Below are 121,896 nucleotides of genomic sequence, written 5' to 3'. Positions count from 1 at the left end.
GCGAGGGAAGTGAAGCTGAGAGAGCCCTGATATTACTAAAGAAAAAGAAGAGTTGGTTCTCAAATGCCACTTTTCTCAACCCAAAGGAGTCTCAGAGTGGCTTACATTTGCCTTCCCTTTCAGGAGCTAGCTCGCCAGATTAGAAGTCGGTGCTCCTAGCTACTACACCAAGCTGGCAACTGGCCCTCTCTGCTGATCTGAGGGAATAGAGACATGGCTCCAACTTCCCCTCCAGCAATGAGAAGAATACTGGCTCTGCTTGCATATATAGGCAGGCAGGGCTGATGGGGGCATTGGAGACACGTGCAGAGGTTACAGCTTATCTCCAAAGATAAGCAGTCACCACTATCTGGTGTGACCTATAGGAGACCGAAGGAAACTGCTTGCACTAACTGACTGGCAGGCAGGGCTGAGCAGGTGTCTGTGGGGACAACAGAGAGAGAAGCCAAAGCCTTCCCCCATGGTACCAAATGGTTGGCTTCCTGCATTGTAGACAGACTGAGGGTGGTAAAAGTAGAAGCTAAGGTTTTGCCTTCAAACTATTAACAAACATCACATACACATTGCTTGAACTTGCTGACAGGCAGGGTTGAACAGATTTATGTGGGGGGAAACAGGCAGTGACCAAAGCTTTCTTCCCTGACACCAGACAGACAGATAGACCAGCATAAGATGATGTGATACATCTATTAAAACCAGAATTTAAAACATCCTAAAATACAGTAATACGAGATAAAACATGCATGAATGTATACAAACACAGCTTTCCAGTTCATTTGGCACAGACCATTCTATTGCGCATTTTCATTGCTGTTGCACAAAACCTGACAACGCTATAGGTTGTGTCATTATTTGCATCTGTAAGCAGCAAAGAAACGTAAAATTGTCTTGAACGCTCTGGAAATCTGCCTAACAGTGGTAGAATTAGAGTAGTTTGGATGTCATTATAGCATTGACATTGAAGGAGAGTATGTTCCACGATTTCTATATGTCCAGAGGGGAGGATGTTACAGCATGCTAAAATGAAGGCCCTCCTATGACTAAGTACTTCAAGTTTGGTTAAGTATGTCATAGGGAAGGACAAATATCTATTGGGTTCACTGACAATAAAGGATGGGTTATAGCTAGAACTTGTTGGCGTTCTATGTCAGTTAATCTCTGCTTAACGGCTTCTTTGGCCTGATCATATCCCATACTCAGGAGGAGCTCAGGAGAGAACACCAAAAGTGCGATTTTAGTTCTCACATTTCATTGCCATAAACATTGGTAACCATCCTCAGTTGTTAGTGGGGCAAGACCATGAGGATAAAAGGATAATCTAAGACAGTAATTTAGAGCAGTCAGCTATACCCTAGGCTCCATCTTTATAAACCCTGTCTCAAGTCTCAGGGAAGCATTGGAGACACACGTTGGCATTTGTAGATCTTAAAATTTTAGATTGAACACTCTTCAAAGGTGCAAGATGAGAGAAGTGACCCAACTGTGTGCCATTTAGTAGTTGTGACACTGACTTGGCTTCAAACAATTTGAGTGCTGCAGCTCCCCTGGTACTATCAGATTGCCCTCCTGACCTGTAGACAGACTGGGGGGGGGGGATAGAGGTAGAAGCTAAGGCTGTACCTTCTAATATGCACAGATCCCCCAAAGCAGACAGAAAAGGATGATTTTTTTTTGTTCTAATGCTGAGACATATAACATTTTATTGTAATCTATGTGAAGTTGAGAGGGCTTCTAAGAACATTCAAAGTGCATTTTATACCAGGTGTGCATCCAAGGGCTCTCTGAAGATCTGGAATTCATGTTATGGACAAACTGAAGAATGGAAAAACTAGATTCCAAAGCAGCGTATGTCTAAAGTGAAAAAAAAGAAGAAAACAATCATCTGCCTATAGGAAAGATTAGTGCCTTCAATATGTTTACATAGTACCGTGGTTCTCAACCACCTTACAGCTGCAACCCCAACTGCAGCGGTGGCAGGGACAGCGAATGCACACACAGGAGTGGCGTGCGCAGGTGTGCAGGGACACACGTGCAGGCCCAGAACAACTGAGGCAGCGTGGTGGCAGCCAGTGCTGTGGCTCTGCCATGGCCGGCCACTGCCACCACCCACACTGCCGCCTGCCGCTGCTGCTGCCACCTGCCGCTGCCACTGCCTGTTACCACTGCTGCCGCCCGCCGCAGCCTACCACCATGGCCACCAACCTGACAACCCCACGAAAGGGGCCAGGCAACCCCACTTGGGGTCGGAACCCCAAGGTTGAGAACCACTGACATAGTATGTATGTCCACGTAATAGTTTTTCACCGGCAGGAAGCATGAGCTAGGGTTGCCAACTCTGTGTTGGGAAACTGCAGGAGATTTGGGGGTGGATCCTGGAAAAGATGAACTCGGGAAGGAAAGACTCCACTGGAATATAATGCTATGGGGTCCACTCTCCAAATCATCAATTTTCTCCAGAGGAACTGAATTGCATAGTCTGGAGATGAGCTGAAATGCTGGAAGATCTCCAGCCCTGGAGTTTGGCAAGCCTAGTTCCATTAGCCTAGATAAGGGAAGGAGATAGACAACCTTCCCCAGTCTAGTGTAAATAAACTAATGGATCTACTTCAGTACAAAACCAGAGCATGCAGGAGAGAAGATATAAACCATAACCCACCCAGGGTTTTACTGTGTGATCCTAGAACTGTTAATTTCAATAGGCTTAGGCTGGAGTAACTCTGCATGGGATTGTACCATTACTCTGATGTTTTGGCATTTTTCCTCATCCTGTCTGACTTCAGAGCCAACTGAAGTGGGGGAAATTTATACCCAGAAATGTGTTTCCCAGTGGAAATTTTTTTCCGAAATGACTAACTTTAATCCCAGTATCAAGTAATCAGACTCAAGTATTAGAAAAGAGGTCTCCATTGGAGTCTACTCAATGAGGCCTACTGCCAGGAAAGAGTGGGAAGTGCTGTCCAGCTGCAGCCGATTTATGATGACTTTGTGGGGGGGGGGTTGCCATTGCCTGCCTCTGTGTAGCAACCTTGAGCTTCCTCACTGGTCGGTACTGACCAGACTGACCCCTGCTTAGCTTCTGAGATCTGAGAAGACTGGGCTAACCTGGATAGAAACTATTCTCACTATTTATTTATTTATTTATTTATTTATTTATATGCTGCCACTCCTAGGCCAGCTAGCCCACAATGGCTTACAACAACAATAAAATACAGTAAATCAACAAGATATTACATTAAAATCTCCCACTCTTCCCACCCACTCTACCCCATATCCCCTTACCAAGCCACCAGTTCACTGCCATATGTGCCCAGCAAGGTGTAATAAGACAGGCACCAAGGGTACCAAAGTGTCCAGGGGCACTAGAGGAGGGGGCAGATCTTCCACATCCAGCTGTTTTGACAATGAATTTTGAATCTTTCTTCTGCTAGAAAACATATATAGAATGGGTTCCCACATTCACCAGTTTTCATTTGTTATCTCAACCCTCAGGGTGTATTATTTTGCAGACTGTTTGCCTCTTTAGAAAGAAGTTGTGGCTCTTTGTGTTGTTATTAGTGATGGGTGGTATGGTTCAGATAAGCATGAAAAACTCAAATAAATGCTGATTCTAGTACTTTTAGGGCTTATTCAAACTGAATCAAACATCCTATCAGTTTAAATCAACAAAATCAGCAGAAATTGATTCAAACTTGATTCAAGATTTGACTGATTGAGAAAGAGTTTGCCAAACAGCTGAGCCTGAGACTCAGCAGCTTGGCAGCCTATTTAAATGCCCCTGATCCCTTCCCAGGCTGCAGAGCCTGCTCTCTGCAGCCTGAGAAGAGGAGAGAAAAGCCCACCCAGGATCAACTGTTTGGCAGGCCTCCTCCTCAACCCTTCCCAGGCTGTGGAAAGAGTGTAACCTGGGAACCCACCATTTAAAGAGCCCACCAAACAGCTGATCCTCAGGATCTTCAGGATCAGTTGTTTGGCAGGGTCTAGAAGCATTTAAAAGTTTTAAATGCCTCCAGATCTGCCAAATAGCTCCCTCTTGGTTGTTTCGGTCAAACCAAGATTGAATTGGCCAAACTGAAACTGATATAACAAATCAGTGATTCAGTTGATTCAAATAGTACTGAAACAGTAAACTTCAAATCTGAAAAGTAACAGTTCCCCCCCCCCCGTGCACATCCCTAGTTGTTATTTAAACTTGAGTTGTAGAATTGTGTCCTCATACAAAGGAAATACTTAACAGTGATTAAAATGTGGAATTTCCTGCCAGAGGGTGTAGTGATGGACATAGGCATAGAAAGCTTTAAGAGGGTTAGACTGATTCATGGAGAAGAGGTCTATCAGTGGCTACTATCCATGAAGGACTGCAATCTGGATTTTCAGATAGTTAGATGGATAGGGAATTGGTTAGAGAACTGCACAAAGAGTTGTTGTCAATGGTGTTTCAACAGACTGTAGAGAGGTGAGTAGCGGGGTACCTCATGGCTCGGTGCTCGGCCCGGTACATTTCATAGAATCATAGAATCATTGAATCATAGAGTTGGAAGGGGCCATACAGGCCATCTAGTCCAACCCCCTGCTCAACGCAGGATTAGCCCTAAGCATCCTAAAGCATCCAAGAAAAGTGTGTATCCAACCTTTGCTTGAAGACTTCCAGTGAGGGGGAGCTCACCACCTCCTTAGGCAGCCTATTCCACTGCTGAACTACTCTGACTGTGAAAAACGTTTTCCTGATATCTAGCCTATATCGTTGTACTTGAAGTTTAAACCCATTACTGCGTGTCCTCTCCTCTGCAGCCAGCAGAAACAGCATCCTGCCCTCCTCCAAGTGACAACCTTTCAAATACTTAAAGAGGGCTATCATGTCCCCTCTCAACCTCCTTTTCTCCAGGCTGAACATTCCCAAGTCCCTCAACCTATCTTCATAGGGCTTGGTCCCTTGGCCCCAGATCATCTTCGTCGCTCTCCTCTGTACCCTTTCAATTTTATCTACGTCCTTCTTGAAGTGAGGCCTCCAGAACTGCACACAGTACTCCAGGTGTGGTCTGACCAGTGCCGTATACAATGGGACTATGACTATGGGACTATTTGAACATATTTATTAATGATCTAGATGAGGGGGTGGAAGGACTACTCATCAAGTTTGCAGATGACACCAAATTGGGAGGACTGGCAAATACTCCAGAAGATAGAAACAGAGTTCAACGAGATCTGAACACAATGGAAAAATGGGCAAATGAGAACAAGATGCAATTTAATAAAGATAGGTGTAAAGTTCTGCATCTGGGTCAGAAAAATGAAAAGCATGCCTACTGGATGGGGGATACGCTTCTAGGTAACACTGTGTGTGAATGAGACCTTGGGGTACTTGTGGATTGTAAACTAAACGTGAGCAGGCAGTGTGTTGCAGCGGTAAAAAAGGTGAATGCCATTTTGGGCTGTATCAACAGGGGCATCGCATCAAAATCACAAGATGTCATAGTCCCATTGTATACGGCACTGGTCAGACCACACCTGGAGTACTGTGTGCAGTTCTGGAGGCCTCACTTCAAGAAGGATGTAGATAAAATTGAAAGGGTACAGAGGAGAGCGACAAAGATGATCTGGGGCCAAGGGACCAAGCCCTATGAAGATAGGTTGAGGGACTTGGGAATGTTCAGCCTGGAGAAAAGGAGGTTGAGAGGGGACATGATAGTGTCAAGTGCTAGAAGAACTCACAACATACTCCTGTAAAAAAAAAGCTTTATTGGAAGTTTACTTCAGTCACTATAACTAGCGAAGTCAAATCTGCCTAACAACACAAAAGCAAGCCCTTTTCAAGAGAATTCTCCCGCCCAAAACTTGAAGGTTCCCAGGGGGGAGGGGGAAGAGCTCCAGGTGCCCGGCTGGGCAATTAGCCAAGGAGTGTTACTTCTGGCGCGTCCTTGGACCGCTTGGCGCCCACTGACAAGATAACTATTATTGTTACATAGAGCAGGCCCCGCCACCGGGTTCAAAAGACAAATAGTTCACAGCAAATCATGATAACAACTACACAGCAGACAGGTTTCGATTTCAGGCAGATAGCTCATATAATGGGCCAGGGTTACATAGGGGCCCAGCAGCAATAAGCCAAGTTAAGAAGAAGAAGAAGAAGAGTTGGTTCTTATATGCCGCTTTTCCCTACCCGAAGTAGGCTCAAAGCGGCTTACATTCGCCTTCCCTTTTCTCTCCCCACAACAGACACCCTGTGAGGTGGGTGAGGCTGAAAAAGCCTTGATATTCCTGCTCGGTCAGAACAGTTTTATCAGTGCCATGGCAAGCCCAAGGTCACCCAGCTGGCTGCATGTGGGGGAGTGCGGAATCAAACCCGGCATGCCAGATTAGAAGTCCGCACTCCTAACCACTACACCAAACTGGCTCTCTTTCCCCAAGAAAACATGGGGAAACTCAGGTTAACATAAAAACATGGCAGAGAACAGGCACTGATCCTGACAGATAGCCCTCTTTAAGTATTTGAAAGGTTGTCACTTGGAGGAGGGCAGGATGCTGTTTCCGTTGGCTGCAGAGGAAAGAACACGCAGTAATGGGTTTAGACTTCAAGTACAACGATATAGGCTAGATATCAGGAACAAAATTTTCACAGTCAGAGTAGTTCAGCAGTGGAATAGGCTGCCTAAGGAGGTGGTGAGCTCCCCCTCACTGGCAGTCTTCAAGCAAAGGTTGGATACACACTTTTCTTGGATGCTTTAGGATGCTTTGTGCTGATCTTGCGTTGAGCAGGGGGTTGGACTAGATGGACTGTATGGCCCCTTCCAACTCTATGATTCTATGATTCATATCCAGAGGCAGTAAACCTCTGAATCCCAGAGCGAAAAGGCAACAACAGGGGAAGGCCTTGGCCTTTGTGCCCTGTTGCTGGACCCCAAGAAGATCTGGTTAGCCACTGTATAAGACAGGAGACTGGACCAGATAGAGCACAGAGCTCTTCTGATATTTTTTATTAAATTAATTCATTAATTTATCCTCTGCCTTTCCCCCAGTGGGTACTCAAAGTAGATGACATCATTTCCCTTTCTTCTATTTCATCCTCACAACTCTGTGAGGTAGGTCAGGAGGACACAGTGTGGCTGGCCCAAGGTCACTCAAGGAGCTTCTTTGGCCTGAGTGGGGTTTTGAACCTGGCTCTTCCAAATACCAGTCTGATGCTCAACCACAGTCTACCATGCGTACTAAATGCCATTCTTCAATCTTAGCCTTCAGGGGAGATTATTGTTTTTCAAATTCAGCCATCCAAGAGAGAGTGACAAGTGGAAATGAAGGTTTCACTTACTGCTTTGTTGAAGAAATCCACTTTTTGGGATAACTAGTTCCTCTCTTGTCAGGAGAGTGATGGGCAATAAAGAAAACAATCGGGGCTCCATCACTGAATGTCACCAACGACATTCAGGAAGCAAGTCCAGAATGCAAATAAGAACTGGGGGGAAGAATTAAGGAAGATCGGGTAGCTCCATCCCTGGTACTCATCTTTTTCTCATCTTCTCATGGCTCATTGTCATTCAATTCCCCGTAGCTTTTGAAAACCTCGATGATCAGATAATAAGAGGTTGAGTGGGATGCATAACATCAAACTGATTAAATTTGTTTACTGATAATTCTTTCAAGGTTCCAGGAATATCATGTAATTTCCAAGGTTTATTTCCAACCGATTTTGTGTAATGTATTATTGACAACATCCTTGTGGAGTGTTCTGACAATGTCATTCAGGATAATTATTTCACAACAGATTTTTCAGAGTCCCTGATTCCTGTTGGGATTTGTTTTTGCATAAATTATGGCACAGAATATTTAATCAGAACCCTGTTAGTACCCCTTGGCTGTCCCTCCCCCCTATTTTTGGAGGTGAGAGGGACAAAAAGAGAGTTTTGTAGGATATCAGTAGGAATATGCTTCTCTTCTTAGCTCTGTCTCCTAAAATGCAATTGGTAAAATGCTGCCCTCTAGCATTTTTGTTTAATAACACTTTAAAAAATCCACGCCAAGCCCCACAAACAAAGGAAGAATAGGCTTCTTTCTGTGGGCCACATTAACATAAATATGGATGTCAACAGTTCACAAATGCGTTTTCAGATAATGTCTTTTCAATCTCATAGTCTTTATGATGGTGCTAAGAAACATTAGTTCCCTTAAGTTAACAATTACAGAAAGATAATAAAACAGAAAACAAAAGCTGTATTATATGTAGAGTTGAGCAAAGTTTGAATCCAGTGGCACCTTAAAGACCGGAATAAAACTTGGTTCGTCTTCAGGATGCCACTGGATTCAAACTCTATTCTGCTGCTTCATACCAACATGACTACTCACCTGAATATGTTAGGTTGGCAACTTCTATATCATCACCCTCTAGCTAGGATTACCAACCTCAAGGTTATGCTGAACTGAGTCACTCAAAATTACAACTGATTTTCAAATACAGGTATCCATTCCCCTGGAGACTATGGTAGCTTTGGAGAACGAACTCTATGACAGCTCCTCTCCAACAAAATCTCTCCCCTCCCCAGACCCCCCCCCTCAGTCTCCACCCCCAAATCACCAGAAATTCATGGTTGCCAACCCTACCTTTAGCTATCCCTTCAATGTGAATTTGATCTGTAGGAATGATCAGGCAATGTTATTTAGCTCAATACTATGCCTACTGGATGGGGGATACGCTTCGAGGTAACACTGTGTGAACGACACCTTGGGGTACTTGTGGATTGTTAGCTAAACATGAGCAGGCAGTGTGATCCAGCGGTAAAAAAGGCAAATGCCATTTTGGGCTGTATCAACAGAGGCATCACATCAAAATCACAAAATGACACACTTTTCTTGGATGCTTTAGGATGCTTAGGGCCGTTCCTGCGTTGAGCAGGGGGTTGGACTAGATGGCCTGTATGGCCCCTTCCAACTCTATGATTCTATGATTTTATGATTCTATGATAACCTTCACCTGCTCACTTCTACATATGAAGTTCTTTTAGAGGGCCAGGACATTTTCCTCTGGCTAACTGGGCCTGCATGAGCTGAACAGGATCCATAAGACCTGTACAGAAGGCCACTGGAGACTCCATCATTTTATTGATTGCCTGGGCCTGCAAAAGCAGTGGTGCTGAGACGTGTCTGCCTGGCTGCAATGGACTGGGTGGCTCAGGTTGTCCTGATCTTGGAAGCCAAGTCCAGGGTTGCTACTTAAGGCAGGCAATGGCCAACCAACTCTGAATGTCTCTTGCCTTGGAAACCCTACGAGGTAGCCATATGTCAGTGGTGAGTTGGCCATACTTTCCACTAACAGTGGCTTCAGGTCTTGTGGAGGATGCAAGGAGGGAGGCGAAGCATTCCTTTGTGATGTTATCCCCCGTCACAAGATATTTTGGGATTTTAGAGGAAATCTAGTTGTAAGCGAGCTTGCTGGAGGAAAAGCAAGCAATAACTCTCGACTGCATAGCTAATTACCCTCCCAATAATGGTCCTGACAAAATTCCCCCCTCCACACACACTTCCCATCACTAGATACTATAAAGCCGGAGTGGCCAAGCTTTATGTACGGTTTGGCCACTTGTGAATAAATAGTATTTTGGAAAGAAACTCTCATGTGAGGTTTTTTTAAGTACTTGCAATTTTTTGCATTCTTCCCTTTCTTCTGCTCTAACCTGGATGGCCTAGGCTAGCTGGATCCTGTAAGTGAAGAACTGATTATTCCTTGGATGAGAGACCGCCAAGAAAGTCCAGGGATGATCAATAGAGGCATGCAGTGGCCAACCTCCTGTGAACATTTTATTTATTTTATTTATTTAGATTTCTATAAATCTCTTGCCTTGAACACCCTACTGCATGGCCACAAGTTGATGTGAAGATACATTATGCCACCAACGCCTGTCTGGTGAGTGGCATTCAATAGCTGATAAATTCAGCAAGTCTGATATTGAGAACCCAGAAAAGGTTGTATTTCAAAAACATTCAAGATGAAGAAGAGACGGTTTTTGATGTGGAACCCAGATGCTTTCCAATGTAGATATGCTCTCCTTCACTAGAATTTCCTGACAGGTAAGCCCGTTCCTCACATACAGTGCCACTCCTCCACCTCTTCGATCTATTCTGTTTTTTCTGAACAGTTCATATCCATCCACCATTACATTCCAGTCATGAGAATCATTCCACCAAGTTTCTGTGATGCCTACTAGATCATACCTTTCCATCAGCATGAGAAGTTCCAGCTCTTCCTTTTTATTGCCCATTGTTCGGGCGTTAGTATAAAGGCATCTGAATCCTTTTACTTTTGGTTCCCTATGAGCTGGCCTTGCCAGTTGGGCTGCCTCTGATCATTTTTCTTCCATACACTCCCTATGTTGATCGTCTCCTTCCCCTTGTGCCTTCAGTTTAAAGCTCTCCTGATGAATCTCCCCAGGTTCCTGCCAAACACATTCTTCCCCAACTTCGACAAGTGCAGTCCATCAGGTGCTAGTAGGCCTTCTTCAAGAAAGCCTATCCCATGGTCCCAGAAACCAAATCTCTCCTACCAGCACCAACTACGCAGCCAGTGATTCACCTCCATTATCTTCCTCTCCCGACGCATTCCTCTTCCCTTGACAGGCAAGACTGAAGAGAATACCACTTGTGCCCCCATTTGCTTGAGCTTCCTCCCCAAATCTTGATAGTCTTTTTTAATAGGAGCAATGGTATTCAGGGACATGTCATTCGTTCCCACGTGGACCATCACAAATGGGTAGCAATCTGTAAATTTGAGGAGTTTGGGCAGCCGTTCTGAAATGTCTTTAATGCGTACATGCGCTATTTCGGCCGCGCAGCGCGCATGTGCGCATGTGCGGCCCTTATTCCCTCTCCCCCCCCTCCCGCAGTAAGAAGCTTCCCGAGCCGCAAGCTTGAAGCCTTGGAAGTTTTTTACTGCAGGGGGAGCGGGGAGAGGGAACCGCGGCCCGGCGCCCTGGCCTTCGCAGGTTGGGGACCACTGCCCTATCTTATATTGGTACTAGGGGCAAAGCCCATTGTATCCAAGAATACAATGGGCGCTAGAGCTTGGCAGTGGGAAGAGGAAGGGGAGGAGTTGTCCAGGAGTTGTTATAATGTGAGCATAGACATTAAGATGTATATCCAGAGAGCCTTCTGATTTTAATTTACGTAACTCATTAAGATCACCAGAACCTAAGAATTCTGCAATACATCTGTCCATTCTATTATTCCACTGAACCCTACAATATTAATTCTGACTCAAGTTCTCCTCAAGGTGCAAATCTAAAATTGGGGGGTTAAAATTAGGGTTTGCAAAACTCATTATCAGTGGTAAATGATCACTATCTAGATAAGTGAAGAGTTCAAATTATTCAACAGACTGGATCATTTTCATAATCTATCTCACCCGAACAGTAAGTAAATTCTCCTGGATAATGTGGGATATGATCCATTTAATATCCAATAATTTGTAGAATTACCATTTGTAGAAAATTGACCAGTAGAATTAGTTTTTTTAATGTTTAGAAGATCTAAGAAGGGGGAGGAGGATTGTCAGATCTTCTGTTGGGTAGGTATTAAGCCTACTATATATAGATTTATCAACAGGACGAATCCTGGCATTAAAATCTCCACCAATAATCACATATACAGTTGGATTATCTCCTAATAGTTTCCAGATATACATCTCAAGTCCACCACGAAAAGAAAGGGACGGTTCAAAATTATTGTAACAGAAAACAGAACCTATCCCGGGCTATATTAAACCATTCCACAATAAATACAAATAAACGTTTCTTATCTCTTCTTATATATTTACTAGAAATATAGCCCATTGCAGATTGAAATGCAATGGGCGCTAGCAGTTTCCCCCCCCCCCGCTCCGTGGAGCAGCCTACCTCCGTGGAGCAGCAGAAGCGGCTGTACTGTTGGGCTGACGGCCCCACCGGCTTCGGGGCGGTCAGCGACTCGGCGGCGGGCTGCGGGGCTCGTTGGCCGCGTCAGGCAGGGAGTCCCCGGCGTTTCCCCCCCCCCCCGCTCCGTGGAGCAGCCTACCTCCGTGGAGCAGCGGAAGCGGCTGTACTGTTGGGCTGACGGCCCCAGCGGCTTCGGGGCGGTCAGCGACTCGGCGGCGGGCTGCGGGGCTCGTTGGCCGCGTCAGGCAGGGAGTCCCCGGCGTTTCCCCCCCCCCGCTCCGTGGAGCAGCCTACCTCCGTGGAGCAGCGGAAGCGGCTGTACTGTTGGGCTGACGGCCCCAGCGGCTTCGGGGCGGTCAGCGACTCGGCGGCGGGCTGCGGGGCTCGTTGGCCGCGTCAGGCAGGGAGCCCCCAGCAGCCGCGCACAGCGCGACTGCCGGGGACTCCCTCAGGCGGCGGCCTGATGCGGCGAGAGGCGCTTCGCGCCTCTCGCCGCGTCAGGCCTCCGGGCAGGGAGCCCCCGGCAGCCGCGCACAGCGCGACTGCCGGGGGCTCCCTCAGGCGTCAGGTCGGGAGCAACTGAGAGCCGCGCTGCGCGCGGCTCTCAGTTCCTGGGGCTGGGAATCGGAGGGACCAATCGGCAGGCGCTTCGCGCCTGCCGATTGGTCCCTCCGATTGTCTGTCATGAGGAAGGGTCCAATCTGGACCCTTCCTCATCCCGGACTCATCCCGCCCCAGGACCCCTTACTGCTTTATTTAGACCGTGGCGCCCGCGGCGCCACGGGCGGTTTACAGATGTGTATAAGCACAACCAGAACGGCCTCTAGATTAAACCGTTTTCAATTTTGTTTTCCTCAGTGGTTGTCCTTCTAAAATACAAAAGCATACAATTAATACAGGCTTATCAACCATTTTTACAAAACAGAAGAGAACATATTTAACTGAACATAGTCATTATTCTAGTCTACAATAGTACATACCTCCTATAATTTTTATAAACATACAGTCATTGTTTCTTTAATATATATATAAATCAAAAGCCAGCTTTTTGGCTATTATCGTAAAACTTATAAAAATTATAAAAATTATACTAAAGGGCCAAGTCTTACCTTTAAATTATATTATATATATGTGGCCTTTGGCTCTCAGGTTTGGGGAGGTCTGTTCAAAAGACTCATCCCACTGGGTTGTAGACTGCCTCTGGTAATTATACTCTAGCTGAGAAACTTACTCCATGCCACACCTATACCAATTAAAGCTGCAGTCTCATCTAAAAGCGAAGAGTTCCAAACATATGTAAAAAATATATTTTAAGGGCTCTAAATTCTCCCAATTGGCCATGAAGCCTATCAGTTAGGATTTAAATTATAATAAACTTTCTTCCAAGGTACCCCTATAGAGGCTATTGATCTTGAGTTTAAGAAATTACAGCATCATTTTGCAGTCCTTGTGTTTGCAGGTGCTACCTCACAGGAAGCAAGAAAGTTCCAAATTTGTGTTTAAGCCTTTAGGGCTCATAGTTTCCAGTGAGTAAATGTAAAAACTTTCACGTTGTCTCAAGATCTTATTGATGTCCATCTTGTGGTGTCCAACAGTTGAGATTTGTTCAAGTCCAAAGAATAGTAAATCTTCTGGTTTGTGTCCTTTTTCCATGAAGTGAGTCACCATCGGAGCATCTGTTATCTGGTGTCTAAGTCTGGACTGGTGTTCCTGGATCCGGACCCTAATTGGACGGCTGGTAATACCAATGTACAATTATTGGGGCTTAGAAGTATTTGGGGGACAATAAACATTAACAATTATACAATTATAAAAAGCAATATAAATCTTATAGATCGAAGAGGTGGAGGAGTGGCACTGTATGTGAGGAAAGGGTTTACCTGTCAGGAAATTCTAGTGAAGGAGAGCATATCTACAGTGGAAAGCATCTGGGTGAAAATAAGCGAGGGGAAAACAAACAGTGTGGTGGTTGGTTTCTGCTACCGACCGCCTGACCAACGAGAGGATGTGGATGCTGCACTTTGTGAGCAGCTTGAGAAAATATCCAAGCAGCAGGACCTTGTCATCATGGTGTGCGAAGTGTCCTCAGTCATGCAACTTTCTGACCTGTCTGGCTGACAATTTCATTTATCAAATGGTAGATGAACCCACAAGAGGTTCAGCCATACTGGACTTAATACTGACCAACAGGCAAGAGTTGGTGGATGAGGTGAAGGAGGTGGGGACCCTAGGGGGAAGTGACCATGTCCTCATAGAATTCTTTTTGAGATGGGGAGCCAAGGAAGCTTGTAGCCAGACGCGGATGTTGGATTTTCGTAGGGCAAACTTTAATAAACTTCCCCCCCTCCTCAACCAATTTACAAGTGAATTCTTTCGTTGAGTGGGAGGCTCCCAGCTAATTACACCCACTAATCAAACAAAGAGAGAGCTTAAAGAAAAGAGAGACTTTAAAGTTTTGTTGGAGAGAGTTCAGTGGGGGACGCTGACTTGATACGGAGATCGACAAACTGATAATTTTGGATCGCTCGTGCTCCCGCGAGACCTCACGAGACTTTCTGTTTATAGTTTGTGACTGCCTAGAACTATGGAAAAATTAACTAAGGCACAGCTTTTCCATTTGTTATGCGAAGGGAACTCAAAGATACTGAAAGCAGTCAACAAGGTGGAAAAGGAAATCCAAAAGACTAAGAAAGGGCTTTTAGACAGAACCGACGGTTTGGAAAAAACAGCTGATGAAAACACAACTTAGCCAACAATACATCAAACGAGAATTCAATGTCTGGAAGTTAATCAACAGGAGGGGGAAAGACCTAGGGACGTAAAAATCAAAAGCACCTTGGAAGAACTTGGGAAAACAGATTTAAGGAAGGAAAGCACCGAAAACCTGGAAGTCTATTTAGAACAGGAAGTGATTTGGATCAACAAAATAAACAGAGTCTATTCAAAGGCGACAGCACGCAGGAAGCTATCAGGAGATATCTCTGTGCGACCAGAGGAAGAGATCCGGATTGACAAAATATACAGAGCCTACTTAAAGTCGACTGCAAGCAAGAATCAAGCAAGAGACTTCTTTGGCCCTGACAGAAGGACAACCAGAAATACTCTATGCAGGAATCATCAGGCGTCACTGTGGGAAAAAATACAATTTCATTTTCTGCGACCACCTGAAGGATGTGATGAACAGTGGAGCATTCTCCTGGTCTCCTGTGGGAAAGACAGCAGCAGTAACTTTTAGGTCAGGGCCAATATATGAAGGGAACTGACTTTATATTATCTAAGAAAATAATAGAATATATTCTTATAATAGATTATACTCTCATATGTATCAACAATTACTCTGCTAAGAAAGATGGTAATAACTTCTAGATCAGGATCAATATGTGATGGGAACTGAATATGTATGTTAATATGTATGCTAAAAGAGGATGGCAAACTATACTTCATATGTATTAACAAGACAGCAGTAATAACTCTTAGGTCAGGGCCAATATATGAAGGGGACCGACCTTATATCATTTAAGATAATAATAGAATATATTCTTATAACAGAATATACTCTCATATGTATTAACAATCATTTTGTTAAGACAGATGGTAAAAACTTCTAGATTAGGATTAATATGTGATGGGAACTGAATATGTATGTTAAAAGAGGATGGCAAACCATATCAGCTGGTCGCTTTTTTCCTCTTTTACTTTTCTGTAAATGCTTTATATAATAATAAATAATAAAATTACCAAAAAAAAAAAAAAAAAGGCCAAAGCTGAGAGTGAGCTAAGATTGGCCAGGGAAGCCCATTGTAACAAGAAAAGATTTTTCAGTTATGTGAGGAGCAAACGTAAAGTAAAGGAGGCAATAGGCCCACTGTTGGGTGTGGATGGACAAACTCTAACGGAAGATGCAGAGAAAGCAGAAAGGCTCAGTGCCTATTTTACATCTGTTTTTTCCCACAGGTCAAAGTGTTTAGGCACATCTAGAGATGGCCATAGCCAAAGGATAGTGTCTGGGTGGCAGGTTAACATGGATAGAGAGTTTGTCGAGAGGCATTTAGCTGCACTGGATGAGTTCAAATCCCCTGGTCCGGATGAAATGCACCCGAGAGTACTCAAAGAACTTTCCAGAGAACTTGCACAGCCCTCGTCCATCATCTTTGGAACCTCATTAAGGACTGGAGATGTCCCAGAGGAATGGAAGAGAGCAAATGTTATTCCGATCTTCAAAAAAGGGGGGAAGGATGACCCAGGAAACTACAGACCAGTGAGTCTGACCTCTGTTGTGGGGAAGATAATGGAGCAGATATTAAAGGGAGCGATCTGCAAACATCTGGAGGACAATTTGGTGATCCAAGGAAGTCAGCATGGATTTGTCTCCAACAGGTCCTGCCAGACCAACCTGGTTTCCTTTTTTGACCAAGTAACAGGTTTGCTGGATCGGGGAAATTCGGTTGATGTCATTTACTTGGATTTTAGTAAAGCTTTTGACAAGATTCCCATGATGTTCTGATGGATAAATTGAAGGAATGCAATCTGGATTTTCAGATAGTCAGGTGGATAGGGAATTGGTTAGAGAACTGCACTCAAAGAGTTGTTGTCAATGGTGTTTCATCAGACTGGAGAGAGGTGAGTAGCAGGGTACCTCAGGGCTTGGTGCTCGGCCCAGTACTTTTTAACATATTTATTAATAATCTAGATGAGGGGGTGGAGGGACTACTTATCAAGTTTGCAGATGACACCAAATTGGGAGGACTGGCAAATACCCCGGAAGATAGAGACAGACTTCAACGAGATCTGAGCACAATGGAAAAATGGGCAAATGAGAACAAGATGCAATTTAATAAAGGTAAGTGTAAAGTTCTGCATCTGGGTCAGAAAAATGAAAAGCATGCCTACTGGATGGGGGATACACTTCTAGGTAACACTGTGTGTGAACGAGACCTTGGGGTACTCGTGGATTGTAAACTAAACATGAGCAGGCAGTGTGAGGCAGCGGTAAAAAAGGCGAATGCCATTTTGGGCTGTATCAACAGGGGCATCACATCAAAATCACAAGATGTCATAGTCCCATTGTATACGGCACTCATCAGACCACACCTGGAGTACTGTGTGCAGTTCTGGAGGCCTCACTTCAAGAAGGACGTAGTTAAAATTGAAAGGGTACAGAGGAGAGCGACGAAGATGATCTGGGGCCAAGGGACCAAGCCCTATGAAGATAGGTTGAGGGACTTGGGAATGTTCAGCCTGGAGAAAAGGAGGTTGAGAGGGGACATGATAGCCCTCTTTAAGTATTTGAAAGGTTGTCACTTGGAGGAGGGCAGGATGGTGTTTCTGTTGGCTGCAGAGGAGAGGACACGCAGTAATGGGTATTAACTTCAAGTACAACGATATAGGCTAGATATCAGGAAAAAATTTTTCACAGTCAGAGTAGTTCAGCAGTGAAATAGGTTGCCTAAGGAGGTGGTGAGCTCCCCCTCACTGGCAGTCTTCAAGCAAAGGTTGGATACACACTTTTCTTGGATGCTTTAGGATGCTTAGGGCTGATCCTGCGTTGAGCAGGGGGTTGGACTAGATGGCCTGTATGGCTCCTTCCAACTCTATGATTCTATGATTCTATGATTCTATCCTGCGTTGAGCAGGGGGTTGGACTAGATAGCCTGTATGGCCCATTCCAACTCTATGATTCTGATTCTACAAAAAAACTGGCAATAGGAAAGCATAATTGCCATAGCCAAATGATTAAACCTGTAACAGTTGTAACACTTTTACATTCAAGGGTGATGAAGAGTTGTGCAAGGGGAGCCCAATTCCGACCGATTTGGATTCAGCCAAATTAATTTGGATCAATCCAAATAGCTTTGAAGCCAGTGCAACTCAATGGTGCCATTGACTTGCATTGGAAATCCTGCCCCCGCCATTCCTGGGGGCTGGGGAGGGGGTGTAAGTTACACCCCTCAAACCTCTAGGGGAGCTCAGGGGGTGTCTTTCCTGAGTCAAATACAAGTTTCAGGAAGATTGCACCAGTGGGTCGAATCCTAGCGGTTCCCAAAGAGGGTACTCCTAGCCGCTCCATTGGATATAATGGAGATTCAGATTCTCTAGTCTGAACTTGATTCCCCTTTGAAATCTATGGGGAATGGTGGCACCCTCTTTGGGAGCCGCTAGGATAGGACCCCTTGGTGCAATCTTCCTGAAACTTGCAGGGGACTCAGGGAAGACCCCCCCCCCTCAGCTCCTCTGCAAGCTTTAAGAAGATTGGACCGGGGGGGTCTTATCCTAGCAGCTCCCAAAGAGGGTGCCACCATTCTCCATAGACTTTAATGCTGGGAAAAAAACAATTTCAGGGTTTTTATCCAATTTCCTGGTTAATTAACCCTGAAATGTTTTTTTCCCCCAGCAATGACTTAAATGCCTAATGGGTTCACTGAGGGGGTGGAGGTAAGGAAATTAGATTGGGCACTGGTAGCGATTCATAGAATCATAGAATAATAGAGTTGGAAGGGACCTCATGGGTCAGCTAGTCCAACTCCCTGCACTATGCAGGATACTCACAACCCCATTGGTCATCCACTGCAACCTGCCACCCCTTTGCCTTCACAGAATCAGCCTCTCCGTCAGATGGCTATTTGATAGCGATTCGGCCGATTTGTCTGTTTCCAAATCCAAATTGCACATGTGGACACTAAAATTCCCAAACCGCCCTTCCTTTGCTCTTCATTGAAGGTAATGCCCTTAAATATTGGGACCCACATACCTGAGGGACTGCCTGTTGCTCTATGCCTTCTGCAGGGCCCTACGCTGCTGATCGTTCTTGGCCCTAGGGAAGCATGCCTGGCCTCAACCAGGGCCAGGGCCTTTTCAGTCCTGGCCCCAACCTGGTGGAATGAGCTCCTGGGAGAGCTGCGGGCCCTGCGGGATCTCTCAACGTTCCTCAGGGCCTGTAAAACGGAGTTCTTCCACCAGGTATATGGTTGAGGCCGGGGCTGGCAAGATAGATCTAGCACTCCCCCCCCTCCCGTGATCTGAAGTGAACATCATCGGGACCTCCTTCTCCACCCCGCTAGCAGTGTGTGTGGGTGGGGGGGAAGTTGGGTTTTTTATTGATCTTCCGCCATGTTGGTAATGTTTTATGTCTTTTAATGTGGTTTTAGTGGGGTTTTAAGACACTGTGAATAATAGTGGAATAAAGTCTACCAGATATTTTTTGGACATGAACCAAAACAAAGACTGTTTCTGCACAGAGGAGTAAAACATGTGTTGCCCCCTGCTTGCAAACATGGGATGGTGAATTTCGCTTTTGCAGCCCTCCTTATGGGAGATATCTCCCATGTTTTCCCTCTATCCCATCATGGCTTTTTGCCTCCTGTTGAGGATGCAAGTAAAACAAGCCAAAATCCCCCCCCCCCCCCGCCGTGCCTTGGCTTGTCAATGACAGCAAGTCACCAATCATAGCACAGCAATTCCCCCATGGACTTTCTCCCCCCATCCCCAAAATTAATATTTTTTAAAAGGCACTTCTGCATTGTTATCCTGTAATGCCACAACACAGATGCATTTCTAATATAAATCAACATTTCCACATTGCTATGGGGAATTACCAGAATGATACAGTACCCCCACCCCCTTTTTGGGGATTTATGTTCTTTTGGATTTTATTTACATCTGGGTAGATTTCTGCGATGCTGAATATGGTAACCGAAGCCCAAAAGGATGTTTTGTGTAAATAGTTGGCTTAAAACAAAGTGCTCAAACCCCTGTATGATCAGGATAAGGCTGCTTGATCACCTGTCCACTTACCCAACTCATTTTCCACCTCCGGTAAACACAAACGGGACTGTGATTTGCCTGCCTGATCCCAAATGACTGTGGACACTTTAGAGGAGATTTTATTTTACCTTTGACCAGATGTTTGCAGATCACTCCCTCTAATATCTGCTCCATTATCTTCCCCACAACAGAGGTCAGACTCACTGGTCTGTAGTTTCCCGGATCATCCTTCAACCCTTTTTAGAAAATTGGAATAACGTTTGCTCTCTTCCTGTCCTCCGGGACATCTCTTCAGTCATGCAACTTTCTGACCTGCCTGGCTGACAATTTCATTTATCAAATGGTAGATGAACCCACAAGAGGTTCAGCCATACTGGACTTAATACTGACCAACAGGCAAGAGTTGGTGGATGAGGTGAAGGAGGTGGGGACCCTAGGGGGAAGTGACCATGTCCTCATAGAATTCCTTTTGAGATGGGGAGCCAAGGAAGCTTGTAGCCAGACGCGGATTTTGGATTTTCATAGGGCAAACTTGAATAAACTCAGAGACATGATGAGTGTCATACCATGGACGAGAATGCTGGAAGGGAAGGGAGCATGTGAAGGGTGGGCGCTACTCAAACAGGAGCTATTGCATGCTCAATCAATGACTATCCCAGAAAGACGAAAACACTGCAGGAGCTCTAAGAAGCCTATTTGGATGAACAGAGAACTTCAAGAGGAACTAAGAAAGAAAAGGAAAATGTTCAGGAAATGGAGGGAAGGACAGAGCTCTAAAGAAGAGTACCTACAGGTTACTAGGCACTGTAGATCAATCATCAGAAAGGCCAAAGCTTAGGAGCTGTCCCAAGGCTCAGGAGATTTCTCCTCAATGTCTCCAATCTATTAACAAACACAGTTTGATCATCCTTTGGTAACTCCAGATAGTTAATCAGGTCATCCTAAGGAGTTATCAAGCTGAATACCGCCATGCATGTGAGATAGGAGTGAGTCTCTGAAGTGTTTTTTCTACATTATAGTCTTCCATTTTCATTTGAGTCTCTTCCCAGGAGGGGGATCTGCTTTAATTCCATAGAGTCCACCATCCAAAGGCAGTCATATTCTCAATGGGAATTGATTTCTGCTGTTTGGAGCTCAGTTGTCATGCAGACCTTACAGGAGGCTGACATCCCTGACAATAATGCCATTTGTTGGCTGTTTGAGAGAGGGATTAGGGGCCAGACTTGTCCACTGTCGCTCTTCTTTCCCACCAAACCCTTGCAACTGACAAGGCTTCCACCTTTTCTAAAAGCCTACCTGCAGCGGGGCTTTGGCTCTTTGGTGCTCACCCTCTGCTGAACCAGAGTCCTGAGTTGCAAAGAACCACTTTGGTCTGCCTTCTGTTCTTCATCCAGGCTCTGAGGGAAGAAAGGCCACTTTGTGTGTTCCTTGATCTGAGTTTGTTCTTCCCAGCCAATAACAAATATGAATGCTGATCTTGCTTTTCTTACAAAATTAGTCTCAGGCCATTTGCTACCAGTATAATTATTCTTGAGTTGCATTATCTAAATGTTATATGTCTAAGTATAATTTTATTTGTAGAGCAGTATGTTAACCCTGTCCCTTAGAGTGGTGAAAATGTCTGCACACTGCACATAGCACTCACCCTAATCCTCCAAAGCTCTTCTTGGAATGCCTCTGGATCCTGTCATGCTCTGGGAACCAAACACTGAAACATTTCTACCAGCAAAGATAGTGTCCACTATCTCATTCTGTACCCCCACCACATGCCTAGAGGGAAATAAGATGCTACCCCCAGACACAGCCACATGACCTGCTCAGAGTAGAAGTTTGTTTCTTTACTATTGTCACACCAGAACAGTACCTTGCGGTTAATAAACTGGTCTTGTCAGATCACCACTGCCACCAGTATGTGAAATAGTTCAAGAAATGTCAAGTATCTTAAAACTCCTGCTGGTCACTCTACTGTCCACCGGCTGGCACACCAATGGTTGTCATAGAAGAATGGTCAAGGACAGGAAGGCCTGGAGGATCATTGTCCATGGGGTCGCGATGGGTCAGACATGACTTCACACCGAACAACAACAACAAGTTATAATTTAGTTGTTTAATATAATTGTGACCACTGAAGAAGGCCCTCACGGTCAAAATGTGTCAGCTCTTATGATGTAAGATGTGTAACTATTAATGTAATCCTGTGGAATTGGAGGTGAAACATCTTCTTGGTTGCTGTACTCTTGGATTAAAGATTTTAATAATATGTCGTTTTTAATCCTAATTATGTGTACTAGGATGAATCTGCACAAAGCTTTTATTGCAATCCCAGATCGATTAAATCCCTCCCGTCTGCACTAAAATCGAATTCCATTTTGATTTTGGTCGATGGAAATTTTCCATCTGCAACCTTCATACCTCGACCAGCATTGACCCTATCTTTCGACCGGAATGTCAGGGAGAGCTTATTTTCCGGAATATCCGACTAAAGCGCTCCGGGATCCCAATATATTAAAGTGTAGATGTCTTTGGCTTTGGTTTAACCAGCACTCCCCCCCCCCACCCCACGTTTCCAATGCTGACATAGTGTGGTTCTCTCTTGCTGATTGGTCGAGTTATGGACTCAAAAAAAGGGCTATCCTTTGGATACTTTGCTTAGGATTGTTGAGAGACTGATATCATTCCATTATTCGCTGTTTTATGCTACTCTCTGCTCTCTGTTCAGTAATATGAACATAATTTTACGGAGCCATTACTTCAAAAAAGGGAGGAAGGATGAACCGGGAAACTACAGACCAGTGAGTCTGACCTCTGTTGTGGGGAAGATAATGGAGCAGATATTAAAGGGAGCGATCTGCAAACATCTGGAGGACAATTTGGTGATCCAAGGAAGTCAGCATGGATTTGTCTCCAACAGGTCCTGCCAGACCAACCTGGTTTCCTTTTTTGACCAAGTAACAGGTTTGCTGGATCGTAGAAATTTGGTTGATGTCATTTACTTGGATTTTAGTAAAGCTTTTGACAAGGTTTCCCATGATGTTCTGATGGATAAGTTGAAGGACTGCAATCTGGATTTTCAGATAGTTAGGTGGATAGGGAATTGGTTAGAGAACCGCACTCAAAGAGTTGTTGTCAGTGCTGTTTCATCAGACTGGAGAGAGGTGAGTAGTGGGGTACCCCAGGGCTTGGTGCTCGGCCCGGTACTTTTTAACATATTTATGAATGATCTAGATGAGGGGGTGGAGGGACTACTCATCAAGTTTGCAGATGACACCAAATTGGGAGGACTAGCAAATACTCCAGAAGATAGAGACAGAGTTCAACGAGATCTGAACACAATGGAAAAATGGGCAAATGAGAACAAGATGCAATTTAATAAAGATAGGTGTAAAGTTCTGCATCTGGGCCAGAAAAATGAAAAGTATGCCTACTGGATGGGGGATACGCTTCTAGGTAGCACTGTATGTGAACGAGACCTTGGGGTACTTGTGGATTGTAAATTAAACATGAGCAGGCAGTGTGATGCAGCGGTAAAAAAGGCAAATGCCATTTTGGGCTGTATCAACAGGGGCATCACATCAAAATCACAAGATGTCATAGTCCCAATGTATATGGCACTGGTCAGACCACACCTGGAGTACTGTGTGCAGTTCTGGAGGCCTCACTTCAAGAAGGACGTAGTTAAAATTGAAAGGGTACAGAGGAGAGCGACGAGGATGATCTTTGGCCAAGGGACCAAGCCCTATGAAGATAGGTTGAGGGACTTGGGAATGTTCAGCCTGGAGAAAAGGAGGTTGAGAGGGGACATGATAGCCCTCTTTAAGTATTTGAAAGGTTGTCACTTGGAGGAGGGCAGGATGCTGTTTCTGCTGGCTGCAGAGGAGAGGACACACAGTAATGGGTTTAAACTTCAAGTACAACGATATAGGCTAGATATCAGGAAAAAGTTTTTCACAGTCAGAGTAGTTCAGCAGTGGAATAGGCTGCCTAAGGAGGTGGTGAGCTCCCCCTCACTGGCAGTCTTCAAGCAAAGGTCGGATTCACACTTTTCTTGGATGCTTTAGGATGCTTTGGGCTCATCCTGTGTTAGGGTAAGGGAGGGAGCCCGGGGAGGCATTTCCTGCGCGGCTGGCTGGGGGGGAGCGGGGCGCCAGGTGGGCGGATGTGCACTGGGCCTTTCCCCCTTGTTTGTAGCGCCTCCTTGCCATAGTTCCTGTGGGGGCTAGTGGCGCGACCTGGCACGGCACATAGAAGGAGCGACACTCGCGGTGGCAGCCAGCATGAGCCGTGGCCGCACAGAGGCAGGGTCGGGCCAGTCCCCCTTCTCATTCCCAACCGGGGGCTGCTGGCTGAGTAGTGGTGCTGCCACTCTCCCCCTCCTCGCCTTCCTATGTGTGCCTGAGGGGGACTGAGGTAGCGGCGGCAGAGGAGAAGGAGGTGGGGCCGGAGTCATGCACTTGTAAGGGATGAGCCACCATGGTGGTGGAGTGGAGAGCTGGGGGTGGCGGCGAGCAGGCGCTGGTGGGGCAACTCCACTTGCCTCGACTCCCCTCCATCCGGGCGCCTCCCTTCTTCAGTTGCCAGTGAGCAGCACTGGAAGCGCCGCTCTCTGCTCACTAATCCGAACATACATTTTACGGAGCCTTTTGTGGATTTCAAAAAAATTATTTAAGGGGCTTGAGGCATAATATATTCTTTGTCTAAATGAAAACTCAAGTTTCTGGTGACCTGTCCTCCAAGCTCCAGCTCAGTGGCACTAGCAACCCCCCCCCCTTTGTCCTCAGCCATGCATTTCAAGGGCTCACTCTTCCCCACAGCCCTTCCATCTTGTTATGCACGGGGGAGGGAGGGGGGAGGGAGGGGGGAGGCCGATATGCGCAAGGTTGCTTTAAAGTGCTGCGATGGGTACTAAATTTTCTGGCAGCCCGCCGCAAACTGGGGGAGGGGTGGTGTGATCGGGAAGCACTAAGGAGGGCTACAGTTGGGTTCGGGAGCCCACCCAGATGCAGATGGAGAAAGCAACTGAAGGCTGTTTCCGTTTGGGGAAACTGCTTGTTGCAGATCACTCACTATGTCCGGGCCCAAATCGAACAGAGATCTGTAAGAATGAATGCGGGAAAAATAATTCAGTGCAGAATAGGCCGAATGGGTGTTGCTCAGGTTGGATCTCGATTTGCAATTGCCTCGGCTGCATCCTCTGGTGGTACTCCCATGTCATTTGTACCCTCGATTTGATACTCAGACCTGCATGGCGTCGCAATCCACATCCGTTTCATCTCTCTAATCACTGGTAATAGACCTTCTCCCTTAAGTACATCTAATCCTTTAAGAAAACCATCTGGGCTAATATTTACTGTAGCCTGCAATTAGTTCCCGAGGGCCTGGTGTGCTCCATTATTTTTTACTGAATATTTTTACTATGGAGATGCATATTTGTGGTGAGGGGAGGTTGGTGCACTGAAAACAAAGAAAGAGAATGGGGGGTGGGGGGAGAAAGAGAGAGAGAAAGACCTCCAAGGAGATCCTGACAGATGGTTCTAGAGAATGAACCTCTCTTTAGTAGTGGGAAACATTCCCTCAGGGATTCTTCAGTCTCTCTCACGCTCCCTCCCCTCCTTTTCATGCTCTCCTTGCCAGGTTCTTTCATTTGCTGTGATTTAAATATGAGCATTGAAAAGATGCGTACTCCATTTTTAACAATATGGAAATAGCTTGCTAACTCCTCGGGTTGGAAGCAGTAGCCATTGGAGATGCTGGATGGATGAGAAGTGTGTGCATTTCTGTGTGTGTGTGGATGTATGCATGTGTGTGTGTGTGGGGGGGAGCTGTCCCCTCTGTTGCTTTTTGTGGCAGCCATCCCTGGCATCTCTAGGCTGTTATCAAAGATTCATGGGGAGGGGGGTAGAGGAGGTATATGTAGAGGAAGAAGAGGGGGCTGGGAGGAGCCTCCACTTTGCAGACAAAAATAACAGATGGCTGTTCATGTCTGCCTCACTCCAGGGGCCTTGGAGCAGTGGGCAGACTCCAAGAGAATCTGAATCACTTTTCCTAGAAAATAATAATAATATGCATGCACTCGCCCTTTCTCTGAGATTTCATTGCAGTTCTCTTAAAACCAACAATTAAACACACACACACTAAAACAGCTAGTGTCTTTGATGATACCCACAGAATTCCTGTGACAGTTGGAGGACTCACTTGTTTTTCAGAGTGAGTTTTAATTAATTTCCCCACCACTCATCCACAAATGTGGTGCTCTTCTGTTGCAAAACACGCCACTTGCCACAGGTGGTGGGAGGCATGGATGTGACTTGAAAAAACATCTCTCCCTGCTGCCAGCCGAAATAAACAGATTTCTTGATAGAAGGCTTGCCCAGAAGCAATGCTCTTTGCTTTTAGTCAAACTAGAGTGGAATCCAAAGCAATGGATACCTCTGCATCAGAGGAGAGGGTGAAGCCACTGCAGGATTAGAGTACTGCAGTTTTGAACAACACAGAAAGCACAAAGGGGTCTTTAGCACGTACATCAATTAATTCAAACAGGGCTGTACTGTACATGTATAGAGTTGCCAACATCCAGATTGGGCCTGGAGACCTCCATGACTGCTTTGAAGGGTGGACTCTATGACAATGTACCATGCCGAGGTACTTCCCTTCCCCAAGCTCTGTTCTCTTCAGGCTGTACCCCAAAATCTCTAGGAATCTCCCAACCTAGAAGTCACAACTCTACCAATAGTGGTCTATGAGGCTCTGCCCTCCAGGCAGTGAAAAGTGGATCATAGAAACCAAATCATCTTCTTCTTGGGAAACAGTTGCAGGGGACCTCTTGTTCTGGGAGCTGCGGAGGAGGGGAGGCCCTACTCCTAGCCTTACCCATCAATCCACAGACCCTTCCTTCTATGGGGGCAGTTGCAGTCCTCCCACTTGAAAGCTTTTCAGCGGAACGTGTGTTTACAATAGTAGAATGGTGGCCATTCTGTGTGAAAGTGTATGTCTTCAAATGTAATAACATTATTATGCACCTGCAAATGAAAAAAAAATTACATGGAAATTCAGATGAAAAGCCTGTGGAGAGGACAGCGCCTTTTGCAGTAAAAGTGGAAACACCTGTTTCATCCACACACACATACATATGGACTTCAGTAAGTCTCTTTACTGGAGCAGAGTACTGTACAAAAGCTTAAAGAGTAGTTACAAAAGCAGCTTATTTCAAGCCTCTTGTAGCTAGGCTGCAGGCAGACTACATGCCACACATCAGCAGAGAGCCTAATGGAGTCTGATCCTTGTTTCTGCAGGACACACAGTGATCTGCTTTTTCTGAAAAAACAGGAAGTGGGCAAGAGCCCATCTTATCCCCAGGACATGTACTCCAGGTTTTTCCATTGCAACCTCACTTGTGACCACTTATGCACTAATCAGCACACAGGTACAGTTCAGCTGCTTAAACAGCTTAACACCAGCCCTTCAAGGCTGACTTCACCCAATTGCTTGATGATTGCAATCCCAACAATTGGCTTGTTAGAGTTTTCTGGTTCTTCAGAGAACAGCTAGCTCTCTTCCTCTTTCCCAGCCAGATAAAATAGACAGATGGCATAAAGACCTTTGCTTGATATCCTGATAGTGGCTGCTAGACTGCGTAGACAGCACTGACCTTGTTGGACCAAGGGTTTGGTTCAGCATAAGGCTGCTTTGTGCAGGTATGAGGGGGAGGGAGATGTTCACTAGAATGCAATGTCCAAGAGATGGCAGATGAACTTTGCCTCCTGCCTTACCTCCCTGTTCATGGGAGGGTTGCCAGCTCTGGAGTGAGAAAGACCTGGAGATTTGGGGGGGGGGGAAGAGGGCAGGGTTGGAAGGGGAGGGACCTCATCAGGGGACAATGCTATAGAATCCACCTTCCAAAGCTCCTTCTCCAGGGGAACGGACTACCGTAGACCAGAAATCGGTTGCAGAAGCAGGTGGTTGGTAGCCCTAGAGCCTGGTTCATTACAGAATGCTCTTCCAGCCCTTCTCACTGATGGTACTGGAATCATAGTGGGCAAAGCGTGCTTCAGACAGGGGAACCTGGTGAAACAGCCCACGAAATTTAGTTTAGCTCACTTTTTTTTAACAGTTGCTATTTTTGCAAAATAATAATAATACTAATAATTTTTAAAAACCCTGATCAGATGCCCTGCTTTACATGTGACCTGGGCACCTTATGCACAGCAAGAAACCTTGCAAAAAATCTGCTCCAAAAGACAATGTTGTTTTTATTTCTGCAAAAGGGACCATTTTCTCTGTGCGAAACCCATCATTTGTTTTGATTATGCATGACAGCATCTCCTCATAGCATCGACTTTGTTTTTCAGCACAGTATCTGAAACTAGCTTTGCACTGATTTTTCTTATGTGACAACACTGAGGACGGTCTTTTTTGATGGATAAATGTTAGTGTGTTTTTGGTCTCCTCTCCTTTTCTGCTTGCAGTCCCTTGTCTACCAATGGGAGCTTGAGTGCCTGCAGCTGATACTCTGCTTTTGTCAGCAATCACATGAAATGCCACGTGCCCTGCTGGCAACCCAGCCAACTGTGTTGCTATGTAAATTAGTAGAAATTGCCCTGTGGTACTCATGGCATTTCCCCCACAGCCTACCACGAATGATCCTGAGACCACAAAACTCTATCTCTGATCAGTGACCAGGGGTGGGGGGCTTGTTTGAAAGTTTATCAGGCTGGCAAAGCACAGGGGTCTGAAATGCCGGTTCTGGGTTGCAGGAGAATGAGAAAGCAGAGCTGCTTCAGGCTATGGGCAGAGGCTCACATTTTGGGCTCGCCAGTGATTAGAAAAAACCTTCATAGGAGAAGGGATGGTATGATGGGGTTTTTAAGTTTGCATGGGAGCCTGCAGTCTGCTGTGGTCCATCCTGCCCACTCTCTACTAGGAACAGTATACCTCAGAAGGGGAAAGGTGGTAGTTTTGGCATTCAGAAGCCTGTGTGCTCGCACAGAAAAGTCCATGGACTCTCACAGTTGCAGACTTAACAATTTAGAATGCATAATTGCTCAAAAAAACAACAATGCAGAATCAAAGCACATGCTTAAATGGGAATGTGTTAAAAACATTTTTTTAAAGGATGATTTAAAAGGGTCAGCAAATTGACTGCGGAAGAAAGCAGTGTGAGCATAATAAGCTCAGTCGGACAAGGCCATATTTTTTTAAAAGCCACCATTTCCCTCTTGAATAGGGTTGCCAGCCTATACAGTGCTACCTTATATACCATTGAGTTGCCTCGCCCCCCCCCCAAAAAAACCCTGCCCTCCATAGGCTCCACCCACTCCAAAGTGAGCAACTCAAGCCTTCCGAACTGTAGCATAGTCCATCAGCATATCCCTGAGCCAGACCTTACTCTGCTGCTTCATGGAGCTCTGCAGGCTCCATCAAACTCCAAGGAACAAGAAGAAGAGTTGGTTCTTATATGCTGCTTTTCTCTACCCGAAGGAGGCTCAAAGCGGCTTACAGTCGCCTTCCCTTTCCTCTCCCCACAACAGACACCCTGTGGGGACGGTGAGGCTGAGAGAGCCCAGATATCGCTGCTCGGTCAGAACAGCTCTATCAGTGCCGTGGCGAGCCCAAGGTCACCCAGCTGGCTGCATGTGGGGGAGTGCAGAATCGAACCCGGCATGCCAGATTAGAAGTCCGCACTCCTAACCACGACACCTAACTGGCTCTCAGTGGCCCAGTGAGGGGAGCCAAGGGGGCTGGGGCAGCTTTGATTCTAAGCTCCATCCCCGGGGCTCAGAGGGAGTGAAAAGGGCAGCCTACGCTTTCCTCTCAATTGGGGTCACCATAGTTTGGAAAGCAGGAAAGAGACCATATTTCCCAAATGACTACTTAAAACAAAGGATCATGCTGAGAAATCCTGTTTAAAGGATCCCTCCTCTTCAAACTCTGAGAATTGCTACTAACTAGGAATATTCCTAACCTTCCAACTGCCAAAGAGGACATTTTCACCAGGTTTTTAAAAAGAGCCCCAAAGTGGACGGGCATTTTTAAAAAGCAGACATGTCCTCTAAATTTCAGATGACTTCAGTGTACCTTCAGATGACTCATGCTGACTGAGGTGGACAGGATGCTGGTTACAGCGCAGCCAACCACATGCTCATTAGACTCCTGCCCATCATGGCTATTAAAAACAACTGATATAAGAATAGGTGTCCCCCTCCTGGAAATAATCAACCTCTCCCTCTCAACAGGAGAATTCCCGGAAGGGCTGAAAGAGGCAGTGATATACCCATCGCTGAAAAAAACATCTCTGGATCCGCGAGAGCCTGATAACTACTGACCAATCTTGCACTTAGTGTTTCTGGGCAAAATGGTAGAAAAGACTGTCACAGACCAATTAACAGAGTTCCTGGAAGAAGCCTAAGTCCTAGACCCATCCCAGTCAGGCTTCTGACCTGGCCATGGGATAGAAACAGCACTAGTCGCCCTGATGGAAGACCTCTGCCACCAGCTGGACTTTTAGACCTCTCAGCAACATTTGACACAGCTTTTAGCTCACTGCCTTGCTGATTTCAGGATATGTGGGACAGCCATCAAATGGCTGATGTCCTTTCTCTGGGGTTGCGGACAGAGAGTAGCAATATGAGAGAGATTATCAAGCCACCACCAGCTCATATTTGGAGTCTCACAGGGAGCAGTTCTCTCTCCAATCCTATTTAATGTCTTCATGTGTCCTCTAGCTCACCTGGTCCAGAAGTCAGGGCCAGGATGTCATCAATATGCAGATGATACCCAGCTCTTCCTCCTGATGGATGGCCGCCCTCAATTCTCCCCCAGTAGCCTTAACCAAATGTCTGGAAGCAGTGACGAGGTGGCTCAAGAAGAGTCGTTTGAAATTCAACTCTTCAAAAATGGAGGTTCTATGGCTGGGCAGGAAGGGTCCAAGGAAGGGTCCAAGTGAGGAAGCATGTCTGCCCAACCTGGACAGGGTGCAGCTATCAACACCTCACTATGGCAGCAACTTGGGCGTGATCCATGATGCCTCCCGCTCTATGGAGGCGCAGGTCACAAGAGTAGCATAGCTGGTTTTCTACCATCTATGCCAAGTGCCCTACTTGGCCTCGGATCACCTAGCCACAGTGATCCATGCGATGGTCACCTCTAGACTAGACTTCTGAAACTCACTGTACACAGGCCTACCAGCCTTGATCCGGAAACGGCAACTCATCCCGAATGCCATGGCCAGGGTCCTCACAGAAACACCATGGAGGTCCCACATTCAGCCCACTGGCTCCCAGTAGAATTCTGGATCAGGCTTAAGGTTTTGGTATTCACCTTTAAGGCCTTACATGGTCTGGGCCCAGTTAACTTGAGAGACTTCCTCACTGCCTACATCCCCAAAAGAGCTCTATGCTATGCCACTTCCAAAAGGCAAGTGTTCCCTGGCCCTATGGAAGCTTGTAGGATCTCAACCAGAGTCAGAACTTTCTCTGTCCTGGCCCCCACCTGAGGGAATGAGCTTCCTGAAGAGATCAGGGCCCTGGATCTTCCACAGTTCTGCAGGGCCTGCAAAATGGAGTACTTCCGAAACCAGGAATTTAGTTGACAGATTGTCTCGGGGCAGTTTACACATAAAACCAGTAAAAATACAGCATAAAAACTCATAAAAACCCTTACTTACACAAGAACTAAGAATAACACCAAGAGAAAGATGACAGCATAATTTCTTCAACCCAATAACTGTTCCAGCCAGATCAGCAAGGATGCTCTTAGAATCCTGTCCATTTGGGCGGGTCATACATATGGGGGGGGGGGGATCCACGGGCGCCTGGGGGAAGAACTCCCATCTTGCAGGCCCTGCGGAACCCAGCAAGCTCCATCAGGGCCCTGAGCTCTTCTGGAAGTCCATCCCATCAGGTTGGGGCCAGGGCTGAAAAGAAGTCTAATCTGGAAGTGACCGGTGCATGGATCACAGTGGCCAAGTGTTCCTGAGGCAGGTAGGGTGCTAGTAGCCACACTTGGCGAAGATGGAAAAATGCCATTTGGGCTACTTTCATGATCTGAGCCTCCATTGAAAGGGGGGCATCAAAGATCACTCCCAAGTTCCTGACGACTGGTGCAGCTCTCAATTGCACCCCATCTTGGCATGGGAGACACACTTTCTGATCCTGCCCCTTTCTACCAAGCCACAGGACCTCTGTCTTGGAGGGGTTGAGTTTCAATAGGCTCTCCCTGAGCAATCCAGCCACTGCTTCCAAACAACTGGCAAATGTATCTGGGGGGGGGTCTGTCCATCTGTTCAAGAGATAAAGCTGGGTGTCATCTGCATATTGGTGACAACCCAGTCCCAAACCCCTAACCAGCTGGGCTAGGGGGTGCATATAGATGTTAAAAATTATAGGGGAGAGTATCGCCCCCTGAGGTACTCCATATGGGAGCACAAAGGGGTCAGATAGCTTCTCCCCCACTGCCATCCTCTGGGTCCAGTTCCAGAAAAACGAGAACAGCCATTTCAGCACAGTCCCCCTAATTCTGGACCCAGCAAGTCAGTGGGCCAAGAGCTTATGGTCGACTACACTAAAAGCGGCTGACAGAGTAGGAGGAAAACTTAACTGCCCCAATCCAGTTGACATCAGATATCATCCATCAGGTTGACCAGCATGATCTCCACCCTGTGGACAAGATGGAAGCCAGACTGGTATGGATCTAAGGCCAAAGTTTCCTCCAAAAATCCTAGGAGCTGGTCTGCTGCAGCCCGCTCAAGAACCTTTCCCAGGAATGAAAGATGCGAAACCGGGCAGTAGTTGGCAAAGTCCTGCGTGTCCAGTGATGTTCCCCCCCCCCCCAGAAAAGGGCATACCACTGCCTCCTTGAGCTCCGCATGGAGAACTTAACAATCTCCCTTAAGGGGCCTCCTATTTGTTGGTCGCCCAGTGTGAGCAGCCAAAATGGACGGGGATCTCAGGGGCAAGTGGTTGCCCTCACCAAACCCAGCAGTTTGTCCACTTTGGTTAATGAGAGCTGTCTGAAGCCATTGAACAATATCCCCTGTGAAGGCCACAGAACTTCCAGATCACATTCTGTATCAACTGTGGCAGGTACGTCCCAGCACTGCGACAAGACTTTATCTGCAAAACAGCTTGTTAAGAGAGCCAGTTTGGTGTAGTGGTTAGGAGTCCGGACTTCTAATCTGGCATGCCAGGTTCGATTCTGCGCTCCCCCACATGCAACCAGCTGGGTGACCTTGGGCTCGCCACAGCAATGAGAAAGCTGTTCTGACTGAGCAGGAATATCAGGGCTCTCTCAGCCTCACCTCCCTCATAGGGTGTGTATTGTAGGGAGAGGAAAGGGAAGGCAACTGTAAGCCACTTTGAGACTCCTTCGGATAGAGAAAATCAGCATATAAGAGCCGACATAGGTACCCAATTGACAGAGGCGGGAGAGCCAGTTTGGTGTAGTGGTTAGGAGTGCGGACTTCTAATCTGGCATGCTGGGTCCGATTCTGCACTCCCCCACATGCAGCCAGCTGGGTGACCTTGGGCTCGCCACGGCACTGATAAAACTGTTCTGACCGAGCAGTGATATCAGCGCTCTCTCAGCCTCACCCACCTCACCGGGTGTCTGTTGTGAGGAGAGGAAAGGGAAGGCGACTGTAAGCCGCTTTGAGCCTCCTTCGGGTAGGGAAAAGCGGCATATAAGAACCAACACTTCGGGGCTTTTTGCACGCCTTCAAAATCGCACAATGGTTGCCAATTGGAAACGCTATTGATTTGCCATAACGCACGACGTCGTAGACAATCTGCCACACACCTGAAACCAATCTGCAAAAAGCGCTTCCTTGTAGCGCTTTCAGGGGAATCCCAAAAAGTGGATTCACCCTCCAGAAAGCGCTACACTCTTGCAACCAATCTGCAACACTAGCGAAAAAGACCTGTGCGTTAACATTGTTGCGGTTTCTTCAAAGTCCCTCCTCCTGAGCCTGTCCTCCAAACTTCCAGCGAAGCGATCGCCATTTTTTTTTCTCCGAGCGAGCGGGGATAAACGCACCAGCGAGCCTCTTTCTGTTTAGAGGCTTCCCTGGCTTCAGTCCTTCACCTTTAGTCACTAAGCACAAACCACAGAAAAGCCCGTTTGCTGAAATAAAGTCCCTTTATTTTTTACACATTAATTCAGCCGAAAATCGGGCCCGTGAGAGGGGGGGGATTTTTTTTTTCACTCGAGGCAGCGTGGCAACGATAATACGATCAAACGACAGCTCACATTAGGCAGCTGGATGGGTCTCTCCGTTGCAACGAATCTACACAGATTCGTTACAATGGGTCTGTTTAAAAAAAAAAAAAAACCTTTCTTAAAGGGAAAGGGGCTGTTTGGGAGCATGCTAACGGCTGCCCATTGGCTGCTTGACGGCCAGGGGCGGGACGAGCTTGGCAATAGCGCTTCCTTTCTAGCAATTTCTGCCGAGACCGGAAGCTGTGGGAAACGCTACAAAACGCAACTGGATTCCACTCCAAAGGCAGGTATGCATAACGACGAATTCCACTATTTTAAATGGCGGTTTTTCATTCAGTGACCAATTTGCAACAAAGATCCCGGTGCGTAAAGCCCCTTCTTCTTCTTCTTCTTAATGCCTCACAGCATAAATCCAATTTCCTAAAATTTTGGCACCCCTCCTTAAGGGCGGTAAGAGATCTAATTACCCTAAATAATTGTGATGGGCAAGAACTCACAGACACAATTTCTGTGGCAAAGAAATCACACTTCACCCTTTTCACTGCAATCTCATACACCTTCATAAGTGTGCAATAAGATGTCCTTGCCACCAAGTTGCAAGTCTTCCTCCACATTTGCTCTAGCTGTCTCACTTACCTCTTCCTCTCCTGAAGCTCCTGGGATTACCATGGAGCCTGTTTGAGATGAGGGCAGAGAGATCTACCTGCCACCAGATCTACCTCCACTCCTGTGCCAAAGATTAAATTGAGGGTGTGGCCACCTCATGGGTGCGACCAGCAACAAATTGCGAGAACCCTAGTGTTGCCATGGCCGACACTAGGTCCAGGCCATATCTTGAGGACAGCAAATCCACATGGACATTGAAGTCCCACAAAATTAAAAGTTTGGGGTACTGCAACATCTAAGTGGCTACTGCCTCCAGCAGGCCTAGCAGGGAATCTGGAGTTGAAGTGATACACCACCCAGATAGCCATGTTCTCAACCAACTCCCACCCTAGACCGACACAATCAACCTCTGGAATCGATGGTACAGGGAGAGTCCTGAAGGAGAAAGACTCCCAAACTAGGATCACCACGCCCTCCCATATCTTGGAGCCAATTATCCTCAGAAGAACCCTGAGAGACTGGTTCGGCAGCGAGTGGGCGTCTGGACGTCAGCAGAATGTCCATTGCAGAATGGGGAACGGGCTGATGAACGGTGTAGTAAAGACCCAGGATGGGCTCCAGAATCAATGCCACCTCCAATGCCATAGGGTTTACTGCCCAAAGGAGCCATTTTCTCCAGGACCATTTCTGCACCGGGAATTTGCCCTGCCTTATCACTTGTCAGGTGGCGGGGCAAATTTACAGTTCCACTAAATGTTGGTGGTGAGTTGGGGCCATCCAGGGTGTCATCCAACAAGCCCTCTGATGACCCATATCAAGGGAATGTAGAAAAGGAACGTGGATATATTTGCATTACCTTTTTTGCCCCAGGCAACAATGGGGCCTAATTTGGGTATCCAGCCTGGCTCCTCCCCTGACTATGGTGTCTTGAAAGGGGCAAAAGATGCCTCAGGCGGGAGCCGCTTGAGGCATTAATTTTTTATAAAGAACACAGTATTCTGGTGGACCACAATACTACATTAAAAATGTAAAAAACAGGTCCACACCACTCTGTAGCATGGCAGAACCTCACTGCCCTGGCTCCCATGTCAGATCCAGGGCGGATGTTGTGCACTGAGCGAAATGCTCTCCTATGTGGGAGCATGAAGAGGAGGAGGGGCAATTTCCCCGGGCCCCACCAGCAGGCTGCAGCCCGGAGCAACAGTGTCCAAGCCGTAAACATCCAGGGGAGCTAATCTCTGTTGTTTGAAGATCAGTTGCTACCCCCTGAAAGATCACCAGGCCTCACCTGGTGGTTGGCAGTCCTACATAGGACAGAAATAGGGTCCGAACTATGGAGGGGGGGGGTCAAGGAGAACTGAGCTGCCATCTAAGTTCTTTCATTGAAAGAAGAGTTGGTTCTCTTATGCCACTTTTCTCCACCCGAAGGAGTCTCAAAGCGGCTTACATTTGTCTTGCCTTTCCTCTCCCTACCACAGGGGAGGTGAGGGAGGAAAGGCTGAGAGGGCCCTGATATCACTACATGGTCACAACAGTTTTATCAGTGTCGTGGGGAGCCCAAGGTCACCCAGCTGGCTGCATGTGGGGGAGTGCGGAATCAAACCCGGCTCGCCAGATTAGAGGTCCACACTCTCAAACACCACACCAAGCTGGCTCTCTACACCAAGCACAGCTCCCTCCCCCACAAAAGGACCTGGTGCAGAAAAAGCATTTCCAATCACCACGTGGTGACAGAGAACTTCCTGGTTTCATATTTTAAGTGACCTCCAGTTTACAAAGATCAGTTCACCTAGAGTAAATGTCCTTTTTGGAGGTTGGAGAATATACAAGACCTAGCAACTCCCAAACCAGACCTAGGAATACCCCATTGAAGTCCCTCCCCTCCCCAAACCCCACCCTCCTCAGGTTCCACCCCCTGAAATCTCCGACTGTTTGCTACTAGGAATGGGCATGAACTGCTTTCAGGATTATGGTATCATAGAGTTGGAAGGGACCTCAAGGGTCATCTAGTCCAACCCCTGCACAATCCAGGAACTTACAACTACCTGCCCATCCACAGTGACCCCGAATTTCATGCCCACATGATCCTCCACCACCAAAAATCTCCAGAATCTAGTTGTCCCAAAGGAAATTTACCTACCATCCCACAATGGCAATCAGCAATTCCCTGGTGATTTGTTGTTAGTCACAGAACAACAAACCATAATTTCAGCCGCTTTGTGAATTAATTAGACTTTAAACCATTGCATTCTGCTCACCACAGTTTCTTGCAGGGAGTGGAAAGCAGAGGTTTATGTAACTGGAAGCCATTTAACAAACAGTTGAGCTCTGCTATTTTTCAAGCAGAGTGACAAATTGTCATGAACTGCATCAATATTTCTGGAAGTTTATGGAGGTTCAGGAACATTGCTTTGCAAAATACAAACCAGTCAAAATTCATTCCTATCTATATGTCCCATTCTGGACCTGGCAACCTTCAGCTGCTGCTCTGATTGTCCACTGGCTGAGACCTCCATCTGTATGGAGAGTTGGCTCCTGTTGAAGAGGTGTTGGAATAGACAATGTCTGGTGTACAAGGAAGACGAGAAGAAGACTCTGCAGGGGGCAGGAAGAAGACGGTCTTAGAGAGGATAGTGAGGTCAGGACGGTCTCGCCTGTTAAGTGTCTTTCCTCGTCTGTCTCCAGATTGCTACTCTTAGGGGCAATTTCCTGCTTCTTCTCGGAAGCCACACATTCAGTCTCTCTCTCCCTCTTAGTTAGGCATGTAGTCAGCTCCTATCTCTGTCTCTTCTCTGCACTATTAAGTATGGCAATTCCTGAATAAACCTTCACCTACTCTTAAATCAGGGTGTGCAACCTCACTACCTTACTTACTCTGCTAACAGGGGGCATGGTTGCCCAGATTAAGCACATTGCTGTTTAAGGTAGGAGAATCACCTGAGGATCAGCATGAGCAGGCAAGAAGCAAAATACCTAGATTCTTCCTGTATTCCAAGCACATTTAAAAGAGAGGAAATAATCTGAAATGTTTAAGAGGAAGGTAAGAGAAAACAATATGCAGATAGTATGCTGCTCCACCTCTCCCCCTCCCACACAATTTATTTATCTCATTTTCCTGGTCACTGGAGACAGCTATAGAAGATAACCAGATGTTTGAGCATCTTTGTCTTTTAAAAAATGGAATTCAAAGGACCGGCATCTTAGCAACACGGCAACATTGAGAAAACTCTTTGTTAGGCCAAATAAAAGCTGAACATTTATATGCACAAACAAATCCCTCCCCAAAAGCCCCTCTCTTTTGGTTTAAGGCAACACTGAGAGAAGCAGACAAAGCACACCTTCCAATCCAAGTCCCTGGTTGTCAGAAACAAGCCATTAGTAAAGCCAGGAGAAATTCCTTCTCAACACAAGAAGGTGTCTGAGTAACATGAAGAAGAAACTGGTGATAATCTTAGGAGCTGCTGCTTTCAACGAAAGAGGAGCTTTCCTGTGCAGGTTTGCCTTTTCCCAGTGATTCTCAACGTTTTTTTTTCATATGAGGGGGGGAAATGATCTCAGAGGATGGTCTTCATGCCTAGCAGAGGCTACAGGGAGGAAAGAAAAGTCTAGCAAAAAACCCCAACAACCCACCCTTTTGCTTAATAGTGTTAAACAGGGTTGAATCTGCACTGGGCTTTTTTATCCCCAGTCACCCGAAATTAAGAATCATCTACATGTCCAATTTCTATTTTGACAATTAGTGCTTTAAATTTTCCCTCTGCAAAGTCTATGATTGATCTGTGGTGACACTAACTTTCCCCCACGATATCTAGGAGCAGATAAAACTCACTACATTTGAGGAAACTGCTCCAAGAGCTCCAGTATTGTATAGATGTTCTGCGTTTTGCCAGATTAATTTCTGTGTTTTGCCAGATTAACTTCCTTCCTGGTGCCTCCAATACTGACGTAACAAAGCAATCTGTTGCTGATTGGTCAGGGCATCAGTTCAAAGACTTCCTGGTTTCCATTTCCTCGCAAGACTTATTTTTGCCCTCATTTTCGGATCTGTTTTAATCTGACTGCAGTCCAAAAGCCCACACTTCTATAAGCAGAGATTTGTTTCTTGGATTTACTTCCCCTCCTCATTTTCTGTGAGGCTTCTGCCTTCCCACCCCTCCCCCATGCTCCTGCAGGAAAAGAATGATAAACAAGCAGCCTTCTGCTCCATTTGCTCCCCCCCCTGGCTTGCTCTGGCTGTAGACTCGTGAGTCAAAAGGTAGGAAACAAAGCACTCTCCAGCCTTGTGCTCCTTCAATGCTGGCTGGAGCTTTACCCGACCTTCCCCCTCAAGCAGGAAGGAGACCAAAAATTGAGACAGTGCAAATGCAGAAGGGCAATGTGTTTAATATATGGGAAAAGGAAGGCTGTAGATATGGGTACAAATCAACCAGAATTCGGCAAGATTTACAGTGGAAAAAAATGTGAGTACAGATTCTACCCAAGACCAATCCAGCACAGCTAATGTTTGTGTCCTATGACAACTGGTGTGAGGATATGTAACAGTCTGGACACAGCTTTCATGAAGACTGAATCTAGCCATGAGAGTCTTCAGAGTCTCCAATCAATGGTGATGTTCCCTCTGTTTCCCAGTCACTGGTGGATGAAACTGCATGAAACTGCATGAAAACAGACTTGATTCCCAGTTACACCACATTATTAAGCAAATTAGAATACAACGGGTGCTAGAGCTTGGAAGTGGGAAGTCTAGTCTGTAAGGGCATGGGATTGAATGTGTGTGTTGTGTGGGAGGTTGTGGTGGCATGGTGGCAAATGAGGGTATGTTGTGGAGATATGGGTGTCAAGAACCTGTGGTGTGGAATGTCCGTTGAGTGTGGGACAGGACTGACCTTTGGGAATTTTGGCATAGTGGTTACAGATGAGCTTTCCAGAGCCATGTCCTTAGATATGTGAAGGGAAAATCAGACTGGAGACTCTTCCTAGGGGAAGATTACATGGCAACCAATTCCTCCCAGTTCTGCGTCATTTCCCTTCTTGTGTGAATTAGGCCACATTCACCGAAATGCCCCTCTGCCCTAATACACATGGGGTAGTCACAGTACACAGGTGTCCACCCTGTTCCTTCTTTTCAGTTTACAAACACCTTTTCCATTCGTCTCTCCACAATAGTCAACCTGTGAGGTATGTGGGGCTGTGAGAGGTCTGAGAGAACTGGGAATGGGCCGCAGTGACCCAGCAGGCCTCAGGTGTCTCAAAGCATTTTCCAATTGTCTTGCACAACCCCTGCCTGTGGCTTCTTGTGGCAGACCATCAATATTCGATATCCGGCAAATGATATTTGTGTATCAGTGGATACACCTTAATGTTTATGATAACCCTCTGCAAAGAAATGGGAGGCTGGAACAATTCCAAACAGCCATTGCATTCCTCTTGGGGCAGACACAGAATCTGGGGCTGCCTTCTTTGATCTGGACTGCCTTCTGCCAGGGCACAGCTTTGGTGTTGGACCACAGCTGTGTACAATGCCATACCCAATCAGTGTCCAGGAATTGCTTTTTTATTATTATTGTTACATATAAAGCGTTTACAAAAAAGTTGAAGAAAAGAAATGAAAAACCAGCTAGCAAAGGAAATATTGTTAGTGGGCAATAGGCCCACTGTTGGGTGCGGATGGACAAACTCTAATGGAGGATGCAGAGAAAGCAGAAAGGCTTAGTGCCTATTTTACATCTGTTTTTCCCCACAGGTCAAAGGGTTTAGGCACATCTAGAGATGGCTGTAGCCAAGAGATAGTGTCTGAGTGGCAGGTTGACATAGACAGAGAGGTTGGCGAGAGGCATTTAGCTGCACTAGTAAAGGTAAAGGTATCCCCTGTGCAAGCACCGAGTCATGTCTGACCCTTGGGGTGATGCCCTCTAGCGTTTTCATGGCAGACTCAATACGGGGTGGTTTGCCAGTGCCTTCCCCAGTCATTACCGTTTACCCCCCAGCAAGCTGGGTACTCATTTTACCGACCTCGGAAGGATGGAAGGCTGAGTCAATCTTGAGCCGGATGCTGGGATTGAACTCCCAACCTCATGGGCAAAGCTTTCAGGTGGCTGCCTTACCACTCTGCGCCACAAGAGGCTCTTCTGCACTGGATGAGTTCAAATCTCCTGGGCCGGATGAAATGCACTTGAGAGAGCTCAAAGAACTTTCCAGAGAACTTGCACAGCCCTTGTCCATCATCCTCGGGACCTCTTTAAGGACTGGAGATGTCCCGGAGGACTGGAAGAGAGCAAACGTTATTCCAATCTTCAAAAAAGGGAGGAAGGATGACCCGGGAAACTACAGACCAGTGAGTCTGACCTCTGTTGTGGGGAAGATAAGGGAGCAGATATTAAAAGGAGCGATCTGCAAACATCTGGAGGACAATTTGGTGATCCAAGGAAGTCAGCATGGATTTGTCTCCAACAGGTCCTGTCAGACCAACCTGGTTTCCCTCTTTGACCAAGTAACAAGTTTGCTGGATCGTGGAAATTCGTTTGATGTCGTTTATTTGGATTTTAGTAAAGCTTTTGATTTACTAAAAACATTCCCATGATGTTCTGATGGATAAATTGAAGGGCTGCAATCTGGATTTTCAGATAATTAGGTAGGTGGATAGGGAATTGGTTAGAGAACCGTACTCAAAGAGTTGTTCTCAATGGTGTTTCATCAGACTGGAGGGAGGTGAGTAGCGGGGTACCATAGGGTTCAGTGCTCAGACCGGTACTTTTTAACATATTTATTAATGATCTAGATGAGGGGGTGGAGGGACTACTCATCAAGTTTGCAGATGACACCAAATTGGGAGGACTGGCAAATATTCCAGAAGATAGAGACAGAGTTCAACGAGATCTGAACACAAGTTATGGGTTTAAACTACAAGTACCACGATATAGGCTAGATATCAGGAAAAATTTTCACAACCAGAGTAGTTCAGCAGTGGGATAGGCTGCCTAAGGAGGTGGTGAGCTCCCCCTCACTGGCAGTCTTCAAACAAAGGTTGGATACACACTTTTCTTGGATGCTTTAAGATGCTTTGGGCTGATCCTGCGTTGAGCAGGGGGTTGGAATAGATGGCCTGTATGGCCCCTTCCAACTCTATGATTCTATGACTACTCATTAAGTTTGCAGATGACACCAAATTGGGAGGACTGGCAAATACTCCAGAATACAGATACAGAGTTCAACGAGATCTGAACACAATGGAAAAATGGGCAAATGAGAACAAGGTGCAATTTAATAATGATAATTGTAAAGTTTTACATCATGCTCAGCCACTGAACCACAACCCCTCCAGGGTTGATGACGTCCTACAGAATTGCAGACAACTCAGCCAGTGAATGGTTCTGTCATCTGCACCAGCTCTCCAAAGCTTTATAATTGAGGCAGCCTTGATCACAAACACACTCTTCTCCCCGTCTTTCTCTGTCATTCAGACCCATTCACCCTTAATCCATTCCAGATCAGCTTCTGTCCTAGTCATGGGGTAGAGATGGCTCTGCTGGTCACCCTTACAGGCAGCTGTCTGTAGGCAGGTTGGCCCTGCTGCTCTTTACAGACTTGAAAATAGTGTCCAACACATCATGGGCTGGTCACCCAATACCTAGCTGAGATAGGGATTCAAGGCACAGCCTTTAAATAGCCACAGGGGGTGAAGCTGAATTAACCACACCCCTCCTCACACTTCTTGGGAAGAAAGTGGGAGTGGAATCACATACTGCATAAGGAAATCCTAAGAGTGCACCAGTCCTCCTGATCTTCCAGGGGAAAACCCTTCCACTTGAATGAAGTCCACCAATAACAAGCTCTGCCTTACAATGCCCCCACCCATTTCCTTAAAAGCTTGGTGGGCAGCTAAGAAAGTACTAGTGGGTGGTATGTTGGCTTGCCAACCTCCAGTTGGTGGGTGTAAATCTCTGGGAATATCAAGTGATCTCCGAACTACATACATTTCATGTTTGTTTCACCATTCATGCACTCATTCATGCTAGGTAGACTGCATGGCTTGATCCCCCATCAATGTCCTTCCCCTCCCTAAACACCATTTCCCTATGTTTCACCATCAAATCTCCAGTTGTTCCTGAACCTGGAGTTGGCAACCCTGCTGCCCTGATACTCATGGGCACCCCAAAGGAGAGCCCTGGACTACATCAGGGAACCTTTAAAATGAAATCCTATACCTTGAAGAAAACTTTGTTGGTCTTAAAGTTGCCCCTAGACTCAAGCTTTTTCCGCTACAATGGCTCAGCGGTAGAATATCTGCTTGACATGCTGACTGTTCCAGGTTCAATCATCAGCATTTCCGGTTATAAGGACCGGTTATAAAGACCTCTGCCTGAGCCCCTGGAGAGCTGCTGCCAGTCAGAGTAGATAATCCAGCCTTGATGGCATTCCCCAGCCCAGAACTGGCCACTCTAGGGTGAATAGTGTCATGGCACTGAAGCCGCTTCCCAACTTTTTCCTGCAACACCTCCTTTCCTGGCTATTTCTGGTATATTCCAAGCCATCATCCTTGAGACAGAAGGATCCATGTAGGTCTATGCAAATGGAGGGAGAAGCTCGCATCCGTAGGATACAGATAGGATGCTGTTATTTCCTGGCCTTCGCTCTGCATTATTTGCATTGAGACTCCGGCATGAATCAGTTCAGTGCAGCAGGCAGCCGACTGGCTGATGTGATTCACATTCATAACAGGTAGCTGGTACGTGATCCCTGGACAGATGGGGGGCTGGATGTGACTGGCATAGCCAAAGTGCTGCTTTGCCAGAGTGCTTGGTAATGAGAGGCAAGGCTCCATGAGAAAAGGGTAGATTGCAGTAAACCCGCATCATAGGCCTGGTCAGTGAGAAAAAGGGAATTTAAGGCTGCCATTCAAAGGCACCCTGAGCCTGGCTTTCAGAAAAGGCCAGCAAGTCTCCATGGATAACAAAGTCAGGAAGAACAGTATAAGGCCCTCATGGGCCATTTCTGCACTAGCGATATCATGTGGAATTGCTTTTATAAAGGGCTGACTTTTTCATCCATTTCCACACTAAAATCAGCCTTCTCACTTACCCCATGGTTAAGGATCTCCTAGTTACAGCACTTTCTATTTTTAAGGCAGAATCTAATTTGGGTCTGCCCAATGAAGAAATGCTTGCATTCAGGATTTCTGCCTGGCCACCATTTTGATTCATTTGAGCATGTCCGAATCCTCTCCCCTCTCCCTTTTTCCTCCTCCCTCCCTCCCTCCCTCTCTCTGTCCCCAAACATTTTGGTATAGTGGTTAGGAATGTGGAGAGCTGGGTTTGATTTCCTACTCCCCCACATGCAACCAGTTGGGTGACTTTGGGCTTGCCACAGCACTGATGAAGTTGTTCTGATGGAGCTCTCTCAGCCTCCCCTCCCTCACAGGGTGTATGTTGTGGGGAGAGGAAGGGAAGGCGATTGGAAGCTGCTTTGAGATTCCTTCAGGTAGAGAAAAGCAGAATCTAGGAACCAACTCTTCTTCTTCTTCAATGATATCAGGGTTGTCTCATCCTCACATCCCTCCCAGAGTGTCTGTTGTGGGGAAAGGAGGGGAAGGCGACTGTAGACCAATTTGAGACTCCTTCTGGTAGAGAAAAGTGGCATATGAGCACCAACATTTCCTCTTTTTAAAACCCTGAGGCACACAACGGATGGACTACGATGTCTCTACACCAATGCACAGAGTATGGGAAACAAGCAGGAGAAACTAGTAGTCGTAATAGAGGAAGGGGACTATTACCTAATAGGAATCACAGAAACTCGGTGGGATAATACTCACAATTGGAATACTAAAATTGAGGGGTACAATATATTCAGAAGGGAGAGACAAAAAAAGAAGGGGGGAGGTGTAGCAATATATATTAGGAATCTTTATACTTGTGAAGAAATACAGGTACCCGAGCATGAAAGTTCAGCTGAGTGTATTTGGGTAAATATAAAAGGAGTAGGAAATGAGAGTGGTATTATTGTGGGGGTCTGCTATAGACCACCAAGCCAGTCAGAGAACTTGAATAAGATACTGTTAGAAAAATTACACATTTTTTAAAAACAGGGGGAAACAGTGGTCATGGGTGACCAATTACCCAGATATCTGTTGGCAAACCAACTCTGCTATCTTGTCTTGCCGACAGCTTCATTTCCCAGAAAGTAGAGTGGGGAACCAGGGGCTCTGCTATTTTAGACTTGATTCTCATCAATAGGGAAGAACTGGTAGATGAGGTGGAAGTAGTAGGCACACTTGGTAGCAATGACTATGTGCTTTTGGAATTTTCAATCGTGGGAAAGAGAAAACCTTTACGTAGTCGTACGTATAGACTGGACTTCAGGAAAGCTGATTTTCACAGACTTAAAGGTATGTTGCGTAGAGTCCCGTGGTCAGAAAGACTTAAAGAGATGGGAGTCCAAGAGGGCTGGGAGTTTCTTAAAAGTGAAATACTGAAGGCTCAATCACAAACAATTCCCTGAGAAGAAAAGATGGAAGGAGCCTAAGAAAGCCAAGTTGGCTCCAGAAGCAGTTGTCAAAAGATATGAGGAATAAAAAATAGTAATTTAGGAAATGGAAGGAAAGCCTTATGACCAAGGATGAGTATACACAACCAATAATTGTAGGGGGAGTGTTAGAAAAGCTAAAGCTCAATATGAGCTTAGGCTAGCAAGATATGCTAAACATAACAAAAAAGGCTTCTTGAGTTATATTTCAAGCAAGAAAAAGAATAGGGACACCATTGTGTCCCTATTGTGTCCTCACCAGTGTGAGGACAAGAAAGTGAAATTATAACAGATGATGAAGAGAGGGCTGAACTGCATAACTCCTATTTCTTCTCGGTCTTCTCTTGTGAGGGAAATAGTGATCAATGTGGCAAAAATGTAATGCAACACGGGGGACGGGAATGGAGGCCTAGGTTCACTGTTGGAACAGTCCACAAACACCTAGTTTCTTTAAATGAAACAAAGTCTTCTGGGCCAGATGAACTGCATCCAAGGGTACTAAAATAACTTGCAGATGTCATCTCTGAACCTCTGTCCATTATTTTTTGACACTTCTTGGAGAACAGGTGAGGTGCCAGATGACTGGAGGCAGGCAAATGTTGTCTTCAAGAAAGGGAAAAATGGGGATCCTGGTAATTATCGACCCGTCAACTTGACATCTGTAGCTGGCAAAATTTTGGAACAAATAAGCAAACACTTGGTCATTGAGCAGCTGGAACTGAGAGCTGTGATTTCTAAGTCTCAGCATGGGCTTCGCAAGAACAAGTCATGTCAGACCAAACTATCTCTTTTTTTGAGAAAGTGACTACCTTGCTGGATCAGGGGAATGCCGTGGATATAGTTTATCTGGATTTCAGTAAAGCTTTTGATAAGGTTCCATGTGATATTCTTGTTGACAAGCTGGTAAAATGCGGTATGGAACATAATTCCGTCAGGTGGATCAATAACTGGTTGACAAATCATACCGAGAGGGTACTTGTTAATGGTTCAGCATCTTCTTGGAAAAGAGGGACAAGTGGAGTACCCCAAGGATCTGTTCTGAGGCCTGTGTTGTTCAACATATTTATAAATGTTTTAGATGAGGGGATATTTATTAAATTTGCAGATTATACTAAACTGGGAGGGGTAGCAAACACAACTGAAGACAGCAACAGAATGCAGGATGATCTTGATAGGCTCGAGAAATGGGCTAAACTGAATAAAATGAAGTTCAATAGGGACAAATATAAAGTTCTGCATTTGGGTAGGAAAAACCAAATACACCAAAATAAGATGGGGCAGATTTGTCTTGGCAGTAGCATGTGCGAAAAGGATCCAGGAGTCTTAGTAGACTATACATTGAACATGAGTCAGCAGTGTGACTCAGTGGCTAAAAAGGCAAATGGGATTTGGGGCTGTATCAAACGGAGTATCGTGTCCAGATCACGAGAGGTCATGGTACCGCTTTACTCTGCTCTGGTTCGGCCTCACTTGGAGTCCTGTGTTCAGTTTTGGTCACCCCAATTGAAGAGGGATGTTGACAAAATAGAACATGTCCAGAGGAAGGCAACAAAGATGGTGAGGGATTTGGAGACCAACACCTATGAAGAAAGGTTGGGCGAACTTGGTCTGTTTAGCCTAGAGAGGAGACGACTGAGAGGGGAACTGATAACCATCTTCAAGTATTTAAAAGGGTACCATATTATAGAGGATGGAGCAGAATTTCCGTAAAGTAAAGGAGGCAATAGGCCTACTGTTGGGATACAAAGAAAGCAGAAAGGCTCAGCGCCTATTTTACATCTGTTTTTCCCACAGGACAAAGGGTTTAGACACATCTAGAGATGGCCGTAGCCAAAGGATAGTGTCTGGGTGGCGGGTTGACATGGACAGATGTTCTGATGGATAAATTTAAGGACTGCAATCTGGATGTTCAGATAGTTAGGTGGATAGGGTATTGGTTAGAGAACCGCACTCAAAGAGTTGTTGTCAATTGTGTTTCATCAGACTGGAGGGAGGTGAGTAGCGGGGTACCTCAGGGCTCGGTGCTCGGTCTGGTACTTTTTAACATATTTATTAATGATCTAGATGAGGGGGTGGAGGGAATACTCATCAAGTTTGAAGATGACACCAAATTGGGAGGACTGGCAAATACTCCGGAAGATAGTTCAACGAGATCTGAACACAATGGAAAAATGGGCAAATGAGAACAAGATGCAATTTAATAAAGATAAGTGTAAAGTTCTGCATCTGGGCCAGAAAAATGAAAAGCATGCCTACTGGATGGAGGATATACTTCTAGGTAACACTGTGTGTGAACGAGACCTTGGGGTACTTGTGGATTGTAAACTAAACATGAGCAGGCAGTGCGATGCAGCGGTAAAAAAGGCAAATGCCATTTTGGGCTGTATCAACAGGGGCATCACATCAAAATCACAAGATGTCATAGTCCCATGGTATACGGCCCTGGGCAGACCACACCTGGAGTACTGTGTGCAGTTCTGGAGGCCTCACCTCAAGAAAGACGTAGATAAAGTTGAAAGGGTACAGAGGAGAGCGACGAGAATGATCTGGGGCCAAATGAACCAAGCCCAATGAAGATAGGTTGAGGGACTTGGGAATGTTCAGCCTGGAGAAAAGAAGGTTGAGAGGGGACATGATAGCCCTCTAAGTATTTGAAAGGTTGTCACTTGGAGGAGGGTAAGATGCTGTTTCCGTTGGCTGCAGAGGCAAGGATGCGCAGTAATGCGTTTAAACTACAAGTACAACGATACAACGTACAACGATGGGGAAGAAATGGAGATAGTGACAGATTTTATTTTCCTGGGCTCCAAGATCACTGCAGATGGGGACTGCAGCAAAGAAATTAAAAGACGCTTGCTCCTGGGGAGGAAAGCTATGGCAAATCTAGACAGCATCCTAAAAAGCAGAGACATCACCCTGCCAACAAAAGTGCGTTTAGTCAAGGCTATGGTCTTCCCAGTTGCAATGTATGGCTGCGAAAGTTGGACCATAAGGAAGGCCGAGCGTCAAAGAATTGAGGCTTTTGAACTCTGGTGCTGGAGAAGACTCTTGCGAGTCCCTTGGACTGCAAGGCGAACAAACCGGTCAGTCCTAGAGGAGATCAGCCCTGACTGCTCTTTAGAAGGCCAGATCCTGAAGATGAAACTCAAATATTTTGGCCACCTCATGAGAAGGAAGGACTCCCTGGAGAAGAGCCTAATGCTGGGAGCGATCGAGGGCAAAAGAAGAAGGGGACGACAGAGAATGAGGTGGCTGGATGGAGTCACTGAAGCAGTAGGTGCAAACTTAAATGGACTCCAGGGAATGGTAGAGGACAGGAGGGTCTGGAGGATCATTGTCCATGGGGTCGCGATTGGTCGGACACGACTTCGCACATAACAACAACAACAACGATATAGGCTAGATATCAGGAGAATATTTGCACAATCAGAGTAGTTCAGCAGTCGAATAGGCTGCCTAAGGAGGTGGTGAGCTCCCCCTCAGTGGCAGTCTTCAAGCAAAGGTTGGATACACACTTTTCTTGGATGCTTTAAGATGCTTTGGGCTGATCCTGCGTAGAGCCGGGGGTTGGACTAGATGGCCTGTATGGCCCCTTCCAACTCTATGATTCTATGATGGCATTGCCGCTCATCTCCAGTCTATTCCCCTGGAGCAATTGGCTGCTTTGGAGAGTGGGCTCTTTGTCATTGTACCCCACTGAAGTCTCTGTCCTCCCTGGGCTCCATCCCCAATTCTCCAGGAGTTTCCCAGCTTGGATTTAGTATCCCCAGTGCTCAGAAGAAGGCAAAAACCCTGCAAGATCTCTGGGCCAGTCTGGCCTGAAAGAAAATTCCTTCCTGATCCCGAAGTTGACATCAGCATTACTCTGCACAAGAAGGGTCCATGAGAGCCATGCCCCAGCTTATCCCTTCCTGCGCTGTGTTTCACAAACTGCCTAAATTCACAGAATTTAAAAACTGCTTAAACCCTCCAAAGAACGAGAGCCTACAGCCTCCTGAGAAAGCCTGTTCCATGGAGGAACCGCTCTATGTCAGGAATGGGAAGTGCTTCAGAGTCAGTGTGATGTAGTGGTTAAGAGTGGTGGCCTCTAAGCTGGAGAAAGCCGGGTTTGATTCCCCACTCCTCCACGTGAAGCTAGCTGGGTGACCTTGGGCCAGTCCCAGTTCTCTCAGAGCATCTCTTCTCCAGGCTAACCATACTCAGCTTCGTCAGCCTCTCCTCATAGGATTTGGTCTCTAGACTCCTCGTCTCTTCTGGACACCAGAATACTAGACTGATATTTCTGCACCCTTAAAATAGGGTTGCCAGCTCCAGGTTGGGAAATTACTGGAAGTTTGATAAAGAATATAGAGTTGTGAACCTTTAAGAGGGGCCTGAATTGTTACTGGCTCAAAATCACCCAGCTGTGTTTGATGGGCTTCAGACCACAGAGGTCAATTCCACTGGAGAAAATTATTGCTTTGAAGCGAGGCTTCTATGGCAGTGGTCCCCAACCTGCGGGCTGCGGCCCGCTGCCGGGCCGCAAAGGCCATGGCGCCGGGCCGCAGCTCCCTCTCCCCGCCCCCCCCCCCCCGCAGTAAAAAACTTCCCAGGCCGCAAGCTTGCGGCCCGGGAAGCTTCTTACTGTGGGAGGGCGGGGAGAGGGAATCAGGGCCGGGCCGCGCCCGCGCATGGCGCATTCATGCATGCACAATGCAGGGGTGCAGCCCAGTGCGCGGGCGCGGCCCGCGGGCATGGCCCGCACGGGTGCGGCCCGATACCCTGCCAGTCCCCAGCCTCAGAAAGGTTGGGGACCACTGTTCTATGGCATTATAACTCACTAAGCTTATTTCAAACCTTGTCCTGTGCAGGCTTCACCCACCAGATCTGCTGTTTCCCAATCGGGAACTGGCAACCCCATGGAGGATATATTATACACTCAGCCTTCCAAAGCAGCCATTTCATACAAGAGGGCTTGACAGTAGTACATGCGGAAGGGACTTAGGAGTTCTTGTAGACAATCGAATATGAGCCAACACCAGCCTAAGAAGACTAATGCAATATTAGGGTGCTTTGCTAGGACTGTAGAATCTAGAGCAAGGGAAATAATATTCTCTCTTGCCCCAGAAGGATGGGCCAGAGGCTGGATAGCCATCTGACAGAGAGGCTGATTCAGTATAGTTTCAAGGAAGTGGCAGATTACAGTGGATGAGAAATAGGGTTGTGAGTGTCCTGCATTGTGCGGTGGGTTGGGCTACATTTCCCAGGAGGTCACTTCCAACTCTGTTATTCTATAACTAGAAATTAAGCCCGCTCTAAAGAAAATACAGTGGGTGCTAGCGGATGGGGAGGAAGAGTGTAGGGAAGGAAAGTAGAAGAGGGAAGGAGGAATGGGAGGGAGAAAGTAGGGGAAGGGGTGCTTGAAGGGATGGATAGAAGGGAGAAAAAAAGGAAGGAAGGAAGGCAGAAAGACAGGAAGCAAGTGAGAGGGAGAGACAGAAACAGGAAGGAGACGGAGAAAGAGAGGAAGTAAAGAAGGAAAAAGGAAGGAAGGAAGGCAGGGAGGGAGGGAGGTGGAATGGGATGGGAAAGGGGTGTGTGTGTGAAGGGTCCGGTGGTCGTGGGGCCAAGGGGGGAGGAGATGGCAATGTGTGTGTGAGTGTGTGCTTGTTTTGGGGAGCAGCGGAGGATCGCGGGGGCGAGGGGGGTGGGTGGGGGAAGAGCGTGGTCACAGGGTGTATGTGTGTGTGCGCGATCGCGGGCATTCCCCCCTCCCCCCCACGGTTGCGGGCTTCATCTAGTCCAACCTCCTGCACTGTGCAGAACACTCACATCCCAATCGCTCATGTACTGTAACCTGCCCTCTCTTTGCCTTCACAGAATCAGCCTTTGCCTTCACATGAGTAACTGTATTAAAGGATCGTGGTGTTAGGAAGTTTGAGAACCACTGCCATAGACCATTTTATTCTCAATCCCTTTTCTAATTATCCCCATTGCAGAGTTTGCCTCTGAAGCAGCAGTTTTCTCCAGGGGAAGTGATTTCTCTAGTAATGAGTAGGGTGGGAACAAAAAATGCCATGAAATTGCCCCAGTACGTGCTCCCCAAACCGAGGTCTGTAGAAGGTACCTTCTCAAAACCTTTCATGGACTGTTATCTGTGCTAGTGATGTCAGAGCTGATATTGCATCATGGCTGATGGCGAGCCCATGCTCTTGCTTGGCTCCCCTCAGCTGCCATGCCTACCAACTCTAACTAACAGCCTACTGTCTATGTCAGTTGTAATGTTACGACAAGATCATCTGTGCTTGTGTATGTGTGTGAAGTGGTTTGAAAGTGCTAGATAATTACAAAGTAGCTTTGTGTTGCTTAGAGCAGTGGTCCGCAACCTTTCTGCAGCCGCGGACCACTGTCATGGGGTGGGGGGAGAGGGCGACCCGGAGCCCTGAGCACACGTGGCAGTCCCAGCGCAAATGCGCATGTGTGGACTTGCCTCACATGTGCGTTTGCATCCGGCGGGGGGCAAAAACGTGCATGCGCGGCAGCATCAGGCATGCGCAAAACTGCCACGCATGCGCGTTTGCGCCGCCGGCATGCCGGCGGCTGCAGCTCCCTCTCCCTGCCCCTCCAGGCTGTGAGCAAATCGGCCACCGAAGCGGCCGATTAGCTTGCGGCCCGGCAAGTTTCTCTTCCCTCCCCTCCCAAAGCAAGAAGCTTGCCGGACCGCAAGCTATTTGGCCACTTTGGCAGCCGATTTGCTCGCGGCCTGGCAAGCTTCTCACTGCGGGGAGGGCGGGGAGAGGGTGCCGCATCCCGGCGCCGAGGCCTTCGCGGCCCGGCACCGGGCCTCAGCCCAGGGGTTGTGGACCACTGGCTTAGAGTATTGGTGTGCATAAATTGTTAATTCAGAAGGCTCAGAATTGGCACCTTTCTGTATTCCTGTGTGGTCTCGGGGATCATCTTTGGGGTCCCACGGAGCTAATCAGAATCTAGAAGTTCTCAGAGGTTTAACCCCACAACTCCCAAGGGCTTCTTTCCATGGCTCAGCTGAGCACATATGGGCTGTGAACTTAAATCGGTGGGCAGAAGGGGTCATCTTGCTTGGTTCTTGTAACCCTTTCCTGAATGATCAGGGAAATGCTGATCCCCATTTTGAGGTCAGGAGGTGAATTTCCACCAGGCCAAACTGGCCAGGGATTCTGTGGGATTTTGGGGGGCGGGGAGCATCATCTTGCATGAAATTGGGGTGACTGTGGGCGGGAACATAGTTGTGAATTCCTGCACTCTGACCCTAGAAGTCCCTTCCAACTCCATGATTCTATGATGGGAACAGTAGATAGCCAGACCACAAGGCATTTAGCTCATGCTCAACCCTGATCAGCTGCAGTACAGATTAAGAAATAAAGAATAAGCCAAGGGAATGTCAATACCAAGGAAGTTGGACTTGCTGCTGGCATGCATCTGTGAAATACTGCTCAATATGTTTTGTTGAAAGGCCACTGAACCTCACTCTAGAGACATATCTCTTTTTTACGAGAGTACAGTGGGAAATTTCTGCTTACACTGAGGATCTGATAGCTTGCCGTTTGGGGGTTAGAAGAAATATTTATCCCTGTTTCAAATCAGCCAGAAACCATGGGAGTGAAACAACACATAACTGGTTTACTAGACATTTCTGTCCTAGCTCATGCATTTATTGGGGTGTGATCCAAGGCATGTGGTAAAGAAATGTTTTGTTTTGTTCGATCGTTTGTTAGTTCTTTTTTGTATCGAGGCCAGCCCTGGATACCCAAATCACTTCCCAGCCCCCGTCCCCCCTCCTAACCAATTTACAAGGGAATCCTTTCTTCGGTCGGGAGGCAAGACAGCTAAATACACTCGTTAAACAAAGAATGAAAGAGCTTAAAGAAAAGAGAGAGTTTAAAGATTTATTGGAGAGAGTTCAGTGGGGGACGCTGACTTGACACGGAGATTGACAAACTGATAATTTTTGATCACCCGAGACCTCGCGAGACTTTCTGTTTATAATCTGTGACTGCCTAGAACTATGGAAAAACTAACTGAGGCACAGTTCCTTCATTTGTTATGCAAAGGGAACTCAGAGATACTGAAATTTGTGATTTGTGATGGTCCATGATGGTCCATGTGGGAACGAATGACATGTCCCTGAATACTATCACTCCTATTAAAAAAGACTATCAAGATCTGGGGAGGAAGCTCAAGCAAATGGGGGCACAAGTGGTATTCTCTTCAATCTTGCCTGTCAAGGGAAGAGGAATGCGTCGGGAGAGGAAGATAATGGAGGTGAATCACTGGCTGCGTAGTTGGTGCCGGCAGGAGAGATTTGGGAGAGATTTGGTTTCTGGGACCATGGGATAGGCTTTCTTGAGGAAGGCCTACTAGCATCTGATGGACTGCACTTATCGAAACTGGGGAAGAATGTGTTTGGCAGGAACCTGGGGAGATTCATCAGGAGAGCTTTAAATTAAAGCCACTATGGGAAGGAGACGATCAACATAGGGAGTGTATGGAAGGAAAACGATCGGAGGCAGCCCAACCGGCAAGGCCAGCTCATAGGGAACCAAAAGTAAAAGGATTCAGATGTCTTTATACTAACGCCTGAAGCATGGGCAATAAAAAGGAAGAGCTGGAACTTCTCATGCTGATGGAAAAGTATGATCTAGCAGGCATCACAGAAACTTGGTGGAATGATTCTCATGACTGGAATGTAATGGTGGATGGATATGAACTGTTCAGAAAAAACAGAATAGATCGAAGAGGTGGAGGAGTGGCACTGTATGTGAGAAAAGGGCTTACCTGTCAGGAAATTCTAGTGAAGGAGAGCATATCTACAGTGGAAAGCATCTGGGTGAAAATAAGCGAGGGGAAAATAAACAGTGTGGTGGTTGGTGTCTGCTACCGACCGCCTGACCAAAGAGAGGATGTGGATGCTGCACTTTGTGAGCAGCTTGAGAAAATATCCAAGCGGCAGGACCTTGTCATCATGGGTGACTTCAATTTCCCAGATGTGTGCTGGGAAACAAACTCTGCAAAGCGTCTTAAGTCATGCAAGTTTCTGACCTGCCTGGCTGACAATTTCATTTATCAAATGGTAGATGAACCGACAAGAGGTTCAGCCATACTGGACTTAATACTGACCAACAGGCAAGAGTTGGTGGATGAGGTGAAGGAGGTGGGGACCCTAGGGGGAAGTGACCATGTCCTCATAGAATTCCTTTTGAGATGGGGAGCCAAGGAAGCTTGTAGCCAGACGCGGATGTTGGATTTTCATAAACTCAGAGACATGAATACTGGAAGGGAAGGAAGCATGTGAAGGGTGGGCACTACTCAAACAGGAGCTGTTGCATGCTCAATGTATGACTATCCCAGAAAGACGAAAACACTGCAGGAGCTCTAAGAAGCCTATTTGGATGAACAGAGAACTTCAATAGGAACTAAGAAAGAAAAGGGAAATGTTCAGGAAATGGAGGGAAGGACAGAGCTCTAAAGAAGAGTACCTACAGGTTACTAGGCACTGTAGATCAATCATAAGAAAGGCCAAAGCTGACAGTGAGCTAAGATTGGCCAGGGAAGCCCATTGTAACAAGAAAAGATTTTTCAGTTATGTGAGGAGCAAACGTAAAGTAAAGGAGGCAATAGGCCCACTGTTGGGTGCGGATGGACAAACTCTAACGGAAGATGCAGAGAAAGCAGAAAGGCTTAGTGCCTATTTTACATCTGTTTTTTCCCACAGGTCAAAGTGTTTAGGCACATCTAGAGATGGCCATAGCCAAAGGACAGTGTCTGGGTGGCAGGTTAACATGGATAGAGAGGTTGGCAAGAGGCATTTAGCTGCACTGGATGAGTTCAAATCCCCTGGTCTGGATGAAATGCACCCGAGAGTACTCAAAGAACTTTCTAGAGAACTTGCACAGCCCTTGTCCATCATCTTCGGAACCTCTTTAAGGACTGGAGATGTCTCGGAGGACTGGAAGAGAGCAAATGTTATTCCGATCTTCAAAAAAGGGAGGAAGGATGACCCGGGAAACTACAGACCAGTGAGTCTGACCTCTGTTGTGGGGAAGATAATGGAGCAGATATTAAAGGGAGCGATTTGCAAACATCTGGAGGACAATTTGGTGATCCAAGGAAGTCAGCATGGATTTGTCTCCAACAGGTCCTGCCAGACCAACCTGGTTTCCTTTTTTACTAAGTAACAGGTTTGCTGGATCAGGGAAATTCGGTTGATGTCATTTACTTGGATTTTAGTAAAGCTTTTGACAAGGTTCCCCATGATGTTCTGATGGATATATTGAAGGACTGCAATCTGGATTTTCAGATAGTCAGGTGGATAGGGAATTGGTTAGAGAACCGCACTTAAAGAGTTGTTGTCAATGGTTGTCAATTTCATCAGACTGGAGAGAGGTGAGTAGCGGGGTACCTCAGGGCTCAGTGCTTGGCCCGGTTCTTTTTAACATATTTATGAATGATCTAGATGAGGGGGTGGAGGGACTACTCATCAAGTTTGAAGATGACACCAAATTGGGAGGACTGGCAAATACTCCGGAAGATAGAGACATAGTTCAACGAGATCTGAACACAATGGAAAAATGGGCAAATGAGAACAAGATGCAATTTAATAAAGATAAGTGTAAAGTTCCACATCTGGGTCAGAAAAATGAAAAGCATGCCTACTGGATGGGGGATACGCTTCTAGGTAACACTGTGTGTGAACGGGACCTTGGGGTACTTGGGGATTGTAAACTGAACATGAGCAGGCAGTGTGATGCAGCGGTAAAAAAGGCAAATGCCATTTTGGGCGGTATCAACAGAGGCATCACATCAAAATCACAAGATGTCATAGTCCCATTGTATACGGCACTGGTCAGACCACATTTGGAGTACTGTGTGCAGTTCTGGAGGCCTCACTTCAAGAAGGACGTAGATAAAATTGAAAGGGTACAGAGGAGAGAAGATGATCTGGGACCAAGGGACCAAGCCCTATGAAGATAGGTTGAGGGACTTGGGAATGTTCAGCCTGGAGAAAAGGTGGTTGAGAGGGGACATGACAGCCGTCTTTAAGTATTTGAAAGGTTGTCACTTAGAGGAGGGCAGGATGCTGTTTCTGTTGGCTGCAGAGGAGAGGACACGCAGTAATGGGTTTAAACTTCAAGTACAACGATATAGGCTAGATATCAGGAAAAAATTTTTCACAGTCAGAGTAGTTCAGCAGTGGAATAGGCTGCCTAAGGAGGTGGTGAGCTCCCCCTCACTGGCAGTCTTCAAGCAAAGGTTGGATACCTACTTTTCTTGGATGCTTTAGGATGCTTAGGGCTAATCCTGCGTTGAGCAGGGGGTTGGACTAGATGGCCTGTATGGCCCCTTCCAACTCTATGATTCTATGATTCTATGATTCTAAAGCAGTCAAAAAGTTTGAAAAGGAAATCCAAGACAGAGCTCTCAGACAGAATCGACGGTTTGAAAAAAACAGCCGATGAAAACACAACTCAGCCAGCAATATACCAAACGAGAATTCAATGTCTGGAAGTTAATCAACAGGAGTGGGAGAGAGCTAGCAACGTAAAAATCAAAAGCATCTTGGAAGAATTTGGGAAAACAGATTTAAGGAAGGAAAGCACCGAAAGCCTAGAAGACTATTTAGAGGAGGAAGAGATTCGGATTACCAAAATATACAGAGTCTACTCAAAGGCGACCGCACGCAAGAAGCAATCAAGAGATATCTTTGTGTGACCTGACAACAAGGAAGAAGCACAAATACTTCAAGTCCTGCCAGCAGATACATCATGGAAAAGAGCACAATTCCACCTTTTGCGACCACCTGAAGAATGTGATGAACAGTGGAGCAATTACTTGGACTCTCTTAGGAAAGGCAGCAGCAACCTTTAGGTTAAGGCCAATATACGATGGGAACTATGCATTATTTGGGATAATAATAGATTGTATCCTTATAAGTATTAACAATTACTTGGCTAAGAAAGACAAGAGTAACTTTTAGATTAGGACTAACATGGCCCAGTATCTCAAGGGACAGGCGTTCTCGGACTCCTGGGGCTCACCGAGGTAAGCCCTCACCATCCCAGACGCACTGTCCTCCCTCAGGTACCCCCTGCTCTCAAGAGAAGGAGTGGGCTGGAGGAACCCCAGCAAGAAGTTGCCCTGCTCAGCCTTCTCGCTGGGGTGGCCCGCAGTGGCTGATGTGCCAGGAGAAGCTGGGGGGGGGGGGGGGAGGAGCAGCGGAAGTGCTGGCTCCTTCCTCCCCTGCCTGGCCTGACACCTCAGCCTCGGACTTCCACCAGACAAGCCTCTGAATGAGCAGCTCGCGCCATTCAGGAAGGCTCCTCTCCTTCTCTGCTAAGCTGCCCTTGATGCGCGGATCACACATGGTGGCAAGCCTGTATGTCACTGACTTTCATAGGGGCTCAAAGTGGCTCTCAAGCCCTCTCAGAAGCCTTCTTGCAAGCGCGCGCACAGCTGGAACAGTGTCTGCACGTCCTCGAGCCGGGTCCAGGAAGGGGGCCAGCACCACACAGGCCTTGTGGACCATGGGCACAACCAGACCCAAACTCACTGTGTCAGACGAGAGCATCTCCGTGAAAGTCTTGAAGGGCCCAAGCACTTCCACGGTCTGAGAAATGATCTCCCACTCTCGGTGGGTGAGCCACTCCCCAGGCATAAACATCCTCGTTTCCTGGACAAGGGCGTATAAGGCTCTCCTCTGCTCTACCAAGCGCTCAAGCATGGCACGGGTGGAGTTCCAGCGCGTGCTGACGTCTCTGATAAGGCAGTGCTGCGGCACGCCCATCAGGACCTGCTTTCTCTCCAGCCTCGAGATGTTGTATGAGCTGTGAGAGAAATGCGCCACGATCTTCCGGCACTTCTCGATGAGATGCCTGAAGTCAATGGCTTCGGCGGATGAACCGGTTCCCTTGGAGCCGATCCCAAGGGCATCCTTAACCATGAAGTGGAGAAGGTGGGCCACGCAGGAGATGTGCTTCAGGCCCATGCCCTTGACAGCCTTGGTCATGTTGAGGGCGCCATCTGTCACCAAGAAGCCCTTGGTGACCCCCGTCCCACTACCTACCCACCCATCTACCATTCTACGAATGGAGCCCTCAATGTTGTCTGCCGTGTGCTGCACATCGAAGGGTTCGATGTGCAGCAAGGCATGGCGATAGCCTGCCCGGCAGCCCTCACCCTGCCTAACAGGCTCAACCCCACCCAGTACCTCCCGTACGTCCCACCAATGCGCAGTCCACGAGATGTACGCATCCTGCGCATGACATGACGTCCATATGTCCAACGTGAAGTGTACGGTCCCTGAAGCTCGGGACATCTCTACCTCCACGCAGTACCTGGCTGCCCTATATAGAGAGGGCAACACTGTCCTGCTAATCGTGGTATGACTAGGAGGCGTGTACCAAGTGGACATGCGACGGCATAGTCGGTGGAAGTACATGTCATCGGCCAGACGAAAGGGGTACCCACCCATGGCCATGAGCGCAGCACCCTGACTCAACCCCCCATTTTGGCATGCCGCTGCCAGCCCGGGCAAGCATCTCCACCATGGTCATTTGCCTCCCTCTAACTCCACCCACCCCCTGAGCAGAACTGTTAGGGAGAGCTCTGGAGGTGGAGGTCCCAGGTAGACTCTCCAGCCCCGTGCTGGTATGTTGTGCCTCCGCAGGCACCCCACTGCCAGCCTGTCTCTCCCCCTGAAGCAGGACAGCCTGGTGGTGCCTCTTCAGGTGGTTCATGAGGCCGCTAGTTGTGTAGTGACGCTCTTGTCTTCCACGACTAACCCTCTGCCTACAGAGCTGGCACTCTGCTAGGTCGGTTCCCTCCAATGTCTGGAAGTAATTCCAGACTTTGGAGCCTTTGGATGACGCAGGCTGGCTTGCAGCCTGCGAAGTCCTCTGAGCTGCCTCCTGTGAGGAGCTCGGGCCGGACACACCGTGTCCTGAGGTGGGGACAGAAGGAGGTGAGAGGGGGGGAAGGGGTCGAGATAGCGGGGCAGGGGGTGCCACCTCCATCTCTCCCTCTTGCACCACCTCTACCATCTTCTCCTGTTTCCCCCCCCCCCCAACTGAAGCCTGCTGGATCCTGGAGGAGAAAGGGGAGTAGACTGGCAGGCCAGTCCCTCACCCATCTCCTCCAGGGCTCTCTGCACCCCCGAGGTGATGCCTGGGGACATGAAGGACAAGCCACTCATGTCCCCAAGGCTCACCCCGAGGGAGAGATCAGGCAACTCCTCCTGACGCCCCCATGCCTCACTAGCAAAAGGAGCGACACGAGGGGCTGCCTGATCAGCCGGCCCTGCAGAAGTGCCAGCAAAGACCCCTGCCTGACGCACCTTAGAAGGGGGCGCCCCGGCAGCCGCCTCAATAAAGAGACCCTTGTGGACACTCTTTATTGCACCACTCCGGCCAGAGGTCGGAGTGGTGGAAGGTCGACCCAAGACAGGCCTCTTCTCAGGTGGGGGGAAGGACACTTCCTTCCCCCTCTCACTCCCCTCCACCGCTCTAGTTTTCTGTAGGGCCTTTCCCCCAGGGCCCCTAGCCTGACCTTCCTTCTTCCCACTCATGTTCCCTTGGACAAACTGTTTCTACTAACTGTAATCTAAGAGACAGGGAAATGTGAGGCCCTACCACTAACTGCCCTAACACCTGTTTCTAAGGAAACCTTGAAACTTATAAAACCTCCCACCAGCTACCTGTTTAGTTTTTTTTAGATAGACCCTAAGCTGACCTAACTTCTATGGAGTTTTCCTGTTCTCTCTCTTGTTGTTGTTGTTTTTTTTTTAACTTAAGGAACCTGTCTGGGCCTAGCTAAGTTTAACTGGCCCTACCTAACCTACAGCAGGGAAAAAAAACCTTTTTACACTTTTAAAGTGTTTTAAGCTACCTGAGTGTGACTAGCTAGAAGGAAGGCTGGAGCAGATTTATGCACCAAGCCCCCATCTGATCTGCTAAGAAGAACCCCTGAACCTGTTGGCCTCTAAATCAATTCCTGTCTCTACCAGGAAAGCTGGCCTTCAATAAGGCACAGCCCCTGCTGGTTTAAAGTTTTTTAAACTACTAAGAAACTTCTTTTTAGCTTAGATCCCAAATCACTTTTATCTTATAAAAATGCAATCTTATCTAGCTACTTAGGAAAGAAACTATCTATTCTAAAAAATTATTAGCACTTTAAAAATTTTCCTGAAACTATGGATTTTACTGCCTATGTAAAGGATCACTAATTGGGCACCCCAAGAAGAACACAGAAATTCCCACCAGGAAACAATCTCTAAAACACCAACCAGCTGCCAGCCACCCATGGCAATCCCCCAAAGATGGCAACCGAGGAAAAATGGCCCTGCAAGGCCCTAACAGCTAACCAAACAAGCTAACTCTACCTAGGCTAACCAAAGAAACAGCTTCAACAAACAAACAGCAGCCACCCAGAGCTCTCCCCCAAAGGTGGCTGGCAATCTAGAAAAACTGGCCCTGCAGCTAAACCAACCTAAGAACAAACACAACCCCCCCAAACTGAAACTAACGCCCCACCAAAAAACAACTACCAAACAACCAGCAGCCACCCAGGGCACGAAGCCCAAAGGTGGCAACTGAGAAAACCTGAGGATAAAAACCCAAAACAATCAAACAACCCCCCCCAAAAAAACAGTACAACTTCTAAATACAAGTCCCCAACCCCAAAATGCTTTAAAATAAACCAAACAGCAAACACTTTAAACACAATAACAGCAAACACAATTCCCCCAACACCCCCCCCCCCAGACTCCCACCCACAGAAACCCAAAGGCACAAAACTTATGGAAAAGAGGAGGGAGAGAGAGGGAGAAGAGGGAGGGGAAAAAAGAGAAAAATAGGAAAGGAAAGGGGGAAAAAAAACCCCTAAAACAAACTGTTTGCTGTCTTCTCCAGCGATGTCCAGGCCAAGTCCAGGAAGTCCAGGAAGGTCCAGCAGGCAGGCAGGCAGACAGGCCACTCAACCAGGCAGGGAACTTGGGAGCAGCATAGCCAGCCAGCCAGATCTCAAGTGAGCTCGAGCAAGCAGCCCCTTGTTTTAAGTAGCCTCCTTCTGAGCAGGCTACAAAGCAAGGGGATTTAAAAATGAAAAGTGTTCAGTGGCCAGTCAGAATGCCTAAGCTGAAAAGCTACAGGCATTCTGACTGGCCACTCACTCCCCCCCCTCCCCCCCGTTGCCATTTTAGGCGGCAAAAAATCAGGGAGGTGGGGAAAGGGGGCAGGCAGAGGCTAAAGGCAACCGCTGCCTGGCCTCCGACTCTGCCAAATCAATTCGGATCCAAATCGATTCGGCAGCCGAATCGCCATCTTTCTGACATCTAGGGGCCAGATTAGAAGTCCGCGCTCCTAACCACTACACCAAACTGGCAAATCCTTGAATTTTGCCAAAGATTGCTTTATTGAAATTAAGGAAGCAAAGCAAAGGGATACATAACCAAGACTGGCTTGCAGGGATAAAACCAAGCTTATATCACAGTCTCCACCCACTCCACCCGCAGAATCTAGTTTCAAGTGGGAGAACTTCAAAAGATACAACATAGTATTGTGAGAATAAACAGGTGTCTTATCCAAGGATACCAGGCTATCCACTGCTGAACATTCACAAGACAAATGGGGGAAGGCAACCAAGAGGCAAAGTAATCAGAAGGGGCATCACACATAAACAAGCAAAACTACAACTACATTCTGTCCTAACTACATAATATATGGCAGAAAAAGGCACTTCTGACACTGTGGTACCTCAAAGTCTGAAATATCTTTCAGGTGTACATCCATAGGCAAAAGGTTGGGATAAGCTGCTCTAGGCATTAAGTCTCATGGAGGTCCCTCCCCTCCCGAAACCCTGCCTCCTCTAAGTGCCAACCCCAGAGATCATAGAATCATAGGGGCTTTACGCACCGGGATCTTTGTAGCAAATTGGTCACTGAATGAAAAATCGCCATTTAAAATAGTGGAATTCGTCGTTATGCATACCTGCCTTTGTAGTGGAATCCAGTTGCGTTTTGTAGCGTTTCCCACAGGCTTCCGGTCTCGGCAGAAATCGCTAGAAAGGAAGCGCTATTGCCGAGCTCATCCCGCCCCTGGCCGTCAAGCAGCCAATGGGCAGCCGTTAGCATGCTCCCAAACAGCCCCTTTCCCTTTAAGAAAGGTTTTTTTTTTAAAAAAAACACACCCATTGTAACGAATCTGTGTAGATTCATTGCAACAGAGAGACCCATCCAGCTGCCTGGGGTGTTTGAGCTGTCGTTTGATCGTTGCCACGCTGCCTCCGAGTGAAACCCCCCCCCTCTCACGGGCCCGATTTTCGGCTGAATGACTGTGTAAAAAATAAAGTGACTGCTTAGTAGTGTGCTTAGTGACTAAAGGGGAGGGACTGAAGCCGGGGAAGCCTCTGTTTGAGCTGTCATTTGATCGTTGACACGCTGCCTCTGAGTGAAAAAAAAAATCCCCCCCTCCCCCCCTCTCACGGGCCCGATTTTCGGCTGAATGAATGTGTAAAATGTGTGTGCTTAGTGACTGAAGGGGAGGGACTGAAGCCGGGGAAGCCTCTGTTTGAGCTGTCATTTGATTGTTGCCACGCTGCCTCCGAGCGAAAAAAAAAATCCCCCCTCCTCCCCCTCTCACGGGCCCGATTTTCGGCTGAATGAATGTGTAAAATGTGTGTGCTTAGTGACTGAAGGGGAGGGACTGAAGCCGGGGAAGCCTCTGTTTGAGCTGTCATTTGATCGTTGCCACGCTGCCTCCGAGTGAAAAAAAAAATCCCCCCTCCCCCCCCTCTCACGGGCCCGATTTTCGGCTGAATGAATGTGTAAAATGTGTGTCCTTAGTGACTGAAGGGGAGGGACTGAAGCCAGGGAAGCCTCTAAACTGAAAGAGGCTCGCTGGTGCGTTATCCCCGCTCGCTCGGAGAAAAAAAAATGGCGAACAGTTCGCCGGAAGTTTGGAGGACAGGCTCAGGAGGAGGGACTTTGAAGAAACCGCAACAATGTTAACGCACAGGTCTTTTTCGCTAGTGTTGCAGATTGGTTGCAGGAGTGTATCGCTTTCCGGAGGGTGAATCCACTTTTGGGGATTTCCCTGAAAGCGCTACAAGGAAGCGCTTTTTGCAGATTGGTTTCAGGTGTGTGGCAGATTGTTGACGACGTTGTGCAAAACAGCAAATCAGTAGCGTTTTCAATTGGCAATATTGTGCTATTTTGAAGGCGTGCAAAAAGCCCCATAGAGTTGGAAGGGGCCATACAGGCCATCTAGTCCAACACCCTGCTCAACGCAGGATTAGCCCTAAGCATCCTAAAGCATCCAAGAAAAGTGTGTATCCAACCTTTGTTTGAAGTCTGCCAGTGAGTTTCCAGGAGTTTCCCAACCCAGAGTTAGCAACCTGAGCCTCAGCCCAATTCTGGATCAAATTATGCCTAGTGAGATGCAACTGAAACAGTACTTAGCATATTTTGAGAGGAGGTAAAGATGCTAGGCTCCAGGTGAGACCTAGGGATCCTCTATAATTACAATTCATCTCCAGACTACAGAGATCAATTCCCTTAGGGAAAATGGCTACTTTGGAGGGTGGACTCTATGACATTGTACCACTCTGAGGACCTTGTCTTCCCCAGGCTTGATTTCCAAATCTTCAGGCATTTTCCAACCTGGATCTGACTCCCAAACCTGGGAATGTGGTATAAAAGTCTAACAAATTAATAAATCTAGCAATCCTACCCTCCCATCCCCCACGGCCAGGAAGAATTTGACAACCCTAGAGTGAAGCCATCTAATCTTTCAGTCACACTGATCTGACCAAGATTCTCCTTCTCCATTGGTCCCCAGACATTTTCATAACCATCAAGATTATACAACTGCATCCCTCACTCCATTCTCTGGGCAATTTATCTCTCAAACCTCCCCCTGATGCTACTCATTACCATTCCCTTCTCTTTTGGAGTGCCACAAGAATGAGGCCCAGGCAGCCCACCATGAGTGTCATCTCCAGCTGAGTCATGAAGCTTGACATTCGAGCTGGCTTCACAATGCTGGTCTTTGAGGTCACATTGGCCTCCTACACATGCATACCTGAAGTTCCCCTAGACTGGGTCAGACCACTGGTAGTGACTGGTAGTGATTCTGCTGGGTTTTTCTCACCACCCACAAACTGATCCTGGTAAATGAAGATGCTGAGGGAGGAAGCCAGTACTTTCTACTTGCAAAGCAGATGTTCTACCACTGAGCCACAGCACCTTGCCAGTAGACTGCCTTGTGGTCATCATCAGCATAATGATGATGGTGCTGTCAACAACTATTGGCAGAATACATCATTTGAAGAGACTAGGGTAAGGTAGGAACCTCATACTATTGTAAACAACATGTAGAGTTGCATTCAGAAAGTATAGTGCCTCTGACCCAGCAGCAGGGGAATGTTTTGGCTTCTATCTTGGCTTGTCAGCTTCCAGGTGGGACCAGGGGATCTCCCAGAATCATAACTTATCTCTAGACTAGAAATATCAGTTCCCCTTTGGAAGCTGACTCTATGACTGAGGTTCCAGTACTCCGCTGGCTCCATCCCCAAATATCCAGGAGTTTCCCAACCTGGATCTGGTTATCCCCCCCCCCCACACACACACATTCTCCTGGCAAACCTAGTCACAGCCCCTCCCCTTGTGTTACCAGAAGCATAACCTGAAGGGCAGACTAATCTTTCTGAATGAGAAGACGTTAAAAGCTAAAACATAAGACAGCCAAAAATAAATCTATAAAATAGACCTTTGGCTAGGAGGAGGCCACAAAAAGCGAAATGTTAAAGCTGTTGGTGAAAAGTCCAAGTACAAAAAATGTTTTGGCCCAGTACTTAAAAGACAGTAAAGGAGATGCCAGGTGATCATGGTAGGGAAGGGAATTGTGAAGGTCAGGTGCTACCAAAGCAGAGGCCCTGTTTCCTGTTGCCGCCTGCCTCAGCTCTGCAGGCTAGAGAGCCATGACTGAAAGGGGTTCAAGTAATGCCTGCCATCCAGCTGAGTCACCATCGCTCACTTTAGAACCCAAGAATATTACATTAAGACTGGCTGATTACATTCCAAGGGATCCAAGAAAGATGGGTCTTCCAGATGGTGAGAAATGTTATAGAATATTTTCAGTCAAAATTTACACCCTTTGTTCTAAACATAAAGCTATAACTTCATGGAGGATATAGCTGTGAGTGGGCATTAGCTATGGTAGCTAAGCAGAATGCCCACATTATAGAATACTAATTATAGGGAAGAATGCTTTTCTTCTTGCTCTCCAAGGGAGATTTTGGAAGCAACTGGCTGGTAGCCACTGTTGGAACTAGCAACAGGCTAGATGGCCTTTTGGTTTCATCCAGAAAGGCAGTTGTCCTATTCACGTGCTTTGACAATGACAATGCCAGTTTGGGCCACCTTATACACCTAGCAAGTTACTGCTTGCTTTTTATTCATTTGGGTGCTGTTTGTTGTTGGGTTTTTTTTTTGTTTTGTTATCAAATCAGAGCTGAGGTATGGCAACTCCCAGAAAGTTTTCAAGGCAAAAGATGTTCAGAGGTGGTTTGCCATGGCCTACTTCCATGTCATGATTCTGGTATTCCTTCCATTCACATACTAACCCTGCTTAGGGATCAAGCTATCCAGGTCAGGGAATAGATAGTTTGGAAATACATAAATATTTTCCCTAGATGTATCCAACAAATGGCTTGTCAAATCTTATACCATGGAAATCTCAGTGGTCTTTACCATGATACTGGATGCAAATCTTGTTGCCTCCCACCCATCCCCTGTAATATATTTTCCGAGCAGATGCCATGTTTCTTCTATAGAAATAGAATTTCATAATGTATTGCAGCATACCCTTCTTGAATTACTTATGTCACCGACCATTTAGACATTTTTGCTCCTCCCTTCAAGAGAGACCCTGGCGTATTTGAAATTCTAGCTTCCCTCCTTCCCTCTTCTGAGTATGGTGTAGGGGATGAAAACTGATACCTTCATACTGAAATACTAATTTACAGTACAGTGATATAGTGATCACCAGGGTTTTCCCTCTTGCCATTAGAAATAGAGAGTGAACTTTGTACAGACTAAGATATCTGCAAGGTGCATTTGCAGCTTGCCAGAGGGAGGGGGAAAGTTCTGGACAGGGAAGACACCCCCCTCCAGGTGTCTGTGCGTTGATTGGATAAATATTTATCTAACTTTGTTTAGAGTGGTTCATTAGACAATGACATAATTTGGGCATGTTATTCGGACTGTATAACCATCTGTCCCCAGTGTATCTCTGGGTGGATGCTGGATTTTAGACATGACACACTGCCACCCCTTTTAATACTGCAGCTATTAGAATGGAATTTTGAAAGAATTCTCTGGCATTGTGGATAATCTGGATCTCTCCCCACAATGAGTTTAAATTAACCTGAACTTTTAAATGGTGGGTGCATCAGATGGTTCTTTGAGCCGGAAACTCCACGAGAAGTGTCCGAGAAAATTTAACAGCTTTGCCAAGACTCGGGCCCATTCCGCACAAGGACTAATGTTGCCAATTGGTCCCTGAAAGCAGAAACTCTATTTTTAAAAGTGCAATTAGGCGTTATGCATACCTGCCTTTGTAGTGGAATCCAGTAGCGTTTCAATCGTTTCCCACAGGTTTCCGGTCTTGGCAAAAATCGCTATCCAGGAAGCGATTTTTTCTGTGCTTTGTCCCGCCCCTGGCCATCAATCAAACGAACAGCCAATGGGCGGCCGTTATCATGCTCCCGAAAAGCCCCTTTCCCTTTAAGCACAGGGTTTTTAAAAAAAGAAAAACACACGTTGCAACGAATATACCTTGATTCCTTGATTCCCCCTAACGTAGAGACCCATCTAGCTGGCAGCTGGTGTGTGAGCTGCCAATTCATTGTTACCACGTTCCCCTGAGTGAAAAAATCCCCCCCCCCCATGCACGAGCGTGATTTTCGGCCAAAAATAAAGAGAACTTGCAAACGGGGCTGTGTTGTGCTTGGTGACTTGAGGGGAGCTTTAAAGCAGCTCTGTGGAGGGACTGTAGCCGGAGAAGCCTCGCTGGGTGAATGAAGGCTCACCGGTTCGTTGCTTTCTGCTCGCTCTGAGAAAAAAAAATGGCGATCGCTTCGCCAGAAGTTTGGAGGAGAGAGCCAGGGGGAGGGACTTGGCTGGAACCGCAACAATGGGAACGCACAGGTCTTTTTCACTAGTGTTGCAGATTGTTTGTAACAGTGTAGCGCTTTTCAGAGAGTGAATCCACTTTTCTGGATTTCCCTTTAAGTGCTACAATGAATCGCTTTTTGCGGATCGGTTTCAGGAGTGTGGCAGATTGTGTGCGACGTCATGCATAACTGCAAATTAGTAGCGTTTACAATTTGGAAGCCTTTTGCAACATTGAAGTTGTGTGGAATGGACCTCAGTAACACAGTATTCAAACATCTGCTAGAAGTGTGGGGGAGCTCCATCAGAACAAGTTACAGCTGAAGCCCGTAGCAGCAGTCTTTGAATGCCTTTGACTCTAGGCTGCTTTCAACAGAAAATTCGCAATTGTTTTTGTTTCTGTTTCTTTTTCTCTCCCTCTGCGCATGGAATATCTTAATTACCCATTTTGATGGGGCTAGAGGGAGGCTGTCCAATGGTGGATCCTAAATCAAAGTCTGAATTCCTACGCAAACGCTTAATGGTTTTCTTGGAAACTGGTAAGTACTTGATTTATGGGGCTGGGAGCTAGCAGAACACCAGAGACAGTCACAGATAGATGTGTTTGGAATTAAGAGGGCAGGGTAAGAAGTTTGAAATGCACATATTAAGTAAATATTTGTGAGAGTGAATGTCACAGAATGCCTTTCTGGAGAGAAAGTGCTTTTGCCTTTTGTGGTGTGAGTGTGGTTTCTCCCCCCCCCCCCTTCTTACCTCATAGGGTACCTTGGCCATAGCACAGTCTATAAGCCCTGGTTACTAGGCTGTTTGTATGAATGTACCTCTGTCCACACCCATAGATCCATAAGGTGTCTTTCACATCAGAAAGTTCCACCTATCTTATAGGTTACTTGGCATCAGGTTAGTTTTTTGATGACATAGGGAAAGTTCACAATGAGGTTTATGAGGTGTAAATCTGACATCAAGGATGGCCAACAGCTATATATAAGGGGCAAGCAAAATAAGGTGCCAACATATGTGTGCTTGTATGATTTATCCTTAGCGGCATAAGACACCACTCTGATGCCAGGGAATCCTAAATTGTGTGAGTATGAAATAAAGCCTTGGAGTGTGATGAAAAGTTGTTGAATGAGTTTAGAGTTTTAAGAAGTACTTGCCAATAATTCACATTGTCAACCAGTGGCGTTGTGCTATAGGAAACAAATCCAGCAGGAAACTGGGACTGTCCTTAAGGTAGTTCTGGATAACTGGAAAACTCTAAATTTACAAAAGGGATTAAAATGAAAATTGTACACTGAATAGAAGTAGAGGAAAAAATGTTCTGCAGTTTCCTTTTACAGTTTAAAGAAATAAGAAACCATCCCCCCCTTCAGGATTCTGGCGGCTGTCCTGGAAGCAGAAGGGGGAGTGAAGCTATAGAGATAAACTTTCTCTGGAAAAAAATAGCTTCTTCTTTTGCAGAAAAGCTATAGATTCATTAGTTTGCCAGCTTAAAAAGAGATAAGACCAAATGCCTTTCCAGAGTGGTAATAATATAATTTGTTTTTTAATACTAAAAGTAAATGCCTGTTCTTTTTGTACATGTAAGACATGATATGTGAAATAAGTATATAGAGCTGTGTTGAAGGTTTAAAAAGCTGTTGAAAGGGTAAAAAACTAAGCAGTAATTTATATGGATTGTGTAATTATAGAATATCAGAAGAGCATTAGCCAAAATACATAAATAACACCAAATGTTGGCACTGCAGTGAGAAGCAGGCAGACTTCTTTTACATGTGGTAGAAATGTGATCATCCTTATAATTTTTGGGTACAAATAGCTCAGATAATGGCAGCTGGCCTAGAGATAGAAATTACATGTAGTCCAGAGGCAATGTTATTAATTTCTCTTCCCACTATTTCAGGTGAATATAGGAATATTGCTTTGCATATGATTACAGCTGACAGACCAGTATACGCTAGACAATGGAAGGCAAATATTACTTCTAAAATCCAAAACTGGTTATTGAAAGCACGGGAAATTTATACTTTAGTTAAATCAACAGCAAAGCGCTGTGACTCTGGATATGTGCCCTATCAAAAAAAGTAATTAATATCTGCATACCTGTGATTCTGCAAATCTCTTTCTCTGGAGGGACTTAGGGCCAAGACAAGTCCAAAATTTCCAAGAAAATTATGTTTAAGAAGGAGTTCAATGTTATCTCCAGGCTGGTTATCATATATTTGACAACCCCAGATCTTGATCTCATAGAAGAGACCAGAGTCTAGTAGCATCTTTAAGACCAACTAAGATTTATTCAAGGCGTGAGCTTTCGAGTGCAGGCACTCTTTGTCAGACTAAGAACTGACCATCATAACAGTAGGAATATATAAGCAAAAATTAATCCTGTTACATTAGTAAACTGTGTCACAGCATCCAAACACAGCCACATGATAACTCCCTGCCAAATCAGCCAATCAGACCCCTCGAACCCATTTGTAGTTCACAAAGACATATCAGAAATAAAACCGTCAATTCCAGGGATCCACGGCTTCCACCCTCCTGTTTACTGCTGGCCCCATCTGTCTCCATACCAGTGTGAAACTTTCTGACAAGTAGAAGCTAAGCTGGCAGCTACCTTGTCTTCGGACCAGAGAGTAGAATTCAAAATTACATTATATATTACTAACAGTCACAAAATCCCGATTAAAATAAATTGTGAGGAATGTGGATACACAAGTTACATAAGGTTAGCATGCATGGTGAGATAAAAAAACATTGTCCTTGTGAATCGAGGGTATGCTAACTCAAAGTATTGAGTTAGCATTGAGAAAATTTGTACAGATACTGTGGACCTCCAGAAAGAGAAATCAGTGGATTCTAGGGTTCAAGCCCTAGAACGGGGTGGACAAACTATGACCCTCCAGATTTCCATGGACTACAATCCCCATGAGCCCCTGCTAAACTGAAGCTATTGTATTTGGTCACAGTATGAGAAATGTCCCTCAAAACCTACTCCTCATATATGACTTGCGTGTTGAAGCTGTGTGTGAACAAGGCCTTCAGAAATCCCTTTTCTGACTGACGGCTGGGGAACAGAAAGCTAATAGATTTAGACTTCAGATAAGAGTCTAGACAGAGATGTAATACAGTAGAGTACAATACTTACATTTTTTGTGCTTGTGTCGCTCATAGAAACTAATTCAAAAGGCTTTGTAAAATTAGATAATGCCATTGCAGTTAAGTAAAATAGAGAAGGGAGGAAGAAATTAACAGCACTAAGCAACAGGGATGAGCCAGATTTCCTGATGAGAAAAGAGATGGAAAATTGATGAGGCAGAGAGACAGTGAAAAGGGTAAGTGGCAAAGACGTCTCTGGACAAAATTGCGAATATCAAGGAAGTGGGGAAACAGAACTCTGGCATCTCACTGTAAGCAAACTGAGCACCTGATCCCATTTCTGGGAGTTTTACAAAGTTGGTTGAGATCATTTGCTGTCCCCTCCCCCAACACCTAACTAGGGACTCCAAACTTTAGTTATAAATGGGGTGGGGGTGGGGCAAATACTGTAAGCTTTATGTAACCCGAGTCCCCAGGAGCAGATTAAAAAATGATGGTAAAATTAAATCCAATTTAAATGCAGCTAAACAGTTACTATTGGGGAAAACCTTATAGAAATGCTGATTTTATTAACTTAAATTGTGAGCGTGTGGACAGGAAGGGATTTGTCAGTGTTTCTCTCCTGTGACCCTTCCATGCATACCCAGGGAATTGCTGATCGCCATTGTGGGATGGTAGGTGAGTCTCCTCCAGGCCAGGCAGGGTTCTGGAGATTTTTGGCGGTGTGCAGGAAGTTGGACTTAGATGACCCTGGAAGTCCCTTCCAACTCTGTGATTCTATGAAACCCTTCCAAAAGTATGACTACAGGTTTACCAATTGTCCCAGAGCAGAGTCTTACTCACAACCCTCTTTGTGGAAAGCACACCATCAAAAAGACCATTTGCAACAGCAGGAGCTCTTCTGGATGCTGGAGGTGTCCTTCCTGGCACAATGAGGCAGCGTGGCTCTGTAATCAGGTGCTGCCTTTGCAAGGCTGTCAAAGCAGAGCTCCACTGCCAGCAAGTCCTGTCCTCCACTGCCAGGAAGTCCTGTCCCAGAGAGGACTGGGGATGTCTCCCCTGACAGCAGTCCTTCTCAGTCCTTTCTGGGATCAGAGCTTTGCAAAATAAGCCTTTCAGAATGGAGAAATAGTCCCTGATTGCATGATCAGCTTTTCCTCAGTTGTTCTACCCAGAAAAACTCAGCTGCCTTTTGAACTGGCCTAGCCTGGCTTTACAACATCCCTTTAGGTTATAATGAGTCTTTTCAAAAGACTACCCATGCGCCTTTGGCAATCATGCAAATTTCACAAGCTTATTTACATATCAGCTACTTGTTGGCCTGATCTAGGCTGAAGGCCATCTAAGTATCTGCTACCTGCTAGTGTTGCCTAGGCCCCAAACTCTTTTTAAAAGGAAGATTTATAGTTAGCTGGCCTCTGATTGGTCTAGCTGCTCCTGACACTTCTTCCCTTCTCAGCTGTACTTCAACAAAGCTTTAGCACAGCCGGCTCTTTCCTCCAGAGATGGCTACTTTCTATGGTTCTCAGTAGAATTCTGTTTTCCCCATTAGCTGGCCTAGCCTGGCTTCACAACATCCCTTGAGGTCACTGTGACTCTTTCCAAAGCATTCCCATGAACCTTTGTTAAACATGCAGATTTATACCAACTTATTTGGTATAATCAGTTTAATCTAGCCTGAGGGCCTGTCTAAGTATCTACAGTCTGGCAATCTTGCCTAGACCCAGATTCAGTCCTAGGCCTCAAGCCTATACATACATACAGACATACATACAGACATACAGACATACATAAAGGTAAAGGTAAAGGTATCCCCTGTGCAAGCACCGAGTCATGTCTGACCCTTGGGGTGACGCCCTCTAGCGTTTTCATGGCAGACTCAATACGGGGTGGTTTGCCAGTGCCTTCCCCAGTCATTACCGCTTACCCCCCAGCAAGCTGGGTACTCATTTTACCGACCTCGGAAGGATGGAAGGCTGAGTCAACCTTGAGCCGGCTGCTGGGATTGAACTCCCAGCCTCATGGGCAAAGCTTTCAGACGGCTGCCTTACCACTCTGCGCCACAAGAGGCTCTTACATACATACATACATACATACATACATACATACATACATACAGTATTTGTTGGCGTATAAGACTACCCCCTGAAAAACATGCCTCCAAGTGGGGGGGTCGTCCTATACGCCGGGTGCACTTCAGTTGGGACAGACATAGCTGCCCATAGTGGCCCATAGTAGTGTAATATCAACAGGGGCATCACATCAAAATCACAAGATGTCATAGTCCCATTGTATACGGCACTGGTCAGACCACACCTGGAGTACTGTGTGCAGTTCTGGAGGCCTCACTTCAAGAAGGACGTCGATAAAATTGAAAGGGTACAGAGGAGAGCAACGAAGATGATCTGGAGCCAAGGGACCAAGCCCTATGAAGATAGGTTGAGGGACTTGGGAATGTTCAGCCTGGAGAAAAGGAGGTTGAGAGGGGACATGATAGCCCTCTTTAAGTATTTGAAAGGTTGTCACTTGGAGGAGGGCAGGATGCTGTTTCTGCTGGCTGCAGAGGAGAGGACACACAGTAATGGGTTTAAACTTCAAGTACAACGATATAGGCTAGATATCAGGAAAAAGTTTTTCACAGTCAGAGTAGTTCAGCAGTGGAATAGGCTGCCTAAGGAGGTGGTGAGCTCCCCCTCACTGGCAGTCTTCAAGCAAAGGTTGGATACACACTTTTCTTGGATGCTTTAGGATGCTTAGGACTAATCCTGCGTTGAGCAGGGGGTTGGACTAGATGGCCTGTATGGCCCCTTCCAACTCTATGATTCGATGATTCTAATATAATGTAACAAACTATATTTTGAGTGGAAATGTTGGGGGGTCGTCTTATATGCCCAGTCGTCATACACCGGCAAATACGGTATATATATATATATATATATATATATATATATATATATATATATATATATATATATATATATATATATATATATATATATATCCACACACACACACACCTAACCTTATCTAGCAACTATAACTATAGGATTGTTTTCTTCTACATGCCTGCTCTGGGAACCCATAGAATGAAGCCAGAATTCCTTGCCAGTCATCTTTTTAATTGGGTCCAACTGAATCCAGATGTGAAGAAAGCACAAACCTAGGTCATCTCTTTTTCCTTAGCAATCTCCTCATTCCATTGGCTTTGGCATTTAGAAATGGGCAGTCTTGTATGTCATGTTGTATGTCCATCAGAGACAGTGGCTTCTACTTAGTTTGACAGCAGCTTGCTTTAGAGTCTCAAATGGAAGACAATTTCTGCACAGAGGCATAAAACACACATGGCCTCCTGCCTACAAATGCAGGATTGTAAACCTCGCATTTGCAACCCTCCATACATTTTCTGTCACCCCGTTGTGCCTTTTCCCCTCTATACAAGGCAGCAGAGAAGCCTGAACAGAGAGTAATGCAAACTTTACTTCCCACTCCTCGGCTTGTCAATCATCGGAGGCAACCAATCCCTTCCCAGTGGTGCTTTGGGGGACTCAAAACTTCTCTAGAGTACCAAAACTATTTTTTTTAAATGAGACTTATGCATTGCTATGTGTTAACAGCACAACATTGAAGCATTGATTTGGTTTATGATATGAACTCACTGTCTTGCATGATTTTGGTTCTTGCTGTCCAAAAAGATGGTTTCTCACCTTGATGTTGCTCCATGTTGGCCCCCTAGTGCCAGTGATAGAGGGGATGGAGGAAGCCTGCGAGCTTTGGCATGAAAAGCATGCCTACTGGATGGAGGAGGGCAGGATGCTGTTCCCATTGGCTGCAGAGGAAAGGACACGCAGTAATGGGTTTAAACTACAAGTACTACAAGTATATAGGCTAGATATCAGGAAAAACATTTTCACAGTCAGAGTAGTTCAGCAGTGGAATAGGCTGCCTAAGGAAGTGGTGAGCTCCCCCTCACTGGCAGTCTTCAAGCAAAGGTTGGATACACACTTTTCTTGGGTGCTTTAGGATGCTTTGGGCTGATCCTGTGTTGAGTAGGGGGTTGGACTAGATGGCCTGTATGGCCCCTTCCAACTCTATGATTCTATGATTCTATGATTCTGTGTTAAAAAGTACCGGACCGAGCACCAAGCCCTGAGGTACCCCGCTACTCACCTTCCTCCAGTCTGATGAAACACCAATGACAACAACTCTTTGAGTGCGGTTCTCTAACCAATTCCCTATCCGCCTAACTATCTGAAAATCCAGATTGCAGTCCTTCAATTTATCCATCAGAACATCATGGGGAGCCTTACCAAAGCTTTACTAAAATCCAAGTAAACGACATCAACCGAATTTCCACGATCCAGCAAACCTGTTACTTGGTCAAAGAAGGAAACCAGGTTGGTCTGACAGGACCTGTTGGAGACAAATTGATGCTGACTTCCTTGGATCACCAAATTGTCCTCCAGATGTTTGCAGATCGCTCCCTTTAATATCTGCTCCATTATCTTTCCCACCACAGAGGTCAGACTCACTGGTCTGTAGTTTCCTGGGTCAATCAATCAATCAATCAATCAATCGTGGCTCAAAAACGACTTGTGCCACTCATCTTTTTGCATACCCTGCTTGTTGTTAAAAATACACCAGCAGGGCTGGTTAAAAGTTCGTAACAGTGACCCGCAGTCAGTTTCCTGATCACAAGAATGGGCTTCCAGGCCCTTTTCTTCCCCAAATCTCGGTACAGACAAACCTGAAATATAACCAAATAAAAATAAGTCTCATCAATTACAGCTGTAGTTTCTAAAGCCCAAAGTCTACACATGAAATGCAGAGCTATTTTTATCCTTTTTTTGTTCTCTTCAAACCAATCATAGTGGGAAGATTCTTCCTGTTTGCCGTTTGCCCCTAAATATCTCAACTTTAACAGCTTTATTTCCTGTGGATTTTTATTTCCATTGAATGGAACGACCCCTTTCAATCAACTCTGCTAATTAGATTAAACCCTATAGTGTGACCCTAGATTGGAAGCTTTTGTAGTTACTTATATCAAATTCTTCCATTGCAAGGGAGAGAAAAACTCATTTCTCTACAGAACACTTTCCCCTTTTGTTAAACCATTTCAGTGAAGCTTTTCAAAGGCACTGATGTGAATAAGGCATCCATTTCCCCCCAATGGCTACCGAACACCTAAATGCCTTTTTCTGTCTTACAAAAACCTCCTTTCATGTTTGCTTTAAAATATTTGTGTTCACATTGGTAGTTCATAAAACCACAACAGAACAATCTCCCACATGGTTAATCACTCATGGACACAAAACCCCTTCTTTAACAGTTTTCTATACTTTGGCCCATCACAGGAAAAAAATGATCAGACACGGTAGGATTACAGTGGTAGGGGAATATAGAAATCATGGGCTACCATTTCTAAGGAAGAGGCACAGATTTGTCACATACATTACATATAGAAATAACACCAGTTTCTAGTCTCTACATTGCATGACAAAAACCTGTAGAAATGTTTCTGGTGATTGTAGGCAGAGTAAGGCTTTTGGCAACAAATTGTTGGCAGAATTTAAATATGTGAAAAAGCTGAGCACAAAGATGCTTAAATAATAAAACAGTTTTATTAAGATGAGAGAAACAACTTTGAATAGAATGAGGAGAGTCTTACAAGTCTAATTGTGACTGTTTTCACATTAGGAGACAGACTTTGTTTTAACCTTGCTTTGAATTGCCTTTGGGTGCTGCAAATCAACTTTCTGCATCTAGGCTTTCCTCCCCGCATTTCCCAGGCTGAAATTAGCAACATGCTTTCCTCACCGAGTCCAATGGAGGCAGCCTCCCATCATGCTTTGCTCCCTTCCCCTCTTCAAAAAATGTGTTTTTTGAAAAATGGTGCGTGCTTGAATCTTTATTTTTGTTGCTCCCCTTAATCCCACCATTCTGCACCATTGATCACCTTCCTCCTTCCTCCAATGTGGCCTGAATGTAATGTTTCTTTTAAAAAACTGAGTTTTTAACAACATAACACTGGTAAGACTGCTTTTTAAAAAAATCATTAACAGCATTGTACTGTGACCATCCCTTTTTAAAAGTGTTACAATGCTGTTTCTGAGTTTTAAAAAAGCAGTCTTGCAGTCTTACACAGCAGTGTTATGATGTGTATAGCATTATAACAGTTTTTTAAAAAAGAAAATTACATTCGGGACACGGGGGGAAAGAGGAGGTGATCAAAGACACAGAATACTGGAATTAAGGGGCGCAATGAAAAAAGAGGTGCAAAAAAGGCAGATTTTTACAAACAGAGGGAGGGAGAGGAAGCGGGGAGGGAGGAGAGCAATGAAGAAAGGGGCATTCCCAAACAACTCAGAATGGTGGGCATGGAGAGAAGCCGAATTGCGCGTATTTCCATTTGGCAGCCCCAAATTAGACCCTGTCCCCGCTTTAAAAAATGAAAACAGGATTTCTGTTTCTTTGTTGCAGAAAAGTGAGGGGCAATTCAGGTCTGCACCTGAAGAGGCAAACTTCAGTGTGGAAACAGACAAAAAACTGAACCCTTTAAAAATGCAAATCCAGAAGATATCCCTAGTGCAGGAACAGTCTGTCTCTGACTAACATTCTGTCTGTTGTGGAAACACATTTAAGGTTATGGAAGTCCAAGAATGTTGGGAGTTGCTCAAAAGTGAAATACTGAAGGCCCAGTCACAGATAGTTCCCTTGAGAATGAAGGTTGTAGTGTCTTCCACTGTCCAAGCCTCTCTCCCAGCTGCTCTTTCCAGACAAAGCCGCAAGCTTGCACCAGCCTCCGCCTCCATGCCAGCCTCCACATCTGCCCTCCGACCAAGGTAGGAGAAATCAGATGAAGGCTCATCCTGTTCTCACTCTCTTATCTCAAGGCTGTTCTCACTGGGAGCTCAGTCTAAATGCCGGATGCAAAATACCCGATTTGTGCTCTTGCATGGGACCTGAGGTTTTGGCTGCCTCGGCTGTTTTGGCACTCTGTAGATCAAAAGGAACTGTATTGCTCTGTCTGTGTGTTCCTGCCAAATGCTGCCCCCTCTGCCCCCCTCGCCTAGCTAAGGTATATATGCTTTGCAACCCCCTTGCTCAGCATCTGTCCAGATTCCTGTCTAAGGGCTTATGCGATGTGCTGATCTTTGTCCTGATTCTCCAAATAAAGACTTATTCTGAAGCCCGAGAGTGATGTCTGTGGTGGGAATGTGCTGGTTCCTGACATATGATAACCATCTTCAAATGCTTGAAGGGCTGCCATATAGAAGATGGAACAGAGTTGTTTTCTGTTGCCCCAGAGGGTCAGACCAGAACCAATGGGTTGAAATTAACTAAAAACAATTTTCGGCTAACCATCCAGAAGAGGTTCCTTACAGTGAGAGCAGTTCCTCAGTGGGGCTGATTCTGCATGGGCAGAAAAGGTTGGGAGCACAGTCATATGGCAGCAGGATTCATCTCCACTTCCATATAATATCACCACTGGGGCAGGCCTCAGGCCCAGGTTAAGGGAGCATGGCAGGTCCGAGTGGATGGAGGTGGCTTGAGGGGTCTGGAAATGCCCATTTGGCTTCGCTGTGTTTCACAGCACTGCAGGGACCACTTGGGTAATTTTTTTTGTTTTTGCAGAAATGTGGGATTGTGTTATCATGCAATCCCACCTCCCTGCAACTTCCCCTTCATTGCCCCACTGTTGCAGAACCTTTCCATTGTGGCTGCATCCACTGCGTGGACACATTTAAGCAGGGGACCATGTGTCCCACTGAAATGTGTCTCCTGTAGGGACACAAAAAGCTGTAGCTACACGGCTATGCACCAGTGGTGGCCTGCTGTGGCCCCTGCCATGCAGAATCAGCCTGGAACAGGCTTCCTCAGGAGGCTATAGCTTCTCCTTCTTTGGAGGTTTTTAGACAAAGGTTAGTCTGTTTACACACTTGGAATCTGACAGAAATAGTTAGTTAGTTAGCTAGCTAGTTAAGTTAGGCATGTGGTCAGCTCCTGTCTCTCCTCTTCACTATTGTATGCTGATTCCTTAATAAACCTTTACCCATTCTTAAATCAGGGTGTGCAACCTTACTGCCTTTACTCTGCTAACAAGATAACCCAGGAAATTACAGGCCAGTGAGTCTGACCTCAGTTGCAGAGAAGATAATGGAACAGATCTGAGGGACCACCTATCTGAAACCATCCCTCAGATGTTCCACGGTTTATGCACTGGAGAATTCATGCCAGGCTACTGGCTGGAGTTTTAAGTTGTGGCAGGTTGCTCCACCTCTTCCTGCACCCACACGGGGGAACATTTGGCCCAGTGCTCCTCATCTGCCCCTGATTTGGGCACCTGCACAGGACCTGGGGCAGTGTAGTTCCCAGTGCGTAAACAGTCTCAGAGAGTTCTCCAATTACCAAATGCCAATCTTTTGGAAATCCTCAGCCCCAAAGAAATACACTTGGCCTCAGCTAAGTGACAGGCTTACTAGATCATGGAAACTCATTTTATATTACTGGATTTCATTAAGGTTTCCTTAATGTTCCGATGGGCAAACTAGAGGACTGCAGACTGGATTTTTGGTGGATAGAAACTGGTTAGAAAACTGTACCCAAAGAGTAGTTATCAGTGGTATTTAATCTGATTGGAGAGAGATGAGCAGTGGGGTACCACAGAGCTCTGTACTGGGTCTGGTACAAAAAAGTACCAGACCCAATGATACAAAAAAGTACCAGACCCAATGATCTGCATGAGGAGCTGGAAGGGCGGTGGACTAACCAGCTCAGACAACTGAGAGCACATGGAGAGAGCTACTGGGGAGAGTTGCTGCTGACCAGGTGAGGCTATTGTTCTGCCTGGGTGAGGTGATTGCTGGGTAATTGTTGGGAGGATTAAAAAGGGCTGCTCCTCACCAGAGGCAGAGCTCAGACAACTGAGAGCACGTGGAGAGAGCTACTGGGGAGAGTTGCTGCTGACCAGGTGAGGCTATTGTTCTGCCTGGGTGAGGTGATTGCTGGGTAATTGTTGGGAGGATTAAAAAGGGCTGCTCCTCACCAGAGGCGCGAGCCTTTGGTGCAAGCTGAAGGGCGAGAGACAAAGGGCTCTGGCTCTTGGCCGAGCAATTAGAATCAGTAGATTATATCAGTAGATTATATTTCCCTAGTACTTCCACTGCCTAGACATTACAATGGACCTCCAGGACACTCATCCCATCATCTGCAGTGAGTGTGACATGATTGCCTTCCTCCCAGAAGACAAGATGGACTACAGCTGCCCCAAGTGTAAACTGGTAAGACTTTTGGAGGTAAAAATTAGGGGATTAGAAAACAGAATTATTACTCTGACCCAAAGTAAGAAAGGGGAGGAGTCCATAGTCCAGAGCTCTGCAACTTGGAATAAAGAGAATACAACCAGTCCTGAAGAGGATAAGGAGATTGACCACAATAGGGAGCCTCTGCAGGCAGTTCGGAAAAAGGAGTGGCACTGTATGTGAGGAAAGGGCTTACCTGTCAGGAAATTCTAGTGAAGGAGAGCATATCTACAGTGGAAAGCATCTGGGTGAAAATAAGCGAGGGGAAAACAAACAGTGTGGTGGTTGGTGTCTACTACCGACCGCCTGACCAACGAGAGGATGTGGATGCTGCACTTTGTGAGCAGCTTGAGAAAATATCCAAGCGGCAGGACCTTGTCATCATGGGTGACTTCAATTTCCCAGATGTGTGCTGGGAAACAAACTCTGCGAAGCGTCCTCAGTCATGCAACTTTCTGACCTGTCCGGCTGACAATTTCATTTATCAAATGGTAGATGAACCCACAAGAGGTTCAGCCATACTGGACTTAATACTGACCAACAGGCAAGAGTTGGTGGATGAGGTGAAGGAAGTGGGGACCCTAGGGGGAAGTGACCATGTCCTCATAGAATTCTTTTTGAGATGGGGAGCCAAGGAAGCTTGTAGCCAGACGCGGATGTTGGATTTTCGTAGGGCAAACTTTAATAAACTCAGAGACATGATGAGTGTCATACCATGGACGAGAATGCTGGAAGGGAAGGGAGCATGTGAAGGGTGGGCGCTACTCAAACAAGAGCTATTGCATGCTCAATCAATGACTATTCCAGAAATACGAAAACACTGCAGGAGCTCTAAGAAGCCTATTTGGTTGAACAGAGAACTTCAAGAGGAACTAAGAAAGAAAAGGAAAATGTTCAGGAAATGGCGGGAAGGACAGAGCTCTAAAGAAGAGTGCCTACAGGTTACTAGGCACTGTAGATCAATCATCAGAAAGGCCAAAGCTGAGAGTGAGCTAAGATTGGCCAGGGAAGCCCATTGTAGCAAGAAAAGATTTTTCAGTTATGTGAGGAGCAAACGTAAAGTAAAGGAGGCAATAGGCCCACTGTTGGGTGCGGATGGATGCACCCGAGAGTACTCAAAGAACTTTCCAGAGAACTTGCACAGCCCTTGTCCATCATCTTCGGAACCTCTTTAAGGACTGGAGATGTCCCAGAGGACTGGAAGAGAGCAAACGTTATTCCGAGGGGAGTTGGAAGGGGCTATACAGGCCATCTAGTCCAACCCCCTGCTCAACGCAGGATCAGCCCTAAGCATCCTAAAGCATCCAAGAAAAGTGTGTATCCAACCTTTGCTTGAAGACTGCCAGTGAGGGGGAGCTCACCACCTCCTTAGGCAGCCTATTCCACTGCTGAACTACTCTGATTGTGAAAAATCTTTTCCTGATATCTAGCCTATATCGTTGTACTTGAAGTTTAAACCAATTACTGCATGTCCTCTCCTCTGCAGCCAATAGAAACAGCATCCTGCCCTCCTCCAAGTGACAACCTTTCAAATACTTAAAGAGGGCTATCATGACCCCTCTCAACCTCCTTTTCTCCAGGCTGAACATTCCCATGTCCCTCAACCTATTTTCATAGGGCTTGGTCCCTTGGCCCCAGATCATCTTCGTCGCTCTCCTCTGTACCCTTTCAATTTTACCTACGTCCTTCTTGAAGTGAGGCCTCCAGAACTGCACACAGTACTCCAGGTGTGGTCTGACCAGTGCCGTATACAATGGGACTATGACATCTTGTGATTTTGATGTGATGCCTCTGTTGATACAGCCCAAAATGGCATTTGCCTTTTTTACCGCTGCATCACACTGCCTGCTCATGTTTAGTTTACAATCCACAAGTACTCCAAGGTCTCGTTCACATACAGTGTTACCTAGAAGTGTATCCCCCATCCAGTAGGCATGCTTTTCATTTTTCTGACCCAGATGCAGAACCTTACACTTATCTTTATTAAATTGCATCTTGTTCTCATTTGCCCATTTTTCCATTGTGTTCAGATCTCGTTGAACTCTGTCTCTATCTTCTGGAGTATTTGCCAGTCCTCCCAATTTGGTGTCATCTGCAAACTTGATGAGTAGTCTATCCTCATCTAGATCATTAATAAATACGTTAAAAAGTACCGGGCCGAGCACCGAGCCCTGAGGTACCCTGCTACTTACCTCTCTCCAGTCTGATGAAACACCATTGACAACAGCTCTTTGAGTGCGGTTCTCTAACCAATTCCCTATCCACTTAACTATCTGAAAATCCAGATTGCAGTCCTTCAACTTATCCATCAGAACATCATGGAGAACCTTGTCAAAAGCTTTACTAAAATCCAAGTAAACGACATCAACCGAATTTCCCCGATCCAGCAAACCTGTTACTTGGTCAAAAAAGGAAACCAGGTTGGTCTGGCAGGACCTGTTGGAGACAAATCCATGCTGACTTCCTTGGATCACCAAATTGTCCTCCAGATGTTTGCAGATCGCTCCCTTTAATATCTGCTCCCTTATCTTCCCCACAACAGAGGTCAGACTCACTGGTCTCTAGTTTCCTGGGTCATCCTTCCTCCCTTTTTTATTTATTTATTTTATTTATTTATCATACTTCTATACCGCCCTCCCCAGAGGCTCAGGGCAGTTTACATTATAACAGAGAACAATATATAAAACAGTCTGTAAAATATGTATAACTGATAATTAATAATTGTAACCAGATAACAACACAGTATAACAGTAAACAATATAGTAATACAAACAGGTCCAGGGCTTTTTGATGGGATTCTGAGGGGGGTGGCTTATTGATGGGATTCTGGGGGGGGGGAGCAGGGGCCCTTGGTTGCTGATTGATTACGTCTGGTCTCGGCCAAATGCCTGGTTGAGGAGCTCCTTTTTGCAGGCCCTGCGGAACTGTTTAAGCTCCGTCAGGGCCCTGATCTCCTCTGGGAGCTCATTCCACCAGGTAGGGGCCAGAACAGAGAATGCTCTGGCCCTGGTCAAGACCAGGCGGACTTCTTTAGGGCCAGGGATCCTTAGCTGATTGGAGGCAGTAGAGCGCAGAGCTCTTTTGGGGGCATAGGCAGGGAGGCGGTCCCTCAGGTACACTGGGCCCTGACCTTGAAGGTAATTATGGCCTTGAAGGTAATTACCAGAACCTTTAGTCTGATCCGGAATTCAACTGGTAACCATTGCAGCTGATGGAGAATAGGCCGGATATGAGACCTCCACGGTGTTGCTGTGAGGATCCTGGATGCTGCATTTTGAACTAGTTGTAGTTTCCGGGTCAGGGCTAAGGGCAGGCCTGCGTAGAGCGAGTTACAAAAGTCCAGTCTAGAGGTGACCGTTGCATGGATCACTGTGGCTAGGTGTTCCGGGGCCAGGTAGGGCGCTAGTAGTTTGGCTTGGCAGAGATGGTAGAATGCCAGCCGCGCTACCTTTGTGATCTGGGCCTCCATTGTGAGGGAGGCGTCCAGAATCACGCCTAGGTTCCTGGCGGAGTGAGCCGTAGAGAGCTGCACGCCATCCAGGGTAGGCAGGCACGCTTCCTCGCATGGGCCCTTCCTACCTAGCCACAGGACCTCCGTCTTTGAAGGATTGAGCTTCAGACGACTCTGCTTGAGCCATCTCGTCACTGCTTCCAGGCAGCTGGCTAATGCTTCTGGGGGAGAGCCAGGGCGGCCATCCATCAGGAGGAAGAGCTGGGTGTCATCTGCATATTGATGACAACCCAGCCCAAACTTCCGTACCAGTTGTGCGAGAGGGCGCATGAAGATGTTGAATAGGATAGGAGAGAGGACCGCTGCTTGTGGGACTCCACAAGTAAGTTGCTGGCGGTCTGATGTTTTCTCTCCTATTGTAACCCTCTGTCCACGATCCTGGAGGAAGGAGATCAGCCATTGAAGGGCTGTCCCTTGTATTCCAGCATCGATGAGGCGGCGAGCTAGAAGCTCGTGATCGACTGTGTCAAACGCTGCTGAGAGGTCTAATAATATCAGCAGTGCCGACCTGCCTCGATCCAACTGGCGACGGAGGTTGTCCGTCAGGGCGACTAGCGCTGTCTCTACCCCATGGCCAGGCCGGAAGCCTGACTGGGATGGGTCTAGGACCGAAGCTTCTTCCAGGTATTCCGTCAGTTGGTTTGCGACTGCCCTTTATATCATCTTGCCCAGAAACGCTAAATGCGAAACGGGCCTGTAGTTGTTAGGCTCTTGTGGATTTAGAGATGTTTTTTTTCAACAGTGGACGTACCACAGCCTCTTTCAAACCCTCTGGGAATTCTCCTGTTGTGAGAGAAAGGTTGATTATCTCCCGGAGGGGGCCCTTTATCTTTATGCCAGCTGTTTTTAAGAGACAGGATGGGCAAAGATCTAGTGGGCATGTAGTTGGTCTTGTTGTCGCTAGAATCCTGTCCACTTCGGTCAGCGTGAGTCATCTGAAGTTACTCATAGTTTTCTCCAAAGACGGCCAAGGGGCCTCTAGTTCACTTTTTGTATCTAAGGTTAGAGGGAGATCGTGGCGGAGTGTCGAGATTTTGTCCGCAAAATGACTCGCAAATGCCTCACAGCTGATGTCCAATTGGCTACTGTTTTGTTGCCCTTCAATCAGGGCAGTGAGGGATCGAACTACCTTAAACAATTGAGCTGGGCGTGAGTCTGCAGATGCGATGGTAGCCGAGTAAAAATTGCGTTTTACTGACTTCACCGCCATCTCATAGGCTTTCATCTGCATTCTATAAGATGTTCTCGAGGCTTCGTCACGAGTCTTCCTCCAAACTCGCTCTAGCCGTCTCAGTTCCCGTTTCTTGTCACGAAGCTCCTCGGTGTACCAGAGGGCTCGCTTGAGATGGGGCCGGAGAGGGCGTTGTGGAGCTATCTCAATGATTTTGAAGATCGGAATAACGTTTGCTCTCTTCCAGTCCTCCGGGACATCTCCAGTCCTTAAAGAGGTTCCGAAGATGATGGACAAGGGCTGTGCAAGTTCTCTGGAAAGTTCTTTGAGCACTCTCGGGTGCATTTCATCCAGACCAGGGGATTTGAACTCATCCAGTTCAGCTAAATGCCTCTCGACAACCTCTCTATCCATGTTAACCTGCCACCCAGACACTATCCTTTGGCTACAGCCATCTCTAGATGTGCCTAAACACTTTGACCTGTGGGAAAAATCAGATGTAAAATAGGCACTAAGCCTTTCTGCTTTCTCTGCATCTTCTGTTAGAGTTTGTCCATCCGCACCCAACAGTGGGCCTATTGCCTCCTTTACTTTAGCTCACTCTCAGCTTTGGCCTTTCTGATGATTGATCTACAGTGCCTAGTAACCTGTAGGTACTCTTCTTTAGAGCTCTGTCCTTCCCTCCATTTCCCGAACATTTTCCCTTTCTTTCTTAGTTCCTCTCGAAGTTCTCTGTTCATCCAAATAGGCTTCTTAGAGCTCCTGCAATTTTTTCGTCTTTCTGGGATAGTCATGGATTGAGCATGCAATAGCTCTTGTTTGAGTAGTGCCCACCCTTCACATGCTCCCTTCTCTTATAGCATTCTCGTCCACACTAATTGAGAGGAGAAGCTAAAACCCCAGAAAATATAGTTCAATGAGATCTGAACATGTTGAGAAAGTGGGCAAATGAGAACAAGATACAATTCAATAAGTGCAGAGTTCTATATCCAGGTCACAAAAATGAGAAACATGGATAGGAGATACATTTCTGGGTAGCAGTGTGTTTGAACAAGATCTTGGAATACTTGTGGACTGTAAGCTAAATATGAGCAGACAGTGTGATGTGGCAGTAAAGAACAATATTGAGCTGTATCAAAAGAATCACATCAAAATCCTACTGTATACCACATTGATCAAACCACATATGGAGTTCTGCGTCCAGTTCTGGAAGCCTCACTTCAAAAGAGATGTGGACAAAATTGAGACAGTGCAGAGGAGAGTGCCGAAGATGATCCAACGCCGGGGGACCAAGCTGTATGAGGAAAGGAGGTTGAGAGAGGACATGATTGCTGTCTTTAAGTATTTGAAATGTCACTTAAAAGTAGGGCAGGGAGTGATTCCTGTTGGCAGCAGAGGGCAGGAGCTATAGTAATGGGTATAAACTACATATAGAATGGTATCGGGTCGATATCAGGAAAAATATTTCACATTCAGAATAGTTCAGCAGTGGAATCAGCTGCCTTAGGAGTTGGTGAGCGCCTCCTCACTGGCAGTCTTTAAGCAGTGGATGGACAGGTACTTCTCCTGAACCTATTCTTCACACAATAGATAATGAACTTTCAATGTATTTTAGAAGTAGATTTTCCTGTTCCACACAGGAAAATCCAGCTGCCAGAGCACATTGAAAGTACATAATCCTGTGTGAGCGGAATGGCCTCTGGATGCTTTAGACTGATCCTGCATTGACCAGGAGTTTGGACTGGTTTGTATGGCGCCTTCCAACTCTATGATTCTATGGACTAGCTGAAGTTGTCTTCAAGGGCAGCTAGGGTAAATTCCAGCAATCTAACCATGAGCTCATATAAGCATAGATTAGTATGATCAGACTCAGCCGGGTTTCTGACTGGTCATTGGAGATCTATGGCAGTGCAATTAAGGTGCTATTACAGTTCCGCAAGGCCTGTAAAATGGTCCTCTTCCACCAGGCCTACGGTTGAGGCGAGAGTGATAAAATAACATGGTCCTCCCCTTGCCCCTCTCCGGTTCTCCTCTTTCTCTTCTATGTCACTGATAGAGGTAACCTGTCATAATCAATGGGCAGGCAGTGACAAATGGTGATTGGGATAGGGGATAGTTAGATAGTTGTTTAGTATTATTTATTTTCATTTTTTACAGTTTTATACCATTTTCCAAAAAAACTCAGGGTGGTTTACATCCTAGTGAGTTGATGGTTAACTTTTAAAAATATATAAAATCTTAATTTTAATTTTAATACATTAAACTTTTAATGTATTTTAACCATGTTGAGCCCATTATGGGAGACGGATTGTCTAAAAATGTAATAACAACAAAACAATAATAATTTTGGTGGCAGCTGCAAACACAATGTTAGCTTTATTTTCTTACACTCCTCTTTGCCAGTGTGTTTTTACAAATTACTCCCTGTCCTTGGATTTCCTCTGTGTGTGGCTCTGCATCCTGCAGTGGCCATTTTGTATTTGGCTTCTCCCAAGGCAGCCATTTTCTGGTTTCACTCACCACCCTGTGTCAGAATTCCAAAGGTACCTATAGGTCCAAAAAGTTGGGGAACATTGTTCTACAGAAAACTGGCTTTTCTTTTGGAGCATCTGAGGGCCCTGCCCAGATTGCTGTTTCAATGAAGACTCTTTGTGCACCAGACTGAATGTCTCTTTATTGGGGAATGAAATTGGGGTACAGGTATGTTTGATATAGCAACAGCACCTTCCATTCTACTGCTTTCAAAACACTGCAAGCTTTTCTCCAGTCTCCAGGAAGGAGCGTGAGCATAATCGATGCAGAACAGAATGTGATAGAAGTAAAAAGTAAGATGTTGATTAAAGGGATGTGCACACATCTGCATACCTGCTAAGTGATTCCATGAAGAAAGGTTCTGCTCAGAATGATCCCAACATGCTCAATACCATGAGCTTGTTTGTAATAAACAACCCCAATACTCTCAGGGCAACGTGGCTATATGTAACTTCCCTAATATCATTCACCAGCCTCCAGATACACTAAATTAACGGTGGTTGGCTGACATAAGCCTTGCAGCCATTAAACGCAAGCTCCACCCTTAATGGCTAGATGAACAACCTATAAACAGCATGTAATTCATCTGTATTTTTACTTCATGCTTAAACAGAGCGCTTTCTTAGGAGAAAGGGGAAAGCACAGCACTTCTGGGACGGTAATTTAACTGAATGCAGAGATGTGATTGAGATTGTATCTGTCGGCGGTGCGCCACGAACTCTGTAAGGGCTCAGCCTAATGACATACCATAAATTCATTTAGTTTTCATTTTAAAAGCTTGCTCGGAGAGAGTAGGAAGAAGGGAGTCAGTGACAGTTTGGATTCTGACCTTGGGTGTTATTTTTCCCTCTAGGTTTATTCTGCTACAGAAAAGCATTTAGGACTGGCAATCCAGTCACCTGGATTTGAATTCATTGCTATCTGTGTGGTTTGTATATCTTCTTAGGAAGCTGGCCTCTATAAGAGAGACAGCTTGGGTTTTGCCAGTAGCACAGAAACTCAGAAACTGCACGGTGGCGAACAGGGCCATCTTTTAGCTAGGGAGGTTATGAGCGGCAGGCCTGCTTGTACACAGTCCCAAGGTGGGACTGCACGACAAGACGGAAGATGAAACTCAGAAATCTGGATCAGGTCTGGAGATAGAGTGCAATACTCCTCCCCGATCGCAACCATCTGACCTCGACAACAGAGAAAAGAGGTAATCACTGAAGGGCAGTCCCTCCGATTCCTATGTTCATGAGGCGGCAAGCAAGAAGCTCATGGTCTACCACGTCAAACACTGCTGTGAGACTGAGCAACACCAGCGTGCTGAGAGGCTTCCAGCCATCTGTGGAAGTGGGGCTGAGAGCTCTGAGAGAACTGGAATGGCCCACAGTCACCCAGCAGGCCTCAGGTGTCTCTAAGCAGTTTAAAATCGCCTTTTCTCCCTTTCCCTATAACAGTCACCCTATGAGAGAAGTGGGGCTGAGAGCTCTGAGAGAACTGGAAATGACCCACAGTCACCCAGCAGGCCTCAGGTGACTAAGCAGTTTAAGATCACCTTTTCATCACCTAAGATCACTCCCCATAACAGACACCTTATGAAAGAAGTGGGGCTGAGGGGTCTGTAAGAACTGGGAATGGCCCACAGTCACCCAAAAGGCCTCTGTTTTCTCTAAGCAGTTTAAAATCGCCTTTTCTTCCCCTCCCCATAACAGACACCCTATGAGAGAAGTGGGGGTGAGAGCTCTGAGAGAACTGGGAATAATCTACAGTCACCCAGCAGGCCTCAGTTTTCTCTAAGACGTTTAAAATCGACTTTTCTTCCTCTCCCCATAAAAGACACCCTTTGAGATATGTGGGGCTGAGAGGTCTGGGAGAAATGGAATAGCACACAGTCACCCAGCAGGCCTCAGTTGTCTCTAAGACTTTAAAAACGCCTTTTCTTACTTTCCCCATAAAAAAACACCCTATAAGAGAAGTGGGGCTGAGAGCTCTGAGAGAACCAGGAATGGCCCACAGTACCCAGCAGGCCTCATATCATAGAATCACAGAATCATAGAGTTGGAAGGGGCCATACAGGCCATCCAGTCCAACCCCCTGCTCAACGCAGGATTATCCCTAAGCATCCAAGAAAAGTGTGTATCCAACCTTTGCTTGAAGACTGCCAGTGAGGGGGAGCTCACCACCTCCTTAGGCAGCCTATTCCACTGCTGAACGACCTTGACTGTGAAAATTTTTTTCCTGATATCTAGCCTATATCGTTGTACTTGAAGTTTAAACCCATTACTGCGTGTCCTCTCCTCTGCAGCCAACAGAAACAGCATCCTGCCCTCCTCCAAGTGACAACCTTTCAAATACTTAAAGAGGGTTATCATGTCCCCTCTCAACCTCCTTTTCTCCAGGCTGAACATTCCCAAGTCCCTCAACCTATCTTCATAGGGCTTGGTCCCTTGGCCCCAGATCATCTTCGCTGCTCTCCTCTGTACCCTTTCAATTTTATCTACGTCCTTCTTGAAGTGAGGCCTCCAGAACTGCACTCAGTATTCCAGGTGTGGTCTGACCAGTGCCGTATACAATGGGACTATGACATCTTGTGATTTTGATGTGATGCCGCTGTTGATACAGCCCAAAATGGCATTCACCTTTTTTACCGCTGCATCATGTTTAGTTTACAATCCACAAGTACCCCAAGGTCTCTTTCACACACAGTGTTACCTAGAAGGAATCCAAGTAAACGACATCAACCGAATTTCCCCGATCCAGCAAACCTGTTACTTGGTCATAAAAGGAAACCAGGTTGGTCTGACAAGGACCTGTTGGAGACAAATCCATGCTGACTTCCTTGGATCACCAAATTGTCCTCCAGATGTTTGCAGATCGCTCCCTTTAATATCTGTTCCCTTATCTTCCCCAAAACAGAGGTCAGACTCACTGGTCTCTAGTTTCCCGGGTCATCTTTCCTCCCTTTTTTGAAGATCGGAATAACGTTTGCTCTCTTCCAGTCCTCCGGGACATCTCCAGTCCGTAAAGAGGTCCCGAAGATGATGGACAAGGGCTGTGCAAGTTCTCTGGAAAGTTCTTTGAGTACTCTCGGGTGCATTTCGTCCAGACCAGGGGATTTGAACTCATCCAGTGCAGCTAAATGCCTCTCGACAACCTCTCTATCCATGTTAACCTGCCACCCAGACACTATCCTTTGGCTACTGCCATCTCTAGATGTGCCTAAACCCTGTGGGGGGAAAAAAAACCTGTGGGAAAAAACAGATGTAAAATAGGCACTAAGCCTTTCTGCTTTCTCTGCATCTTCCGTTAGAGTTTGTCCATCCGCACCCAACAGTGGGCCTATTGCCTCCTTTACTTTACGTTTACCCCTCACATAACTGAAAAAACCTTTTCTTGTTACAATCGGCTTCCCTGGCCAATATGTATCTAAGCAGTTTAAAAATTGTCTTACCTTTCTCTCCCCCTAACAGTCACCTATGAGTGAACTGGGGCTGAGAGCTTTGACAGAACTGGGAATGGTCCACAGTCACCCAGCAGGCCTCAGGTGTCTCTAAGCAGTTTAAATTCACATTTTCTTCCTCTTCCCATAACGGACACCCTGTGAGTGAAGTGGAGCTGAGAGCGTTAAGAGAACCACAAATGGCCCACAGTCACCCATCAGGCCTCAGGTGACTAAGGAGTTTAAAATCACCATTTATTCCTCTCCCCATAACAGACAACCTATGAGAGAAGTGGGGCTGAAAGCTCCGAGAGAACTGGAACGGCCCACAGTCACCCAGCAGGCCTCAGTTGTCTCTAAGCAGTTTAAAATTGCCTTTTCTTCCTCTTCCATAACAGACTCCCTAGGAGAGAAGTGGGGCTGAGAGCTCTGAGAGAACTTGGAATAATCCACAGTCACCCAGCAGGCCTCAGTTGTCTCTATGCAGTTTAAAATTGCCTTTTCTTCCTCTCTCCATAACAGACACCCTATGAGAGAAGTGGGGCTGAGAGCTCTGAGGGAACTGGTTTGGCCCACAGTCACCCAGCAGGACCCAGTTGTCTCTAAGCAGTTTAAAATCGCCTTTTCTCCCTTTCCCCATAACAGATACTTTATGAGAGAAGTGGGGCTGAGAGCTCTGAGGGAACTGGAATAATCCACAGTCACCCAGCAGGACCCAGTTGTCTCTAAGCAGTTTAAAATCGCCTTTTCTCCCTTTCCCCATAACAGATACTTTATGAGAGAAGTGGGGCTGAGAGGTCTGTAAAAAAGCATTTGATGGTTTAGTAACTGCTTTAATAGACCGAGGGTATCCTAATTCCAATTATAGAAAAAGCAAGAGTAAGGGCAGAAACCCTGGAAAGACAACAGCTATTACAATATAAAAGGAGGGAGGATATCCAACAGGTGACGTGCTCACTGGAATATTCTCATTTTGCTAATTCTATTCTCTATAAACATTGGCATCTGGTACAACATTTACAAGACTGTCAAAATGGTTTGCGGTTGTCATGGAGGAGGAATCGTAATATAGGAGAACTGACAAGTCATAGTGGGTTATTGGAGGAGGTTCCTTTAAGATCATTACGGCAGGAAATCATAGATGCTGCTCATGCCAGGTATGTGCTAATTTACTATCAATTAAGGACAATGGCTTTACTATTAAAGTAAACAGTTATATTAATTGTTCCACAAAAAATTATGTCTACTGTATTGTATGCCCATGTGACAGATATTATATTGGAATTAGCACTAGATCCATAAGAATTAGATTTCAAGAGCATCAGTCCAAAGTAAGAAATTCAAACCTCGAAGCTCTGATCGTCAGCCACTGCATGGAATTTCAGCACACAGCAGATGAATTACCATTCTTCGGCATTGAACATTTCACCACCCACAGATACCAGAAGATTGATGTACAAAAGAAACTTTTACAACGGGAATCCTTCTACATTTTTTCCGTGGACACCCTGCAACCACGTGGTTTAAACACAGCACTAGAACTGGCATGCTTCTTGTAGTAGTTTCAGGATGATTATCCAAGAGACTTGTTGTTAACAAGACCCACACCTGGAATAATTTAGTTTGTATAAATTTTGGTAGCAATTTAGTCAGTTGGGAACGTGTCAATACAAACCAGTATCCCCATACCTATGTGAGCTTGTGGCCAGTATTATACTATTAATATATACAAGGTAAAGTATGATATGAATCAACAGTATATTTTAGACAAGGTTAATAATGATTGATATACTACTTGTATTACATATGCATGTTTAAATTCTCAATACTTATCTTTAACCGCTCCTGCGGAGCGGATAAAATAAAGCTCTAAGGGCTATTGGGGAGGAGTTAGGATGGGCTCTGTCCATGATAAAAACTCCCCCTCCATCCTCAGGCCCCTTCCCGCCCCGCGTTGCCTGCCCAAGACACAAACACCCCCCCCCGGCACAGACTCTGTGGCATACAGCCGCCGCCCGCTAACACCCCCACCCTCCTCAGACCTCTTCCCATCCCGCCGCCGCTTCCCGCAACACGAACACCCACTCAAACACACACTCCAGCACCCACCCGCCGCCTGCTAACCCCCCCACCCTCCACATAACCCTTCCTGACTCGCCCCGACGCCCCGACAACCACCCGCCGCCTCTGCCCCAGCCCGTCCCCGCACTTCCCAACCCCAGCCCAACTCACACTTCCCACGGCCGCTCCCAGCTCCCCACGGCCGATCCCCGCTCCCCGCCACCGCACTCACCTTCCGCCGGTCCTCCTGCTCCCTGCCCCTCTTCCCTTCTGCCTGCCACCGCCGCCAGCCAGCAGCATGCCGGAACACTGAATCATGCATGCGCCGACTCACGTGCATGCCTGGTTACTCACGCTGACGTCCTGACACGGCCCCGCCGCCCCCCCTGCAGCGCGCATTCCCGGACTCCCGAGCATGCTTGCTTCCCGTCGCCTGCGCCGCCACCTCCTCCAAGATGCGCCGCGACCCCAAGGCGCGCTTTCCTCCAGCCGCTGCAAATACGGTAGGAGGGCCGCACCCTCTGCCCGCACTCTGCCCGTTTTTACAAATGGACTTTTTTACTAGTTGATAAATATACTGAAGACTCAGAGGTAGGGAGCTGTCTTTACTTATTGTATTTATTATTATAATTTCTTTTGATATTGTAATAATTCTTATTTAATGTTCAGGACTTGTCACTGATGAAAGAATCTCACGGAAAACGGATATTACCTGGATTCCGTTTGGACAGAGGTCCTACAGAATAAAGAAACAAGGAAAACTACAAAAATAGGACACTTTTCTTTCTGTTATGAATATATTTATTATATTGCCAGTGGATAGGTCTGTTTCTCTGTTTGGTTTAATTATTAGACCGTCCTTCTTATACACTTGTATAATAACCCACAGTCACCCAGCAGGCCTCAGGTGTTTCTAAGCAGTATAAAATTGCCCTTTCTCCCCCTGCCCCATAACAAAAACCGTATGAGAGAAGTGGGGCTGAGAGGTGTGTGAGAACTAGAATGGCCCACAGTCACCTAGCTGGCCTTATATGTATCTAAGCAGTTTAAACAATGTCTTCCCTTCCTCTCCCCTAACACTCACCTATGACTGAACTGGGGCTGAGAGCTTTGACAGAACCATCTGACCTCGACAACAGAGAAAAGAGGTAATCACTGAAGGGCAGTCCCTCCGATTCCTATGTTCATGAGGCGGCAAGCAAGAAGCTCATGGTCTACCACGTCAAACACTGCTGTGAGACTGAGCAACACCAGCGTGCTGAGATGCTTCCAGCCATCTGTGGAAGTGGGGCTGAGAGCTCTGAGAGAACTGGAATGGCCCACAGTCACCCAGCAGGCCTCAGGTGTCTCTAAGCAGTTTAAAATCGCCTTTTCTCCCTTTCCCTATAACAGTCACCCTATGAGAGAAGTGGGGCTGAGAGCTCTGAGAGAACTGGAAATGACCCACAGTCACCCAGCAGGCCTCAGGTGACTAAGCAGTTTAAGATCACCTTTTCATACACTCCCCATAACAGACACCTTATGAAAGAAGTGGGGCTGAGGGGTCTGTGAGAACTGGGATGGCCCACAGTCACCCCAAAGGCCTCTGTTTTCTCTAAGCAGTTTAAAATCGCCTTTTCTTCCCCTCCCCATAACAGACACCCTATGAGAGAAGTGGGGGTGAGAGCTCTGAGAGAACTGGGAATAATCTACAGTCACCCAGCAGGCCCCAGGTGTCTAAGTAAATTAAAAATTGCCTTCCCTTCCTCTCCCCATATCAAAATCCCTATGAGAGAAGTGGGGCTGAGAGGCCTGTGAGAACTGGAATGGCCCACAGTCACCCAGCAGGCCTCAGTTGTCTCTGTTGTTGTTAGGTGCGAAGTCATGTCCAACCCTTCGCAGCCCCATGGACAATGATCCTCCAGGCCTTCCTGTCCTCTACCATTCCCCGGAGTCCATTTAAGTTTGCACCAGCTGCTTCAGTGACTCCATCCAGCCACCTCATTCTCTGTCGTCCCCTTCTTCTTTTGCCCTCGATCGCTCCCAGCATTAGGCTCTTCTCCAGGGAGTCCTTCCTTCTCATGAGGTGGCCAAAGTATTCGAGTTGCATCTTCAGGATCTAGCCTTCTAAGGAGCAGTCAGGGCTGATCTCCTCTAGGACTGACCGGTTTGTTCGCCTTGCAGTCCAAGGGACTCGCAAGAGTCTTCTCCAGTACCAGAGTTCAAAAGCCTCAATTCTTTGACGCTCGGCCTTCCTTATGGTCCAACTTTCGCAGCCATACATTGCAACTGGGAAGACCATAGCCTTGACTAGATGCAGTTTTGTTGTCAGGGTGATGTCTCTGCTTTTTAGGATGCTGTCTAGATTTGCCATAGCTTTCCTCCCCAGGAGCAAGCGTCTTTTAATTTCTTTGCTGCAGTCCCCATCTGCAGTGATCTTGGAGCCCAGGAAAATAAAATTTGTCACTACTTCCATTTCTTCCCCATCTATTTGCCAGGAATTGCGAGGGCCGGATATCATAATCTTTGTTTTCTTGATGTCGAGTTTCAAGCCAACTTTTGCACTCTCCTCCTTCACCCGCATTAACAGGCTCTTTAGTTTTTCTTCACTTTCTGCCATTTGAGTGGTATCATCTGCATATCTGAGGTTGTTGATATTTCTCCCTGCAATCTTGATCCCAATTTGTGACTCCTCTAACCCCGCCTTTCTCATGATGTGCTCTGCAAACAAGTTAAATAGGCAAGGAGACAGTATACAGCCTTGCCGAACTCCTTTCTCAATTTTGAACCAATCAGTGATTCCATGCCCGGTTCTCACTGTTGCTTCTTGACCTGCATATACCATATTTGCCGGCGTATAAGACGACCCCCAACATTTCCACTCAAAATATAGAGTTTGTTACATTACATTACAGTACTATGGGCCACTATGGGCAGCTCTGTCTATCCCAGCTGAAGTGCACCTGGCATATAGGACGACCCCCCCCCCCCACTTGGAGGCTTGTTTTTCAGGGGGAGGAAGTAGTCTTATACACCAGCAAATACTGTAGGTTTCTCAAGGGACAGATAAGATGCTCTGGTATTCCTATCTCTTTAAGAACTTTCCACAATTTGTTGTGTTCCACGCAATCAAAGGCTTTAGCATAGTCAATGAACCAGATTTTTTTGGGAACTCCCTAGCTTTCTCCATGATCCAGCATATGTTGGCAATTTGATCTCTAGTTCCTCTGACTTTTCAAAATCCTCCCTTTACTTCTGGAAGTTCTCGGTCCACATATTGCTGGAGCCTAGCTTGCTGGAGCCTAGCTTTTGAAGCAAATCACCCCCCTCTTGTGCAGGTTGAAATTTTTGATGGGCAGCTAGGGCAAATTTTTGACGGCACCCCTATGTCAGCCAAGACAGCACATTGTAACCAGTATTTACACAGACATGTCCGAGCATAATCTATTATATATTCTTCTGCTTAAGAACTCAGAGTGGCATGGACAGTTCCACCATTTATCTTCAGTTAGACCCTTGTGAGGTAGGTTAGCCTGAATGAAATCAACTAGATGAACAAAACAATGTGCATTTTGTGACTGAATAAGGATTTGATCTCAAGTTCATGCCCAGCAGTCCTGCCACAATATCACACTGGCTGTCAATTATGTAATAATAGTGTTAGTTGAACAATTCAAAACACAGCTGCACACAGATGAACATTTCAAGGAGCCTGCTGAATAAATGCCAGAAACAGAGTCCAATTTTCTGCACTAACAAAAGCTAATAATTTTGGCTTTGGTTCTCCTATTTCTGGTGTCATTTGCCCATGATTGCAGGAATATTCACTAAGCCTGGAGAAATAATTCATGAGCAGTCCTTCAGCTCCTGAGCATATGTTTGCCTTTCATTCATCACCAAAATAATTAAGCTCCTAAAAACTGGTGTCTGTTTGCAGATTATTCAGGAACAAACAAACAAAAGGGCAAAATTAATCAGATAAATTGTTTGCTGTGCATCATTCTCTTTGCTCCGTTAGGCATCAAGGTGATGTTTATTTGTCTGGTTGTTCAAAGTCATAAATCTGGCAGCAACATTCATGGAATTTTAGAAACCTTTTGGCATTAGAAACTTTTTGGCATTGGAGAATCAAGTTTAACAAGCTCCCTGTGTAAATAAATATTGAAAGAACATTCACTTGGGATGTGGTTAGCATTAAAGCTTGCATGGCAAAAATGCCTAACAGGAGCAGTTGCCAGTCTTAGCTGCAGATACAGGTTCTGGGGCGCCCTGGTCAGAGGGAGAGAAGCCATGGACTACTGCCTGACTCCCACCAGGGTCTCTCCCTAGGGTTGCCAGATTCACAGTGAGAGATTCCTGAATATTTGGGAGTAGAGCTTGGGGTGAGCAGGGACCACAGTGTGGACACAAGGCCAGAGAGACCCATAAACTGTCCATTTTCTCCAGAGGAACTGAGCTTTGTCACCTGCAAATCCAGGGGATCCCCAGGGCCCACCTGGAGGCTGGTATGTGTGCATTCTTCACTCACTTGCAAGCCCTACCACTGTCCATGCTCAGGTGCCTGCACCACTCTCTTAACCTTTCCCCGGCAGCACTTAGTGGACCAGGTAAGAGTACAGATAACTCAGTAGCTATAAATGGTAACAGTACAGCAAATATCAATAGAACAATATGACAGAACAGTAGAAATATTGTGAAAACAGTAATACACACTACAGCAACACACTACACCAACCTGTGTGTTGGACAAATCAGGTGGTGGTTTTCATGTGAGGTATTAGTTCTGGTCAACCTAAAGTGACCAGAAATCTGGGGCCACAAGGTGGGATACGTCGCTGCCGTGGCGGCAGGCGGGCTCTCCCCCTCCACCCCTCTCCCTGACTGGCCTCAGAAGGGGAGCGGCGGGACAACAGCGATGGCAAAGGCGGCGGCGGCAGCAGGCGAGGCCTCTCTCCCCCTCCCTGACTGGCTACAGGGTGGCGGCCCAGGAAGAGCCCGGCAGACAAGGAGGCAGGAAGGTGTGGAGGAAAAGGCTTCATGAGCAGGCAGCAGCAGAGTCAGCCGGGAAGCCCTGCCCTGGAGCCCAGGCACCTCCACGGGGGCCTCCTGAGCCCGGGCTGCCTGCTGAGTTGCCTGCTGGGCTGCCATGCGGTGTGCGGCCAAAATTTTTTTTTAATTTTTAATTGGAGAACGCCATGGGACAATTAGAAAACGCGGCAGGACATGGGGCAAATACCGCAAATGAGGGATTGTCCCGGATGTCTGGCCACCTTAGGTCAACTTCAATCAAATGCCTAGTGCTCCCTTTTGCAAGCTTTGTGGAATTGTTCAAGTTCCATTAGGGCCCTGATCCCCTCTGGGAGCTCATTCCAGCAGATGGGGGACAGGATGGAAAAAGCTATGGCCTTGGTTGAGGTCAAGCGAGCTTCCTTGGAGCAAGGGATCATCAGGCAGTTGGAGGTAGCAGATCATAAAGCGCTTTGAGGGGTGTAGGCAGAAAGGCAGTTCCTCAGGTACCCTGGGCCCAGACCATGTATGGCCTTAAACTAGATAGACCAGAACCTTAAGTCTGATCTGGAATTCAACTGGAAGACCTCCATTGCTGTGAGGACCCTGGCCGCTGCATTCTGGACCAGCTGTAGTTTCTAGATCAAGGTTAAGAGTAGGTCTGCATAGAGCGAGTTGCAGAAGTCTAAAGGTGACTGTCACATGAATCACTGTGGCTATGTGTTTCGGTGCCAAGTAGTAGTTTGGTTTGGTGAAGGTAGGAGAAAGCCAGGCACACTACTTTTATGACCTGACCCTCCATTGAGGGGAAAACATCGAGAAACATGCCCAGGTTCCTGGCAGAGTCAACCACTGATAGCTACACTCTGTCCAGGTTGGGTAGGCTTGCTTGGACCCTTCCTCCCAGCCACAGGACCTCCGTCTTTGAAGGGCTGAGCTTCAGATGACTATGCTTGAGCCACCTTGTCACTGCTTCCAAGCAGCTGGCTAATGCTTCTGGGGGGGAATCAGGGTGGCCATCCATCAGGAAGAAGAGCTGGATGTCATCAGCATATTGATGACCATCCAGATCAAACTTTTGCCCCAGGTGAGCATAAAGATATTGAATAAGATTGGACAGAGAACTGCTCACTAAGGGACTCCACATACAAGCTGGTGGCAGCTTGATGAACTCTCTTCTATCGCTACCCTCTGTCTGTGATCCTGGAGAAAGGAGATCAGGCACTAAAGTGCAATCCCCATAATCCCGGCATCAGTGAGGCAGTGAACTAGAAGCTCATGGTTGACTGTGTTGAACACTGTTGAGAGGTCTAATAACACAGGCAGTGCTGACCCGCCTTGTTCCAACTGGCCATGGAGGTTATCTGTTAGGGCGACTAGCGCTCTTTCTACCCCATTCTAGGCTAGAAATCTGATAGTTGGGTCTCCCTTCACACCTTTCCCCCGACACTCATCTTCATATGGAGGGGGAAAGGCATGATAGTCCAACTTTGTCCCGCCCTTGCATCTTCCCTCCCCTCTCTATTTCCTGCTCTGAGTAATTTTTTTTTTCAAGGGAGTGGGCGGGTGATCTGGTTGCTTTCTGTCATTCATACAGGGGTCTGAGCAACTTGTTTTAAAGCCAACCATAAGCAAAATTAGGCAAAATTTCTGGTAGCCATTTAAAATTCTGATTGTTACTTAGCAAACAGCTGGCCGGGGAGAAGGAGAAAGTACCAGCTGAGGAGGTTGGTGGCTGATTTGCTCGCGGCCTGGGGGGAGGGAAGAAGGAGCCGCGGCCTGGTGCCAAGGCCCGCGGGTTGGGGACCAATGATCTATGGAACAATATTCCACACATCTAACAACAACCATCTTTGGAACAAAAGGATCACCCGTTGGAGAGAAGGGGCTGCTGGATACTGGCTCAGGGGATGTCACAACACACTAGGAGTCAAAGGTGAATCCCATCTCCAGCTAGAAATGGGAATCCTATTGAAAAGACATCTCAAAGAGCTTACCTAAATTCCCCTGGAGAAGAGGGAATGCCTGTTACTGGCTGACGGGATATCACAACACACTAGGAGTCTGAGGGGAAGCCTACCACTAGCTAGAAGATTTAAACCTACTGAAATGATGTCACAAAGAGCTCACCTGAGTTCCCCTCGAGGGGAAAGAAAGCCTGTTACTGGCTGAAGAGATATCACAACACACTAGAGTCAGTGGGGGGAGCCCACCTCCAGCTAGAAACTGCATACCTGCTGAAGTGACATCACAAAGCGCTCATCTCAGTTCCCTTACAGAGGATGGGATGCTGGTTACTGGCTGAGGATATATCACAACATACTAGAAGTCAGAGGTGAAGGCCATCTCCAGCTAGAAACTGGAGACCTAATGAAATGAAATGACATCACAAAGAGCTCACCTGAAGTCCCCTGGAGAGGAGGGGATGTCTGTTACTGGCTAAAGGGATATCACAACACACTAGGAGAGAGAAAGACAAACTCCAGCTAGAGAGTATAGACCTACTAAAATGAAATGACATCACAAAGAGCACACCTGAGTTCCACTGGAGGGGAGGGGATGTCTGTTACTGGCTAAAGGGCTATCACAACACACTAGGAGAGGGAAAGACGAACTCCAGCTATAGACTATAGACCTACTAAAATGAAGGGACCTAACAAAGAGCTCACCTGAGTTCCACTGGAGGGGAGGGGATGTCTGTTACTGGCTGAGGGAATATCACAACACACTACGAGAGGGAAAGACGAACTCCAGCAATAGACTATAGACCTACTAAAATGAAATGACATCACAAAGAGCTCACCTGAGTTCCACTGGAAGGGAGGGGATGTCTGTTACTGGCTGAGGGGATATCACAACACACTAGGAGAGGGAAAGACGAACTCCAGCTAGAGACTATAGACCTACTAAAATGAAAGGACCTCACAAAGAGCTCACCTGAGTTCCACTGGAGGTGAGGGGAAGTCTGTTACTGGCTGAGGGGATATCACAACACACTAGGAGAGGGAAAGACGAACTCCAGCTATAGACTATAGACCTTCTAAAATGAAAAGAGCTCATAAAGAGCTCACCTGAGTTCCACTGGAGGTGAGGGGCTGTCTGTTACTGGCTGAGGGGATATCACAACACACTAGGAGAGGGAAAGCCGAACTCCAGCTAGAGACTATAGACCTACTAAAATGAAAGGACCTCACAAAGAGCTCACCTGAGTTCCACTGGAGGTGAGGGGAAATCTGTTACTGGCTGAGGGGATATCACAACACACTAGGAGAGGGAAAGACGAATTCCAGCTAGAGAATATAGACCTTATAAAATGAAAAGAGCTCATAAAGAGTTCACTTGAGTTCCACTGGAGGTGAGGGGCTGTCTGTTACTGGCTGAGGGGATATCACAACACACTAGGAGAGGGAAAGACGAACTCCAGCTAGAGACTATAGACCTACTAAAATGAAATGACATAACAAAGAGCTCACCTGAGTTCCACTGTAGGTGAGGGGAAGTCTGTTACTGGCTGAGGGGATATCACAACACACTAGGAGAGGGAAAGACGAACTCCAGCTATAGACTATAGACCTTCTAAAATGAAAAGAGCTCATAAAGAGTTCGCCTGAGTTCCACTGGAGGTGAGGGGCTGTCTGTTACTGGCTGAGGGGATATCACAACACACTAGGAGAGGGAAAGACGAACTCCAGCTAGAGACTATAGACCTTCTAAAATGAAAAGAGCTCATAAAGAGTTCACCTGAGTTCCACTGGAGGTGAGGGGATGTCTGTTACTAGCAGAGGGGATATCACAACACACTAGGAGAGGGGAAGATGAACTCCAGCTAGAGACTATAGACCTACTATAATGCAATGACCTTACAAAGAGCTCACCTGAGTTCCTCTGGAGGTGAGCGGATGTCTGTTACTGGCTGAGGGGATATCACAACACACTAGGAGAGGGAAAGACGAACTCCACCTAGAGACTATAGACCTACTAAAATGAAAGGACCTCACAAAGAGCTCACCTGAGTTCTACTGGAGGTGAGGTGCTGTCTGTTACTGGCTGAGGGGATATCACAACACACTAGGAGAGGGAAAGACGAACTCCAGCTATAGACTATAGACCTACTAAAATGAAAGGACCTCACAAAGAGCTCACCTGAGTTCCACTGGAGGTAAGGGGAAGTCTGTTACTGGCTGAGGGGATATCACAACACACTAGGAGAAAGAAAGATGAACTCCAGCTATAGACTATAGACCTTCTAAAATGAAAAGAGCTCATAAAGAGTTCACTTGAGTTCCACTGGAGGTGAGGGGCTGTCTGTTACTGGCTGAGGGGATATCACAACACACTAGGAGAGGGAAAGACGAACTCCAGCTAGAGACTATAGACCTACTAAAATGAAAGGACCTCACAAAGAGCTCACCTGAGTTCTACTGGAGGTGAGGTGCTGTCTGTTACTGGCTGAGGGGATATCACAACACACTAGGAGAGGGAAAGACGAACTCCAGCTATAGACTATAGACCTACTAAAATGAAAGGACCTCACAAAGAGCTCACCTGAGTTCCACTGGAGGTAAGGGGAAGTCTGTTACTGGCTGAAGGGATATCACAACACACTAGGAGAGGGAAAGATGAACTCCAGCTATAGACTATAGACCTTCTAAAATGAAAAGAGCTCATAAAGAGTTCACTTGAGTTCCACTGGAGGTGAGGGGCTGTCTGTTACTGGCTGAGGGGATATCACAACACACTAGGAGAGGGAAAGACGAACTCCAGCTAGAGACTATAGACCTACTAAAATGAAAGGACCTCACAAAGAGCTCACCTGAGTTCCACTGGAGGTGAGGGGAAGTCTCTTACTGGCTGAGGGGATATCACAACACACTTGGAGAGGGAAAGACGAATTCCAGCTAGAGAATATAAAGGTAAAGGTAAAGGTATCCCCTGTGTAAGCACCGAGTCATGTCTGACCCTTGGGGTGACGCCCTCCAGCGTTTTCATGGCAGACTCAATACGGGGTGGTTTGCCAGTGCCTTCCCCAGTCATTACCGTTTACCCCCCAGCAGCAAGCTGGGTACTCATTTTACCGACCTCGGAAGGATGGAAGGCTGAGTCAACCTTGAGCCGGCTGCTGGGATCGAACTCCCAACCTCATGAGCAAAGCTTTCAGGCGGCTGCCTTACCACTCTGCGCCACAAGAGGCTCTTCTAGAGAATATAGATCTACTAAAATGCAATGACCTTACAAAGAGCTCACCTGAGTTCCTCTGGAGGTGAGCGGATGTCTGTTACTGGCTGAGGGGATATCACAATACACTAGGAGAGGGAAAGACGAACTCCACCTAGAGACTATAGACCTACTAAAATGAAAGGACCTCACAAAGAGCTCACCTGAGTTCTACTGGAGGTGAGGTGCTGTCTGTTACTGGCTGAGGGGATATCACAACACACTAGGAGAGGGAAAGACGAACTCCAGCTAGAGACTATAGACCTACTAAAATTAAAGGACCTCACAAAGAGCTCACCTGAGTTCCACTGGAGGTCAGAGGCTGTCTGTTACTGGCTGAGGGGATATCACAACACACTAGGAGAGGGAAAGACGAACTCCAGCTATAGACTATAGACCTTCTAAAATGAAAAGAGCTCATAAAGTGCTCACCTGAGTTCCACTGGAGGTGAGGGGCTGTCTGTTACTGGCTGAGGGGATATCACAACACACTAGGAGAGGGGAAGATGAACTCCAGCTAGAGACTATAGACTTACTAAAATGAAATAACATCACAAAGAGCTCACCTGAGTTCCTCTGGAGGTGAGCGGATGTCTGTTACTGGCTGAGGGGATATCACAACACACTAGGAGAGGGAAAGACGAACTCCACCTAGAGACTATAGACCTACTAAAATGAAAGGACCTCACAAAGAGCTCACCTGAGTTCCACTGGAGGTCAGAGGCTGTCTGTTACTGCCTGAGGGGATATCACAACACACTAGGAGAGGGAAAGACGAACTCCAGCTATAGACTATAGACCTTCTAAAATGAAAAGAGCTCATAAAGAGCTCACCTGAGTTCCACTGGAGGTGAGGGGCTGTCTGTTACTGGCTGAGGGGATATCACAACACACTAGGAGAGGGAAAGACGAACTCCAGCTAGAGACTATAGACCTACTAAAATGAAATGACATAACAAAGAGCTCACCTGAGTTCCACTGAAGCGGAGGGGATGTCTGTTACTGGCTGAGGGGATATTGCTACACACTAGGAGAGGGGAAGACGAACTCCAGCTAGAGACTATAGACCTACTAAAATGTAATGACCTCAGAAAGAGCTTACCTGAGTTCTACTGCAGGGGAGGGGATGTCTGTTACTGCCTGAGGTGATATCACAACGCACTAGGAGAGGGAAAGACGAACTCCAGCTAGAGACTATAGACCTACTAAAATGAAATGACATCACAAAGAACTCACCTGAGTTCCACTGGAGGGGAGGGGATGTCTGCTACTGGCTGAGGGGATATCACAAAACACTAGGAGAGGGAAAGATGAACTCCAGCTAGAGCCTATAGACCTACTATAATGCAATGACCTTACAAAGAGCTCACCTGAGTTCCTCTGGAGGTGAGCGGATGTCTGTTACTGGCTGAGGGGATATCACAATACACTAGGAGAGGGAAAGACGAACTCCACCTAGAGACTATAGACCTACTAAAATGAAAGGACCTCACAAAGAGCTCACCTGAGTTCTACTGGAGGTGAGGTGCTGTCTGTTACTGGCTGAGGGGATATCACAACACACTTGGAGAGGGGAAGACGAACTCCAGCTAGAGACTATAGACCTACTAAAATGAAAGGACCTCACAAAGAGCTCACCTGAGTTCCACTGGAGGTCCGAGGCTGTCTGTTACTGGCTGAGGGGATATCACAACACACTAGGAGAGGGAAAGACGAACTCCAGCTATAGACTATAGACCTACTAAAATGAAAGGACCTCACAAAGAGCTCACCTGAGTTCCACTGGAGGTAAGGGGAAGTCTGTTACTGGCTGAGGGGATATCACAACACACTTCGAGAGGGAAAGATGAACTCCAACTATAGACTATAGACCTACTAAAATGAAAGGACCTCACAAAGAGCTCACCTGGGTTCCACTGGAGGTGAGGGGAAGTCTCTTACTGGCTGAGGGGATATCACAACACACTAGGAGAGGGAAAGACGAATTCCAGCTAGAGAATATAAAGGTAAAGGTATCCCCTGTGCAAGCACCGAGTCATGTCTGACCCTTGGGGTGACGCCCTCCAGCGTTTTCATGGCAGACTCAATACGGGGTGGTTTGCCAGTGCCTTCCCCAGTCATTACCGTTTACCCCCCAGCAGCAAGCTGGGTACTCATTTTACCGACCTCGGAAGGATGGAAGGCTGAGTCAACCTTGAGCCGGCTGCTGGGATCGAACTCCCAACCTCATGAGCAAAGCTTTCAGGCGGCTGCCTTACCACTCTGCGCCACAAGAGGCTCTTCTAGAGAATATAGATCTACTAAAATGAAATGACATCACAAAGAGCTCACCTGAGTTCCCCTGGAGGTGAGGGGATGTCTGTTACTGGCAGAGGGGATATCACAACACACTAGGAGAGGGGAAGATGAACTCCAGCTAGAGACTATAGACTTACTAAAATGAAATAACATCACAAAGAGCTCACCTGAGTTCCTCTGGAGGTGAGCGGATGTCTGTTACTGGCTGAGGGGATATCACAACACACTAGGAGAGGGAAAGACGAACTCCACCTAGAGACTATAGACCTACTAAAATGAAAGGACCTCACAAAGAGCTCACCTGAGTTCCACTGGAGGTCAGAGGCTGTCTGTTACTGGCTGAGGGGATATCACAACACACTAGGAGAGGGAAAGACGAACTCCAGCTAGAGACTATAGACCTACTAAAATGAAAGGACCTAACAAAGAGCTCACCTGAGTTCTACTGGAGGTGAGGTGCTGTCTGTTACTGGCTGAGGGGATATCACAACACACTAGGAGAGGGAAAGACGAACTCCAGCTAGAGACTATAGACCTACTAAAATGAAAGGACCTCACAAAGAGCTCACCTGAGTTCCACTGGAGGTCAGAGGCTGTCTGTTACTGGTTGAGGGGATATCACAACACACTAGGAGAGGGAAAGACGAACTCCAGCTATAGACTATAGACCTTATAAAATGAAAAGAGCTCATAAAGAGCTCACTTGAGTTCCACTGGAGGTGAGGGGCTGTCTGTTACTGGCTGAGGGGATATTGCTACACACTAGGAGAGGGGAAGACGAACTCCAGCTAGAGACTATAGACCTACTAAAATGTAATGACCTCAGAAAGAGCTCACCAGTTCCACTGGAGGTGAGGGGATGTCTGTTACTGCCTGAGGTGATATCACAACACACTAGGAGAGGGAAAGACGAACTCCAGCTAGAGACTATAGACCTACTAAAATGAAATGACATCACAAAGAGCTCACCTGAGTTCAACTGGAGGGGAGGGGATGTCTGCTACTGGCTGAGGGGATATCACAAAACACTAGGAGAGGGAAAGACGAACTCCAGCTAGAGCCTATAGACCTACTATAATGCAATGACCTTACAAAGAGCTCACCTGAGTTCCTCTGGAGGTGAGTGGATGTCTGTTACTGGCTGAGGGGATATCACAACACACTAGGAGAGGGGAAGATGAACTCCAGCTAGAGACTATAGACTTACTAAAATGAAATAACATCACAAAGAGCTCACCTGAGTTCCTCTGGAGGTGAGCGGATGTCTGTTACTGGCTGAGGGGATATCACAACACACTAGGAGAGGGAAAGACGAACTCCACCTAGAGACTATAGACCTACTAAAATGAAAGGACCTAACAAAGAGCTCACCTGAGTTCTACTGAAGGTGAGGTGCTGTCTGTTACTGGCTGAGGGGATATCACAACACACTAGGAGAGGGAAAGACGAACTCCAGCTAGAGACTATAGAGCTTCTAAAATGAAAAGAGCTCATAAAGAGCTCACCTGAGTTCCACTGGAGGTCAGAGGCTGTCTGTTACTGGCTGAGGGGATATCACAATACACTAGGAGAGGGAAAGACGAACTCCACCTAGAGACTATAGACCTACTAAAATGAAAGGACCTCACAAAGAGCTCACCTGAGTTCTACTGGAGGGGAGGGGATGTCTGTTACTGCCTGAGGTGATATCACAACACACTAGGAGAGGGAAAGACGAACTCCAGCTAGAGACTATAGACCTACTAAAATGAAATGACATCACAAAGAGCTCACCTGAGTTCAACTGGAGGGGAGGGGATGTCTGCTACTGGCTGAGGGGATATCACAAAACACTAGGAGAGGGAAAGACGAACTCCAGCTAGAGCCTATAGACCTACTATAATGCAATGACCTTACAAAGAGCTCACCTGAGTTCCTCTGGAGGTGAGCGGATGTCTGTTACTGGCTGAGGGGATATCACAACACACTAGGAGAGGGAAAGACGAACTCCACCTAGAGACTATAGACCTACTAAAATGAAAGGACCTAAAAAAGAGCTCACCTGAGTTCTACTGAAGGTGAGGTGCTGTCTGTTACTGGCTGAGGGGATATCACAACACACTAGGAGAGGGAAAGACGAACTCCAGCTAGAGACTATAGAGCTTCTAAAATGAAAAGAGCTCATAAAGAGCTCACCTGAGTTCCACTGGAGGTCAGAGGCTGTCTGTTACTGGCTGAGGGGATATCACAATACACTAGAAGAGGGAAAGACGAACTCCACCTAGAGACTATAGACCTACTAAAATGAAAGGACCTCACAAAGAGCTCACCTGAGTTCTACTGGAGGGGAGGGGATGTCTGTTACTGCCTGAGGTGATATCACAACACACTAGGAGAGGGAAAGACGAACTCCAGCTAGAGACTATAGACCTACTAAAATGAAATGACATCACAAAGAGCTCACCTGAGTTCAACTGGAGGGGAGGGGATGTCTGCTACTGGCTGAGGGGATATCACAAAACACTAGGAGAGGGAAAGACGAACTCCAGCTAGAGCCTATAGACCTACTATAGTGCAATGACCTTACAAAGAGCTCACCTGAGTTCCTCTGGAGGTGAGTGGATGTCTGTTACTGGCTGAGGGGATATCACAACACACTAGGAGAGGGAAAGACGAACTCCACCTAGAGACTATAGACCTACTAAAATGAAAGGACCTCACAAAGAGCTCACCTGAGTTCTACTGGAGGTGAGGTGCTGTCTGTTACTGGCTGAGGGGATATCACAACACACTAGGAGAGGGAAAGACGAACTCCAGCTAGAGACTATAGACCTTCTAAAATGAAAAGAGCTCATAAAGAGTTCACCTGAGTTCCACTGGAGGTGAGGGGCTGTCTGTTACTGGCTGAGGGGATATCACAACACACTAGGAGAGGGAAAGACGAACTCCAGCTAGAGACTATAGACCTACTAAAATGAAATGACATAACAAAGAGCTCACCTGAGTTCCACTGAAGCGGAGGGGATGTCTGTTACTGGCTGAGGGGATATTGCTACACACTAGGAGAGGGGAAGACGAACTCCAGCTAGAGACTATAGACCTACTAAAATGTAATGACCTCAGAAAGAGCTTACCTGAGTTCTACTGGAGGGGAGGGGATGTCTGTTACTGCCTGAGGTGATATCACAACACACTAGGAGAGGGAAAGACGAACTCCACCTAGAGACTATAGACCTACTAAAATGAAAGGACATCACAAAGAGCTCACCTGAGTTCTACTGGAGGTGAGGTGCTGTCTGTTACTGTCTGAGGGGATATCACAACACACTAGGAGAGGGAAAGACGAACTCCAGCTAGAGACTATAGACCTACTAAAATGAAAGGACCTCACAAAGAGCTCACCTGAGTTCCACTGGAGGTCCGAGGCTGTCTGTTACTGGCTGAGGGGATATCACAACACACTAGGAGAGGGAAAGACGAACTCCAGCTATAGACTATAGACCTACTAAAATGAAAGGACCTCACAAAGAGCTCACCTGAGTTCCACTGGAGGTAAGGGGAAGTCTGTTACTGGCTGAGGGGATATCACAACACACTAGGAGAGGGAAAGACGAATTCCAGCTAGAGAATATAAAGGTAAAGGTATCCCCTGTGCAATCACCGAGTCATGTCTGACCCTTGGGGTGACGCCCTCCAGCGTTTTCATGGCAGACTCAATACGGGGTGGTTTGCCAGTGCCTTCCCCAGTCATTACCGTTTACCCCCCAGCAGCAAGCTGGGTACTCATTTTACCGACCTCGGAAGGATGGAAGGCTGAGTCAACCTTGAGCCGGCTGCTGGGATCGAACTCCCAACCTCATGAGCAAAGCTTTCAGGCGGCTGCCTTACCACTCTGCGCCACAAGAGGCTCTTCTAGAGAATATAGATCTACTAAAATGAAATGACATCACAAAGAGCTCACCTGAGTTCAACTGGAGGGGATGGGATGTCTGCTACTGGCTGAGGGGATATCACAACACACTAGGAGAGGGAAAGACGAACTCCAGCTAGAGACTATAGACCTACTAAAATGAAAGGACCTCACAAAGAGCTCACCTGAGTTCTACTGGAGGTGAGGTGCTGTCTGTTACTGGCTGAGGGGATATCACAACACACTAGGAGAGGGAAAGACGAACTCCAGCTAGAGACTATAGACCTACTAAAATGAAAGGACCTCACAAAGAGCTCACCTGAGTTCCACTGGAGGTCAGAGGCTGTCTGTTACTGGCTGAGGGGATATCACAACACACTAGGAGAGGGAAAGACGAATTCCAGCTATAGACTATAGACCTTCTAAAATGAAAAGAGCTCATAAAGAGCTCACCTGAGTTCCACTGGAGGTGAGGGGCTGTCTGTTACTGGCTGAGGGGATATCACAACACACTAGGAGAGGGAAAGACGAACTCCAGCTAGAGACTATAGACCTACTAAAATGAAATGACCTTACAAAGAGCTCACCTGAGTTCCTCTGGAGGTGAGCGGATGTCTGTTACTGGCTGAGGGGATATCACAATACACTAGGAGAGGGAAAGACGAACTCCACCTAGAGACTATAGACCTACTAAAATGAAAGGACCTCACAAAGAGCTCACCTGAGTTCTACTGGAGGTGAGGTGCTGTCTGTTACTGGCTGCGGGGATATCACAACACACTTGGAGAGGGAAAGACGAACTCCAGCTAGAGACTATAGACCTATTAAAATGAAAGGACCTCACAAAGAGCTCAGCTGGGTTCCACTGGAGGTCCGAGGCTGTCTGTTACTGGCTGAGGGGATATCACAACACACTAGGAGAGGGAAAGACGAACTCCAGCTATAGACTATAGACCTACTAAAATGAAAGGACCTCACAAAGAGCTCACCTGAGTTCCGCTGGAGGTAAGGGGAAGTCTGTTACTGGCTGAGGGGATATCACAACACACTAGGAGAGGGAAAGATGAACTCCAACTATAGACTATAGACCTTCTAAAATGAAAAGAGCTCATAAAGTGTTCACTTGAGTTCCACTGGAGGTGAGGGGCTGTCTGTTACTGGCTGAGGGGATATCACAACACACTAGGAGAGGGAAGGACGAACTCCAGCTAGAGACTATAGACCTACTAAAATGAAAGGACCTCACAAAGAGCTCACCTGGGTTCCACTGGAGGTGAGGGGAAGTCTCTTACTGGCTGAGGGGATATCACAACACACTAGGAGAGGGAAAGACGAATTCCAGCTAGAGAATATAAAGGTAAAGGTAAAGGTATCCCCTGTGCAAGCACCGAGTCATGTCTGACCCTTGGGGTGACGCCCTCCAGCGTTTTCATGGCAGACTCAATACGGGGTGGTTTGCCAGTGCCTTCCCCAGTCATTACCGTTTACCCCCCAGCAGCAAGCTGGGTACTCATTTTACCGACCTCGGAAGGATGGAAGGCTGAGTCAACCTTGAGCCGGCTGCTGGGATCGAACTCCCAACCTCATGAGCAAAGCTTTCAGGCGGCTGCCTTACCACTCTGCGCCACAAGAGGCTCTTCTAGAGAATATAGATCTACTAAAATGAAATGACATCACAAAGAGCTCACCTGAGTTCCCCTGGAGGTGAGGGGAGGTCTGTTACTGGCTGAGGGGATATCACAACACACTAGGAGAGGGAAAGACGAACTCCAGCTAGAGACTATAGACCAACTAAAATGAAAGGACCTCACAAAGAGCTCACCTGAGTTCCACTGGAAGGGAGGGGATGTCTGTTACTGGCAGAGGGGATATCACAACACACTAGGAGAGGGGAAGATGAACTCCAGCTAGAGACTATAGACCTATTAAAATGAAATAACATCACAAAGAGCTCACCTGAGTTCCTCTGGAGGTGAGCGGATGTCTGTTACTGGCTGAGGGGATATCACAACACACTAGGAGAGGGAAAGAGGAACTCCACCTAGAGACTATAGACCTACTAAAATGAAAGGACCTCACAAAGAGCTCACCTGAGTTCCACTGGAGGTCAGAGGCTGTCTGTTACTGGCTGAGGGGATATCACAACACACTAGGAGAGGGAAAGACGAACTCCAGCTAGAGACTATAGACCTACTAAAATGAAAGGACCTAACAAAGAGCTCACCTGAGTTCTACTGGAGGTGAGGTGCTGTCTGTTACTGGCTGAGGGGATATCACAACACACTAGGAGAGGGAAAGACGAACTCCAGCTAGAGACTATAGACCTACTAAAATGAAATGACATAACAAAGAGCTCACCTGAGTTCCACTGAAGCGGAGGGGATGTCTGTTACTGGCTGAGGGGATATTGCTACACACTAGGAGAGGGGAAGACGAACTCCAGCTAGAGACTATAGACCTACTAAAATGTAATGACCTCAGAAAGAGCTTACCTGAGTTCTACTGGAGGGGAGGGGATGTCTGTTACTGGCTGAGGTGATATCACAACACACTAGGAGAGGGAAAGACGAACTCCAGCTAGAGACTATAGACCTACTAAAATGAAATGACATCACAAAGAGCTCACCTGAGTTCAACTGGAGGGGATGGGATGTCTGCTACTAGCTGAGGGGATATCACAAAACACTAGGAGAGGGAAAGACGAACTCCAGCTAGAGCCTATAGACCTCCTATAATGCAATGACCTTACAAAGAGCTCACCTGAGTTCCTCTGGAGGTGAGCGGATGTCTGTTACTGGCTGAGGGGATATCACAACACACTAGGAGAGGGAAAGACGAACTCCACCTAGAGACTATAGACCTACTAAAATGAAAGGACATCACAAAGAGCTCACCTGAGTTCTACTGGAGGTGAGGTGCTGTCTGTTACTGGCTGAGGGGATATCACAACACACTAGGAGAGGGAAAGACGAACTCCAGCTAGAGACTATAGACCTACTAAAATGAAAGGACCTCACAAAGAGCTCACCTGAGTTCCACTGGAGGTCCGAGGCTGTCTGTTACTGGCTGAGGGGATATCACAACACACTAGGAGAGGGAAAGACGAACTCCAGCTATAGACTATAGACCTACTAAAATGAAAGGACTTCACAAAGAGCTCACCTGAGTTCCACTGGAGGTAAGGGGAAGTCTGTTACTGGCTGAGGGGATATCACAACACACTAGGAGAGGGAAAGATGAACTCCAGCTATAGACTATAGACCTTCTAAAATGAAAAGAGCTCATAAAGAGCTCACCTGAGTTCCACTGGAGGTGAGGGGCTGTCTGTTACTGGCTGAGGGGATATCACAACACACTAGGAGAGGGAAAGACGAACTCCAGCTAGAGACTACAGACCTACTAAAATGAAATGACATAACAAAGAGCTCACCTGAGTTCCACTGAAGCGGAGGGGATGTCTGTTACTGGCTGAGGGGTTATTGCTACACACTAGGAGAAGTGAAGACGAACTCCAGCTAGAGACTATAGACCTACTAAAATGTAATGACCTCAGAAAGAGCTTACCTGAGTTCTACTGGAGGGGAGGGGATGTCTGTTACTGCCTGAGGTGATATCACAACACACTAGGAGAGGGAAAGACGAACTCCAGCTAGAGACTATAGACCTACTAAAATGAAATGACATCACAAAGAGCTCACCTGAGTTCAACTGGAGGGGAGGGGATGTCTGCTACTGGCTGAGGGGATATCACAAAACACTAGGAGAGGGAAAGACGAACTCCAGCTAGAGCCTATAGACCTACTATAATGCAATGACCTTACAAAGAGCTCACCTGAGTTCCACTGGAGGTGAGGTGCTGTCTGTTACTGGCTGAGGGCATATCACAACACACTAGGAGAGGGAAAGACGAACTCCAGCTAGAGACTATAGACCTACTAAAATGAAAGGACCTAACAAAGAGCTCACCTGAGTTCCACTGGAGGTCAGAGGCTGTCTGTTACTGGCTGAGGTGATATCACAACAAACTAGGAGAGGGGCAGACGAATTCCAGCTAGAGACTATAGACCTACTAAAATGAAATGACATCACAAAGATCTCACCTGAGTTCCACTGGAGGGGAGGGGATGTCTCTTACTGGCTGAAGGGATATCACAACACACTAGGAGAGGGGAAGACGAACTCCAGCTAGAGACTATAGACCAACTAAAATGAAAGGACCTCACAAAGAGCTCACCTGAGTTCCACTGGAAGGGAGGGGATGTCTGTTACTGGCAGAGGGGATATCACAACACACTAGGAGAGGGGAAGATGAACTCCAGCTAGAGACTATAGACCTACTAAAATGAAATAACATCACAAAGAGCTCACCTGAGTTCCTCTGGAGGTGAGCGGATGTCTGTTACTGGCTGAGGGGATATCACAACACACTAGGAGAGGGAAAGACGAACTCCACCTAGAGACTATAGACCTACTAAAATGAAAGGACCTCACAAAGAGCTCACCTGAGTTCCACTGGAGGTCAGAGGCTGTCTGTTACTGGCTGAGGGGATATCACAACACATTAGGAGAGGGAAAGACGAACTCCAGCTAGAGACTATAGACCTACTAAAATGAAATGACCTAACAAAGAGCTCACCTGAGTTCTACTGGAGGTGAGGTGCTGTCTGTTACTGGCTGAGGGGATATCACAACACACTAGGAGAGAGATAGACGAACTCCAGCTAGAGACTATAGACCTACTAAAATGAAAGGACCTCACAAAGAGCTCACCTGAGTTCCACTGGAGGTCAGAGGCTGTCTGTTACTGGCTGAGGGGATATCACAACACACTAGGAGAGGGAAAGACGAACTCCAGCTATAGACTATAGACCTTCTAAAATGAAAAGAGCTCATAAAGAGCTCACCTGAGTTCCACTGGAGGTGAGGGGCTGTCTGTTACTGGCTGAGGGGATATCACAACACACTAGGAGAGGGAAAGACGAACTCCAGCTAGAGACTACAGACCTACTAAAATGAAATGACATAACAAAGAGCTCACCTGAGTTCCACTGAAGCGGAGGGGATGTCTGTTACTGGCTGAGGGGTTATTGCTACACACTAGGAGAGGTGAAGACGAACTCCAGCTAGAGACTATAGACCTACTAAAATGTAATGACCTCAGAAAGAGCTTACCTGAGTTCTACTGGAGGGGAGGGGATGTCTGTTACTGCCTGAGGTGATATCACAACACACTAGGAGAGGGAAAGACGAACTCCAGCTAGAGACTATAGACCTACTAAAATGAAATGACATCACAAAGAGCTCACCTGAGTTCAACTGGAGGGGAGGGGATGTCTGCTACTGGCTGAGGGGATATCACAAAACACTAGGAGAGGGAAAGACGAACTCCAGCTAGAGCCTATAGACCTACTATAATGCAATGACCTTACAAAGAGCTCACCTGAGTTCCACTGGAGGTGAGGTGCTGTCTGTTACTGGCTGAGGGCATATCACAACACACTAGGAGAGGGAAAGACGAACTCCAGCTAGAGACTATAGACCTACTAAAATGAAAGGACCTAACAAAGAGCTCACCTGAGTTCCACTGGAGGTCAGAGGCTGTCTGTTACTGGCTGAGGTGATATCACAACAAACTAGGAGAGGGGCAGACGAATTCCAGCTAGAGACTATAGACCTACTAAAATGAAATGACATCACAAAGATCTCACCTGAGTTCCACTGGAGGGGAGGGGATGTCTCTTACTGGCTGAAGGGATATCACAACACACTAGGAGAGGGGAAGACGAACTCCAGCTAGAGACTATAGACCTACTAAAATGAAATGACATCACAAAGAGCTCACCTGAGTTCCACTGGAGGGGAGGGGATGTCTGTTACTGGCAGAGGGGATATCACAACACACTAGGAGAGGAAAAGACGAACTCCAGCTAGAGCCTATAGACCTACTAAAATGAAATGACATCACAAAGAGCTCACCTGAGTTTCACTGGAGGGGAGGGGATGTCTGCTACTGGGTGAGGGGATATCACAAAACACTAGGAGAGGAAGATACGAACTCCAGCTAGAGCCTATAGACCTACTAAAATGTAATGACCTCAGAAAGAGCTTACCAGAGTTCTACGGGAGGGGAGGGGATGTCTGTTACTGGCTGAGGGGATATCACAACACACTAGGAGAGGGAAAGACGAACTCCAGCTATAGACTATCGACCTCCTAAAATGTAATGACCTCAGAAAGAGCTTACCAGAGTTCCACTGGAGGGGAGGGGATGTCTGTTACTGGCTGAGGGGATATCACAACCCACTAGGAGAGGGAAAGACGAACTCCAGCTATAGACTATAGACCTACTAAAATGAAATTACCTCAGACAGAGCTCACCTGAGTTCCAGTGGAGGTGAGGGGAGGTCTGTTACTGGCTGAGGGGATATCACAAAACACTAGGAGAGGAAAAGACGAACTCCAGCTAGAGACTATAGACCTACTAAAATGAAATTACCTCAGACAGAGCTCACCTGAGTTCCAGTGGAGGTGAGGGGAGGTCTGTTACTGGCTGAAGCGATATCACAACACACTAGGAGAGGGAAAGACGAACTCCAGATAGAGACTATAGACCTACTAAAATGCAATGACATCACAAAGAGCTCACCTGAGTTCCACTGGAGGGGAGGGGATGTCTGTTACTGGCAGAGGGGATATCACAACACACTAGGAGAGGAAAAGACGAACTCCAGCTAGAGCCTATAGACCTACTAAAATGAAATGACATCACAAAGAGCTCACCTGAGTTTCACTGGAGGGGAGGGGATGTCTGCTACTGGGTGAGGGGATATCACAAAACACTAGGAGAGGAAGATACGAACTCCAGCTAGAGCCTATAGACCTACTAAAATGTAATGACCTCAGAAAGAGCTTACCAGAGTTCTACGGGAGGGGAGGGGATGTCTGTTACTGGCTGAGGGGATATCACAACACACTAGGAGAGGGAAAGACGAACTCCAGCTATAGACTATCGACCTCCTAAAATGAAATGACCTCAGAAAGAGCTCACCTGAGTTCCAGTGGAGGTGAGGGGAGGTCTGTTACTGGCTGAGGGGATATCACAACAAACTAGGAGAGGGAAAGAAGAACTCCAGCTAGAGACTATAGACGTACTAAAATGAAATGACCTCACAAAGAGCTCACTTGAGTTCCACTGGAGGGGAGGGGATGTCTGTTACTGGCTGAGGGGATATCACAACACACTAGGAGAGGGAAAGACGAACTCCAGCTAGAGCCTATAGACCTACTAAAATGTAATGACCTCAGAAAGAGCTTACCAGAGTTCCACTGGAGGGGAGGGGATGTCTGTTACTGGCTGAGGGGATATCACAACCCACTAGGAGAGGGAAAGACGAACTCCAGCTATAGACTATAGACCTACTAAAATGAAATTACCTCAGACAGAGCTCACCTGAGTTCCAGTGGAGGTGAGGGGAGGTCTGTTACTGGCTGAGGGGATATCACAAAACACTAGGAGAGGAAAAGACGAACTCCAGCTAGAGACTATAGACCTACTAAAATGAAATTACCTCAGACAGAGCTCACCTGAGTTCCAGTGGAGGTGAGGGGAGGTCTGTTACTGGCTGAAGCGATATCACAACACACTAGGAGAGGGAAAGACGAACTCCAGATAGAGACTATAGACCTACTAAAATGCAATGACATCACAAAGAGCTCACCTGAGTTCCACTGGAGGGGAGGGGATGTCTGTTACTGGGTGAGGTGATATCACAACACACTAGGAGAGGGAAAGACGAACTCCACCTAGAGACTGTAGACCTATTAAAATGAAAGGACCTCACAAAGAGCTCACCTGAGTTCTACTGGAGGTGAGGTGCTGTCTGTTACTGGCTGAGGGGATATCACAACACACTGGGAGAGGGAAAGACGAATTCTAGCTAGAGACTTTAGACCTACTAAAATGAAAGGACCTCACAAAGAGCTCACCTGAGTTCCACTGGAGGTCAGAGGCTGTCTGTTACTGGCTGAGGGGATATCACAACACCCTAGGAGAGGGAAAGACGAACTCCAGCTAGAGACTATAGACCTTCTAAAATGAAAGGACCTCACAAAGAGCTCACCTGAGTTCCACTGGAGGTGAGGGGCTCTCTGTTACTGGCTGAGGGGATATCACAACACACTAGGAGAGGGAAAGACGAACTCCAGCTAGAGACTATAGACCTACTAAAATGAAATGACATAACAAAGAGCTCACCTGAGTTCCACTGAAGCGGAGGGGATGTCTGTTACTGGCTGAGGGGATATTGCTACACACTAGGAGAGGGGAAGACGAACTCCAGCTAGAGACTATAGACCTACTAAAATGTAATGACCTCAGAAAGAGCTCACCTGAGTTCTACTGGAGGTGAGGTGCTGTCTGTTACTGGCTGAGGGGATATCACAACACACTAGGAGAGAGATAGACGAACTCCAGCTAGAGACTATAGACCTACTAAAATGAAAGGACCTCACAAAGAGCTCACCTGAGTTCCACTGGAGGTCAGAGGCTGTCTGTTACTGGCTGAGGGGATATCACAACACACTAGGAGAGGGAAAGACGAACTCCAGCTATAGACTATACACCTTCTAAAATGAAAAGAGCTCATAAAGAGCTCACCTGAGTTCCACTGGAGGTGAGGGGCTGTCTGTTACTGGCTGAGGGTATATCACAACACACTAGGAGAGGGAAAGACGAACTCCAGCTAGAGACTACAGACCTACTAAAATGAAATGACATAACAAAGAGCTCACCTGAGTTCCACTGAAGCGGAGGGGATGTCTGTTACTGGCTGAGGGGTTATTGCTACACACTAGGAGAGGTGAAGACGAACTCCAGCTAGAGACTATAGACCTACTAAAATGTAATGACCTCAGAAAGAGCTTACCTGAGTTCTACTGGAGGGGAGGGGATGTCTGTTACTGCCTGAGGTGATATCACAACACACTAGGAGAGGGAAAGACGAACTCCAGCTAGAGACTATAGACCTACTAAAATGAAATGACATCACAAAGAGCTCACCTGAGTTCAACTGGAGGGGAGGGGATGTCTGCTACTGGCTGAGGGGATATCACAAAACACTAGGAGAGGGAAAGACGAACTCCAGCTAGAGCCTATAGACCTACTATAATGCAATGACCTTACAAAGAGCTCACCTGAGTTCCACTGGAGGTGAGGTGCTGTCTGTTACTGGCTGAGGGGATATCACAACACACTAGGAGAGGGAAAGACGAACTCCAGCTAGAGACTATAGACCTACTAAAATGAAAGGACCTAACAAAGAGCTCACCTGAGTTCCACTGGAGGTCAGAGGCTGTCTGTTACTGGCTGAGGTGATATCACAACAAACTAGGAGAGGGGCAGACGAATTCCAGCTAGAGACTATAGACCTACTAAAATGAAATGACATCACAAAGAGCTCACCTGAGTTCCACTGGAGGGGAGGGGATGTCTCTTACTGGCTGAAGGGATATCACAACACACTAGGAGAGGGGAAGACGAACTCCAGCTAGAGACTATAGACCTACTAAAATGAAATGACATCACAAAGAGCTCACCTGAGTTCCACTGGAGGGGAGGGGAGGGGATGTCTGTTACTGGCAGAGGGGATATCACAACACACTAGGAGAGGAAAAGACGAACTCCAGCTAGAGCCTATAGACCTACTAAAATGAAATGACATCACAAAGAGCTCACCTGAGTTTCACTGGAGGGGAGGGGATGTCTGCTACTGGGTGAGGGGATATCACAAAACACTAGGAGAGGAAGATACGAACTCCAGCTAGAGCCTATAGACCTACTAAAATGTAATGACCTCAAAAAGAGCTTACCAGAGTTCTACGGGAGGGGAGGGGATGTCTGTTACTGGCTGAGGGGATATCACAACACACTAGGAGAGGGAAAGACGAACTCCAGCTATAGACTATCGACCTCCTAAAATGAAATGACCTCAGAAAGAGCTCACCTGAGTTCCAGTGGAGGTGAGGGGAGGTCTGTTACTGGCTGAGGGGATATCACAACAAACTAGGAGAGGGAAAGAAGAACTCCAGCTAGAGACTATAGACGTACTAAAATGAAATGACCTCACAAAGAGCTCACTTGAGTTCCACTGGAGGGGAGGGGATGTCTGTTACTGGCTGAGGGGATATCACAACACACTAGGAGAGGGAAAGACGAACTCCAGCTAGAGCCTATAGACCTACTAAAATGTAATGACCTCAGAAAGAGCTTACCAGAGTTCCACTGGAGGGGAGGGGATGTCTGTTACTGGCTGAGGGGATATCACAACCCACTAGGAGAGGGAAAGACGAACTCCAGCTATAGACTATAGACCTACTAAAATGAAATTACCTCAGACAGAGCTCACCTGAGTTCCAGTGGAGGTGAGGGGAGGTCTGTTACTGGCTGAGGGGATATCACAAAACACTAGGAGAGGAAAAGACGAACTCCAGCTAGAGACTATAGACCTACTAAAATGAAATTACCTCAGACAGAGCTCACCTGAGTTCCAGTGGAGGTGAGGGGAGGTCTGTTACTGGCTGAGGGGATATCACAACACACTAGGAGAGGAAAAGACGAACTCCAGATAGAGACTATAGACCTACTAAAATGCAATGACATCACAAAGAGCTCACCTGAGTTCCACTGGAGGGGAGGGGATGTCTGTTACTGGCTGAGGTGATATCACAACACACTAGGAGAGGGAAAGACGAACTCCACCTAGAGACTGTAGACCTATTAAAATGAAAGGACCTCACAAAGAGCTCACCTGAGTTCTACTGGAGGTGAGGTGCTGTCTGTTACTGGCTGAGGGGATATCACAACACACTGGGAGAGGGAAAGACGAATTCTAGCTAGAGACTTTAGACCTACTAAAATGAAAGGACCTCACAAAGAGCTCACCTGAGTTCCACTGGAGGTGAGGGGCTCTCTGTTACTGGCTGAGGGGATATCACAACACACTAGGAGAGGGAAAGACGAACTCCAGCTAGAGACTATAGACCTACTAAAATGAAATGACATAACAAAGAGCTCACCTGAGTTCCACTGAAGCGGAGGGGATGTCTGTTACTGGCTGAGGGGATATTGCTACACACTAGGAGAGGGGAAGACGAACTCCAGCTAGAGACTATAGACCTACTAAAATGTAATGACCTCAGAAAGAGCTTACCTGAGTTCTACTGGAGGGGAAGGGATGTTTGTTACTGGCTGAGGTGATATCACAACACACTAGGAGAGGGAAAGACGAACTCCAGCTAGAGACTATAGACCTACTAAAATGAAATGACATCACAAAGAGCTAACGTGAGTTCAACTGGAGGGGATGGGATGTCTGCTACTGGCTGAGGGGATATCACAAAACACTAGGAGAGGGAAAGACGAACTCCAGCTAGAGCCTATAGACCTACTATAATGCAATGACCTTACAAAGAGCTCACCTGAGTTCCTCTGGAGGTGAGCGGATGTCTGTTACTGGCTGAGGGGATATCACAACACACTAGGAGAGGGAAAGACGAACTCCACCTAGAGACTATAGACCTACTAAAATGAAAGGACCTCACAAAGAGCTCACCTGAGTTCTACTGGAGGTGAGGTCCTGTCTGTTACTGGCTGAGGGGATATCACAACACACTAGGAGAGGGAAAGACGAACTCCAGCTAGAGACTATAGACCTACTAAAATGAAATGACATCACAAAGAGCTCACCTGAGTTCCACGGGAGGTGAGGGGAAGTCTGTTACTGGCTGAGGGGATATCACAACACGCTAGGAGAGGGAAAGACGAACTCCAGATAGAGACTATAGGCCAACTAAAATGAAATAACCTCAGAATGAGCTCACCTGAGTTCCACTGGAGGGGAATGGATGTCTCTTACTGGCTGAAGGGATATCACAACACACTACGAGAGGGAAAGACGAACTCCAGATAGAGACTATAGACCTACTAAAATGCAATGACATCACAAAGAGCTCACCTGAGTTCCACTGGAGGGGAGGGGATGTCTGTTACTGGCTGAGGTGATATCACAACACACTAGGAGAGGGAAAGACGAACTCCAGCTAGAGACTATAGACCTACTAAAATGAAATGATATCACAAAGAGCTCACTTGAGTTCCACTGGAGGGGAGGGGATGTCTGTTACTGGCTGAGGGGATATCACAACACACTAGGAGAGGGAAAGACGAACTCCAGCTTGAGACTATAGACGTACTAAAATGAAATGACATCACAAAGAGCTTACCTGAGTTCCACTGGAGGGGAGGGGATGTCTGTTACTGGCTGAGGGGATATCACAACACACTCGGAGAGGGCAAGACGAACTCCAGCTAGAGACTATAGGCCTATTAAAATGAAATGACCTCAGAAAGAGCTTGCCAGAGTTCTACTGGAGGGGAGGGGATGTCTGTTACTGGCTGAGGGGATATCACAACACACTAGGAGAGGGAAAGACGAACTCCAGCTATAGACTATCGACCTCCTAAAATGAAATGACCTCAGAAAGAGCTCACCTGAGTTCCAGTGGAGGTGAGGCTAGGTCTGTTACTGGCTGAGGGGATATCACAACAAACTAGGAGAGGGACAGAAGAACTCCAGCTAGAGACTATAGACGTACTAAAATGAAATTACCTCAGAAAGAGCTCACTTGAGTTCCACTGGAGGGGAGGGGATGTCTGTTACTGGCTGAGGGGATATCACAACACACTAGGACAGGGAAAGACGAACTCCAGCTAGAGACTATAGACCTACTAAAATGAAATTACCTCAGAAAGAGCTCACCTGAGTTCCACTGGAGGTGAGGGGAGGTTTGTTACTGGCTGAGGGGATATCACAACACACTAGGAGAGGGAAAGACGAACTCCAGATAGAGACTATAGTCCTACTAAAAGGTAATGACCTCAGAAAGAGCTTACCTGAGTTCTACTGGAGGGGAGGGGATGTCTGTTACTGGCTGAGGTGATATCACAACACACTAGGAGAGGGAAAGACGAACTCCAGCTAGAGACTATAGACCTACTAAAATGAAATGACATCACAAAGAGCTCACCTGAGTTCAACTGGAGGGGATGGGATGTCTGCTACTGGCTGAGGGGATATCACAAAACACTAGGAGAGGGAAAGACGAACTCCAGCTAGAGCCTATAGACCTACTATAATTTAATGACCTTACAAAGAGCTCACCTGAGTTCCTTTGGAGGTGAGCGGATGT

The 121,896-nt window shown here is 46.7% G+C and overlaps 2 long non-coding RNA genes across 2 annotated transcripts; one reads left to right on the top strand and one right to left on the bottom strand.

Moving 5' to 3' along the window:
- Positions 1–1,722: 1,722 nt before the first annotated feature.
- Positions 1,723–68,020, bottom strand: LOC143842718 (uncharacterized). Its single transcript, XR_013233323.1, has 3 exons — positions 67,921–68,020; positions 20,949–21,049; positions 1,723–1,851 (listed from the first exon to the last, which is right to left on the bottom strand). It is a non-coding gene; the product is annotated as an uncharacterized LOC143842718 (long non-coding RNA).
- Positions 64,106–68,371, top strand: LOC143842719 (uncharacterized). Its single transcript, XR_013233324.1, has 3 exons — positions 64,106–64,332; positions 67,629–67,706; positions 68,210–68,371. It is a non-coding gene; the product is annotated as an uncharacterized LOC143842719 (long non-coding RNA).
- Positions 68,372–121,896: the final 53,525 nt, after the last annotated feature.

This window comes from Paroedura picta, chromosome 8 (genome assembly GCF_049243985.1).
Source record: "Paroedura picta isolate Pp20150507F chromosome 8, Ppicta_v3.0, whole genome shotgun sequence".
NCBI classification, from domain to species: domain Eukaryota; kingdom Metazoa; phylum Chordata; class Lepidosauria; order Squamata; family Gekkonidae; genus Paroedura; species Paroedura picta.
This window is presented reverse-complemented; position numbering and strand designations above follow the sequence as displayed.